Here is a 107,793-nt window from a genome sequence, read left to right on the forward strand (position 1 = left end):
CGCGGAAGGAGAGAGGCAGGCGACGCAGGGGAAGGCGGCTCTCGCTGGCGGGCTTCATGGTCAGAAACTCTAACTATTGCCTGGGTGCTGAGGGGTGATGTATTTGCACCTAAAAAGTAAATGTGTCCATTCTGGACACTACTTAGCTTAAGTTAATAGAATTGCTTTATTTTCAGTGACCCTTTGCTTATTTGTGTACACTTTACTCAGTTTTGTGATACTGCCCACAACACAGGACGCATTGCTGCCCCAGCCACGTGAGGGTTTGCACGTCCCTTTTTCTAGTCTTTTCTAGTTTGTGGGACAATCACAGCATTTATAGCTACAAGATCGTATTTCCTCCCTGGCTGGTGTGGCTCAGTGGATTGAGTGCCGGCCTGTGAACCAAAGGGTCGCCAGTTCGATTCCCAGTCAGGGCACATGCCTGGGTTGCAGGCTGGGTCCCTGGTCGGGGGCGCATGAGTGTCAACTACGCATTGATGTTTCTCTCCCTCTCTCCCTCCCTTCCCCTCTCTCTGTAAATAAATAAATAAAATCTTCAAAAGAAATAAACACTTTAAAAACAATTTTTTAAAAAAGATAGTATCTCCTTGTCACTCAGGAGCAGTCTGTCTCACTTCGGACTGAGCCCTTCGCTCAGTCGCACAGCTTCTGGCGTTTGTAGCCTCTTTGCTGACTGCAGAACGCCTCCCCGCGAGGGGAGCCCCGACCCTGCCTTCAGAGCCAGGGCCGCGACAGAAGCAGGTGTTGGCAGTTGAAGACAATGGCAGACTTTCCGCACGAGGACATGCAGCTGGGGAGCGGGATCACAACCATTTAAACAATGTCTGGCAAGGTGAAATTTCATGTCGCCGTTCAATGGTTTCCCCCCACACACTGTGAATTCCACACGTGTGTGGGCCTTTGTTAAGTGGAGCGCGGGGTGCCGGACAGTGGTCCCCACTTAACAAAAGACGACAGCAGACATTGGAACAGGGCTTCTCGCTCACAGTCCTGGAGGAAGCACAGCGCAGGCCTTGAGGGGGCACGCGAGGAAGTCAGAGTCGGGGCCTGGGGGGTGGCGCGTGCTGGCGCTGGGCCCCATGCCCAGTGGGGGAGGGGGGAGTGCTTCGGGGTCCGGGGCTGCGGCTGGGTCCGGCAGCTCACACCAGCGAGAGTGGGGCTTCGGTAGCTCCCCGGGGAAGCCTGGGAAGACGGCTGATCGCACGGGCTGTTGGGGGAGGCGCCTGGGGAACACGGCCTGTAACTCTCTGGGCTGGGACCGCGTGCCTGCAGGAGCGGTCGGGCGTGGGTTTAAGGCCCCCACAAGCTGCTGGGCCAGACACAGTGGAAACCAAGGCAGCGGGTAGGTAACTCAGGGGAGAAGCTGGCTCTCTGCTTTTGTCTTTCATTTTATACCCGAACTAATACCTCCCTGGCAGCCCACACTTGCTGACTCCCCGGGGTGCTGAGAGTAAGGGTGTCTGCAGGGTGACGTGCCGGCGCGGGCAGCAGTGGCCCGAGGATCCGTGAGCGCAGCTTTGTGATTCCATGTAGGTTGCAGGCACTTGTTTTCTTCTCAGTGGGACCTGCTTTGTGAATCCACACCCACAAGGCTGTTCACCCAGGCTAGGTGTTTGGGGGGTGTGTGTGTGTGTGTGTGTGTGTGTGTTTGGGGCGAAGTACCCATCAGGCTAGGTGTTTGGGGTGTGTGTTTGGGGCGAAGTACCCATCCCGTGACTAACACCCGGATCAGGTTGTTGCAGACACCACAACACCTGCAAAATCACGCCTCTGGTGGCGGAGAGCAGCCTGGATCTCAGGCCACTGGGAGGAAGCCCGGGGCTCCCCCTCATGTGGCCCCGGTCTCACCTCGCTGCCTCCCCCACAGCTCCTCCCGCTCTGCCCCCAGGGCTCTCATCTTCCCCTTCGACCCCTGCTGGCCCAGGAGCTTGCTGCGGCCCTGGCACTGCCCCGAGGAGTCCAGTGTTGCCCATGGGAGAGGACCCCCCCCTCCGGGGAAACCGGACTCCCTCAGAGCCACTTAGTGCTCAGGGCCCCGAGGACACAAACGTGCCCTCAGATGTCAGCACAGCCCAGGCCGGCCCCAGGGGAGGGGAGGCGGCCTCTCCCGAGCCCCTGAGAGCAGGGCCACGGGGGGGGGGAGATCCAGGCGGAACCCACCACCGGGAAGAAGTTTGGCCTCCTGGCGACATCGCCGTTCCCTTTTCGCCCAGGCTGCTCTGAAGCTTCGGCCTAAACAGGGTTTTCAACTATTTTTTCATCCCAAGCATCTAGCAGCCATGATTTCCCTTCCTGTTCAATTGTCCACCTGCCGCCTTCTGCTTTTCTACTCTCCCTCTCCTTCTATTGTGATGGAATGTCACACGCTAGTTGCTCCAAGTCCCAGAGTGGGAACTATACAGAATTAAGTACATTCACAACTAACGACAACAAAAATACCAGAGGCAGAGAGGATCATCTTCAATACTGCGTTTATTCCAAAGTACAGGAATGTTACACAGTACATAATAGAAGGTATAAAACTTGACTTGAAGAATAAAAGTCTATGAGGGAGGAAATAATCGCTCTTTGGATATGCGTGCGCACCAAGTCAGAGACCCTCGTTGGCGTCACAGAAGCACGGGGGCAGGGCCTCAAAGTCAGCAGGCAAGTTACATTCGTCACAGCACTGGGCGTTGCGGTAGGACCCACCCGTTACGGAGGAGGCTGCCGTGATCTTGTCCCGGGTGACCATGAAGGGATTAGTTTTGAAGGCAAAACAAACAGGTAGCTTTGGAGCTCTTAAGAAAAGACAGACACATACATGGGGTTAGAAATTTCTTCTTAGTCCATTTCTTACAGAGTCAAGGGTGCCTGAGAACTTCAGGGCTGGAGCCAGCCACGCGTGTGACACCGGCCTGAGATGAAAGCTCTCTGCCCCTGTCCCAAGGTCTTACCTCTCCTTTATTTATTCCTCTCCTTAGATTGCTCCAAATGTAAAATCAGATTACAGCAAGTAAGGGAGGGAGAGCGGGTTCCAGCTGTGGGCCACCCAGCTGGTGACTGCGGGCCCGCTCAATGCAGAGCATGATGGGGAAGGGGCCACAGTCAGCTGCTCCCCAGGTTCTGGAAGGTACCTCCTAGCTCACAGGTAACAGGCTGGCCTCCCCTAGAATGGGAACAGCACTTCTTCTGACAACAAATCTCTCCCATATTTGAGGCGTCCTCTCCCCAAAATTCGATTACTTGTCCGGTCTACACCCACTGTCAGGCATCCCCCGGGATCTTCACACAGTCTCACAGGCCCACGTCTCTGTCCCCAAGGCCGTGGGCAGTGACTGAGGGAACAGGGTGAGAGCCCCCGGCTCAGGCCCGGGGAGGCCGGCTCAGCCTGCCCTCTGCGTGAATGGGAGGCAGACACTCTCCGGCCCACAGTCTGCAGAGCCCGGGGCGCAGGGAGGGCCACCTTAGCTGAGTCCCACAGCTGAGGGTGCGCTCCAAGGGGTCAGGTGACAGCAGGGAGCACTGGCACGCAGAGCCACCTGCCGGCCGGGCTGACAACTCTCACCTGGGAGCTCACAAACCCAAGCCAGGAGGGGAAGAAGCCAAGGTCCTGTGCTCACCGGCCTCTGCCTTTCCAGACCTGCCCGCTGCTCCCGACCTCAGCCAGGGTGCGGCCCCAGGGCAAGGAGGGGCCCTGCTCCAGCAGAGAGCCTCAGGGGTCCCATGGGAGGGGTCTCATTCACGCTCACCCACGTCACTCACTTCAATATGTCGATCAGTTTGCATAGAAGACTGGTGACACAGGACATCAGCACAAATATGGCGACCAATAAGGCAACACCAGCGGCAGTCATAATCCTGATGTCGAACATCTTCCCGTGGAGCACCTGGGCAGGGCAGGGAAGTGCAGGCGGGCAGTGACTAGGGCTCCCCTGCCCGCACCACCACGCGGCAACTCCGTGTGCTTCCTCCAGGGGGGAGAGAATGGAACCGCAGACCGCACAGCCCCCTGCGTGTGAACCCCGGAGGGGTCTGCCAGGAAGGGCTCCGAGCCCGAGCTGACCCAGCGGGGGTCAAGGGTTGATCTGTGGATGACAAGCGCCTGAAACGCAAAGTCAGAAGTAACTCCGCAAAGAAACTGGGAGGAGTCTTTTGTCTCTCACAGGCAGTGAAAAACAGGCCGGCACTTGAGCAAACGGCTGTTTCCCCAACTCCCGGGTCTCGTGAAACGTGTTCACTGACAGAGTTGGGATCGGCCCCTGGCTTTTCATTTGAGTTCAAAATACTTTAGGAGCATAACTAAGAAAATAACTTTTTTCCAAAACGGCGTGCTGTACAACACTGAGAATAAGTCAACCCATTTTGTAAGTGACACGTTTTAAGGAAAAAAGGTTTTCATTGTCTCCTGACAGCTGCCATCCACCTCGGGGTTCAAGGACAGCGTCGGAGCCCCTGTCCCTTATTCCGTCTCCAGGCGACCGCGGGCCTTCCTGCCGTTTTTCCTCCTACATCTTCCCAGGCAACCCGGCTTGTTTGGAATACGCCCTTTACTTAATTAACTCTCGATGAGGAGGGCCACGAGCCCCAGAAGAAGAACGAACAATAGGACTACCAAGCATCCTTACTACCGTCAAACCACCCAGACCTGGATGAAGGCCAACTATAAAAATATTTTTTTTAAAACTCTTTAGGGAACAGGATAGTTGATCGAACCTGTCATTTGAGAAAGAGGGATCTCGTCATCCCCGTCGGGAGGAGTCAAGGCCCAAGGCTGAAGAGCTCCCCTCGGAAGGGAGCGCAGCCACCGCCCGGCCCCACCCTGCCCACCCCGGGCTGTGTGACATCAACCCCTCGCCCGGCTCTCTCCCGCAGAGTTCCGAATTCTGTTCCGTCCCGCTCGCTCGGGCGTCAGCCGCCCTGACGCGGGTCCTCTTTGAATCACTTCACTCTAAGTCTTTACCTTTTCCCTGTACGTTTCAAAATTAGACTACTAATCAAAAGCAAGTTTAAGATTACAATTTTAAAATTTTTAAAAAGCCAGAAATGTGGGGAGGCTAAATAGGCTCTTACACTTAAAAAAGCTGCTCACACGCCCCCAACCTGGGACCGGCCTGCAACCCAGGCATGTGCCCTGACTGGGAATCGAACCAGCGACCTTTCATTTTACAGGCTGGCATTTATTCCATCGAGCCACACCAGGCAGGGCCTAAGATGGTTTTTGATAAAAAATAATAAAATTCTTCCATTTGCTACAGTGTAGTTGGACCCAGGGGGTTTATGCTAAGGGAAATAAGTCACAGAAAAACAAATACCATACGATTTTACTTCTATGTGGAATCCAAAAAAACAAAACGAACTCATATATACAGAGAACAAACTGATGGTTGCCAGATGGGACAGGGGTGGATGAAAAAGATGAAAGGGATTAAGAAGGGCAAATTGCCAGTTGTGAAAACAGTCACAGGGATATAAAGTACAGCATAGAGAGTACAGTCAATACATAACTATGTATGATCCAGACGGGTACTGGCCTTACCGGGGCGATCACTTCGTAAGCTTTACAAATTCTAATCACTGCTGTACACCTGAAACTAACATAATATTGCATATCAATCACAACTGAAAAATAAATTTAGAAGAAAAAAAGATGGAAGGCTTTTACAGAAAGGAGGGTGGGACGAGGAAGTCATCAGCAAGAAAAAACCGAAAGTTCATTGGGAGAAAGGGAGAGTTCGGGTGAGCACACCTTCTCATTGGCTGGGCTGCAGTGTTTCCACTGGTTGGGCTTGGTGCTGGGCAAGAGCGAAGTCTCTACTCCTTTCCCCTCCCGGAGTAGTAAAGTGGCTGCACTTCCTGTCTGGAAGTTAAAGGGATGTCTCTTCCCGTCAGGGTGTGTGACTGATGTCTGCCGGTAATAGGAGAGGAGTCGTGGAGCATGACGGCTCCTTCCACAGGCCTTCCCAACTTCAGCTGCTGTGGAAGTTTCCTTTATTAATTTTCACAATCATTAAGACAAAAGGGTTACAAAAATGAAAGTTGCACAGCAGAGGTCCTCAACTCCAGACCACGGACCAGTGCCGGTCTGGGCCCGTTAGGAACCAGGCTGCCCAGCAGGAGGTGAGCTGGACGTAATGCACTTGCATCATCCCAACACCATCCCCAACCCCACCCGTCCATGGAAGAATTGCCTTCCATGACACCAGTCCCTGGTGCCAAAAAGGTTGGTGGCCGCTGTTGTATAGGATACTCATTCTGGTCACGAGTGTTTGATGTAAGATACTCATACCCAGCCAACCTAGTAATCAGATGAAGAGACTCCAGGCACACAAAAGGTGGCTTAGATGCATTTCTCTCTGCTCCTCCCTGAGAAATGTATCTGTGATCCCTGGAAAGAAACAGCAAAGGTCTGCCAAAAGAGAACTCTGAAAGCCAGTAAGAGGGAAGCCAGCTGCTTAGGGCCTTCAGGCCTGGAGGAGCAGCACAGCAGCAGCACGGAAGGAGGTGGCCCAGCTGGGGTGTGTCCCAACTCCGAATCTAGCAACAGAAGGTGGTGGCTCGGGCGGGTGTGTCCCCCTTGGATTTAACGTGGGTCCTGCTGCTGAGCCTGGGCAGGCGCCAGCCACAGTGGCAAGGTGGACAGTGTGGGCGCCCTGCTGACAATGAGTGGCCAGGGGGGAGTGCTGGGCTTGCTCTCTGGTTCCCAGCGTCCTCTCCTCCACGGAGACAGTGCAACAGGCAGCAGGCAGCTCAGAGGGGATCCCACTGTAACAAGCATCTTGGTCCCCACAGGCCAGGCATTCCCTTCTCCCGCCCACATGGTACCAGGTGGCTCCGAACTGGAGAATGCCCCTCTGTCCTTCAGGCAGCTCTGTCGGGGACCTGGGACCCCCGTGGCACCAGAGAAGCTAAGCAGATCTAAGTAACACCGTGAAGCCTCTGAACATGAAATGGTTCTTAGAACCTCATTCCACAAAAGCAGGCCAACACCTGCATGCTAAACCTAAGTAGGTGACTTTGTGATAGAATAAGAGATTTTTTTTTCTTTTTAAATTTTATTTATTTACTTTTAGAGAGGGAAGGGGGGAGAGAGAGAGAGAGAGAAACATCAATGTGCGGTTGCTGGGGGTCATGGCCTGTAACCCAGGCATGTGCCCTGACTGGGAATTGAACCTGAGACACTTTGGTTCACAGCCCGCGCTCAATCCACTGAGCTATGCCAGCCAGGGCCAGAATAAGAGATTTAAATAGGACCTAGAGTCTCCTAGTACAATAGCCAAATTATCCAGGACCCAATGAAAGTCGCCCATCAGACCAAACACCAGGGAAGAGCTGAATGAGAAAAGATGCCAGCGGCAAGATACATTACATGTTGGAAACACCCAGAAAGGATTTAAAGCAGCCATCAAACAATGTCTTCGACAATCAGTATCAAATTTTCTTAAAAACAAAAATACAGAAGCACCAGCAAAAATGGAAGTTATAACAAAAGAATCAAATGGGAATTACAGAAGTAACAAGTACGTTAAGAGAAATTAAACAAAAACAAAAACCCTTCACCAGATGGGCTCAAGAGCAGATGGAGATGACAGGACTGAACCGATGAACTTGAGGGCAGAATAAAAGAATTGCCCTGGCTGGCGTAGCTCAGTGGATTGAGCGCAGGCTGCGAACCAAAGTGTCACAGGTTCGATTCCCAGTCAGGGCACATGCCTGGGTTGCAGGCCATGACCCCCAGCAACCGCACATTGATGTTTCTCTCTCTCTCTCTTTCTCCCTCCCTTCCCTCTCTAAAAATAAATAAATAAAATCTTAAAAAAAAAGAACACTACAAACTGATCAAAGGACTTGAAAGACAATATAACTAAATAAAAAGATGAAAGACTCCCACAAAGTAAAAAAAAAAAAGAATAAAAGAATTTACCCAACTGGACCAAAACCGAAAGCTTCAGGGAGCTGTGGAACTACAATAAAAGCTCAGTCTTAGAAGAAGAGGAGAAAGAAAATGGGGCTGAGAGAGTTTTTGAAGAAATAGTAGATAAAAACAAAAAATAAAAATAAAAATATCTAAAACTTACCGGACATGATAAAGACACAAACTGACATTCAAAAAACTGAGAAAGCCCCAAGCAGTGCCAAACCAAGAAAGTCCAAGGCAAGACACATCCTAATCATCAAACTTCTGAGAACTAAAGACACAGAAACTTGAAAGAGGCCACAAAGAAACAGCGCGTTACCTGTAAGGGAAAACCAATTCAAATGACAGTGGATTTCTCATCTACAATCAGGGTGGCAACAAGGAGGTAGCACACGCCATTTTTCAAGTGTCAAATGAAAAGATGTGTCAACTTCTAATTATACATGCGGCCGTAACCCCCAGAGTTTCCTGTTCATGCATCGGAGGTAGGGCCTGAGAACTGGCATTCCACGCAAGTTCCCAGGCGACGCCGGTGCTGCTGGTCCCTGAAGCAGGCCCCAGAGCCACAGCCCCCTGCAGTCACGCACCACATAACGACATCATTTGGTCAGTGACAGCCCGCGTGTGTGACAGAGGTCTGTAAGATGATAATGGAGCAAAAAAGTCCTCTCACCTAGTGACTTCACGTCACAATGTTTGATTTATTTACGTTTGTGGTGACGTTGGTGTAAGCAAACTGCTTTGCCAGTTGTATACAAGTGTAGCACATATAATTCTGTACAATACACACTTGATTATGATCATCAGTGACTGTTACCGGTTCCTGTATTGACTATACTATGCTTTTGATCATTATTTTAGGGCACGGATGGCAAACACAAGACCCGCGGGCTGAGTCCAGCCTGGCACCTTGTTTCTACCCAGGGGCAGCTCCAAGCTCCTCGCCCCTGGTTAAGGAGTAGTTGCATTTACACAGTCCTAAAGTTACATTCGGCCCTTTGAAGGCAACCGTGAGGCTGATGTGGCCCCTGGTGACAATGAGTGTGACACCCCTGTTCTCGAGTGCACCCTGCCCACTTACAAAGGAGGCGGGCTGCAGAACAGTCCGCCGTGTTACGCTGGCAGCAGCCTCATGTGTCTCGTGTTCACTGCACCGGCTGATTGTATGTTACTGTGTGCTTGATTTGAGCTCGTGCTGTCTGCACAGGAACACGCTGTACAGGCTTGTGGCCCAGCAGCGGCGAGGCGGACCACGCAGTCCATGCGTGTTTGGGGCGGACCTGACGGATTTACCCTCCTGTGTGTCGAATGGCTTTTCTGGGTCACCTGCCCAGGAGCCCCTGCGCCCGACACTGACGCCGTGCAGTCGCCCCGGCCCTCCAGCCACCCAGGCCCTGCCCCTCACCCACGCCGGCCCTGGCTCCCCGCACTGACCGCTCACCACCTCCGCTCCGGGATCCCGGGCCCAGTCCCTCTCCCCTCACTGCCCTGGCCTCCCCTCACAACGCCCCCAGGAGCGTGGCTGTCACCGAGCAGCCAGCCCGTCCCCGCCGGCCAGGCGCACCCTGGGGCAGGCGGCGCCAGCAGCTCCTCCCACTCGAAGTCCCGGGCGCGGACACCAGCTCCGGTGACAAGGAGGCTCTGGTCCAGGGCCCCGCCTGTGGCATCCCAGGAAGAGGCCAGCGAAGGGCGACGGGTCCACAGCCCGCCCTCGGTCTCGGTCGCCATTCGGCCACCTCCAGGCCAGGACAGCCCCGGAACCTGTCTCCCGGAGCTTGAGCCTCCGCCGGGGCGGAGGGGAGGTGAGAAAGCCGAGCAGCTCGTCAGGCTTTAAACCGAGCAGGCGCAGCCTCCCGCTTCTGCGGTAAGTGAGGCGAATGCGGCAAACACGCATGCGCGTGAGCCTTCCAGACTTGCCGGGAGACCCCACGGGGTGGGGGGGGGGGAGCCTGCGCACTGACGGCGCCAGGGTCCCTCCGCGAGAGCTGCGCTCGGACGCGGTGCGGTGGGCGCGGTGCGCTGGGCGCGGGACCCGGTCGGCCTTTCTGCGTTGCCCCCGGGAGAAAAGACGGGTGATGGACCACGGTTGCCGGGCGGCCCGGGAGGGCTGATCGAAGGAGGAGAGTGTGTGGTCAGGCGGCTCCACACCACCTGAAGGACTTGGCACACCTCCCCCCGAGTGGGCGGCCGGGCATCCCGGCTATTGCAGCGGAGCGCGCGGCGGCCCGGGGCGCGGGCGTGGAGCTGGCGTTTTCTCTTTTTTTTTTCTCGTTTACTCTCCCTCCTCTGCCCACACGCGCTCTCCCCCCAGACGGTGGTGAGGTGGAAGGCGGCGGTGCGGGGTGAGCGGGCGGAGGCTTGACCGGATCCCGGGGCGGCACTGGGGTGGTGGTGTCCGAGGAAGCTTTGGGGTGCGCCGGGGGGGGGGGGCGGGGGGGCGGGAGACGTCTCCGTGATAGCGACGGGCTGGGGCAGTGGCGCCGGGGCCTGGAGACCCGAGCGCTCAGGCTGCAGGAACGCGGAGGGGAGGCCTGGGGCCAAAGTGGGGGCCCAGGGCGGGACCTGCACCGCTGGCCTCAGCAGAGACTGCCCGGGTTTCTGGTGGGTAAAATCTGAGCTGGTGAGGCAGGAGACAGTGTAGGAAGAAGTGTGAGACTGTGCTGCTGTTACTGGCAGGCGGCTAGCATCCCAGGTGTGGTCCTGGTTGGCAGGAAACACCTTTTATCACTTAGGCTGAATGAATAGTAAATCTAGGCAGGGAGGACGAGGGAGACACCATCTCACCCATGACTCATCAGTCCTGAGCCTGGTCTCTTAGTAATGCCGGGTGTTCCAACATCATGAGAAACTGCCTTGGCAAGGAAGGAAGGACGTCCTTGAAATTCTGAGTAGCGTGTCCACCGTCTGAGAAAGAAGGCCTTGAAACTGCTTTCATCCCAGGGCCTGGCATGCCAGAGAGGGTCCACAGGGCCCAAAACAGCCCGTAAGTAACTTTGGGTGACCGCCCCACCTTTCATTAACCGCCCCCTGTCACCTATCTGGTTTACAACAGGATGAACAAATGGCGTCTGGAGCAAGATAAGGATTCGAACTAGCAGACGCCCACACTTACCTCAGTTTAGGTAGGCATGTTGCCCCCCTCCCCCCGCCCCAGGAAAGCTGGCACCACCTTTACCTGTCAGTCAGGGTGTAACTTGTTCACCCCATCCCGCCACCTAGGGGAGTCCTCAGAGCAAAGGACTCGCTGTCTGGGCGCTCTTGGCTCCCTGACCACCCTGGGGCCCGCCCCCTGGGCCTTCAGCTGCCTGTGCTTTTGCCGCCCTGCTTTGCCCTGAACCTCTGCCTTTCACCCCCTCTACACCCCGCCCTAGCTAGGCCCAGTCTCTTCCATGGGAAAGGGTCACTAATAAACCCTGAATGCACGCTAATAGAGTTGCTGATCTGTAATCCTTTAGATGCATCAGTAAGAAGAACCAGGTTGTCTCCTGCCAACAGAATTGGTGCCGAAACCCTGGACCCAGGCTTGGATCCCACCCTTTGTCTCCAGCCTTCTGGAACGCAGTGAGTATGGTCTCCCCAGCAAGGCTGTCCTGCCTTTCTCCCCTTCGGGATAAAGGAGAAGTTGTGCTGTGCAGTGGGGCACATACACGTGCTCGGCCTCCGTTTGGAGGCAGAGACAGGGAAACCCGAAGTGAGTGTGGGGTTCTGCCTGGGCTCCAAAGACTAAAGAGGCACGTCCTCCTTCTGGCCTGATGGGCCAGAGTTTGCAGGCATCCCTACGTTGAGTGGGGATGCAGAGGTGTCTGGAGTCAATCCCTAAGATGTGTGAGATCCTCATAAGGAACTCCCATCACTGTAATGTAACTTTGCCTTTTCCAGGGACGTGCAAAAGAAGGGCTGGTCCGCCAGCACTCAGAGCCCCGCTGGCTGTTTTAGACGGCGGAGAAACCGAGACACCTAAGAGAGTTAGGGATGACTAAAGGGGTAAGGGCCTCTGGGAGCCCTGCTCATAAACAGCACACTTTGACCCACTGCTTGGATTCCTTAGCCTTTTCTGCCTCCATACCTGGCCAGGAGAAAAGTCAGTCTAAATCATGGCCTGTTATAAGCTTGCAGCATCTCCCTCTCTCTCTCTCTCTCCCTCCCTCCCTCCCTCCCTCTCCCTCTCCTTCTCCCTCCCCCCCCCCCCCCCCCCCCCGACCCAGGTGGCTTCTAGCACATCAATTTACATCCAAATACTCCTTGCAGGAACTGTAGGAAAGGGCAATGTTATGGAAATGTCTTGCTTTCTTCCTCTCAAGAAATTGCCCTACCCCACTGGCACAGGTCGAGCATTTAAGAGCATTTAAAAGTGGAGAGGGAGTTCGCTGCAACAAAGCTACCTAAAAGTGAGAGGATAAGCTGGGACATGGACCAGGACAGAACACTAGGTTTCCTACCAGCCGCAAGCAGAAGTCCATGCAACAGCAGGCACACTGTAAAAGCATTCCCAGTCCCATCCCTGTGGCACATGCGCCACTTAGGTTTAGTCCTCCAGAGGAGAAAGCAAGATTAAGTCCTGGCTTTTCCAGGTGCTGTTCTCCTAATTAGGCCTTTTGGATCAAATTTGCCTCATTCATAAGTCTTTTTCCCCCTGTCTCTGACTGCTCTATTTACATCTCTACCAGTCCCATGTCTATCTGCTTTACAAAGTAACTGCTGCATTTGTTTTCCGGTGGAGCAGCCAGCAAATCCCCTAAAACCATGCCTTTGATTGCTGTTGTCCAGCAGGAGGTGACCTATACTTGACCTGCCTAACCCAAGCCTTGCATTCAACTTCACTTTCACATTGGGCTTGGCCCCATCATGCCCACGTTAAAGAGGGACAGGGTACAAAGACAGAAAATCTCATCCCCTTCTAGCCTGTAGTACTCAGAGAAAATACAGAGACAAGTCTTGGAAGCACCGTAACTTCTAGACCCAGGAGCTATTAGGTCCTGGAAACAATAGGGTAATTAGCTCTCGACTCAAAAGAACATCAGGGTGCCTGCCTCTCCAAGGCTGTGGGGAGAATGACCTTTTAAACTCCGGCATTTTTGAGCTGCACCCCAGGCCTGAGCCTGACATCTCTGCCCTTTTTGCCAGCCTCTGCCCTGAGCAGAGCAGGGAGCGGGCACTCGAAGGGCAGTCCTGCCAGTTGCACCCTGGGGTTTCAGGATGCTGCGAAACCGCAGCTTATAAACCGCAGCTTACAAACCACAGCTTACGCTGTTTTCCCCTCTTCTAGATGGGGCTGTTTTTCAGCCAAGCTGCTGCCTGAGGGCTGAGCCTGTGATCTCATTCTATTTCCCAGCTAACTTACCCCCAATCTGCCTGGTATTTTTACAGAGATAGACTTGCCCTTCCTCCTGAGGCACCTTCTGTGTTTTAATTCAATAGGGCCCCTGAGACCAAAGGGACCCAGGGCCACATAGGTGGCAAATATTTTGCCACAGTAGGGGCCTCTCTCACTGGGTTGCACAGGATTGTGTTGGCATCCAGTGCTTGCAGTCAATATACCAAATGACTAGTGCCACTCTCTTTCTCTGACTCCTCACTGGTGAGGAGCCAAACTTATAAAAGCCTTGAGATCTGCAGAAAGGGTCCAGTTCAATCAAAGCTGCTGACTCCATCAGTAGCGAAGGGGATACGAGTCGTCCGTGACAAGCTTAGTTCTTGGTCTTTTGCTGGCCAGGGCATTCATCGTGCTTTGTGTCGCCGGAAACATCTGGGAGCTTGCGGTGGGAAAACGGGACACCCTACAGCCACTAATTGGCCCCTGGAGCAAAGAGGGAGGCCGTCTTTCCAAGCCCAGGAGTTCTCTAGTCTTAGTCTTTTGCTGGCCAGCATATCATGCTTCACCTGGGTGCGCCACGGGCCGAATGGGAAATACACCCTCTATTCCTCCAGGATCCCCACTGGGGTGCACCCTGAGAAATGGGGATAAGTTTGGCCCTGAGTGTCTCAAGAAGAAGGAGATTGATTTTCTTGTGTAACACAGCTTGGCCTCAGTACAAGTTGGGAGAAAGGAAGACACGGCCTGAAAATGAGAGTAGCACTTACAGGAGGCTCAAATCAAGCCCCAGGCTGCAGGGGAGCTCAGACTCAGGCTCTCAGAGGTGCCCAGACCCCCCCAAAGGCTGCACAGTAGATACGTCTGTTTGCCAGCATGAGGACAGGACTGGTGTGCCCCTTGGGCTGCTGTCTGCACGGGGCTAGGTCCTCTTGCGGTGTTTGTGCAAATAAACCTGAGGCAGGGTCTGTCCAAAAAAACCCCAAAAAACTGAAACACTAATATGGACCCATCTCTGGAGGAGCACGTGTTGAGAGGGCAACGCTTTATCACCCAGGCAGCCCCTGGTACCTGTAAGAAGCTTCAGAAATTACAAATGGGGCCCCAGACCCCTTTGGCACAACTGCTGGATGCTGCCTTCTCAGTCTTTATCAGTTGAGACTTAGAGGAGAGACAGGCCAAGCTGCTTGCACCAACTATTAGTGGCAACATTGGCCGTGGCCAGCCACCTCAAGGTGACCTGGGGAAGTCACGAAGGCATGGAGGGCACAAGGGTCAAATGTGCTTTAGGTGCAAACTCCCTGGACACTGAGCAAGAGAATGTACTAGGCCACCCCCGGGGCCATGTCCCAAGTGCTGAGGAACAAACCCTGATCCCTGGCACTGGAAGGTAGACTGCCCCCGTCCCCAGAGTGGAACGGGGTCATCTTCTGTGGCCATGGCAGCACTTGAGGACTGAGGGTGTCCAGGGAGCAGGCTGACCCTAGCCTACACCAGCACCCTAATCTTTACCAAAGACCCCCAGGTGACTCTTGATGTGGCAGGTGAGAAAATTAATGTTCTTGTCGATACTGAGGCCACTTACTCTGTCCTCAGTTCATACGCTGGTCCTCTCTCCTCTAGCTCAAGCAGTAGTGTGGGGGTTGGAGGGAAATCCAGGACTCATTTTTACATAGCCCCTGCCACTTGCCAGTTTGAAAGCCACATTTTTAACCATTCTTTCTTAATGATTCCAAAAAGCACCATACCATTGCTAGGATGGGACCTCTTGGCCAGATTTGGAGCTGTTCTGAAGTTTCAGGAGGTCCCAGATAATTACGTTAGCCTGTGAAGACAAGGTGGAAAATGACATCCCAGAGCAGATTTTGTAAGGGGTAGATCCCCTAGTTTGGGACTTCAGTTCCTAGAAGGGGCAGCATGGCCCAGCCAGTCCAAACCTGCCTAAAGCCTAGGGTAGTTTATCGCCACAAGAAACAGTATTCCATCAAGCAGGAGGCCCTGGAGGGTCTGCAGCCCATCATAGAGCAGTTTACTACACACGGGTATCTGGTGCCCTGCTAGTCCCCCTGCAACACCCCAGTACCCCCCATTCATAAGCCCACAGGGGAGTACCGGTTAGTCCAGGACCTAAGATTAATGAGGCTGTCGTCTCCTTACATCCCCTTGTGGCCAACACTTACACTCTCCTCACCCAGGTACCAGACTATACTCAGTGGTATACTGTCTTAGACTTAAAAGATGCCTTCTTTTGCATCCCGTCCACCCAGATTCCCAGTACCTGTTTGCATGTGAGTGGGCAGACCCCAAAACAGTGGCCCATCAACAGTATGCCTGGATGGTGCTACCGCAAGGGTTTAGAGACGGCCCCCATCTATTCGCCAGAGTGTTAGAGAAGGATCTAAGAGATTTGCAGCTGCAAGAAGGAGCAGTCTTACCTGTAGATGGCATCTTAGTCTGTGGCCCCTCGAAGGAAGCCTCAGGTCACAACACTATCCCAACTCTGAACTTCCTTGGGGGCCGGGGATATCGAGTCTCTCAGAAAAAGGCCCAAATCTCCAAGCAGAGTAAACTACTTAGGATACATCCTAACTCTAGGATCTAGGCAGCTGTCACCAGAGAGAATAGAGGCAACCGCCGAGCTAACACCAGCTGCTACCAAAGAGCAGCTCCGCTCTTTCCTGGGAATGGCTGGGCTCTGCAGCATTTGGGTCCCAAGCTTTGGACTAATTACAAAGCCTTTATATGAGGCTACTAAGGGGCCAGACATTGAACCCATTATATGGGGAAAGGAACATGATCAGGCTTTTAATAAACTCAAGCGGGCTCTAGTCGAGGCCCCAGCCCCAGGCATCCCTGACGTAAACAAACCTCTCTCTATATGTAGCAGAGATGCGGGGAATAGCATTGGGAGTCTTAGTCCAGCAACTAGGAAATGAACCCTGACCTGTCGCATATTTCTCTAGAAAGCTGGACAGTGTAGAAACACGGTGGTCCTCCATGACTCACAGCAGGAGCAGCCGCAGCCACATTAACTGAGGAGGCTGCAAAACTGACACTTGGACAAAAGTTAAGAGGTTCTAACTCCACGTCAAGTCCAAGGTATATTAGAAATGAAACAGCATCTCTGGTTAAGTGGAAATACATTAGCCAGATACCAGTCCCTTCTAGGCAGTCCTGAAGTAACCATAAAAACTTGCAATAGCTTAAATCCAGCCTCCTTAATGCCTATAGGATCATCTCCTGATTTAGCTCATTCCTGCTCAGAGATTGTTAATCTAACCTATTCCGGCAGGGCTGATTAGTTGGACCGGCCCTTAGATGACCCTGATGGAGAGTGGTTCGCTGATGGGAGCAGTTTTGTACCGAGTGGGCGGTGAAAGGCAGGGTACGCGATGGCTAGTTTATATGACACTTTATATGACACTAGAGGTTGTGCAAGAGGCACAACCTCTTCTACCCTCAACCTTGGCCCAAAAGGCAGAGATTATAGCTCTTGCCTGAGCTCTCATTCTAGGACAAGGAACAAGGATTAATATTTATGCAGATTCCAAATACGCCTGTCTCGTTCTGCACTCTCATGCTGCCATCTGGAAAGAAAAGCGACTCCTCACTGCAAGGAATTTCCCCATTAAACAGAGACAGGAAATTTTAAATCTGCCGGAAGCAGTTAGCCTCCCTAAACAGGTAGCAGTAATGCATTGCAGGGGTCAGCAGAAGGATATGTCCCCTGTTACCAAGGAGAACACGAAGGCAGACCAAGCAGCTAGAAAGGCAGCTCAGAGACCAGTTGCAGAATTGGCACTATTCCCATCCGTAGACTATGCCAGCCTGAAGCCTGATTACATGTCTGAGGAGAACTCTTGCGCTGTAGAGCAGGGGGGCTTCCCCAAAGGGCCTGGATTTACACTGGCCACAAACTTCTTCCCCGGGCCTCCCAGTGGAAGGTTGTAAAGGCCTCGCGTGACTCCTTCCACAGAGGAAGAGATGCTGCTACGGCATTAGTTAATAAATCATTTACAGGCAAAGGACTAATGACTACTATAAAGAATACTTAGCCCTGGCTGGCGTAGCTCAGTGGATTGAGCGCGGGCTGGGAACCAAAGTGTCCCAGGTTCGATTCCCAGCCAGGGTACATGCCTGGGTTGCAGGCCATGACCCCCAGCAACCGCACATTGATGTTTCTCTCTCTCTCTCTCTATCTCCCTCTCCTCCCTCTCTAAAAAGAAAATAAGTAAAATTAAAAAAAAAAAAAAGAATACTTGCCAGGCCCGCCCTCTGCACACACAGCAACCCTGGGCAAAAGCCACCCCTCCCCCCACTGCTGGAGCCTGTTCCGTGGGAGGGGACCTGTCCAGGAGAAGACTGGCAGATGGGTCTTACCAAGATGCTCCCCTATAAAGGATGCAAGTGTCTGCTGGTTTTAATAGGCACTTTCACTGGGTGCACTGAAGCCTTTCCGACCCAGACAGAGAAGGCCACAGAGGTAGCAAAGGCACCCCTTAAAGAAATAATACCCCGGTTTGGTCTCCCATGCTCCCTGCAGAGTGATAATGGGCCTTCCTTCACCTCTAAGATGACGCAGTCAGTCCCTGAGGCCATAGGCATAAAGTATCACCTCCAGTCTGCTCGGAGACCCCCAGTCCTCTGGGAAGGTGGAGCGGGTGAAGCAAACTTCAAAAAGAACAATAGCAAAGCTCTCTCAAGACACTTCTGAGAACTGCTTAAGTTACTGCTGATAGTCCTCATGAAAATCAGGGGCTCCCCTGAGGCTGGTACTAGGCTCGGCCACTTTGAAATGCTATGCGGCAGGCCATTCGTGACCCTGGATTTAATATTGGAGGCCGAGCCCCGTCGAGCCGTGAAGCATGCAATAAACATGGGGCAGGTACGGAAAGCGCTGCAGGGACGTGGGAATGAAGTCTGGCCTTCTCCCAGACGAGAACTCCTGGCCACCATCTCTCCGGGAGATTGGGTACTTGTCAAAACTCGGAGAGAAGAATCCTCTGCAGATGGACTTGACCCCAAATGGGAGGGACCCTACCAGGTAGTTCTGAGTACCCCCGTGGCTGCGAAGCTGCTGGGGGTCTACAGTTGGGTTCATATTTCCAGGGTAAAGCCGGCTCCTGTTGATCCACATCTCTCCCCAGACAGCGGCGGGATCCAGACCCCGCACACACCTGTGAGCCGGTGCGGGACCTGCAGCTCCTGTTCAGAAAGAAGACGGCGGGGACAGCAGGATGGTGCCACACGTCCCTGTGCGCTGGTGGAGGACCTCAGGTTCCTTTGCTACACGGCTGCTCCTGAGTCTGATAAGTAGCTTTCTGTTTTACCCCTTAACCCCTTTCGCTTATGCTAAACCTCCACCTAAAACTGCCTATGAATTAGACAATCATACTCCCCAATCTTTCAAGTCTCCCTATCCACCTTCTCTTTCCAACCGTACTTCGGGCTATGTTCAGCCACTGGCACTAGAACAGTGGGGAAACATCTCTGCAACCCTGGACGAAAACATTGTACATTTCGGCCCATGGGGCAGCGTAGCCGCTCACAACCTTGATAACCAATTGCCCAGGACTTTCTCCACTAGCAGTCAACGCTCCCCTAGAGGGCCTGTGTTTTCTCACTTAATACACCCTCTGCAGGTCAGGTACCCCCTCTGCATTGTCAGTAATGCTCCAGGAGGCACGCCCGTGGGAAGGCTTGCTGACAGCCAGTGCCGCCAACATCTTCTGATCCCAGATCCCCCGCTCACAAACACTAGTCATGGAATTTTCCTCACCATCATACCCCATATGTCTGGGGGGATTCCTAACCCAGGGGACGAGACAAATTTCATCCACACCCGCTTTCCAGAGCCAGCTGTTCCTAGCCCACCTTTGTACAAAAACTCACCAAAAACAGCGTACTGCCAAGGCAGGCCATCCTATTCAGTGAATCGTTTCCTCCCACACGAAGGAGAGCACTGTGTCACCCTGTACCGCAGCTCTCGGGTCGCTGTACATTTTGGACCGAAGAGGGGCTCTATCTTTACTGAAGTCATAAATAGCCCACGTTTCCACAATCCTGTCATAGACCCCCTGGTTGCAGCCTCGCTGGCGGCGCAAGGACTGCAGTGGTGGGGCACCAAGTACCCAAGGACCAGGCAACTCGTCAAAGGCAGATACGTCTCTGTAGAAACCCCGCCGGTTAAGCTGGCAGAAATGGAACTGGCAGCAGAAATACCCCCTTTAACAGGAGTCTTTTGGGTCTGCGGGTCCCAGGCGTACTTGACCCTCCCTCCACGGTGGAGAGGAGTCTGCTCCCTGGCGTATGTTTCCACAAAGTGAGAAAAGACCTCCGTCCCATTCCCATGGTGAGGACAAGGACACCTTTCCAAGAGGTCTGGTCTCCTTATTCCTCTAATACCATTTACAGGGGTTCTCCCTGCCACAGGAGCTGTGGTAGGTGGAGCCTCCTTAGGAACCCACCACCGCCTATCACAGGAGACAGCTGAGTCATTGGCTGAAACAGGGGAAACGCTGGCAGCACTCCAAGGGACACTGGACTCATTCGCTGGAATTGTCCCCCGCAATCGAAGGGCATTAGACCTCCTCACAGCCTCAATGGGAGGGACATGTCTACCTCAAGGAGCAGTGTTGCTTCTGCGTCAACAAGTCAGGGCAGGTCCAACAAAACACCCGAGGCATCCCCGAGTCTGCGTCGGGATCAAAAGTTCAACCTCTCTGTGGGATTCCAATTCACGGCTCGTGTCTCTACTTCTTCCCTTGGCAGCACCATTATTAATTATACCAGTGATACTATTATTTGGGCCCATGATAATCAACTTACTAACTAAATTTATCTCTTCTTGAACAGAGGCTATAAAGCTGCAAATGATTGTCACGAACAACTATTGACCTGAGGAACCAGAGGTTCCGGGCATCCATCGTGGGCCGATGGAGAGACACTGTCCTCCCCCTCCTCTGGCCAGTGCCCAGCATCCCTGACAGTCCCAGAGATTCGTCACCAGCTCCCAGATAGATAGGGTGAGAGTCTCATGGTTCTCGATAGGCAGGGTCTGCTGTCCCATCCAAGCCTGAAGTAGCTACAGAAGACTGACCTTCACCCCTCAACAGCCCAAAAAAGAATTTTTGAGAACCATGTCTCTCAGGAAAAAGGAGGCAGGAGACAGCATAGGAAAAACTGTGGGACTGCACTGCTGTTACTGGCCGGGGGCCAGCGTCCTGGTTGCCAGGAAACACCTTTTATCACTTAGGCTGAATGAATACTAAATCTAGGCAGGGAGGAGGAGCGAGACACTGTCTCACCCATGACTCATCAGTCCTGAGCCTGGTCCCTTAGTAACGCCGGGTGTTCCAACATCATGAGAAACTGCCTTGGCAAGGAAGGAGGGACGTCCTTGAAATTCTGAGTAGCGTGTCCACCGTCTGAGAAAGAAGGCCTTGAAACTGCTTTCATCCCAGGGCCTGGCATGCCAGAGAGGGTCCACAGGGCCCGTAAATAACTTTGGGTGACCGCCCCACCTTTCATTAAACGCCCCCTGTCACCTATCTGGTTTACAACAGGATGAACAAATGGCGTCTGGAGCAAGATAAGGATTCGAACTAGCAGACGCCCACACTTACCTCAGTTTAGGTAGGCATGTTGCCCCCCTCCCCCCGCCCCAGGAAAGCTGGCACCACCTTTACCTGTCAGTCAGGGTGTAACTTGTTCACCCCATCCCACCACCTGGGGGAGTCCTCAGAGCAAAGGACTCGCTGTCTGGGCGCGCTTGGCTCCCTGACCACCCTGGGGCCCGCCCCCTGGGCCTTCAGCTGCCCGTGCTTTTGCCGCCCTGCTTTGCCCTGGACCTCTGCCGTTCACCCCCTCTACACCCCGCCCTAGCTAGGCCCAGCCATTTCCATGGGAAGGGATCACTAGTAAGCTAATAGAGTTGCTGATCTGTAATTCTTTTTTTTTTTAGACTTTATTTATTTATTTTTAGAGAGGGAAGGGAGGAAGAGAAAGAAACATCGATGTGCGGTTGCTGGGGGCCGTGGCCTGCAACCCAGGCATGTGCCCTGGCTGGGAATCAAACCTGCAACACTTTGGTTCACAGCCCATCCTTAATCCACTGAGCTGCGCCCGCCAGGGCAGATCTGTAATTCTTTACATGCGTCACTAAGAAGAACCAGGTGTCTCCCATCGACTCTGGGACGGGTAATGGTTGGAAAAGTGAAAGCAGGTGGGACTTCCCAGCTGCCCTGCAGTCACGTACAAAAGTGAATGCCTCACCACCTCCAGCCCTCCTCTTCCTGGAGAGGTTTGTGCAGATGAGTTTTTCATCTTTTAAAAGAAAGAACAAAGAGTATAGAAAAGTGGAATGTCAGAGTTCAACAGTCCTTAAATGTGAAGGTCCTTTTAGCTAAGTTTTTAAAACAAAGTACTCCACTCCTTGGAGGTTGTCTACCTCAGTAGTTCTGCCCAATATGTCCTGCTTCCTGGGGTTATAAATTACCTTGTATTTGTATTCACATATTTGGGCCATGCAAAGGAAAATGGGCTCTTCAGAAATACCAATGCGCAGTTTGCGGAGCGAGATCGGTACTATCAGTTGGATTTTGACTATTTAAATATGAGGCTGAATAACCAGGAGTCAGAAATCTAAAGATCTCTGTGCTTTCCTCTTCCCTTTCATTTCCCCTGCAGCCAATAAGCCAAGTCTTCAGGTCGGTAGGAACCCCACAGCCACGCCTTGTTGCTAACAGTGTGTGTTCCATAATAGATTCAAACAGTTTCGTTTCAGAACCCCTTTACACTCCCTGCCTTTTTTTAGACAGAGTTTTTTCTAATTGACTTTAGAGGGAGAGAGAAGCCCTGACTTGTTCCACTGATTTACGCATTTATTGGTCAATTCTTGTACGTGCCCCGACCCGGGATTGACCCTGCAACTTTGGTGCATTGGTACAATGCTGTAACCAACTGAGCTACCTGGTCAGGGCCTTGCCACCCCTATAGCATTAAAAACTGCAAACCGCTTTTGTGTATCTATACGTTTTATCTTCCTAATTTAAAAAGCCACCTTCTGCTGCTCGGATCTACAGTAATGCACACTACCTTGAATCAATAAAGAGTAGATTGAAGAGGTCACCAGCATGAATGACACAGTATCTCTGGAAAAACCCCCTCCAGCTTCAGAACACCAGGCTTAAAATGAACTTGCATAATGGACCCATTGCATGGAATCGTTTTATTCTGCATCCCTGGGGTCTTTGCAGTAACTTAAAATTGCTTGCCCCTAGGGTCTGCACGAGCCAGCTCTTACTTTGGTAAGTCAGTAATGAAGGCAAGTGGCATTCAAGCCACATCAGCTATAGGATGTGTTCTTTTTTGTTCTATTTTTTTGTGACTCTTTGCACATTCTGGAGAACTAACCCATCAAGTTCACCATAATATGCCCATAGTGTATTTTGAGTGGTGCGTGTTTCCTGCAAAAAGCACCTATATTTATGCAAAATGATAGAACTTTGAGGTGTGTTTATTAATGTCCCTCCAGGGATAGGTTGTACTATGGGATTGCAGGTTAAGGGAAAGCTTTAAAATCCCTTTCTACCAATTTTACTTTTAATAGCTCTTTACATAGAACATAATATGAACAACTAATGTAAGTCTTAATATTAAGTTTTAATTTTTAATATATTTTATTGATTACACTATTATAGTTGTCCCATTTTTCCCCCTTTATCCCCCTCCATCCTGCACCCCTCCCTCTACCCCCCTCAGTTCATGTCCATGGATCGTACATGTAAGTTCTTTGGTTTCTACATTTCTAACACTACTCTTAACCTCCCGCTGTCAATTTTGTACTGCATTTATGCTTCCTATTCCCTGTACCTTTTCCCCTAATCCCCCCCACCCACTCCCCGCTGATAACCCTCCAGGTGATCTCCGTTTCTGTGATTCTGTTCCAGTTGTTTGGTTAGTTTGTTTTTGTTTTTATGTTAAGTTATTGATAATTGTGAGTTGTCATTTTACTGTTCATAGTTTTTCATCTTTTTTTCCTTATAGATAAGTCCTTTTAATATTTCATATAAAAAGGGCTTGGTGATGATGAAGTTCTTTAATTTTACCTTAGTTAAGAAGCACTTTATCTGCCCTTCCATTCTAAATGATAGCTTTTCTGGATAGAGTAAGCTTGGATGTCAGTCCTTGCTTTTCATGACCTCAAATACTTCTTTCCAGCCCCTTCTTGCCTGTAAGGTTTCTTTGGAGAAATCAGCTGACAATCTTATGGAAACTCCTTTATAGGTAACTGTCTCCTTTTCTCTTGCTGCGTTTAAGATTCTCTCCTTATCTTTAATCTTGGGTAATGTGATTATGATGTGCCTTGGTGTGTGCTTCCTTGGGTCCAACTTCTTTGGGGTTCTCTGAGCTTCCTGGACTTCCTGGAAGTCTATTTCCTTTGCCAGATTGGGGATGTTCTCCTCCATTATGTTTTCAAATAAGTTTTCAATTTCTTGCTCTTCCTCTTCTCCTTCTGGCACCCCTACGATTCAGATGTTGGAGCATTTAAAGTTGTCCCAGAGGTTCCTAAGCCTCTCCTCATTTTTAAAAATTCTTGTTTCTTCCTTCTGTTCTGGTTGAATGTTTAATAGTTCCTTCTGTTCCATATTGTTGATTTGAATCCCAGTTTCCCTCCCTTCACTGTTGGTTCCCTGTACATTTCTCTCCATTTCACTTTGCATAGCCTTTACTTTTTCCTCTATTTTGCAACCATACTCAACCATTTCTGTCAGCAATCTGGTTACCAGTGTTTTAAACTCTGTGTCTGATAGATTGGCTATCTCTTCATTGCTTAGATCTATTTTTGGAGCTTTGATCTATTCTTTTATTAAGGCCATATTTTTTTTTATCTCAGCACAGGTGCTACAAGGGGTGGAGCCTTAAGTATTCACAAGGGAGGGGCAACCCACATGGCTGCATTGTGGTGCTGTATGCGGGGGAGAGGTCCAGGAGGAAACAATGCTACTTGCTTGGCTCTCTGCGTGCTTCTAGTCACTTGCTCCGCTCCCCACAAGCAAATTGGGCCCTTCTGGTGCTGATTCCTGGGTGGGTGGATTTGTGTACATTCTAGGACCCTGTGGGTCTCTCCAACAAACTCTCCTATGAGACTGGTGCTTTCTCCTGGTGCTGCAACGCCCACAGGTTTTTATAGTTAGAGGTTTTGAGGCTTTATTTCCCAGTGCTGGAACCCTGGGTTGTGTGGTCTATCTTGCTCCCCAGTAGTTCCTCCTGGTTTATCTGCACACAAATGTGGGACCACCTGCTCCTCCAGTTGCTGCCTCATCTTCCAGAGTCCACCAGTGGCCGCCTTGCCTGGAATCCTGTGTGCTCCGGCTGCTTGTCTGCACCCAGCCTACCAGTCTGGATGAATATTTCTTCTTTAACTCCTTGGTCGTCGGACTTCCATACAGTTTGATTTCCCGGTAGCTCTGGTGGTTTTTTGTTTTTAAATTTGCTGTTGACCTTATTTTGGTTGTGTGAAGTGGCAAAGTGTATCTACCTACGCCTCCATCTTGGCCAGGAGTCAAAATTTTAATTTATTTATATGTGCTGTGGATGTTTTGTGTTTTTTTTTCACTGTCTCTCAAATAAATTGAGCTTTTTTTTTAACACCAAGAGATGTCTTTATGGGTGAACCCTCAGCATTTACTACTGTACCTGGTAAACAAATGTCAAGTGATATTGAATAAACAACTTTCACAGTGTTAAAACACAAGGCTTGTTTATTGGACTGTTGAAGAGGCTGATTGTTTTAAACATCTTTATAATTATTTTAAACATGTAACACAATGTTAAGAAGTAAGGAGACAGTGAGAAGTCTCATTGGAAATCTCTAGGAATTACTTTCTTCAAACAAAAGTTGTTTTGGAAGCTTAAGGAACCAAGGAATTGGAATCTGTCTCACCATTGTTGCTATAAGGCAGAGGCTGGTGACGTTAGGATCCCCTTTATCTTGGTAAAGCTGCTTTGATCTTCCCTCAGACACTTTGGTGGCTCTGAGGGTTAGTGAGGTTGATGATTATCTTAGTACCCACTTTCAGCACGTTTATGGAGTTTATGCGTTCAGCCTCACAATACCAGGAGCAGAGCGGTCTTTGGGGATGCAGAGAAACACTAAAGAGAAACACACAAACTAGGTAGCATAAAAGTAGCTGGAGATCTGGTATCACCTGAGTGTCTGCCTCACAGTTTAGGATAATGTTCTTTGAAAACTTAGTAGGAAGACTGGTGACTTGCAGATGACTCAAAGGGAAATTCTATTTCTAAGAATTTACTGAAGATAATGTCAACTACAGAAATATATATATATATATATATATATATATATATATATATATATATAATCTCCAAGGCTATTCATCAGAATTGTTTGTAATTTTAAAATATTGGAAACCTAAGTGTCCATACATAGGTGAGTATTGAATAAAATACGTACATCAGTACAGTAGAGTCCCATGCTGCCACAGAAAAAGAACGAAGTGATGTAGTAGTTTCCAAGATATATTGTTAATTAAGCAGAAAAAAAGCAAAGTGCAAAAGAATTTATACTGTGCCACCCTTTGTATAAGAGGGAAGGGGAAATAAAATATACATGTGCCCACTTTCACAAAAAGGAACACAAGAAAAACAAATGGGATTGGTTACCTGTAGGAACTGGGTGGGAATGGAGTAGACAGGATCTGGGAGAACCCTGTCAATGTCTGGTATACTCAAAAACAGCAAAAGTCAAGGATGGGATGGGGGTACTGATCCAAGCAACTTCTGAGTGCAACATTTTGGCTATATATCCTCATACTAAAGATTAAAAAGAGCTATACTTACCTTTGGTAGGTTTTGCCCAGTGACATTGAAAAGTGATTTAAAAGTGGGTCTGTATTCCAGAATTGAGCAAATACGTACATATTTTGAGGATACTAAGAACCAGGTTTCTCACTGATAGACAAAGGAATTACAAAGATGGAAAAGAGAACCTCTCAAATGAATCCCGTGGTGTTGCACAGGTATTGAAGGTACTCTTGTGAATTCACGATGCATGGCTGGATGGACATTAAAGACTTCCCAGCTCTCTGCTGAAATAGCAAGAAGCAACAATACATCCGTAACACTGAGCCCACTTAGTGTGCAGATCTTGGTTTCTGCGTACCAATTTCCACTGAAAAACAGAAAAAACCCAGAGCTTCTTGAAGAAATGGCTGCTTCAGGAGCTAGGGCAGGGAAAGGACAGGATGGACCTGCAACATACTGGAGTGCCTTGAAATAGTGAAATGCTCAAAAGAACGATGGGGCCCTGACTAGTGTTGCTCAGCTGGTTGTGTGTTGTTCCACAGAGTGAAATGTCACCGGTTCAATTCCCAGCCAGGGCACATGCCTGAGTTGCAGGTTTGGTCCCTGGTTGGGACATGTATGAGAGGCAACCAGTTGATGTTTCTCTTCCTCTCTTTCTCTCTCTAAAAATAAATTAAAATCTAGAAAAATGATGGGAACATGACAAAAGTCAGCTTGAAGGGCCTCTACTTTGCAACTCAGTTTGAGCACCAACCACTTGTAGATTCGAATCCATTCAATAAAATCAAAATCCATTCAAGAAGAACATCTATAAATCCATTCTGATACAAATGATAAAACTGCCTACTTTCAGTAGAACCCCAATAAATGTAGAAGAAGGACAGAGTTAGGAAATCATCTGAAGACCATCATAGCAATAATTGACCAGATGAGAAAGTGGTGAAAGTTCCGGAAGAAGCAGGATATTCCTATAGTCTCCAAGTAGCTCTCCATGAGATATTGATGACAAAGTTTGTCGTATTATTACAGTGGAGAAACCTAGAAGATACCACCTTAATTGAATGGCTAACATTAGCATCACCAATAGCGGGGAAAACCAACACCCTGCATTCCATTTGAGAATATGGCACTGCTGTGGTACTCTTTCTAAAAAAGTAACCTAAATCTGATCATGAAGCGAGATCAGATACACTTGAAATGAGAAACCCTCTACAAAATAACTGGCCTGGACAAACAATAAGAAAAGCTAGCAAGGCAGCAGGATATAAGATTAATATGCAAAAGTCAATTGCATTTCTTCACAAGAACAGGAAACAAATAGAAAACAATTAGGATACAATTTACAATATTATCAGAATACTAAGGAGTTAACAATTTAAAAGATATTTAGGGCATCTATAGAAAAAATATAAAACTTTATTAGGAGACAAGTAATTGGACCTAAATGTTATAAACAGAGTTGCAGGTTCAATAAAATTCCAATCAGAATCCCAAAGAGATTTTAGTGAAACTTGATCCTAAAAGACAAGATTCATGAAAGAAATAATAGTGAGCTGGACTGCATTTAGATAAAATCTCTGCTCTGTGATAGACTGTCAAAAGAATGAGAAGACAAGCTATACACTGGGAGAAAATATTTGCAAAAGATGTATCTTATAAAGGACTTATAAAAATACACAAAGAATTCTTAAAACAGCAATAAGAAAATGAACAACCCAATTTAAAAATGGCCAAAAGATCTGAACAGATACCTCACCAAAAAAGATGTACAGAGAACAAATAAACACAAAAAGATGCTCACCATTACATGTTATTAGGAAATTTCAAGTTAAAATAACAAGATACTGCTCTGCAACTATTAGAATGGTTAAAATTTAAAACTGACAACACCAAGTGCAGACAAGAATGTAAAGCAACAGGAACTCTAATTCATTGTTTGTGGGAACGCAAAATGGTACAGCCACTTTGGAAGACAGTTCAGCAGTTTCTTACAAGACTAAACATACTCTTTCCATAACATCCAGTAAGCATGCTCCTTTACCCAAATAAGTTGAAAACTTACATACACACTAAAACCTGCTCACAGATGTTTATAGGAGTCTTACCCATAATTGCCAAAACTTGGAAACAACCAAGATGTCCTGTCCTTCAGTAGGTGAACGAATAAACTGGTTTATGCAGACAATGGAATATTATTCAGCGCTAAAAAGATGTGAGCTTCTAAGCCATGGGAAGAAACAGAAATCTTCAGTGCATATATTAATGTGCACTAGTAGTGAAAGAAACAAATCTAAAAAGGCTGCATGATTCCGACGGCATGGTTTAGCATTGAGTTATTGGTTGCATTTCTCCCCCAGTATACATTGTTTTAACCTCACTTGCTCACATTTTGAACATACCTTAAAATAAGGTGAAAGCTAGAATCTTAATTCAATTTTTTAAAAATTATTTCCCCACATAAGGAATTTGTTTTATGTGTCTCCACAGCTTAGTATTTAACCTAAAATAACCTACTGTCCTCTGCATGAATGCACTGGAATTGAGGTCTAGGTATGTATGTTCCTTTGCTACCCTAGTTGCCTCACCTTGCTGCCCACTCGTGGTGTTAGGACGCAACTAACAGCTAATTTGACCTTCCACCTGTCAATTACATTAAAGAGCGGCAGCGGGGCCCGGCCGTCGGACCGCTAGTTTCCCTTCCTCTTTGATTTCCAGTCCTTGGCTTTTCATACACTGCTGGGGGAAGAGGTTCCGTCTTGTGATTTCCCTGCATAGGGGAATTCATCGTAATTAATTGCAGGCACAAATCCTAATGTCTTGCAAGTTTCCGGTAGGGAGAATGATTCTAACTGAAGATTAAATTCAACTCTGACCCTTTAGAAAAACGTCCTGGGGTTGGAAAACGCATCTCGGTGGTCTTCCCCGACAAAGGATTCGCCTCACAGAGGGGTCGGCCCCAGTGCTTCAGGTGACCACGTGTATCATTTGGGATTCAAAGACTCGCCCATTCCTCCGACGCGACACCAGGCGGCGCAGGAGGGAGGTGGGAGACTGCGCGCGCGCGTGCGCGGTCGGAGAACAGTTCCGGGGACCACGTTCGCGGCGGCCTTCGGTCTCCCGGGCAACATGAAGCCCGGAGGGGAGGCCCGAGGTGCGCGCGGCGAGGGGCAGAAGAAGCTAGGACTCTGCGTCCTCTGCGGCCTGCCCGCGGCAGGAAAATCGACCCTCGCGCTGGCCCTCCGCCACCGGCTCAAACAGGAGCGGGGCTGGGCCGTGGGCGTCGTCGCCTACGATGACGTCATGCCGGACGCGTTCCTCGAGGAGGCCGGCGCGGGGCCCCTGGTACGTACAGAGGGGGCGGGGCCTAGGCTGCGGCCGCGCTACGCAGTGCACACACCTCGCAGGGTCCTGGGCGACACCTGGTGGGGGACGTTAGCCCAGATACCGAGGAGAGTCTGGAGTTCGAGGAAAGTGGAGCTTGTTTAACGGAATGAGTTGACTCCATCGTAGAGTAATGTATTGCAGAGGTGTGTGTGTATACATAGGGCATATTTGTATTGTATATTCTAGACAGTGGAGGCTTAGTAAGACAGGTTCTGAAGTCAGCATGCAAGGTGAAAATCCCCATAGTTAAATATACTCTTGAAAATCCTTTGGGAAAGGTATTCTCTCAAAGGTCCCAACATTAACAGCCAGCCAGGGGCGAATCCAGGTATTGCGAGGCTTAAAGCTTACACAATTTGGAGAACTCTTTTTAATAAAAATAATACAAAATAGTAAATAACAAAATCGCTAGGGCCTCTCCCAAGACGATAAAGATGCTGTACAAATGAAGAACCTGAAGCTCAATGTCATTCACCTCAGGGTAAACCTGCCAGCGCCAGCATTGGAAAAGATAGCTGTTCTTCCTCGACCACCCCATGAAGGAATGAACTTGTATTAGGCACCAACTTGTCAAGTACCTACTTCTCCTTAGCCCTCAAATCGCAATCAGCGCGGTGAGAGGCATCCCCTTGGAGATGCAGGTGAAAACCGAGACCGCTGGGGGAAGAGTACATTCACGTCTGGTTGAAATGTTCTGAAGAATTTAAATACTTATTTTTGTTGTTAGTGCCGGAGTGTAGATAAACTCACCATAAATAAAATACAAACATGACATGATTCCACTCCATAAGTTTATATGCAAAAGTACAGCACGTTCGGTGTACAGAAACATTGGGGACCACTCCAGCAAAGTTATGTATTTTCCCATATTTGGCTCATTATGAGGTAAATACGGTGTCGAGTCCCTAGCAGAAGCGGGTGTACTTAGAAGATAGTATTTTCAGCACTCTGGAGAAAGCTGAAAGTTGTTGATAGTGATTGTTGTTATTTGCTGGGCCGCTCTCCTACAGGTGAAGGCCATGAAACTCACCTGATCACAGGAGGAGGCTGTCTCACCTTTTTTAGTGGGTTTCCTTTTTAGTGAGTTTTGCTGATGGATTTGTTGCATGTGCTGTAATTTCAGCGGTGTGGTAAGGCAGGGGCAGGCAGGAGAGGGACCCTGATCTCCCGTCCTTGGGTTTGACCTTGGAACTGTGTGAGTTCTCTCCACACCCCTGGAGCAGCACAAGATCACATGTATTTTCAAGCTGTGTATTCTCTTCCCTTCAGTCTGCTTCCTCTACATTTCCCCACCCCATTTCCACCCTGTTGTTAGCCTGAGGTCTTCCCCTGTTGACCCAGGGACCTTTCCAGGGGATCCTCTTTCTGTCCATAACCCTTCTCATTTCAAAGACAAACCAGCCTTGCTCTATCACAGCCACACTAATTTATTTTGGCGGGATACTGATTTTGGCTCCTCCTTTCTCCTGGATGGTAACAACAGCTTTTCATTCATTTATTCACTCATTCAGTCATTCAATTATTTAATACGGCTTTCTGAAGCACCTGTTAGTGCCAGACCCTCTGCGGGAGGCTGGATGTACAACGGAGTAGCAGGGACGTAGAGCTGTGCAAACAAATGTCCAAACAGTGTAAACGCTGCCGGAGTGCAGACCCAGTGTGTGCAGAACAGGGTGTCCTCATAGCCAAGGGAGGGTCTGAGCTGCTTTCTGCAAGGTTGAGTCTGAGACGAGTTCACAAAGGACTAATATATCATTGATGAGGAGTTTTAGAGGAGGACATGGAGACACGAGAAAGTAAGCTACATTTAGGGAACACCAAATGGCTCAGTATGGCAGGCAGAAATTTTCATACAGGGCCGGGTGGCAATGAGGCATGCCTACCTTAATCCACTATAAATCGCAGTCCTTCCGTCTTTTGCAGCCATCCCAGTGGAAATTGCTTCGGCAGGAACTGTTGAAGTACATAGAAGGCTTCTTGCTGGCTGTCATTAACGGGTGTCAGATGTCTGCCCCAGCCGACAGGACGGAAGCCATGTGGGAAGATTTTATAACCTGCTTAAAGGACCAAGAGCTGCTGTCTTCCGCAGCCCCTGAGGCCCCGCCTGGCTACCTCTTAACGAAGACTGCTATTTCTGGACCTTTGTTTTTGATTTTAGATGACAACTTTTATTATCAAAGTATGAGATACGAAGTCTACCAACTGGCTCGGAAATGTAATTAGAACCTTTTTCTCCTTACACGCCCACACACGTATTGGCACATCAAAATCATTACTGTCTTCGGTGAGAATTTAATTGGATTAAGGAGGTCTATATGAATTTACTTAGTTTTCAAAGCTAGATGCTCAGTATTGCCAATGGTTTTCCCTGCGGTGGCTGGGATCATTTGTCTAATATATTTATTTCACATTTTGGAAAATAGCACCCCAGTAATTTTTGTGGTTTCACATTGTTTTCAGATTCATTAGGCTTTTGCCAGGTCTTTTTAGATTGTTCTCTCGAGACCTGTTTACAGAGGAATGGCCAGAGACCTCGGGCACTGCCTGCTGACACCATCCAGCTGATGGCGAGAAAGATCGAAGAGCCAAACCCCAAGAAGAATGCCTGGGAACACAACAGCCTCACAGTTCGGAGTCCAGCGTGTTCTTCTGCAGCCAGGTACCCTACTCAAAGCCGTCCTTCCCTGGGTGTCGCCCAAAGGCAGGCGCTGTGCTGAATGCCTCCCTGACAGTACATCCACTTGGTTGATCCTCACACAGGCCTTGGAGAAATACTGTCATTCCTCTTTTGTGTTAAAGAGGAAACTGGGCGAGAAAGTTGAGTTTGCCCAGAGTCACCAAGCTTGTGACAGCTGAGATTTGAACCCACATGTGTTTGAAAACATGTGCCCTGGTTGGAATCCTGGTCTCTCAGAGGTCAGAGCAGGGATTCAGAGTAGGACACATCTTTGATACTCTGGCTCAAGTGGCAGACTAAGCTCAATAGTTGCCCAGTAGTGCTGTTACAGAAAGAAAAAGAGTGGAATGGACACTGAATCCTAATTTTGCCTTAAACCTCGCTGTAATTTTACTGCTTCTGTATAGGTAAGGTCTGTGGCTGCAGTGTCTGATGCACTGCATTCATAACATATGCCTTGAGAGTTCTAGAACAGTGCATTTCTAATAGAAATTTCACTGTTTCACTGATGAAATATTCTACATTTGCATTGTCCAGTGTGGTCACTGCCAGCCACATGCGACCATTAAGTAGATGAAATATAGCTAGTGCACCTGGAGGCCTGCATTTTAAATCTTAATTACTTTAAAGTTAGGCAGGCTCTTGTGGCTGGCGGTTCTTCTATGAGACGGTACAGTTCTTTCTAGAGGCATACCGCCCACGTTTCCTGTGCTCCCGCCTCTTGTCCGTAGGGGACCTGCAGTTTTTAAAGGCTAATTTTTTACAACTCATTCTTCAAAATGTTTAGTTCCCAGGATATAGTTTCCATGCATTTTATAATAAATACTTTAACATAATTAAAAAATTGGATTTAAGTGACTATTGTTTATAGGGTTTATACAATAAGCTTGTTGCTGAGGTTTCTAATTTTTTTTTAAGATTTTATTTATTTATTTTTAGAGAGGGAAGGGAGGGAGAAAGAGAGAGAGAAACATCAATGTGCGATGGCTGGGGGTCATGGCCTGCAACCCAGGCATGTGCCCTGACTGGGAATCGAACCTACAACACTTTGGTTCGCAGCCTGCACTCAATCCACTGAGCTACGCCAGCCAGGGCTGAGGTTGCTAATTTTAACTGCTCATAATACCCTGGAACTTCAATCAGGCACGTACATAACCAATTGCTTGTAACTCATTTTGGAATACTTAAAATGTTTCCTTTGGCAGCGACTGGCTGCTTGAGACGCCGCGGTACCCCCACGGGAGCAGCAGAAGGTTACCGTCAGTGCTTCTGGTCGGCATGCGTTCCTGCCGGAAGCAGGGGGAGGGGGCTGGGCTTCTCTGGTGCCGGTCCAGCCCTCGGCACAATCCGCAGTTCGGCCTCGGGCCTTCGGAACCTGGTCGCGTGTTCTTACACGTCCAGAATAGTCACAGCGGGACCGAACAGGTGGGTGGGCTGCAGTCTGGTGGCCCTCTCTTAGGAAGACGACCTGACAGGTGGTTCCTTCCCAGGCTCCTGGGGAACCCTGCTGCTGCTCTGGCAGCAACAGCAACCGCGCAGATGCTGCGTACGGGCCGTGTTCTGGACACGTTCTGTGTACGACCTCATTGGATCCTCACAAGGACCCTTTGGGGGTACATACAGTTCTCTCCCTTTTAGAGACGGGGTAGCCGAGGCCCAGGCGAGGACACTACTAACGCATCCAGGTAGTAAGTGGCAGAGCCAAGATTTGGACCCAGCGCCCACTCACTCTGCAACGTGGGTTCTTTTCAGTGAGAAGAGGTCTCCTGAGATTGAGATTTAACTCGGGGAGTTCGCTGCCTTAAATTTTTTCAGTGCTACCCTTTGCACTCTGAGTAAAATCCAAACTCCTTATCAGAGCCGACATGGTCTAACCTGGATCCTGCATCTAATTAGATGCATCTAATCCTGCATCTCTCCCTTGGCTGCTTTTCAACCAAACCAGCCACCTCTGTTGCACGAACACAGTTCTTGCAACCCTGTTCTTGCCTTGGGGACTTGGTGCTTGCGGCTCCCTCTACCCTGCCACGTGTTCATGCTTACCTGGCTTCCCTGACCACCCTCACTAGCCGTGAAGGATGTTAGAGGACCCAGTCACTCTCGCTATCTGTCACTGTGTGTTTTCTTAACTCGCCACTTGTCGCTGTCTGAAACTATTTTTTGCTTAACTTATTATGTCTTTCTCCATTATGTTATTTCCTGGAGAAGGTGGAGACCTTGCTTTACCCTCAGCTTAGCAGCCTCACATACCTGGTTGTACTACAATATTTTTCATATAACACGCTCAATAAATATTTGTTGAATGAATTAATGAATTCTACCGCAACCCTGCACGGGCCCTGGACAAGTGAGGGCCCTGGTTAATCCACATACAGTGAATGAGCGAACGTCAGAAAGTAAAGACTGTGTGTCCATTCTTAGGGAATAAAAGAAGAGTTCTGGTAGCCTCAAGTTCAACACTGAAGGAGGGAAAAGACAGTATCTTTCCAAAGCTTCTTGACTGATATGTCTTAAGATACTAATATTGTTTTAAAATGAGGGGTTTGGGGGGACTTACAGTTTATTGAGCCTCTACATTTGGATTTTGCCAAGTAGAAGGCAGTTTTTAAATAATTTTGCTTTTTTTCCCCTTTTGCCTAGGATCTTGGATGATAGCACTTTTATTCTTCTAGAATGCATGTTGGTATTCATAAACACAAGTTCTTTAAAAACACAAGCTTACTGGAATGACTTGTTTTGCCCCACCTTCTCCTACAGCCCGGCGTTGACTGATTTATTGCTCACTGCCCTGGAAAATCCAATCAAATATGTTGAGGAGAACGTGGAACAAAAGGTAAGTCTTCCGGTTTCCGTTTAGTATAAATGGGAAGGAACAACTTTTTGCAGGAAGGTCTTTGTGAGCGGAGTGTAACCTTGTGAAGGGTATCCCGGCCCCTGGACACAGCGGCGCCCCCAGTGCGGCAGCCACACTCGCTGCTCAGCTGGTAACATTTTCAGAAACGCCAGACCTTGGTGTTCAATAGCTTAAGATGGGCAAGGATGAGGCGAGTTACACCACAGAGACTGACAAACACCCCAGATGATCTTGGGTGTTTGTTTTTTTAATTTTTTCTGGAGAGCCCATTATTGGATATTCACCATCATCCCACCGCCCACGTGGAACCCAGTTTACAACTGGATGTATTTCACTGAACCCCCTGCGAGGGAAGAGTAACTGGAACAGGGAAGCCTCTTCAACTTTTTCGTCTTTTCAAATAAATAACGCACCTCCACTTAAACCATGTCTTTTGTAAAACCATGGAACTGTTCTAAAAACAACGTCTGTGTTACACAGGAAACAGACAGAATTGTTTGCTCTACCAACATTCTTCATCAAGCTGATCAGACGCTGCGAAGAATTGTCTCTCAGACCATGAAGGAAGCAAAAGGTACGCTGGGTATATTCTGTGAAAACAAGCTTAGTCATCAGGGAAATGCAAATCCAAACCACAATGAGATACCGCTGCACACGCACAAGACACCGAGAATCAAGAAGTGTAAGTGCTGCTGAGGATGTGGTGAAATCAGAACCCTCCTACACGGCTGCGGGGGGTGCAGAACGGTGCAGCTGCTTTGGCCAACAGCCTGGCAGTGCAGGGGTATGTGGGACCCAGCAGTTCCACTCCTAAGGACGAAAGAGAAATGAAACGTGCTCATAGGACAATTTGTACACAAAGGTTTATAGCAGCATCATCCAGAGTAGCCAAAAGATGGAAGCACCCCACATGTCCACCAGCTGATGTGTGTACATAACATAGATTATACAGCCACAGGGAGGGATGAAGCATCAGTATGTTACAATGTGAATGAACCTTGAAAATTGAGCAAAATGAAAAAAAGCGCATCAGAAAGGCCACATGCGTCGGCAGGGAGATGTCAGAACAGGGAAGTCTAGAGGCACAAGGGAGACCGGTGGTTGCTAGGGGCTGGGAGGGGTGACAGGGACGGAGAAGGGGGTGGCAGCCGAAGACGATGGAACGTTCTAAAATTGTGGCGATAGGTGCAGATATGTAAGTTGTAGTTTAAATGGCTAAATGGTATGGTGTGTGAATTCTCTCAAGAAAGCTGTTTAACAAGAAAATTCGTTTCCAGTCACCGTGCCTACACAGTTGCCTAGTGGGTGCTGGGTTGAACAGGGTCGATATAGGACACTCCCATTATTGTAGAAAGTTCTGTCGGACCGCTGTAGTAGGTAACATCCCAATTTCAAAACCAAAATGTCATGTGCTGTCTTTTTTTGCCTCACTACCTGTTAGTTCAGGAAGAATGTTGATCAACAACAAAAAAACTCCTTTACAGGCTTGTATTCTTTGCCTGGGAATTTCATAGCAAGGGATTTCCATGATTTGCTGTATCACATTAACGTGACCTTTTGTCCATATATTATACCAACTCAATGATGACCGTGTAAGAGTCTGATTGGTCTGTCCGAAGTAATCAAATCAATTTTCTGATGTCACTAGATAGCCCAACTTGATTGAATTTACACAAATAATTTTAGAATATCTTGATTTTAGATGAACAAGTGCCTCCTTACAAATTGAAACTTCTAGCAGAAGAACTTAACAAGCTCAAAGCAGAGTTTCTGGAAGACCTAAGGCAAGGGAACAGAAAGTACCTGTGCTTTCAACACACCGCTGAATTATCGGGTGTCGTTTCTTTCTTTCATTATGAGAAAGACAGCATTGTGCAGAAGTATTTTTCAAAGCAGCATTTGAAGTTCTGAATTTCTAACCAAATGTCTGATTTTGGTTAAGATTTTGCAAACTGATTACGATAATTTTGTATTACTGAATGTTTTCTAGGCCAGTGAACTGCCAAAGGCTTATTCTTTATAAAAATCAGTCATTCTAAAAGGTCCATTTGTTCTAACAGAAATGACTTTGTCAGTCACTTGTCGGATGCCGCATGGGTCATTAAGCATCAGCCTTCCGTGCCGGAGCCCTTAGGGCTGGGGAGGGGCAGGAGTCTCGATGCGTGGATCTTAAATACAGTGAAGAAACTAGAAAGGAGACAAAATGTGGATGCTTGGAGCTGATTTTAACTCACGTGACAGATGTTCTCATGGGTGAGGCATTCTACAGATTGAAACAAAGGTTGCCAATAAAACCTTTTTCTCTTAACATTTTACATACTGGAAAGTTACTAAAAAAAAAAAAATACTTGGGTCCTAGTTCTCAAAAAAGAAAAATCGAAATCATTAGAAAGTGTTATTTTTTTTATTCATATATTACAAAAGCAAAGCTTTCACAAAATGAACTACATACTAGGTATGGTTATTTCAGCATTAAGTCTTTTTCTGAAATCCCTAAACAATATAGTTTTTGCAACCATACTCGATTTGTTTTGCATACAAAATATGTTCTTTACATCAAAGTACATATTAACAAAAACAAATTCTAGAAATCAAATACCCTCTAAGACTATTTAATGAAAAAAATGCTTAGCAGGGAATTTTTTTTAAAAATAGTATGTCCATTTGATAAATATTTTTGAACTTAAAATGAGGTTTATCTTTTAACATTTTTAAAGTAATATCCCCCTTGTCAAATGATTCTGCAGATGGATGGCAAACACTTATTTCTAAAATGAATAGTACTGGAAAATATCCAATGGAGTTTTTTCAAAGTAAAAGTCTAGGCCTTTACTTGAATTTCAAGAAGTTGTAGCTACATATATTAGTAGAATCTGAAATAAAGTAATTCCCTATTAATGACCTCATAGTTACTTAAAAATATATTAGTGGAGATAAATTATCTTACCAACTTTAAAATCTAAACTTATGTTCACTGAACAAAAATAAATTTAATTTCAGAACACTGCCTGTTAACAGCAAAATACTATAAATATTGCATGTTAAACTTTCCCCAACAGCTCATTTCTATAAAATACTTGATTAAAAATAAAATGGGACAAATATATTCAATATTTAAGGGAAGATACATTTAACTCACGTAAGATTTAAAATCCTCAATCTTTTAAAAAATACAATACTAAGAAAGTTTCTAAGGTAGATTTGCTTCAAAAACGTTAGTGCACTTAGAATTGTACCTTTCAAGCATCAACACCTTTGGAATGCCAACTGTGCTCTTTAAGTTAAAGGAAAATTAGAATTATACATTCTAGTTTGTAATTATGAAAAAAATGTTCTATGTCTAAATTAAAATACACCTACAAAATATCTATAGTTGTCAGAAAAAAATGTTATTTGTCACCATTTGGCCCAGAATACAGAGTTAATAAACTGGTTTTAATGAGAGTTCTTCCTTTTGTTTAATGAAAACTTTCAGTTTCTATTTTGGGTATTGCTTTTATTTTAAGGATAAAATACAAGTGAAAGGGCAAAAATAAAAGCTTCCAAAAGACAGCAACCTCCTCCTTTCTGGCAGTAAGTACATACTGGGGCCAAGTTCTACACTTGAAACCGGCTGCACTGGGACTGATCTGAGTGGGGGGCAACCTAAGCCACAGGGCGAAACGGGACTGTAGGGTTTTAGATGCAAGCCTTGTCTTTGAGAGGAAAGAGCAGCCCAGTTCGGAGACACTCGGAGATCCCACCTCTTTGGACAATGCCCGTGAGTTGAGGCTGGATGTTAAACCACAAGAACTCGTTTTGCTGGCTTTCCAGCATCTGGGAGGGCAGAAGACCCATGAACTTGGTACGTGGGTTTTTTGTGGATATACACCATCGATATTTTTCTATTTACTCTTAGAGTAGTGGTCTTTTCTGTTTAATAAATGCTAGATCATTAGGGCATCCTCTCTACAAAGCCAGTTAGTAACACCTTCAAACTTTGAACCAAATTAAAAATAAAATTTTTGCAAAGTACACAGAAACCAACAATTAGTAACAATATATTTTATTGTTTGACCAAGCTGTCTTCAGAGTAAGCTAGTTATTACACAATATATAAACAATAGTCTCCTATTCAAAATTACTCTAGATTTATTTAGCAAGTCTTATTTTTGTAAACAAATTAAATACCATGTTTAAATGCATTTTATATCTATTTTCACATTTTAAAATCCTTTCCTACTACGGTGACAACTCAATCAGTTTCCCTATAGTTTTGTCATGTACAGAAAAGACTGTTAAAGCTGCAAATAAGCATTATACCTTGAATTCACACAAAATATCTTAAATGGCCGATTCTGAAACAGAAACCAGTATTTGTTTTGGATACATGCCCTCATTTTTAAAAACATTACGTCAGCATCACCTTTTTCCATGTGTTTCTATACCTAACTTTTTTTTTTTTTTAATTATGGCCGACAAATGGATACAGAGCAGGAAAAAGAAACTTCAGAATTTTTTTTCTTAAAGACTGCATTTCCTAGGAACCCAGGGATGATTTGCACCGCACCTCTTTGGTCATCAAAGGAACAGGAGCAGACACGGAGGAGTGGATTCTCGGTGTCATTTTCAGCCTCACCTGACGTCAGTAACATCGTCAGAATGAAGGGTTTAAGTATAAGCTTCAAATTAAAAGAACAAAAAAGGCATTTTCATAGATAATCTTCTGATATTTCTAGCATTCTCATGTATTTACCTGTAGTTTTTAAAATAAGCTAGAAGTATAATAAAAAGAATCCAGTGGAAAATTGACGTATCTTTAAACTAGAAATTGAATAAACAGGTTTTTAAATAGTAAACTCCATTTTCAGTGTAAAGTCTTAAGTTTCATTTCTTTTCAGAACTTTTCTCTCATATTTTATAATTTCAATTTTAAAAGAATTAAATTTTACATTTCCCATTATGGGAAAAAAAGGTTTACTATACACTGAAATAGCTTTACTATTATCAGTTGAAATGAAACTGCTAATTCAACTTAAACTATATGAACTAAATAGTATTTCAACTAAGAGCAATTTTAAAGGCGATTCCTCTACTCAACACTGAAATAAGTTGTAATAAATTTTGTGAGAAAGTAATTTACTATTTTGAAATATGATAGAAATAATATCCAGCTGCAACATATATATTGAAACATCAAGAGTATCAATAAGCTTCGAAGTTCATATGGACCATAAATGTGGGAGATTTAAATGAACACCTTTAAGATTAAGATTGCACTTCAATTCTCAAGTGTCTAAATGAAAGCAAAACACAGACACCAGTGTGTCTAATTGTTCTAATACATAAATGACCCTGACAGACTTTTATGAAGGAAAAAAAAAAAAGGCAAACATTTGTTTCCATTGTCAAATTTGTTTTCCATAAATATAATGTATAAACCTTAAATTAGCATACACCTTATTAGGGGTGGATCCCCCCCAAAAAAACAACAATAAACAAAACTACACGATGCAAAAAGGCAAAACCAAGTTCAGCATAATGTGATTGTTTCCAATCAGTGTTGGTTATGTTGCCCTCTTGCAAAATGACAGGCAAAATCATACTTGTTCTTACACTTGCATCCACATATGTTACACTGGAAAGGATTTTCATACCCATGACACCCCATGTGGATGGTGTACAGGATGTTGTCAGCGAAGTACATGTCGCAGTGCTGGCAGTGGTGCAGCAGCTGCGGGTCCTGGGCCGGCAGGGTGGGGGCGGGGGTGCTCGGCTGGCTGTTTCCGATGCTAGGAGTGCTCGTGTGCGCACTCGGCTCACTGCTGGGACCCGCCACCGGGCTGTAGTTCCTCTGACTGTGTGGCGGCCGAGGCTCGGGGCTGGTTGGGGAGGAGCTCTGAGGCATGCCTGCCGACACGGCAGCGACCACTGCTGCGCCAGGGGGCTGCTGCATCATGAAAGGCTTCTCGTCCGGGCAGGGAACTACATCGGGGGATGCGGGGTTTGGGTTTTCAGGTGGCAAACTGGACAACTGTCCCGCTAGAGTGGAGAGCTGATTTAAAGGGTTGTCAACCAGGAGTTCTTGGGGGTCCCTTGCCAGGCCACCAGTGGAAGTGGTTTTCGCCATATTTTCATAGGAATCAGTCTGGATGTTTGAGATTTCATGGGTGAAATCGTTAAGGTAGTCTGGCTTCTGGACCACCATGGAAGGTGGACTTAAGTTGATTAGTGCTCTTCTGCTGTAGCCCAGATTGCTTGTTTTCTTCTGTAAAACCCCCCACATTTTCTTGCTGCTTAAGGAAGACCTAGTACCTTTAATTGGTACCATTTTATGTTTGCGCCTCCGGTGATGGGACAGGTTACTCCGATCACTGCAGCGGAAGGAACACAGCTCACATTTGTATGGTTTTTCTCCTGTGTGGGAGCGCATGTGGGCCTCCAGGTGACGTTCATAAGCAGATGCAAATGGACATAAGTGACATCTATGAGGTTTTTCACCTGTTTAGAAAGAAAAAACGGGAGAAGCTGCGAGAGGAGCTCATTTATGTGAAGTTTCATGTTTTGTCCATTCATTAGATTTGAAATTGATCATCTAAAATGCTTTTCAGAACTTCACATTTGCACAAAAGATTGTTAAAATCTGTAAAGAAATCTGCAAACAGAGCTTCAGGCCTCATCAGCAACAATTTGAGATCCACAGGTATAATCTATCCGTCGATACAGTGTAAAACTTGTTATGGCTTCAACTGACATTCGAGGAGGGCAGACACACAGCACAACTGATGATAATATTCCCTATATAGGAATGATTTTACCAAAAGTATACCCCAGAGTTGCATGTTCATGTATGTATCTATACATGACCCTTATTCATACATATTTACACACATGTAAATACCCCTTCCTCAGGAAAAAATACAAAATTCCTTTTTCAATAAGTCCTTACATCCAACAGGAAGCCGAAAACCGAAGTGGGCTGCTAGTCCCGGTGCGAGGTGCACGAAGGATCCCTTCCAGGCGCCAGCCTCCCCCCGCCCTTCCCCTCCCCTCGGCTGCCAGGAGGGAGCGCTCAGCCAGTGCTGCCAGGCGCCGATGGCCAGACGTGGGAAACAACCATCTGCATTACGACGAGGGCTGGGGGCATCCGTTCGACAGTTAAGCGTGGGGTGCCTGCCGCCCACCCGATGCCCAGCCGGGCTCTGGGGCCCAAACACGGCGCCACACAAGCCCCGTGCTCAGCAGGCTTCCAGACCACAGCACAGCGCGGGAAGCCAGTGGGGCGCAGGGGAGGGACACCCGGTGTGCTCCGGGCCAGGACCAGGTGTGGTCAGGAGGGTGTCACCGCAGGAGGGACAGCTGCAGTGGGGCGTGTGTTGTGATGCTGCTGCTTTGTAAAGATGGAGCAACTCCCCATTTAGTCCGACCTTCTACCAGCCCTCCTGTTTAACCCATCGGAACTACTTATACGACAGATCAACCCGCCCTCCTTGGCCCTCTCCTGCCGCCAGAGGGCCTCCTCCGGTGCCTTCTCCCTTACCTGTGTGGATTCTGATGTGTTCAATAAGCCGGGCCGTTCCTTTGCTGGCATAGTTGCAATACCGGCACTTGAGCTTCCCATCGAAGGTCCTTTCGAACCCGTCCACTAACATTCCTGAGTTTTCATCCAGGGAAACTTCAACAGATGGGTGATCGAGTCCATTTTGATCACCATCTGTTCCAGCTATAAAAAAAAGTACAGCAAAGAAATTATGCATCTCAGAATCAACTCAGTATAGCATTTTAGTCCTGAGTGATAGAAAATCTTCCATGAAATGAGAGTTTACTAGCTTACTTGCAAACTCGATCAGTCCTCAACATGGCTTTGCAGAAGAGAACAGCACGTTACCTCACTGGACAGGTACGGAGACAGGGGAGTCAATGGTGACGGCGTAGTTACACACATTTTTGAGTCTAGCCACTCCTACACATATAACTGGAAGTCATAAAAATCCCCCCAAATCCGAACTCTATTTACTTTAGCCTAATCCAGTTAATGCTGAGTTTTGTACTGTTCCAGTCAATATGCATGTCCTAGATTATGGGCTGCATTTTCGATCATGAAATCATGATAAAGCACCTAAAGGAAAACACTGTATTTGACTCCTCTGAGTATTACCACTGTAAAGCTCTGAGTGCTAGAAGATGTTTGTTTGGCTCCTTGCTCTCAACGCAATCTGCCTACTTCTCTGGACCAAGGCACTGAAGGGGCAAGCGCTCACGACGGGAACCCAGCAACCAGCGGCACCAGCGCCCCGGGCTCCACACACGAGAGCGCCTGGAAGGAAGTGCTTATTCCTGCAGCTTCCCGGGAAAAGCAGCTCTGCCCCACCCCCAGGGGGCAGCAGTGTGACCTGAGGAATGGAAGCAGCGCCCCCACCCAGAAGTGACTGCTGCTTGGCGCAAGTCCAGCATGCAGTAATGCCACTGCCCTGCAGAGGTACAGGCTCGGTGTCCCCCCTTCTCCCACTGCTTTCCCAAGCCAGCGACTCTCCAACCACCGATTCTGATTCAGCAGATAAGAGGTGGGGACTGACACTCTGCGCTTCTAACAGTCTTCCAGGTCTCCGCTGCTGGTCCCTTGACAAGGCCACGGCCCACCTAGGTCAGGGGCCAGGGAGCTTTTCCTCTAAGGGTCAGACAGTAAATACTTTGGGCTTTGGGAACCATATGGTCTCTATCGCAATCACTCAACTCTGCACTGTAGCCCAAAAATAGCTACCGAAAACATGTAAACAAGCAAGTGTAGCTGTATTTCAGTGAAACCTCATGGATGCTAGAGTCTGGATTTCATGTAATTTTCACATGTTATGACATTATTCTTCTTTTGATGTTTTCCCAACCATCTTTAAATGCAGGAGGCACTCGGAGCTTCCAGGTCACGCAGAGACACTTAGCAGTCCCGATGGGCTCAAGGCCGCAGTGCGCTAACCGCTAGTTAGGGTCAGCCCCAAAATCCAGCGTGTGTGGCACACGAACTGGACACACGCTCTGTAGCGGATCGCTGCTCTCTATTCTAGTTTTTCCTCCTAGACAGGTAAACACGGTCGGCCCTTTCTTCGCTTTAAACGAGAAGAAACGGGAACCCCCATTTTGTTTCAGGTCCCACCCAGATTTCCTACTGGCCAGATCCTGCCCACAGTGAGGCTGGCGCTTGGCCTGCTGGGTTGCTTGGGTCTGTCGTTAGTGGACAGAACGCGGAGGCCAGGGATGGTACTTAGAACCCTCATCTTCCAGCAGGGCCACAAAGCATCCTGGGCCGTGTTAAGTCCTTGGGGAGCTTCACTCTCCATCAGCAAAAACCTGACATGTTTGAAGAAAGAAAAACAAACTGCCCTGTATCTTTTTAGGAAAAAATGGAATGATGCGCACTAGTGAATAGTGGTCTTCACAGGATGTAACTACACACAAGCGTGATCTGTCTAGGAAAGGTGAGTGACTACTAGTATGAAGATGAGTCTACCTCCCTGAAGAGCCTCTGCTTCTTTGTCCCCGCTGACGGACCCAGAAATCATGTTCACGTGGTGGGTCTGCTGGGTCAGGTACTCCTGGAAGTCCTTCACGAAGTCCAGGGGCTCCGGCTTCTTTTCACCCATCTTTGATTTTTTTTTAAGTTTACAGTTTGTTATACCTAGGGGGGAAAAACTGAAGTAATTTTACACGAGTTAGAGAGATCCAGTACATATGAAAACAACAACAGTGACGGAGATTACTGTGTGCAAGCACTATACAAAGCAACAGAGAACACAGCCCCTGTCTTTAAATATTGTATCATCTTCCCGGTGAACGAGAGAAGGCATACCAAAGATGGTGAAAATTAATATATTTAATACCATATATAATATGAAACAATACTGCATAATTAAATAGTATTAAAGTAAACATTAAATAATATAAATATAAGTGACATAATAGACAATGAATATAATAAACATAATGTTAAAATGTATTATTTAATATGTTTAAACTGGGAGTCATACTTAAACCTTAGCGGATGGAAGGAAGTGACACAGACAGAGAAGAAGAGGAAACGAGTCCCCAGATGAAACAGGCGCACCAGCAGGGCTCCCAGTGGGGACAGTGAAGAGGCCGAGTGGCTCTCGGGGCCGCCAGAGTTTTCTGGAGGAGGGACAGGCTGCACACCTGCGTGGCCCAGTACGGCTGCTACCGGCTGCACACAGCTACTGAGCACTTGCAACGTGGCTACTGCTAAGTGACCTGAATTTTACACTGTATTCCATTAACTTAAATTGAAATAGCTAATTATGGCTAGGGACTACCAGTACGGACAGCGAAGGCTCCTAAGTCACGGGGTGCACACGAGTAAGTACTCCGGCAACAGACGATCTTGAGCAGGGGCGGCAAACCTTTCTGTAACAGGCAAAACAGTGAACAGCTGAGGCCTTGCAAGTCATGCAGTCTCTGTCCAAACTACTCAACTCTGTCACTGTCGCTAAAAGCAGCCAGACACAGTATGTAAATGAACGAGAGTATGCCTGTGTTTCAATAAAACTACAAAAACAGGCATTGAGCCCAATTTGGCCTACCAGCCAAATCAGATCTCTCTAAAATCAAAAAACATATTAAACATATCCTCAGGTGAGAATATAAACAAAACTCGAAGTTTGTGCTTTGCCTTTCCCCATCTCCCTGGTATTTTCTTAAACTGGTTCTCTGTTTCCTAACCATTATAACACTGTATTACTGTTTGTTTTTGTGGCTATAGTTGACTCTACTGATTATTTGTCCTTTAAAATTTGCCCTTTGATTAGGAAAAAAAAGTGAGACAGTCAGCTCCAATGAAAAAGATTATTAAGAATAAGATCAAGAACAATACAAGGTTATTTGTCGATAAAACTGAAAGTAGGAAAATAAGACAAAACACAGAGGAATGAGAGAACTGTAAAAAACATGCATAAAAAGGTAAGAAATATAGTGGACAGAGGTGTAGAATGAGTTCCAGAAACAGAAAAAAAGGGAGAAATGGTTAAAAAAAAAAAAAAGATCAAGAAATTTCCAGAACCAGAGATCTCGTTCAGATTCAATGAGATCACAGAGTGTACAACACAATTTATGATAATAACACTTAGGCATATTACTGTGAAATTTAAAAACCTCGAAGACAAAGAAAATCATACAACAATGTCTACAAAGAAATGGCAGCCTACCCATATAAGAAAAACAATGAGACAGATACAGGGTATCAATGGCAACCCGAGGTACAAGGAAATAACAGGGCAATTGTTTATGCAAATTCAGAATGTTTTAACTTCGAGTTGATAAAGGATATCTTCCAAAACTCTAAATTACAATTAATGGAGAAAATTAGATGCATGGCCTTTGGAATCACGAACAATACAAGAATGCTTGCTATGCCTACTATTTTTTTTACTGAACTTCTTGGGGTCACTCTGGTTAATTATACAGGATTGCAGAGGTGATGTTTTATAGTGCATCCTCTGTATATTGTATTATGCTACTGCTACTCAACACAGTACTGGAGACAGGGCCCCCCCACAATGACAGGGAAAGGGAAGGGGAAGGGAAGAGAGAAGGTATGAGGAACGGGAGAAAAAAGATTAAAGAAAAGATGATGATGATGGTGATGATGACGCCGCCGACCTAGAAAACTGTTGTATAAACTGTAAAAGCACTAAGGCTCTATAGCTTGTCTGTGGTGTTTACCTTGCAACTTAGCACCATTTCTAGCCAGTCAGTTCATATGAAAACCGATGTTTCCACTGGGAAAGATCTGAAAGTGCTGTGACAGGCTTCAATAAGCAAGATAAATCTTACCAAATCCTGATTAGAAAGCGTAACACTGCTAGGGTGCAACAGGAAACATGGAAGAAAAAATGTGGAAGATTGCCAGGACAAAAGCAGAAGAAAACAACTTTTATCCAAGCATCTCAAGTTTTAAGAACACGAATGCGCCTAATTACAGAGAGCGGCCGGCCTGTTTGGGCGGGCCTGGCTGTTACCACACTGTCACACTGTGCGTTTCACTGTGTTCCCTGTCATAAACCGTGCGCTGATTTTCGATCGTAATGCATGATGGGCTTAAAAAAATCAAAAAACAGAGGATGCCAATGGTAAAAAGGAAAACAGTACTGTAAACATGCAAGAAAACTATTTTTTAAATTACAGTTTTAGATGTACTGATACGGCTTGTAACCTTAGACCTACACCATACCTCCCTCTCCCCCAACACGCACGCACGCACACACGGGTGTGCGCACACACCCGTGACTGGCCCTTGCACAGCTCCAGTCCCTGCAACGGCCAACGCTGAACGGAAGACGCCGGGTCTGCCCGGAGCCTGTGGTTCCAGACCCAGGTTTCTCCAGCTCAAGTGTGTGCCTCTGAGCCCCATACACAGAAAATGGACAATGCTTCTGAAAAAAACAGACGTTTTCTGATATGGAAAGGAAATACAGATTTTATATCCAAACTACCAGTCTTCAATAAAATAACCAAAAGCCTCAGGACTAAAAATTTAACCTAAGAACTCCACAAGTTAACTGCTACCTGGAAAAGCTTCTAATATACTAATAAACTGTAAAACATTTGCAGAGGTAACATAAAAACCTACTTTGGAAATCAGAAAACTGTCATGTTTTCACTAAAAGTATCTTTTCTGCTAGCCATGAATTCAACACCTTGGAGCTTGTTAGCCAAAAAAGTACAAAATTTCAAAAAGTGTTAAGATTACATCACCAGAAAAAGAAACATATTTAAGAATTCTCCGCTTTCATTGTAGATTCGGGTGGTGCAGCCCAAGACTGAGCTATTCTCTCTGTAACTGGCATCTAACTATACGAACTACAGAAGGGTGTCCCCGTACTTGGTGAGCAGCACTCCCTCCAACACAGCCAGCTTCCCGAGTCCACCCTGTGCGCGCTCTGATGCAAGTTAAACTGGGTATTCCACGGCACCACGTGTCTATGTAGAAACTGACTAGAATATACCTGTTACTTTTATGTCAACAGCTTCTCCCAAATTATCCATTCAAGACTCAAAACTAAGGTTCTTAACAAAACAATCAGAGGGCACTCACCCTAGTGAAGGACAGATGTGTTTGAGAAATAAGCTTTGATATCCCCAAAGAACATGAAGACCTTTTTACCTTTAAGCAGGCAACTGTAACGATTCTCTGACCTTTTTCTTTTAATTTTGATAAAGGATTTATTTGTATGATGCCCTCCCATCTTTCTTCGTCAGTCTCATATAAATGGGAAGTTCTTGATCAATACAGGGTCCGGCACAAATAACGCCCCCTTTTTTTTAACTACAAAATCTTTTATTACAAAACCATTAGCATGAAATTCTGTAACATAACAATACCACACTCAAGCACACCATACGGCATTTTAGGTGAAACGTTCAAAATAAAACTGTAAATTATGGTACCTACATCATTACCCTACCAACCACACTCAAGCAGGTGATACTTCTGCCGGACCCTGTACACACACATACATGTATGTACACACACACACACACACACACCCTTCTCACCAGTAGGTAACAATATGGAGGCAGCGCCATGCAAAATAGAAGACAACCACAACCGTGAAACAGAGGTGACGTAAGAACCAGGAGAGGCTCTTTAACCCTCCTTCCTTCCAAAGTCTATCCTTTCCCTAAGCTACAGGAGAATTCTGAGAAAACATGATTAGGGAAGAGTAGACCCTGTTATCTACCCAACGTTTCTGCAAGGGCCGCTCACCCCGAAGCAGCGCACTCAGCAGCTACCGTACTCGTACAAGGACTTAACTGGGGGTGAGCGGGGTCCACACGTACACAGTGACTGCAGTCCAGCCGAGGTGTCCGCTTGCTTAGACAAAGGGCGACGGCGACTGAGAGGCGCTCCGCCGCAGAGCGCCCTCCACGGAGAAGGCCCACGAACGAGTGTGGGGCGCAGAGAACAACAGGACCTTCAGGGAGAATAGGGCGCTTCTCCTCTGATTACAGAACCGTCCAAAAAACAAATTCTTGAAGGCGAGAAGGGACATTAGGAGGCTCAGGGAAATCAGAAAACATAAAACATAAATAAACACAAGTTAGAAGAAATCCAAAAGTGGAGTTACACGATCTAACCTTTTCACCCCAAATCAGTTCCTCCTTTTTCTTGCCACTCCAACATCGATGAAACGTCGAGTAATGGAAATTTACTCTGGAGACACACCAGGGGACTCCAAAAGGCCATGGAGGGGATTTCAACTAAAATTGAAAAGCCACACAAAGGTCTGCAAAGAAAAACACACAAATCAAAATCTTTATGATAAAAATTTAATTAGCACCTACCGGTTTAATAAGCTCCAAAAATAACTTGTGCCGATTTTCCCATTTCCAGAAAAGCAAACTCACAGGTAACCAAAGAACAAAATAACAGATTCACTTCGACAAAAGCTTGAAAGAATCACCAAAGAATAACATGCACTAGTGTGACTACGTTTTTTTCCTTCAACCAGTGGATTTCATAAGACTTCATTTTTGGCAAAACGTTTACATCTTTCTAAATTCAAGTCACTAATTTCATTTGTTTATAGCACACTTCTAAAAGGGTCAGGCTTACTACTAGCTGAACGCCTGTGGTTGCATAAAAGCAATGCGTTAGGGGAAACGTTGGGGGGAAGGGGTTTTTACAGAAACCCCACCAGACTCACCCCGAAGGGGCACACCTGGACTCCCACCGCGACCCTCCTTTCTATGGCAACCAAAACACTTAGGGTTTTGTGGGAAACACTCTGGACCCCCAAGGGCAAAAAAAGAAAAAAAAAAAAAACTACTAGCGTCTCAAATCGCTGTAACCAATTCCCAAGAACATATTAATCTGGAGCTGCGGTGAAGGCACAATATAAACAAAATTAAATGGAACTTAAAACTGTTGGTCCAGACGTTTTAAAAGGTGGCTTGAAGTTTTGTTTCCTATAATTTCTCTAGATCTCATAATTTAAAGCGCCTTTACTTCATCTCCCGCTTGTCACTACTCGTGGATTTTGAACAGCCCATTAAGGGGACACTGAATGGGCCAGTGTTTAGTGGCAGCTGGAACTGGTTTAACTTCAATTCAGAATATTGTTACCGAGCACTTACAAGATGCATGACTTGGCTACTCGCACCCCAGTTTATTAAGTGACTTAAACCCCGCGTGAACCTGAAGAGTTCTTTGCTGCAAAGTCCTCCCCAAACCTCACACCTCCCCAGAATTAGAGGGAAAAAAGCAGTAAAAACGCCCCCGAGCAGGAACATCAATAAAAGACGGAGGTCTGAAAAGTCCTTCTCCCAGGACTTGCGCCGGGGCGGCATCCTCACCAGGATTCGCAAAACCTAGGAGACCAGCGCCTCGCCTGACCCCCAGGCCCCGGAGCCCGCAAAGAGGCAAAGCGCAGGGCACCCCCGGCACGACCACCTGTCAGAGCCCGAGGCAGCCCCCGACCGCGGAGCCTGCGAGCCCAAGCCCGACGGTGCCTCCACCGCGGGCGCCGCTGATTCGGGACCGCCGCGGCCACAGGCACCGCACCCTCCGCACTTGGACCAAGAAGGTCCCGGGTCGTGACCCTACCGACCCATCCACCACGCCCTTCCCTCCGCTGGAGCTGAGTCGCGGGCGGGGTCAGCGAGTCAGCCGCGACCCCGGCTCTCGCATCCCGCGGTTCCTCCGTAACCGTCGTGCTTAGCCGCGTGGCTGCCGGCTCGGACGGCAGCCTGCTACTTACCACCGGACAACCGCACCGAGTAACGCCCACCGCCTTGTACAACGCCGCTGCCGCCACGGTCGCCGCCGCTGCCGCCGCCGTCTCCGTCACCGGCGCCGCCGCCGCCATGTTCGGTACGTCTTCGGCTGCCTTCCCGCCCCACTGCCTCCCCCAAGTCTCGCGTGAGCAAAGAGTAGCGCGAAAGCGGAAAAGAGGCTTGTGTCTTTCTCGGAGTTCCGTAGGCACGGGGGGCGTGGTCAAAGAGTGCGGGTAGGCGGGTACGAAGTGGGCGGGCGCGGGCACGGAGTGGGCGTGCCCTGGATCCACATCTTCTAGGTGCCGCCCTGCGGCCCGGAGATTTACTGGAGCGATTTCGCGGGTTCCGGAACGTCGTTCGGCCTGCCGCACAGATGGAGGGAGCAGTGGTTCGGCTGCTGCGCGGCAGCGCGCTGGTGAGTGCGCTGGCGGTGGGCGTCCTAGGAGCCCGGGACAACCTTGGCCCCGGCCGCAGTCTTCTAACGGGACTGGGGCGCCTGTCCCTTCTCGCGCGGCCAGTCTCACTGCGAGCAGACCGTGACCGTGACCTCCCTCCAGACCTCCGGCCGAGCGGGCCTACGCTTCTTTAAGGCGGGTTGGAAGTGGCAGCTGGTGAGAAGGGGGCTAGGGGCTGGCCTAGAAGCTTCCTTTGCGGAGCAAGCACCTTGCGTGGTGTCGGAGAGCCGCCCCTGCAAGATGTCCTTTGCAGACAATTATTGGGCCCGGGGAGCCACCGAGGCTCGGGTCTTCGGGGATATTTTGCAGAGATGCCACCTCTCCGATGCCACCTTTACCCAAAGGTTATAAATTTCATGCCCCCTCTCCTCCAAAAACAAGATTGTTAAAAGTAGGCACAGTTCCAGGCAGAGTGTTTCCCTGTCCTCCCTTCTGCAGTCCTGAGGCATAATTAGGAAGGGACTGCGAGGTAGGTCGGTCGCACTTGGCGACCATGAAGAGAACTCCCTCTGGTCCTTATCTCGTGGCTGGTGCCTGGGCATCTTCATGGATGGGCTCTCCGTGGGACAAGGGAGCCCGTCCCGCTTGCTCGAAGTGGAGCTGAAACCCTGCGCCCGGGAATAGCCACCTGTTGTTCCTAATTCAGCTCTCTGGACCTACGTTGATTCTTCAACAGTTCTTGTGTCTGCGTTCTTTTTACATTAAACAGCCCTACTTTCTTCAGCCCTGCCCTCTTTGGCATGCTTTCCAGAAGCCCCAGGCATTTGGATACATTACCGTTTGTCAGCACACGTCCTTGGGATCTTTCGCAATGCTGACTGTTTACTTTTTGTATTTCTTTTTATTTGCTTAATGAGTTAAAGGCTCTTCAACTGCTGCCCATAGGCAGGACTCTATTTTTGTTTCATTAGCGATAATTAAAGTTATTTGATATTTACATTCCTGAGGTATTTTAAAACATTAGTCCAATAATGTTAGCATGTTGTTGCAAAGAAAAAAAAATATGTTGTAATGGTTACTACATAATACTCTTTTATAATTTGTTTTATTATTTATTTTTAGACAGAGAGGAAGGGAAGGAGAAAGAGAGGAAGAGAAATATCCATGTGTGAGAGATACATCAATAGTTGCCTCTTATGAGCCCTCAACTGGGTTGCAGGCATGTGCCCTGACTGGGAATGGAACCAGTGATGTTTACGTTCGCAGGCCAGCACTCAATCCGCTGAGTCACACCAGCCAGGGCTTATTTTATAATTGTTGTTTAATAGTTTGGCAAAGAAAATTGCCTGGGTTTCACAGGTTTGACTCTTTGTGTCATTTATTTAATTCTCACAACCATCCTAAAAGGTAGTTTAATTTTTCAGGCGCAGAGCCTGCAATTGAATAAGATTAAGTGACTTGCTCGAAGTCACTCAGCTGGAAAGTAACAGCAGGTGTTCCAACTCTGGTCTGATTCTAAACTTAACCTTCATGCACTAATGCCTCCTCCCCTTCCTTAGAGATACCAGAGACCTGTTTTGTTTGCATTTGTTGGTTTTGTGGTGGCTTATCATTCTTTATAGTTTTTAAAGCACTTTTACATGTTTTAGGTTATGTAACTGATGGGATGGTGACTGTAGCGTAGTGGTTAAGAATGTGGGTTCTGTAGTCCGATTGCTTGGGTTCGAACCCAGGCTCTGTCACTCCCTAGTAGTATAATCTTGGGCAGGTTACTTAACCTCCTTGGGTCTTAGTTTTCTGATCTGTAAAATGATGAAAATAATAGTGCCTATAGCCACAGGGTTGTCGTGAAGATTAAATGAATTTATATGTGCATGTGAGGCACTTGAAGCGGTGCCCAGTGTCCTTCAATATTAGCTCTTATCGTTGTCATGCGTGTGGCACTGGGTGCTACAACAGGTGTAACAAAGACCCCAAACACTTACCCACAAGGAGTTTATCTTTCAGAGGAAAGATTAAAGCTGTATTCTAGCACCCTCACAGCATTTAGATGTCATACAAATTCTAAGGGGTCCACAGTCTGCCTGTGGGTTCGTAGGAGGGACAGGTGACCAGGATGACTGGGGCGGGGGGGGGGGGGGGGAGGGACAGGCTCTCTAGAAGCGGGGTTTGGATGTTGGGGGGGGAGGGAGTGGGGAGAACACTGATGTGAAAAGGGATAGCGTCATTTTAAGGAATTTTGGATTCCTTAAATTCCTTTGGGTGGTGGAGAGGCATGGAAGGTTTTGAGCCTTGGAGTTACGTGATTATAGCTATGATTTAGTTAGGTTGCTATCATAGGAAGTGGTCTGGAGGGCAGAGAAATGGCAAGGCCAGGCCAATTTTTGTCCCTGTGCAAAGAAGAATGGAAGTCAGCATTTAGTGAGCATCTCCCGTGGCCCAGGGGCAGCGGCGTCCGCCCACTGCCCTATTTACTCTCTCTGCGAACGCTGTGAAGCAGACGGTAGTGACTTCTTTCCCACTTTCCCAGAGGAGGAACAGAGAGGCGGTGCGCACCGTCCTCTTGTCACCCAAACATCAGGTGGTGGCACTGGCGCTTAGCCATGCCGCCTTCTCAGATCTTCCTATTCCTGAAGATTAGAACTCACCTGTACATTTTGCCAAATTGCGCTTTTCGAACAACGCAATGCCAAATTGCGTTGGCATTGTCCGTCAAGCCAGCCAGTGGAGCCAACGCATTTTAGGCAGCTTGATACTTTTCAAGAGGTCCTTCTCGAAAAACACCCTTAAGGAAATTCCTTGTTCAGTTCGTCCTGTCCAGCAGGAATGGGTTCCAAGAGCTTCTCTCCACCTCCCTTCTCGCGCCACCATCCCCACCCCCACTCCAGAGCCGAGGACAGGGCTGCCTCTGGTCTGACCCTCCCCGCCACCTGCCTGGCTTCCAGGAAACCGACCCCTGGTGCCAAAAAAGCTGGGACCACTGCTGTACAGGACTGTCTGATCGTCTAACTGCTGGGCTAGATGTAAATCTTGTTCAGCTTTGTGCTATTGGAAGCCATCAGTACTCTTTTTGCTCATGTATTTGGCGTCCGGGTGGGGAGAGCTTGGTAGCTAAACAGAAACTTCACGGGTGATTACACAGAGATTCTGAAGGCAGGCCACTCGAGTTTGAACCCGCTGCTGCCTCTTGGCAGGATGACCTTAGACAAGCTACTGCTCGCCTCTGTGCCTCTGTTTCTTTTTCTGCAAAGTGGGGATACGGCTGTGTTAAATGAGATATGGGATGCCAAGTGCTTAGGGCAGCTCCTGGCGCATTGTCAGTACTCAGTAAACACTAGCTGTTACTAATACAGGCAGAATCCATCACCAGTATCTCTGGGGCTGTGAAGGTCTTTGCTCACTGCAAAATATGCTGGTATTCTGATCCGTCTTAGGGACCTATACGTTCACAACAGGGTCCTTAAGGAAATGGCATTTCTAATTGGGGAGACAGGTTCTGTATGTTAAGAAATGCGTATTGGGACAGAAGACAGTGCCTTGCCAGTGCCGAGTACATGTTGGTGGTGGGGACAGGTGTGCCTAGATGAGGCAAGGCTTGAACTGACCAGCAAAAGCAGGGGTGGCTTAGATTTAGGTTAAAGAACAGAGGGGTGGAGGTGCCAGGTCAAGGGCGTGTGTCAGCAGCAGTGGAAAGGTAGGAATACACCCTGAGAAATCATCAGGCCGGGACTGGGGTGTGATAAGTTTGCAGGGCGATGGGATGGCTTCAAGTGGCGGTTCCTTTCACACTAAGGGGTTAGGTCTGTACTTGTCCCCGCAGCAGTGAGTGCTGCCCACAGTCCTGGGTCACAGCCCTTTCATTCACCAAGACGCGAACATTCCATCATGTCAGTACTCATTGTACATCATGTCAGTACTCATGTCAGTACTCATTCACCAAGACGCGAACATTCCATCATGTCAGTACTCATTGTACAGAGAAGTCCATGTTTCTTTGCTGTTGCCAATACAGCTTTGTTTTCCACCCTTCCTTCTCTCTGGTTTCAGGCAGTCAAAGTCAGCATCAAGATCTTCTCTGGCAGCCGTAAGTGTCTCTCTCTTTTCTCTAAGGGTCTTTGCACTGCAAAACAAAACTTGCAACTTCCACAGCCAAAAGCCTTAAAAAAAAAGGGGGGGGGGGTTATGGGCCATTGCCAGCAAGTTCAAGGACCAGGCCCCGGGGAAGTCATAAACCACCAACGGCAGGCCAGGTGGAAACAAGATAATAAGTCACCCTGGAGTTGATGAGAATCTCTACACATTTTGTTTTGGGGAAGAACAATGGAAGTTTTGAAAGAATGTACATGGGCCACCGATGAGGGGGCAGGGGTGGGAAAAGGTCAAGTGAGCTAGTTCTGGAGCAGGAGCAGAGAGTCCCGCTTGCTCCTAGGGATGGATGACGGGCTGGAGACTTGGGAGGCTCCGCGACGCCTGGCTGTTCTCTTTCAGACACTGATCCTGGGGCTAGCCGCCTGCAGTTAAGTCCGAGATCCGGCATCCGCTCGGAATGCCAGCAGTCTTGTGAGCTGCCCCTTGGCTTTTCTCAGCTGACCATTCTTTGCCTCTCTCTCCGGCCTGCTGCAGTGTACTGTAGGGACAGGTCGGAATTTTTCTCTTCGGCGCGCTGGCCCTGTCGTGGGTTCCTGTTGCCTCGATTCCTCGTTTCCTACGTGCTAGACCAGGGTTTCTTGACCGCGGCCCCGTGGACCTTGGAGGCCAGAGAATTGTCCGTTGCGAGACCCCGCCCTGCCCTTTGTAGGGCCCGTACTCGGCGCTTGTGAGCAATGAACGACCAGGGGTGTCTGTGGGCATCGCAGAGCGCACCTGGAGGCCGCGTCCTGTCCCCACTGGGGAGCCAGGTGTCGCCCTGTGCTCCACCCTCCAGGTGTGCTTTGCGAGGGTGAGAAAGGCGGCCTTTCTCCCTGTGCTCCTGTAGAAAACTCAGTGTCGACATACCTGACGCCACACCCAGTTTGTCGACTATAGAAATGGATCTGCAAGGTTCTCAGGCTCTCTGAGAGCCTTTGAGATACTGAGATGCTTTTGCCAGGGGATTTTCACACGATCAGATGGTCCGTAGCTTGCAGAAGGAACTGATACCAACAGATACCACTTGGGCCATTTCATAAGTGCACCTATGGAGTAACAAGGCATTTGACTAGGGTAACACCACTGTCACTTAGAAAGGAGGACCCACGAGTAAAGGAGGACTTGAAATGATCTTGAAATGGAGGAATCTAAATGGAATGGCTTAGCGATGGGCAAAGATTGGGATTTGTTGGGGGACAGCCCCAAAAGCCTAAATTCAGGATTAGTTCCAAAGAACTGGACGTGTAGCCTTATGCAAATTCATTAGAGCTTTAAAAGGAGAAACCTGGATATGCAAGCAAGGGCCCTGCTCCCAGTGGTGGCCAGCAGGAAAGAACCAAGAACCCACCCTCCTCCCAGGACAGGGGCTCTTTTTTACAGGTGGGAGGTCAGCAGAGAACACCAGAAAGAGAACGCATTCCTCAGTTAACAGATAACTTCGGGCCGATAACACTCTCTATAGAGTAAGCCGCCTTCCCCGGGGGGTGGGGCAGAGTACATTCCAGTTTCTTGGGCAGTCAGCCAAGCCCGAAGCTACAGAGTTAAGAGTCTGGCATCTCCCAGATGCCTTTGCTGCTGGAGCCATGCTGCATCTCAGTGAGTTCCCCTACGGGATCCCTGGAGGGTAGGTAAGTAGTTAGGGGGAACAGAGGAACAGCATTCATTCTATTTTGGACTTTAAAGAGTGTGAGTAACACTTACAACTGGAAGTTTTAGTATGTATATTATGTACACACATTAGAGAGAGAGAGAGGAGGCGATAGCCAGCGCCGGCACAGACGGGTGTGGGGCACCCAAGGGAGTGAAAGGAGAGGACAAGCCTGAGCCTTTGGGGAGTAGGGAGCGTGGGTGCTGGAGGAAGGCAGAGCGGGAGGGGCATTAGCGCAGGATCTGAGCTCTGGCTGACCGTGGTTTTCTTTCGGGCGCCAGTGGCCTGTCCATAAAACTCCCCCGAGAGGGGGCCTGTGGTGGCCCCCTTTCCCGGAAGCTGCTGCTTTTAGTGGATAAGGGAGACTGCCAGAAGACGTTTCTGCGTCTGCGGAATCTCGTAGGTCTCCAGCTTAAAGCAGTCTTTATGCCAAGTCTGAGGCTCCTGGTGGTCCACACCCCACGACGGGGATGTGCCCGCGGGTGCGTGACCCTTCAGACATTGAAAGGCATCCAGTTTCCAGCTTTTGACTGTTACGAATAAAGCTACTGTGAACATTCTGTGAATGTTTTTGTTTGGACTTAAGTTTTCATATCTTGCATAATCTTCCCCAGGGGTAAGATTACTGAGACTGCTAAACTGTTTTCCAGGGTGCCTCGCCATTTCACAAGCCCACCAGCCGCGTGCAATCCAGTTCCTCCCCATCCACGCCAGCAGCTTGCATTGCCATTTTTTTTTATTTTAGCCATTCTACTGATGGTGTGTAATTATATCGCACTGTTAATTTACTTTTAAAATAGTCTATATAATCTCCAGCAAGATTGGAGAAGAAGATATCCTGATGATTTGAGATAAAAGACCCTTCTTTTAAGTGGCGTACACGTTTAACTACATCATTAAATATTATTGTTTTACCTTGCCTTAGTCCCTGAAGTTAAATCAGTGAAAGAGGACCTAAAAATACCATCGAAATGCTTACCAAGGGTGAGCACTGGAATCATCTAGCCTAGAATCATTCTCTGATCTTTGTGGACTAATAAGTCAACAAGGACTTAGAAAAAAAGGTAAAATTTGTTCACGCATCTATTATCTTTAGTGTGACAGTCTTAAACAGTCACATTAAATGTAAACCATGAATGCAGAATATACCACCTGGGCAAATCCCTTTATTAGAGTAAGGAAGGTCATTTTAATTCAAAGCTGGATATCATCACTAAGGATTGATTTTGACAACATAAAAGTCAAAAACGTTTGCATTATAAAACAAACTAAACTGTAAGCCAAGACGAATAACAAACTCCCAGCACCAAAGAGCTAATTTCCTTAATTTATACAGAGCCCCTGGAAATCCCTAAGAGAAAGAAATTGAATAGGAAAATAGGCAAAGGACATGAACTAACAATAAACAGGAAAGAGTCGAGATAGTTCTTAAACACACAAAAAGGTGCCCAAACTCTTAAGAGAAATACAAATATGAGTACACTGATACAACGTTTCACCTATCACGTGGGTGCAGAAACACAAATATTACCTGGCAAGCTGCTTTGACAAGGTCGTAGGGAATATTTTTTAAAAATTACCTTCCACATCTGGTCTTTTTGGAAAGTGAGGTTTTACCAAGCCAGAATGCTAGCCAAAAAGACCGGTCTTGCAGCATGAAATCTGTGCCACCAGCAGCATGGCCAGGTAGGAGGGACCGTCCATCCCCCTAAAGTTTCCAAGCATTTTGATGCTTCAGGTAGGGGGTAGTGGGAAGGAAAAGGTAGTCTGAAAGGATTTCCGTGAGCTCTAGGCAAAGGGGTGGGAGAAATGTCCACTCTTGATGGTTGGCTGGGGCAGCAGCCCCCAAGCCCACCTGCGAAGCAGCCAGGGGGCTCCTGGACTGAGCCGTACCTGGTTGAAATAGCCCCTGGGAATACCCACCTGGAAGTTCATCTGAGTCCCAATGGGAAGTGGAAAGAACAGAAACAGGCTTTTGTTAGCTGGCCTGAAGCCATTAACAGACTAACAATTCTTTCTCTCACTAATTTAATGTAGAGCATTTCAGAATTTTGCCCTTGTCAGAAAACAGGCAGGTTAATCATTTACCAGGGGGAGTTAGGATGGTTTAACTGCTGCATACCCTGGCTGGTGTGGCTCAGTTGGTTGGAGAGCTGTCCGTAGCCTGGAAGCCTGTGGGTTCTGTCCCCAGCCGGGGCTCACAGGAGGCAGCCAGTTGATGTCTCTCTCTCTCTCTCTCTCTAAGCAATGAAAAAATGTCCTCGGGTGAGGAATAAAAAAAAAAAAAAGTTTTTACTGCTGCAAAAGACAATTTGGGGAATTTTATCAGAATTTTGAATTCATTTTGCCCTTTGACACAGCATTCCTACTTCCAGATGGTTTTACAGACGGAGTGCACAGGTGCGAAATAACGTATGTCAAAAGTTACTCACCGAAGTGTTTTTTTACTTCATTTTGTTAACCTAACAGTAGAAGGTCAGAGCGAGAAGCAGCCAGCGTCGGAAACCCAGAAGAATAGCTGTTGGAGAGGCCCTGATTCAGACGGAGGCCCTAGGGGGGCCCAGGAGGAGGTGAAGAGAGGGGAAGGAAGGAGAGCAATTTCGTGACTGTGAGGAAGGGAGGAATTTCTGTAGGTGCGAATAAGCTGGCAACGATGCTGAATCTAAAGAATGTCTTTCATTCTCAGCCAGGTGGGCACGCCGCTTCCCTGTCAGCCTTGCAACCAGTTGTTCTGCGACACAGCGCTGCTTCTGCCCAGTGCAGGGGGCATTTTGCCCCGTTGGGGCACAAAGAATTGAGGAGCAAGCTCTGCAAAGCAGTTCCTCTGGGCTGTGGTTCCAGCTCCCCAGTTTTAAAGAGGCTCCGTTCATATAAGTTTTCACAAGTTTTAGAAACTTTCTAATTTGAAATAGGCAATTAGGTTCGTAGGAAATTGCATACATACTGGAGAGAGACCCCCCCTATGTATCATGCAGGTTGCCCCACAGTTCCATCCTAATAGTACAATCTGTCAATGTAACCAAGTCTCCATAGAAAGCCAAAAGGGCCGCTTGGAGAGCTCCCGGCCTGGTGGACACCTCGAGGTGCTGGGGGAAGGAGGTGGCGCCCTCGGAGAGGTCACGGACGCCCTGGGCCCTTTTTCCAGGACGTGGCCCTGCGCATCATAATCCAGTTGGTAAAGTGCTTTTGTGAGCTCTCTGAACTGCGGCGGCAAATTAAACGAACGCAGGCAGCGGTAGTGAGAACCTCTGATCTATAGCGGGTTGGTCAGAAGTGTGGGCCACAACCTGGACTTGGGATTGGCGTGGCGGGGGGAGCGGTTGGTTCTTGTGGGACTGAGCCTTTGATCCGTGGGATCTGATGCTGCCTCCAGGTGGACAGTGTCGGAGTTGGGCTGAATTGTAGGACGCTGAGCCAGTGTCCGAGAATTCCATCTCAGTGTGGAAACCCCAAATGTTGGCATTAGTCTCTTAATCATTACAGGTCAATCAACCACACTGACGGGGGCGGGGGAAGGAAAGTTTCAGACGCAAGCTGTTGCCAGGGAAATTCCGACTCTTCCTCGGGGTCGTGAGAAAAGCATTTCAGAGCCACCCGTGGGAGACTGTGGTGCGGATGGGTTTATTCTGGTGGAAGGCTGCCCCTGGGTGTTCAGCGCCCCCTCATCACCTACCCCGCCATGGAAAAAGGCCAACAATGTCCTCACCAAGGCCAAAACAAGGGCCGGCGTCCCCAGTGTCTGCGCCATGGTAAAGCTGAGTCCTTCGGCGCCCGATGCGCGCCCACGAGGTTGCGAGACCCACGTGGTTGCGCGTGGTCCCTGGCACAAATGAGCCGGTGAGTGCAGGTGAGGGGGAGGCGGGGAGAGAAATTGATTCTTTGTTCCCTGAGGTTATAACCAGGAGCTTTTGCAAAATAACCAATCCGCTTTCCAAGCTTTGGTGAGTTTTTGATGGGTCCACCCCCCAGCCAATGATCCCTTTCCCAGGTGAGGCCGACAGGCCTCTGTAGCCCAGCACCGACCCCTGCGCCACCCCTCCCCCAATAGCCTGATGTCAGAGCGCAGATCCCCCGGGTGTGTGAGGCTGTAACTTCCTGGCGGAGCGAACGGGCCTCTGCTCCCCAGGTTATAAAACTCAGTGTCCAGTTCCCGCTGTCTCCTCACTTACTAGTAACAACTAGTTAACTATGATGGAGGGGAGCAGGGCTTGCCACCGCAATATGTAGTTCTGTGACATAAGGGTTATTTTAGTCTGGTTCATTTTAAGAGACAGCAGACACGGGAGACACTCTGACAACCAAGTCGAAGGGGCATTTCTGGTGGTAAGGGAAATCCGGGAAGGTCCCCCCTACAGCGTGTCCCGCCGGCCCTCACTCTTAGCGGAGAGAGCCTGGACTTCGTGGGCGGAGAAGGGGCCACGCACCCAGCCCCACGTGCCCGGGGAGCCTGCGTGGCGGTCCTACTAGCTCAGACCTCAGGGAACCACGTGGAGTGGTCTGCCGTGAAAACTTCCTAGCTCAGAGCGAGTCGTGGCGTAGGCTGGTGTCCTGACAAAGGTCCGTCTCGAACTAAACTGAGCCTATTGTCTTTTTTAAAAAACCCTCACTGGACGATGCATTTACCGATTTGAGAGAGAGAGAGGAGCATTGATGATGTAAGAGAGACGCTGGGGTGGCCTTCCGCCCGTGCACCTACGGGAGCCCCCTCCACGGACCACGGACCCCCTCCAGGAAGGTGCTCCAGCCACCTGAGCAGCCCAGCCAGGACCTGCTGTCTCTCTGCATCTAGGACAGATAAGAGGCTTTGGAATGGCCAGTAATTTCCTTTTCCCAGACCCCTGAGGGCACAATTTCCCACCAGAGCAGGAGACCACGGAGCCTCTCATGGTCATTGTTATCGAGTTCATTGTTAATCTTATACCCACCTCTGTGAAAAGAAGTCTGTCCATGGGCTTTACTTTTTACCCAATCCCAGAGACCGCCCCACTTTGCTTTCTCCCACCTCCCTAATCTGTCACCAGTGGATTTCACGTAACCTCCTCACATCTCCTTCCCCTTTGATTCTGATGTGTGTAAAGTAAGTGTAAAACTGCCATTTTCTTCCGGAACATTTCTCAGTCTGTTAGGATTTTGCTTCCAGGCAATGGTCATCAGTTTGGCTCAAATAAACTCATAATAAAAATTGTTACAGGTTCAGGTGTTTCTTACATGGACAACGTAAATCCACATAACAATGTCACCCTTGTGTGCGGTGCTTTTCCTGGTCACCTCCCATAACTGGATTGCCAACCCACCCGCCATGTCTTTTGGCATTTAAGACCATGGCTTCTGCCATCTCTGCAAGTTGCTCTGGGTTCCTGAGTCTCTACCAAGTATACAGGATGTATACGTGTTATTAAGCTTTCATTTGTTTTTCTCCTGATAATCCGTCTCGTAGCAACTTGATGATTAGACCAACCAGAAGAACTTCAGGGACAGAAGGGAAATCATTTTTCTGCCCCAGCACTGGGTGCTGTACACTAAAGGCAGAAGGAACTGACCGAGGCACAGTGCTGGCATCCACCAGTGCTCCTCACAAGGGGCGGGGGTGTCAGCAGACCTGTGTGCCCACGGTGAGTGAGGGAGCGCATCCTACGCAGGAGTGGGAGTGGGGTTTCTCACGGTCACAAGCCCCCAGGAAGAGCGCTGTGACCCTGGAAGGGAATCCAAGTCCCACACACACCCCTGCAGGAAAAAGCGCCAGGAGGGCACCTGCGGTGGGACCCAGTGACAGTAGGGATTTCAGGTGCGGCATTCTTGCGCCAAGCAAAGCACTTCCTCTGGAAAGCGCAAGGTGGCGCTCTCTCTGTAGGTTAGCACAGCGTCTCCCTCGTCTCCTGCGCCTTTGGTTCGTTGTCAGAGCTCCTAGACCTGACGCACTGGAAGGGTGCTTGGAACGCACCTCGCCGTGCGGGTCGCCGAGGAGAGAGGTGCTGAGTGACATAATGGCAAAACTTAACGAGTCTAGTGACAGATTCACCAGAACATTCGGTGGTCAGGGGTTTTCCAACCTTTGTCATCCCAGGGTGCACATAAACTGATTACTAAATCCTGCGGCACACCCAAAAATAGGCTTTTTGCCGATCTGACAAGAAAAAATAGTTACAATTTTGACACCTTCACACCAGATGACTACTGTTGTGCTGGCTGTTGTCGTTTTTTTAAATGGGACAATCCTAGGGGAAAGAGATCCATGCCCCCGACTAAATAATCAGGTGCTGCACGTGTTAGGAATTCTTGTGGCTCACCCGTTGAAAATTTCTGGTATACAGCAATGTAGTAAGGTTTATAGACCTTTTCTCAAAATATTTTTAAATGCATAAGTTAATATATGAATTACAAAGGAAATAAACTGTAATAAAAGTTATTAAAATATTTTTAAATTGTAACAATATTTGCTTCTTAAATAAAATCTGACAACAGTTTGAATAACTGTTTAATTTTGAAGTAGTAATGAGCACCCACAATATTTCAGGATAATTGGACCAAGTGTTATGTGATATTGAAATGTCTGTCATTTCTTTTGGCGGCAGTCACAGATAGCACCTAACGCTATTGTACCTCGTTGCCTAGAAAGTGCAGTATTTCGGTCAGAGGGCAGTGAGATAAAGACATCACTGTAACCCCATCCAAGTTCGTGGACTCTTGTTCCGTCCACGGGAGTCCACAGGCCCCAGGTTCGGGCCCCAGCACTTGTGAGTGCGGCCCAGCTCTGCTGGGCTGAGGAGGAGACGGGCTCACGCCCCTTGGCAAGGCATAAATAACCATCCCTCCACTCGAGGAGCAGTTGCTGCTCTCCACAGAAAAATGTGATGATGTGGCGCAGCGGGTTATAACCGTGGAAAATCATTTTGACGGAGTGGACCCCAAAGCCGCAGAGGCTGAGGTCCACCCTGGAGGGCAGGGGACAGTGGGAAATCACCGTGGCAACCCCGGGCTGTGTGGGTGCCGGCGAGGAGAGGAGACGTTTCCTTGACGGAAGAGTGTCCCGTGGAAGGGGAATTTTTCCTGCCAGTCGGTGCAGGGGACGCTTGCAGTTCCGTGATTACGGTTAAATGGGTTCCGTTCACTCAGCACAGGGCCGCTGCGCGTTCTGGCGGGCGCTGTTAGCAGCCCCGCCCTGCGTGTGCGTGCCGCCTGGTCCTTTTCGAGGCGCGCTTGCCTCTGTTAGCGCATCTCGGGACTCCGAAATAGCTGCTGTGTGTTCAGCAGTCAGGTACTTTCTCAGCAGCAACACAGAGGGCGAGGGCGTCACAACAGTGTCAGCGGCAACGAAGGGACCTCATCTTAGGCCCCACCGGCTACTGAAGTTTTCTCGGTGGTGGACTTCCTGCTCAAGATGAACTTAGCGAGGATGATCGTGTATTGACTGAGAGACGCGAGGAATTCCTAAGTGGGCTTAGTAGGTAATCTCCCCTAGCAGCCAGAAACGTGGGCAATGGATCGCAGTTTTTGAAATGTTACAGGTGAGTTTCAGGAGCCTCTCGTGGGGAAGACGGCTGGCCCTTTCCTTCGAGTGTGCGTGGAGGGGCCCTTCCGCGACTGCACCACCGGCCGTGCAGCCGAAGCGCACTGCCCTTCTCTTCCCTCCCGTAGTTCCGTTTCTGCTCCGGTCCCCCTTCCTTCTTGGTGCCTGCCGCTCCAGAGCTGTCCCTCCCTGGCAATACCCCCTCCTTCCCGGCCGGTTGCGCTCCCATTTCCTACCTCTCTTCTCCCTACCCTCCTCTCCGTTCCTCCCACCCGTGTCGTCGGGAAGAAGACAGTGCCTGGTGTACCCCGTCCTCCTTTCTGGTCCTCCTTTCTGGTCCAGAGTGTCCATGTCCCAGTTTTAACGAGAAAAAAAAAATGTTCTGTGCAACTTTGCCCTAACTTTTGTCTCCTGATTCTCGAAACAAAGCACAGTTAAGTAGAAAAACTCAGACATACGCATTTTTCTTCTGTCTGGCCACTGTTTCTTTTTCCCAGTTAAATCCGGGGTAGGATGCACGCGCTCCCGGCACCGAACCCCAGGGACGGGCGGATGCGCAGGAAGGATCCCCAGCGGCTTCCGACACGGCGACTCTCGTGTCCGCTCTGTTTGGAGCAGTTCGCTTTTCAGCGTGTTCAGTGTAATCCAGCCTCTTGAGGAAATATAATGCAGTGATAAATGCATTTGCTTTTTTTAAAAAAAAGATTTTATTTATTTATTTTTAGAGAGGGAAGGGAGGGAGATAGAGAGAGAGAGAGAACATCAATGTGCGGTTGCTGGGGGCCGTGGCCTGCAACCCAGGCATGTGCCCTGGCTGAGAATCAAACCTGCGACACTTTGGTTCGCAGCCCGTGCTCAATCCACTGAGCTACGCCAGCCAGGGCGCATTTGCTTTTTAATCTTGCATTTGCTTTGTTTCTTTTATTTTCCCCTTAAGATTGTATTATTTTTAGAGAGGAAGGGAGAGAGGGAGAAAAACATCCGTCAGCTGCCTCTCACACGGGCTCCATCCGGGACCGGGCCACAAGCCAGGCACATGTCCTCACTGGGCATCACACCAGCGATCTTTCGTTTTCTGGGAAGACGCCCAACCGACCGAGCCGTGCCCGTTCTTGACAGCCCGTTCCAGAACGTGTATCTCATGGTCCTGTCTAAACCACACGCCTCTCAGAAGCTGGGGAAAGTACCCTTTCCCTCTGTGCCACTTATCCTCTGGGCGTGCCAGGCGCTCCCAGGCATTGGCCGGGGCTGAGGATGTCCTCTCGTCATCTTTGCTGAATAAAAGGAAAGTGCTAATTTTTTTCTATGCAGCTTTATTGAGCAATAATTTGCATGCCATAAAATTTAGTCTTTTAAAATGTACAATACAGTGATTTTCCATGAATGTACAGGGTTGTGCAACCACCACCGTAATTCAACTTTGGAACACTTCGTCCTCCAGAGCAGCAGTTTCCGAGCCGTGTGCCGCAGGGGTTTTTAAAACACGCAGCACTCGGCTGTTTCGTCAGGGGCTCTCGCCTCTTGGCCCTTCTTTTGTCCAGCACAACAACATCCATCCAGCGCGAACGCGTCAGAATTGCAACTCTGTCGTATCAGCAAAAAGGAAATTATTTTTAGTAGTAGCACAATTTTAGTAGTAATTACAGTAGCTTATGTGTGCCGTGAGATGGAAAAGGTTGACAGTCGCTGCCTCAGAGAGACCCCTGTGGCCTCCTGCACGGCCCCCTCACCCGCGCCCACCCCTCCCCTCCGCCCCAGCCCCAGGCGACCCCGGCACTCGCCTTCCTGTCTCTGGATTTCTCTCTTCCAGATTTTCCTATGAACAACAGAATCATATGACATGTGCTCTTTTGTGGCTGGCTTCTTCTCCTTAGCATGTTTTTAGCTTCGGGAAATGGCCAATGCCTTATTTGTTCCCCCGGTACTAAAATTCTACAAAAGAAAATTGGAAAGGTACAACAAACATGTAAAATTGGATGGTCTCTTTCTTCAATAAAACAGTAGCAAACCCACTGCTCGGTGGGGCTGGCAAGTTGACGGGTTTGGGGCGCTGGGACAGGGAAAGCTTTGCTGTTGGACGGGGGGAGCTGCTGCGGTCACTGCAGCCGCTCCTGCGTGACCACCCGCCGAATCTTAGCACAAGTCACGGTGAAATCTGTCCTTGAGGTGAGCGCCTGCGGTGGGCGGGTCCTGCTCGGCCCTTCCTGTGGATTGTCTCACTGACCCTCAGCAACTCTCCGTGTTTGACAGCGCGGGGAACGAGCACTGGGAGATTTTAACTGAGGTGAAAAACCACGCGTCCAGGACCGCGTAGTTATATCAACCCACCAGGCGCTGGGTTCGAAACTAGTCCTCTCAGACCCCAGAGCTGGTTCTCCTAAGGCTTCTCGTGCTGCGCTGTCTCTTGCTGCTGAGAAGCCAGAGAAACAAAACTAGGCTGGACGTGAGCCTGGGTTCCATCAGGAGTTCTGTTTCTCTGAAGGCACAAGTTCACTGTCTGGGAAATGCGTTTATATGGAACAGCTCATTGCTGGACGCAGGAGTTCTGTGTTGGCAAGCCCGTTTGTTTCTGTGCACAAGACAGTGAGCTCTACAACAGGCAGCGCTAAGCTCCCCTTTTTGGTGGCACATGGTGTAAGTGTGAGCTACAGAGTTATTCCCAAAGGGACCAGTGTTCTGACACTTACTTCTCTTACCGTGTGTGTTTGTGTGTGTGTTTTCTCTCTCTCCACTGGGGACGGTTGTTACAGCTAAGAAGAAACTTCCCAACTTGCCTGTGCTCTTGGAAGACTCCCCCACGGGCCCTAAAGTCTTCCCAGCCAGAAGCTCTGCCCAGTATAACCAGTGGGGGGCTCCCCTGCACCCCCCTGCAAACGTTCACCGACGAGGAGATGATGATCAAGAATGCAGGTGAGCAGGCTTCTCCGTGGCACCTGGCCAGGCCTCTGGCCCGGGGCAGGGGCCCGCGTGTGAAATCACATGACCTGTGGCTTGACGGGCGGGTCTGTTCACCTCTGTACGTGGATCGGCTTCTTTGACATGAACTTCTAAAAATTTTTTTTGAAGTCATGCGTGTCACACTAACAGAATAAAGACTTACCAGTGTTTTTTATTTCCTGCAGTGAAAAAATTTGCCCGGGAACAGATTGCTCCTTTGGTTTCAACCATGGACGAAAATTCAAAAATGGAGAAATCAGTAATACAAGGATTGTTCCAACAAGGGGTACATAATTCATAATTTTTCTAATTTCAAACTCTTGTAAATACTTTCGAGGGTTAAAAATGTGTCTCTACTTTTCAATGTAGGAACTCTAATGATAGCATAATGAGCTCTTCATTTCCTAGTGAAAATTATCTGTGTTCTCTTTTCAATTGAGATCCTGAAGGTTTTTTTTTTTTAAATCGAATTAAAAATTTAGATTAGAAGTACTGTGCTTTCAAAGGAAAAGGTTAGAAGCAAGAGAGAGAGTGAATTCTTTAGACTATTGGTACCCACCTGTCCAGGAGCTGTCTTGTCCCCGAGAGACATCAGGCAGTGTCCGGGGGCATTTTTGGTTGTCCCAGCCGGGCGTTCCCCTGGCGTCTGGTGGGGCAGAGGTGAGGGACGCAGCTGAGCAAGACAGCGCCGCCACGGGATGCTTCAGCTCAGTGGCGCCGAGGTTGCGGACCCCACCCGCGGTGAGCTTCAGAGTAGAGCAAACGTTCTACCCGAATCCCTAGGTATGTGGCTCATTTGAGGCAAAGGCCACATCTGAATTCCCCATTCCCCGGGGTGGCCGCCTTCCAGCTGTTGAAGCCACACAGCCCGGGAATAGAAGCGCCGTGTCTGAAACAGATCCAGTGCGACTGCTGCGGCTGCGGGCGGAGGGAGGGGCCGTCCGTCCATCCGTCCGTCCGTCCGCACAGGGGGGCTCCAGGGAGAACACTGAAAATCTCGCCACTCATCAGCTCGCCTTCTCCACGGGTATGAAGTGACACCTCTTTTTTGTTTTAAGCACGAAGGATATCTCGGAACTGATAGCTCCTATTCAGAGCCATTGGCTTAAATCTTGTCTGTTGTACTGTTTGAAAAAGAGCCTTCACTATTTTTCCACGTCACCAAATCGTTTTATCCTCGTTTTAAGGAGGCCAGCTTTTTTAAATACCATGAATAGTAGTGATTTTCCCAACTTTCTCTTAGCGATGAAACTCTTGGGAAAAGGGAGTCGGATGAGGCGCCACGGTGGGTCTCGCCGCACCTGCGAGGCCGTTTCTCGGGCAGGCGTGGCCCTCGCTGTGCGCAGGTGCTGGGGGCGCCCGGGGAGGTCTCAGGCGTCCGGTCTCGACCTCGCTCTCTGGGGGGCTGGTTCTTGGTCGTCCGCAGCAGTGAGGTGCCTGCCGGCCCCACGGGCCGCTCTCGCTCAGACTTGGCGTCCTCACAAGGGTCCGTTGGGCTGCGCATCCCCCCCCCCCAGATTCTCACCTGACTCCTAACGCCTGTTGTCGCAGCGTGGCTGCCTGCCGCAGTGGCTGACAAAAACAGTGTTCCCGCTGTAGGAGAAATGGTGACTTTTCCAGGAGAAGCGGTGGCCCCGACGGCCGTCGGGGATACGGTCAGACAGCTGCCCTGCCCGCCCCAGGCTGCGGGGGCACCGAGTGCCCCACCCCTTCCTCCCTCCTCGCACAGGGGTCTCCCCTCACTGCAGCCCAGTTTCCCGGCCGCCGCGGGTGGGATTCCGAAGTGTCTGGGGAGAATGGGGGGAAGGGTTTGCCTGTTACCTGTCGCAGCTCTGGGGCTTGAATTACGCGGGCGCAGGATGTCTGCCCGGAGTGAGGATGCGGAGCTCTGGAGTGCTGTGGACTCCGGCGCTGTGGGCGCTCCGTGGTCCAGGCTTGGGTGCCGCTGCGGAACGGCCCAACCGCGGCCGGGGGGGGCCGGGGCCGGGGCCGGCCGGCGCTGGGCGAGTTAGCGGGCACCCGGGCCTGCTGTAGTGCGGCCCTGGGCAGCGCCGCCAGATGTTGTCTGCTGGCCACCTGGACTTGCTACAGCGGCCTACAAAGGAATGGCCGTAGGATTGTCGAGGAGTGAAGGTGGGAGGGCCCGGCTGGAAGAGACTATGCCCAGGGAAAGCAGACACTCCCACTGAGGGGCAGGCTCCTTTCTTCCGTTTCCTCCCGGCGCTGAGGTCAGCAGCAGGGGCCCCGCTGAAAAGCCAGACCAAAGCCGCACCCGCAGTTTTCAAACGGGCAGCAACAGTTCTTAGCAATGAGGGTCATCAGGATACATTTGTATCAGACGCTTTCTCATCATTCCATCCCAGTGTCTTTCAAAGCATCTCACCCTTGTTTTCATGTTTTAGATCACAAACGGAAACATAGTTGTAGCATGTCATTATTCCATCCTTTTCAAATGCATATAGTTTTGTGTTTTATCTATACATAAAATATGCATGCAAATTTAAAAACTAAGAATGTGTATGGCTGCAATGTATGTGTTAACCGGGTACGGCGGGACATTCTGCCCTGCAAAAACTGCTTTCTGGATCTGCGCGTCCTCGTGTCCCCGCAGCTCATGGCCATCACCGTGGACACCAAGTACGGGGGCACGGGAGCTTCGTTCTCCTCCTTCGTCCTGGCGGTGGAGGAACTAGCCAAAGTCGACGCCGCGGTGGCCGTGCTGTGCGACGTCCAGAACACCGTCGTCAACAAGCTGATCGAAAACCACGGGACGGAAGAACAGAAGGCCACCTACTTGACCATGCTCGCCACAGACAAAGTGAGCTGACGTGCGATGTTGAAACGGATTTGATCTTTCTAACATTTCATTTAGTTTTCAGGAGAAGAGTCGCTGCGATGTCGACTTGACTCTTCCACCCCACAGCGCAGCAGCATCGACTACTCAAGCAATAAACGCTCAATAAACGAGCACCGCCTGAAAAACGCACTCTGCCTCTCTCTGGCCCCTTGGACGTTTCAAGAGTAATCATGAGACAGTGAAAGTATTACTTTTTGTCTCGATTCTATTTCCCAGTACCTCACTGGTGGTTTCATTTACATGGAGATGTCTTTCTACTGGGACTAGTAGAACCAGTGTGATTAAACTTCACATTGAATACATGGACGTAGGTCTTTAAGCCTGCCTTAGACCAGTAGGGTGTTTCGGGAAACAATGCTGTCGGAGCACCATTGCTGCTTTGATAAAAACACAGGTGTTAAAAGTAGCTGCACGTCTGATTTACACACGTTTACTTTGCCGCGAGTGAGTAGCTGTCAGACGGAGCATAAACACAGTGGTTCACCGGGGGTGCTTTTCCTCCCGTGTGTAGGTGGGGAGTTTCTGCCTCTCAGAGGCTGGCGCGGGCAGCGACTCGTTTGCCCTGAAGACCAGGGCCGACAAGAAGGGGGATTATTACGTCATCAACGGCTCCAAGATGTGGATCACCAACGCAGAGTACGCGCACCTGTTCCTGGTGATGGCGAACGCAGACCTTTCCCAGGCGAGTTTGCCCTCGAGGTCTCTTCTCTTGCCCTCACCCCGTCTCTCCTCTTTGCCCTTGTTTTTCCTATTTCCATTTCCTTTTTAGGACTTCGTCTCTACTTCCTCCTCCTCCTCAGCACCGAAAATGTTAGACAGTTCTCATCTTTTCATCCTCTTACTTCCTGACCGCCTAAATGCTGTGGAAGTAACCACTGTGCCTGGAGAACCCTTTACTATTCCTAATGTGTCATGGGATGGTAGTTTTTTTAAAGATTTTACTTATGTATTATTTTTAGAGAGGGAAGGGAGAGAGAAAGGGAGAGAGGGAGAGAGAGAGAGAGAAATGTCAATGTGTGTTTGCTGGGGGCCATGGCCTGCAACCCAGGCATGTGCCCTGACTGGGAATCGAACCTGTGATGCTTTGGTTCGCAGCCCGTGCTCAATCCACTGAGCTATGCCAGCCAGGGGATGGTAATTTTTAATATTGTAGAATTTGAATTTTTCTATTTAATCATGAAAAATTGAAGTCCCTAGCTAGTACATTTAGTTTTAAGACTATTTTATTCAGTTGGAAAATAGACATATAGCAAAATAAATGCATTTTAACTTTGGTCTTTTTCTCTGATGTAACATTTAATTGAATTAAAGTTTGAAACTCCAAAGTGCTTAATAAAATTAAATATAGAACATGGAGTTCTCGGGATCATAGAATACTGTAGCATAACTTAATAAGTTTAATATCCCTAATGGTTTCTGCGAAAGTAAAGGCAGTAGTAAAGTTCTTGCTTTTGAATCTCCTGCCCTCTAATCATTCTTGTTCCGTGCGCACATGTGGCAGTTCTGAGTCCGTGAGGACGTACTGCTGAAGTTGGTGTTTAGTTTTCTGTTTACTTTGAGCTCTTTGGAAACAAGGGATCCTACAACCCAAGTGACAATAACATTTCAAACCTTCTTCTCAGGGATATAAAGGCATCACCTGCTTCATAGTCGACCGGGATACTGAAGGCTTTCACGTAGGGAGAGCAGAAAACAAGCTGGGAATCAGAGCTTCTTCCACCTGCCCGCTCACGCTTGAAAACGTCAAGGTGGGTATCTGCGAATTTCCAGGGAAACGTCGACTGAGGTGAAAGAAGGTTTGCGTGGAACCTCATGTCCCGCAGACATGCAGGGAAGGCGCCCAAACAGTAAGCGTGCAACGGAGAGGATTTTGTAAAAGGGCGTGACCGAACCTACTGTTCACGAGAGTTCGGGCCGGGAGTGGAAGCCCTGTGGTCCCACAGCGTGGCCTCGGGAGCCAGTCCCAAGAATCAGCCCTGGTGACAGTAAATTTGATCCTTGTAAACCCAACCCAACCCGGCTTCAGGGAAGGAAGCCTGGCGTCCACTACCGCCAAGGCCACCAGATGGGGCTGTTGCTCGGTGAGCGTGGAGGCTGTTGTTGCAGGTGAGGAGGAGGAGACATGGCCGGAAGGCTGAGGCTTCAGGACTCCCGGGCGGGCAGTGGACCCAGCAGCACCGCGTTCTCTACCGCTCCTATCAAGCGGATCTTTCCTGCCCGCGGCTGAGTGCCCGTGCTTGCGGACTGTCTTCGCGGATGTCATCTGAGGCCCCCCACCTCTCCAGCCGTCTTCCTTCTGGCTACTTTCTCTTGTCTGCCCGTTCTCTCCCCTAACTGTCCATATCACAAAGCTAGCTGTATTTTTTTTTATTTCTAGTGTAGATTTTTTAAAATTATGAATAAACACTGCAATCTTTTCCCCATTCCCTTCCTCTGTATGGACACATGCGTAAACAAACCCATCAGTTAATTTTTGAGGATAATCTCATCTCAGCAGAAGAAAGGATTACTGTCCATACTTGCCAACTACTTACATATTTTCTGTAATTCTTTATATATCTCATACCACACCATGCAGATAAGAACTGGGAACAATGTTACTCTTTCGTGTCACCGATGAGTTGGAGGGGATTCCCTTTTTCTAGGTTCATTCATTCCTTCGGCAGCTGCCCACCAGGCTCTGGGGGGTGCTGTAGTGTCCTGGGTCTCTCCAAGAGCTGGGTGGGAAATGGTTCATTGAGAGACACAGAGACGCAGCCGCCGATTTCCTTGGCGCTGATGTAGATGCTGGAGTAATATCACATGGGTTGGCAGCGTGTGTGCATTTAAAAATATACAATCAAAATGAATTTCATGAAACTAAATTGAGAAACAACTGCATTTTTTTTTCAGGTTCCAGAAGCCAACATCCTGGGCCAAGTCGGGCATGGCTATAAGTACGCCATCGGGAGCCTTAACGAGGGCAGGATAGGAATCGCCGCTCAGGTCAGTCCCGCTTTGCCACGGACTCTCCCACGGAGCGGGTCGGTGCACGCGTGGGGAGGGGGAAATGCAGTAAAACCCAGGAGTCTGGGGAGGCTTGCGAACACAAGAGGGCGCCCGTTCCTTTCACGAAGCGAAAGAAGGGCTTCTGTGATTCCTTTAAAATTCCGTTTGGGTTGATTATGTAATGTCCTGAAAACCAAACAGTGGCTTAGTGGCAGCAGTTTTTCTGTTGTAAGAACATTAAAGTATTATCCAATGCCTGGATTGAGAACTTCTAAAATATATCATAAACACGGTAATTTTTTTTATCCTCACCTGAGGATATGTTTTGTTGATTTTTAGGGGGCGGGGGGGAGAGAAGGAGAGAGAGAGAGAGAAACATTGATGTGGGAGAAACATCGATCAGTTGCCTTCCAGACACGCCCGAACCCGCAGCCTAGGCACCTGCCCTGACCGGGAGTCGAAACCGCAAAGTTGTGGTGTGTGGGACGGTGCTCCAGCTGGCTGAGCCGCCCGGCCAGGGCGCACACATGGTGTGTTTTTCAAACATCTGCTTTTCCGCAGACTCATAGTTATCAGAGGGGCTGTGGCGGGCAGCTGGGTGGAAAAGGTGAAGAGATTAAGAAAAAAAAGCTCATAGTCAACAGTGTGGTCATAACCAGAGGGAAGAGGAGGTGGGGAGGCCGGACAGGGGAAGGGAGGGGGGCGGGTAAGAACGGTGAGGGAAGGAGACCTGACCCGAGGTGGCGAACACCCAGCGCAGAACACACATGGCGTGCTGCTGCAGGGTTGTCTGCTTTGACCGTATACAATTTTATTAACCAGTGTCCCCCTGGCTAATTCCGCTTTTTAAAAGAATCAACTTTTCAAAGCATGAAACTCATTCTGGAAGAAAGTTGTTTTCATTAATGATAATACTGTACTATGTGGTAAAAGTCGCTAATCTACGGATAATGAAGTATTTGTTGATTAGGGTTTTGCATGTGAAAATCAGGCAGTTCTTATATGGATGTGACGCTTGAAATAAAATAGCCACAATTAAATAGATAAGTGAGATGAGAACTACACAGGATTTTACCGTGTTTGTTCTTCGTAATGCGTATTACCTATTTCCGTTGGGACATCAGTTATTTTCTAAATTGAGAAAGTGAATCGTCTTTGGCTTTAGTATAAATTGTCATTTTTGTAGAATATATTTATTTACTTTTAATCAGGGAGTATCCAGAATTCAAAAACTGGAGAGCTTTTAGATTTTGAAGACACTGCATATATATTAACTGCTGGATTAGTTAAGTGTGATGGTATTGCTCTAGATTTTTTCACTGCTGTTAATTTGCCAACGAGATAGATTACAATGTGCACTTCCCCGCAAAACTGGACGTCGCCGGAGAGAATCGGCACATCTCTTCTCTTTCCAGTTTTCCTGTGGTTTGGCTTCATCAAATATGGCAGCATGGGACTGGCTCTCGTTGTGCTAAGACACACAAATGATACAGATGTTCTGCTGGTGAAATACAAGCCCAGGCTGTGTATTTTACTAATTGCTCCAAGTCATCTTGTGACCTAATTAGGAGTTACGGCCAGGCGGTGATCATTTCTTGGTTGGTACCTAGGGTGCCTTAGTGACAGAGGCCCGTGTCACAGCGAACTGAAGGCACCGGTCCTCGAATCTCTGGGATCGAAGAGAACTTAGTTCCTCAGTATTTGCAGCGAGAACATTTCACGGAGGGGGCAAGGCCTACTTGGCTTGACAGCTGATCGTTTTAATTTCCATGTCCGCGAGGGACATGATGGACAGACCATAAACTTTCGTTGTGAGGGTATAAAGACGTCACCTCATCTCACGGCCAAAAGTGCAGTGAGGGGGCCGCACTTGAACCGGTTCCTCTGGAGTTCCGCTTGTTTGTTTTTGTTCGCTGGTTTTCAGCGTGACGTCCTGTTCTCCAGAAAGTTTCCATTAAAAGGCTGAAGGAAAATGTGAACGGATACTAATGAAATATTGATGTGTGCGGGCGTTTCCCCCCAAAGCTTTAACTATTGATTCCTTTTCCCTTTTTTTGAAGCCTATGTAGTTTGACATAATTAGATAGTGATTTAATAGCTAGCTGGTGTGGAAATTTAGAAACCATTTCTGAGCTCGCATCGTTCAGTAGATGTGGAAATTGGTTAGCAGCGAGGAAGTTCAGCTCCGCCTGCCAGCACGCACGTCCTGACCTGTTCTTCACGTGCACAGACTACTGTCTCTGACCTGTTCTTCACGTGCACAGACTACTGTCTCTGACCTGTTCTTCACGTGCACAGACTACTGTCTCTGACCTGTTCTTCACGTGCACAGACTACTGTCTCTGACCTGTTCTTCACGTGCAAAGGTTACTGTCTCTCCCACGGGCTCTCTCCGGGTTGTTCTCAGCCCCTGCTCCGCGTGAGATCAGGCCATACCCGCTCCCCTCCCTGGGTCTGGGCTCCGTCGTTAGACCGCCCCCCCCCCCCCCCGCGCGGGCATTCTGTCCTGAAGTGCTCCCCCAAACGGTTCCGACTGCAGCCAGGCTTGAGAAACACCGCTCCTTTATGTCGTGACGCTCTCGCAGCCGAAGGCCTGACCAACCCCGCTCAGGTGGACGGGCGGATGGGAGGGTGAGAAGTGGCCTTCCACACTGGACCCGTAGAAGGGCTCCAGGGCGCCCCTGTGCCGTCTGTGAAGCCAGCTCCGAGCGGTGTCTGTGGCTGGCTTTGTTGCCTGGAGAATCCGGGTGGGAGGGGGGAGTTTTCTGAAAAGTAACCTGGTTCTGTGAGCGCGGCCCCCCTGGGGAGTTCCCTCGGTGCTGAAGTGAGACAGACTCCTTTTCACGGGAAGTCACCCTTTTTCTCCCAGTTCTGGGACGTGGGGTTCTGCAAAAGGGTGGATGAAGGTTATTAACACACACCCCACCTCCTTGGGATCTCGGGTTCTTCCCTCCCCAAACTCTTCGATTTGCCCGCATAAAGGAATTTATAACTCGAATAATTAAAAGCATGAACTTATAACAAAATAAGAAATTCTGATTTTTTTTTTAAACAGATGCTGGGATTGGCTCAAGGATGTTTTGACTACACCGTTCCATACACTAAAGAGAGGATACAGTTTGGCAAAAGATTATTTGACTTTCAGGTATCTGATCATTAACATCTTTCTACTGGACTGGACTCCCCTGTCTCCCTGTTGATGAACGGCAGTGTTACAAAGCTGTGGGAGGGAGGAAGGACTAGATCTCAGGGCACGTGCTTGTGGATACCTTGACCTCCTCAAGGGCAGAGCAGCAGCCCCTGGAGCCCAGCTGTGTCATCATCCGGGATACCTGGTGAGGGCTTTGGAGCTGTCTCCTCGCAGCTCCGTGAGATCCAGGCCCTGGGGTCTACAGTCGGGCTTCCTGGGTTCAAGTCCTGGTGCTCTGTTTTACTAGTTTTAGGCCTTGGACAAGCTCCCTTGGCCTCTCTAGGTCCTGACTGCCTCATCGGCAAGATAAAGATCATACTGCCTACTCTCTCCAGTGATCTGGAATAAGATAGATGGGTAAAGCGTTACCGCATTGCCTGGGTTTAACACGAGCCCCAGAGATGAACAGTTGTTGGGAGTCAGGCCAGAGTTGCGCATCAGTCCTCAGGGGACCCTACTCCGTCTGGCGCGCCCATTGGTTAGAAGGTACACTTGGCTGCCGTGCGCGCAGAAGCAAGGCTCTTAAGTCAAGCACATTGGGTAATACTGGCCTGGCCCAATGGCCTGGCTTCTCCGAGCTCCCCAGGCCATCGGGGGATCAGTTGGTGGCAATAGGCAGTCTTCCTGTCCTCCCACGGTGTCACCAGGTTAGAGGACTGGAGTGTCAGCTCACCGGGCTTACTCGAGCACGCCACCTCACAATCCGGAAGAATGACTATACATGTTTGCAAAATCCCCCTCTAAGCAGCTCTGGGCTCCGAGGCCAGCTTATTGCGTCACCAGCGCTGCCCTGCTGCTTCACCTTTGGGTTGACAATAACGACAGGCATCGCACAGGCGCACACAGGCTGCCCGCCTGTAGGGGTTCTGAGCTCAGGCCGTGCACAGTCCGTTCAAGGCCTGGAGACAGCGAGCGGACCAGGCCTGGCCAGGGTCTACCGCAGCTCACGGACACTGTACGGGGCCAGACAGCGGTGACGTGTCAGAACTACAGGCTCTTGGGCACGGCTTCTGGTCTGATCTTCACTTTATTATGCTCGAGGGCTTTCTCCGAGCCAGCCACCGCACGGATTGCAACGAAAGGGGGCAGAACATGAGGACCGTTGTGAGGGGGGGCTGCGGGCCTCCTTTGCACACAGGAAGCCGTGTTTTCATTGACGTGGCGGGAGGGAGGGAGGAGGGCCCGGCGTGCTAGTGCCTGTGACCACGGCGCTTTTGAAGATGCCTGTATGGGTCATTAGAAGAAAACTCTTCGAAATATGATCATGCAGAGCAGCATTGCTAGTTTTATATACCCGTGTGAAGCTTTGGTCGGAGTTAGTAGAGCTTTTCCCTAACTCCTTTACTCTCATTCGAGTGATTGGGTTTCTGCTTTGCCCGTGGTCGTGTCTTCGCTCCAGACGAGGGGCTCCCTGAGGGGAGGGGCCACGTGCAGGAGCGGGATTTTGTCAATTCCAGCAAATGAAAAATGTGTTCAAATTTTTGCTCTGCTGGAATTTCATTTAACCCCGGTCTGGATCATAGAAAGGGTTGAAAATAATTATTACATACACACCAAATTTTTACCCCTAATCGTGAGCTCATTTATATTTTCAAATCTTCACAGTTACGAAGAATTACACGAGCTATGAGAAATTCTTCAACAGTAGCTGTAGCACCGTGCAGTTCAGATGGGGGGTTTTAAAGAGTGCTGACAAAATGCATATGCGTGTCCTCCGGGTGTATTTTGAGTCGGTCAGAGTGGTCCGCACCCGGGCAGGCTCCTGGGGCCAAGCTGTGATGTCAGGAGCCGTGGCTCCCTAACCTGGGCCTCCCTCTGCGTCCCAGGGGCTCCAGCACCAAGTGGCCCACGCGGCCACCCAGCTGGAGGCCGCCAGGCTGCTGACCTATAACGCCGCTCGCCTCGTCGAAGCCGGAAAGCCCTTCATCAAGGAGGCAGCTATGGCCAAGTACTACGCGTCAGAGGTAAGGAGGAAACGGAAGTTCAGACACGTATTTACTCAGCTCTTCACTCAGAAACGTGGGTTGAGCATTCGCTTGCTCTTCAAGTAAGATAACGAGGACCTCACCGTTCCTACAGGAGCGGCAAAGGAAAAGCAAAGCTGCCGCAGGAAGGTGCTTTGATTCTGGGAGGCCTCGAAGCTCTTACAGGGTCTTAGGTGGAAGCCATGTCACCTGCCTCAGGTGGAAGGCCCATCGTCATCACCAGTCCCCTGCTGGCCCTCGTCTGAGTCCCGTCACCCGCGTGGTTCCCCGGTGGGGCACGGGAGCGCCCTGGGAGCACCCCAGGGAGGGGCAGTGGGAACGCCACGCTCCCGGTGCCCGAGTCACACATGTGCCTCCTGTACTGAGCACCGGCGTGGGCCGGGGGGCTTCACCAGTCCCTGGGCTGCTGTTTCCAGCCCTCAGCAGTTTGTGCCAAGTTCAGTCGTTCCGTGGCTTCACGTGCGCATTTAACCTGACCCCTTGCCTCCACCTCCCTTTCCAACGCCGGACTGCTGGATCTTCCCCACTTTACCTGCCCACCGCGTGGCACCCCAAGAGTGTCCGTAACGCCTAAGTCGTGGGGCTTCGGCAGGTGATCGGCTGCTTGCTTTCTTGGCAGGTTGCGGGACTGATCACGAGTAAATGTGTCGAGTGGATGGGCGGCGTAGGCTACACCAAAGATTACCCAGTGGAAAAATACTTCCGAGACGCGAAGATCGGTAAATGGATTTTCTCCGTCCTGTTTCGTTTCGTTTGCTTTCCCCGGTGTCTGGGCTGCTGTGTTTGGGTGGTGGCGCTGGTTCTGGCACCCGAGCAGAGGCTGGTGTCCTGCCCACAGTGTCATACACATCTTTTCTGTGTCTGGGTTCCCCCCCCCCACCATCTTCCTTCAAAACAATGGACTTATATTTTTTAAAAACATCAAATTGTTGTTTCAAATGTCTCAACAGGCCTTTTAGTCAAACCACCCCGAAATCTGTATTCATTTTTCTTTTGCTAAAAAATGTTAATATTTTGGATTTGCTTAATGCTGTTCTTTGAAACCCAAGTTTTAATTTCCGAAGGTAAGTGCCCCAGCCTGAGCACTGGGTGCTCTGCCCCCGGGGAGGAAGGCGCCACGCCGCGGGGTCGGGAGCCGCCTGTCCCCGAACGGCGAGCCCGGCTTTGGCACAGATAGTTCCGGAGCGAAAGCCTTCGCCTGTTTAATGCTGAGTCTGGAATCGGAATTTAATTTCCAAATGGAAAATTGTCATCTCTCGGGCACAATTACTCTGTCGGATCGCGCAGTCAGGGCACGTGGGGTGACGCCCCCAGGAACGGTTTGTAGCAAATGCAGAGGCAGCGCCTGCAGGGCTCTTTCCCATGTCCACGCCTAACCGGGAGCCCGCTCCTCGTTGTCCCCTGTGTTTAAGGTACAATATACGAAGGAGCTTCAAACATCCAGCTGAACACCATCGCGAAGCTCATCGATGCGCAGTACTGACCGCCCGGGGGGCGGGCCCTCCCTGGGGCCGCCGGTGGACAGGTTCAAACTCTCGTGCCTTTTGGGGGAGTCGACCACCAGAGCGCTGGAGCAATTTGCTTAAGCCCTTAGTCATGGGCCGTCGGGGAGACCTTTTCCATGTTCTCTCTCGGGTCTGCTTAACCTTGGCGCAGGAAAGCATTGTTAAAATGTGGGAAGAAGTGCATCCGTATCGTCTGCAGAGCGCCTTTTGAAAGTTAGGTGTTTTTCCAGCTCCGGGGAACACGCAAGTCTCACTCCGTCAGCATTTGGAGACCTGGCTGCCTATTTTATAGTCCTATTAAAACTTTATTTTGTGGCATTAGTCAGAAATATTTGTTACGCTTGGCAATTCTACAGGACAGATAGATTCAATTCCAAGCCGCTGTACGAGGTAGAAACCGATAAAAATTTTATTTAGAAAAGCCTAAAAATTCTAGTCCTAAATGCCTGAGAATGGATGAAAAAAAATAAGGGTATAACTCTGTCAGTCCAATAAGTGAAGAAAACGTTTACAAAATAAGGCAACGTCATGTGTGACGGTGGTGAGGGACCTGTGTAAAAGAGGCGTTTTACACGTGACGGTCTCCGCAGAGCATTTTAAAAACAAGGCTCCGCATTAGCTTTCAAGTGTAAAGCTTAAATAATTTGGTTTGTAATCAGAATGTGTTTAATATTGTAATGTTCATCCTCACGCGCCGTTTTTCGGCAGCGCGGTTTCTCCATGTATTAAATTCAACGCCATCAGCTCAAGCGCAGCTCCTGGGCTCTCTCTGCCGGGACCCGTGCTGCAGGAGCTGTGTTTGGTTCGGCTCAGGGAGTCTCCGGGGGGAGACGTCGTGTCCCCACGAAGAACTGTATCAGCACTTCGTGAGGAATGAGGAGCAGCACGGGTGGGGCTGCAGAGTTTGGAAAGCATATTCAGTAATATGAAAACACACATACAAATAATTTTATACCTTGAGAAACCAACATCAATGGATTGCTCTATAGTGCAAATTATAGGAAAGCCAAGGTCAGCAAAATATATCGCGGGTGCCGTTTCTTCAAACTGGGGACCCCCAGTCAAGAGAGACCCCTGCAGGGCGCGTGTCCTGGGACCCTCTCAGAAGGGAGGCGGGAGTTTTATACTTTCTCAAAGCAGACCCGGGTAGGAGATGCTGGAAATGTTTCAAGGCTCATAACCACTGCTGCTGAACGGGAAGCATTTTCGCGCTTAAATGAAAGGGTAGCATGTATTAGGAAAACGAGATTTCCAGAGTAATTTTGCTTTGCACATTCATGTTTATTGAATCGGATTAATTTCTGTAATGCAAATCATCGTTAAATGTTCAGAATTGTGTAAATACAGTTGAGAGAGGAATCACATTAAAATATTAGGAACAATCAAGGGCAGGTTTAGACTTCGGATCAAAAGAGAGAACGTCCACTCAGCTTCAAACAGGAACACAATAGAGACCCACCCGTTCGGTCTGTCTCCGAACGAAGGGCAGAGGGGCCCCACGAGGACAGTAGGGGGCGGATGACATGTTCCGGAGCAGGGGCACCTGGGACGACGGGAAAGGTGGACCTGACAGGCAATGGCGTAGCGGCCAGCATCGGTGAAAACAAATCCCACCTGGCTCCCGTGGGGCCGTAAACACAGGGGCAAACGTGGGAAGCCACAGTCGGCCCCGTGAATGCTCGGTGAGCAGCGCCAGGGGGCCTCCGTGGCCAGGGCTGTCCCGCCTTTCTGAGTCTGGGCCACACGTTACATACACAGACACTAACGCACACTGATGAGCAAAAAGCCAAAAATTTTGAGTAAATTCACGGTTTTGTGTAGGACCGAGTTCATAGCCACCCTGGGCCGCGTGCGGTGCAGGCTGGACCCCCCTGATGGACCTTGACTTTGCATTCAGTGCTGATAGAGTTCTGGCTGTGTGTGTATTTCTTGTGCATGTTCGCAAAGAACGGTTGAAAAGTGTGTATTCTGGCCAATCTGTGTACCTAGCTTCCTCTGTTAGTGAAGCACTGTGTTCATTTACCGTTTCCCAAAGATGTTACGGATTTTCCCTGTAGAACTTGCATTATGGCTTTGCTTCATAGCCATGATTTTGGTGTTTTTAAACCCGCCCGTCCTGACCTTGTGTCCGGCGGCAGACAAGTTCGTTCCCCGCCCGAAGCCCGTCAGCATCGCCGGCCAACCCGGGGCGCGGGCGGCCGTGGACAGAAGCCCCTCAGTGCCTCCTGCCCGCACGTGACGGCACTGGACGCAGCCCAGCTGCCCAGTGGGGTCCGTCGGAGATCTCACTGTACAACCGGAGCACGAACCCGTGTCAGAGAAAGTCATACCCAGAGAGACTTGCGGGAACCGTCCAGCCCGCTCCCCCACTTTAAAATGAAGGGCCCCCGGCCCAGGGCCCTTGCCCGGGGTCATCCGTCGGGGGACAAGGACAAGACGACAATCCAGAGGCACCGGCCCCCGGTTCAGTGTTCTTCCCACCCTTCAACATCCTCTCTGCCCAGCAGGTCCAGGGTCTCAGCCTTGTGGATCTCAGTCCTCTTCCTGATTTATTTTAGGCTTAGCTGATAAAGAATGAGCGTTTCAGAAGTGTTACATTCATCAGTGTTATGGCTTACCTGTATGGATCACCTGGCAGAGACCGCAGCTCTCCTCGGGTGTCGCTGGTGTGTTGAACGCAAAGGCTACTGTGTGAGATCCGTTGGCTTTAGGATTATGATGTATTTCCTAAATGCACTACTTATATCCTTGCTGATGTATCTTTGCCGCTCCTTCGTAAAGTGAAAGGTTTGTTTCGACGCCATATGTCAGACTGGATCCGTTATTACAAAATCAGAATTCTGTGGCGAATGGAAAATAAAGTGCCGAGTTCACTGGAGACTTGCTACTCTGTTAAGCAGAATTGTTTGTTATGCATACAGATGAGGTAAGAAAATAATCTTCCTGCAAGACGGATAGAACACCTTCGTATACAGTGCTGATAGTTTCTCTCGTGGTGGAAGCCGATCTTGTTTGTTTTCAGAGCGGAGGTTTTATAGTGAAGATCAAGTCTAAATTGTTGGTGCTACAGAAAATTTTATCAGAGGATCCTTTTTATTTTGCCCTAAGGCAAAATAAGCAGCTCTTTAGCGGAGAGGTCACCTTTTCTGAGCACGTCTTCACGGCACAGATTGTGTCCGGCTGGTAACCATGCTGGTGCTTTATACCGGGGGCCCCCAACCTCCAGGCTGCAGACCAGGACCAGCCCGGGCCCGTCAGGAACCGGGCCGCACGGCAGGAGGTGAGCTTGAATGCAATGCACTCGAATCATCCCGAAACTGCCCCCTCCCCTCCATCCCCGTCTGTGGAAAAATGGTCCCCGATGAAAGCGGTCCCGGTGCCGAAAAGGCTGGGGACCGCTGCGTCATAGTATTGCTTTGGGAAATCCCTGTTCTTGCGCTGTCTACTCGGCGATGCGCTGCAGTCCAGCGCCACAGGAGACTCCAGCCTACCTGTTCCCCATTGTTTCCTACATTATTTTAGAGATCTAGATATCAGTCCCTTTTTCCTTTTGTCGTTCAGTGACATGTGACAGCAGGTCGCTGTGGCCAAGGGTCCGAGGTGCTGCAGGCACCAGGCTGCCGTGCAGAGATGAGTAAGGCCAGATCCTTAGGGAAATGTGTGTTCACCTCAGGGGTCCCTTTTCTGGCGCTAGTGCCTCCTGACACAGAGATTGAGTGGGAAACGACCGAGGCCAGCCCTGGTGAAAGTGTTTCTTTGGAGCCATTAGACCGATGCCAGTAAGTGCTGACATCTCTCGAACTCTCATGTGCCAGCCATCGTTCCGTATTCCGGACACGCGTTAACGCTCAGCACCCCTGTGCGGTAGGTGCTCTTACTAGCCTGTTTTACAGGCAGGAAGACTGAGGCAGGAGGTGTTAAACAAGATACAGAAATGGGATTCAAACTCGGGCAGCCTGGCCGATGGGCCTTTGAGGTCTGGTAATCTTCGGGCGCCTTTCGGTGAAATGCTGCTGCCAACGAGCCCTTGATTGGTGAAGGATTCTTCAGGGCGGAGTCTCAGATCTTTCTGAGCAGAGAAGCCAGCTGAGAACAGGGCCTGCGGGACAAACAGGTGCGGGAGTGCGTGTGTTTTGGGAGAAAGGTCGGGGGCGGAGGTGCATGGGGGGCAATGGGAGGATGAGAAAAGCGCTACTGAAGGAGGAACTAGGGAAATACAAAACGAAAATCCATTTCCTTGGAGTTTCCCAGAAGCTACGCTGAGGGGGGAAGAATGACAAAGCGTGATCAATCTGTGTGGGTGGCTGCAGGGTGCCTGATTTGCAATTATTTGTATGGATAGCTACAGTAATAAAGGAAAAAAACTAACCTTACAAAAGTTCATTGTTGTTGTTTTTAAAGAAATAAGTTGAAAACAAAATAAGGTGGGAATATAGCCAAACACAGTAGTACTTATAGGTATAAATGGGTTAAAATCACCTATTAAAAATAAAAGATCACCCTGACTGTTGTAGCTCAGTTGGTTGAGCATCAGCTTGCAAAGCAAAAGGTCACCAGTTTGATTCCAGGTCAGGGCACATGCCTGAGTTGTGGGTTTGGTCCCTGGTCTGGGCGTATATGAGAGGCAACCAACTGATGTTTCTCTCTCTTTCTCCCTTGCTCTCTAAAGAATAAAATCAATAAAATTGTTTTTAAAAAAACAACAGATGTTAAGACAGGACAAAGGCAAATTTAAATCCTAGCTACCAAAAGTTAAAAACACCTTAAAAAAGCAAAAATCAGCACAAGAAAGTTGAAATGACCATTCAATTACTACAAAAAGGAAAGCACAGGAATAGCCGTGTTGATATCAAACAAAACAGAATTAAGAGGAAACATAACTTTAAAAGACAAGAAGATGTAACAAAACAGGCAGAGTTTACTAAGAAGGTCCAGTAGCAAAGAAGTTTTTGTCCCTGACAATATAATGGAGTGGAAACATACTGGAAAACATCAACAAAGCCATTGCCTTGGGCATCGACTTAGGGGTCAGCAGGTCCATGAAGCAGGAAAAGCAAGAACAGGTTGAGAGGACTTGGAGAGCGTAATTCGTAATTCGGTTTGATGGTATGGAGGCCGAACTTGTTTCTTTTCAAATGCAAATGGACAGTCATTCGAATTTTGCCACAAAGGAAATTTCTGCAAGCTCCAAAAAGGAAAAAAAAATGTTATCCTCACCAGAGGATATTTTTTCATTGCTTTTTCAGAGAGGAGGGGAGAGAGAAGGAGAAACATCAATGTTAGAGAGAGAGAGAGAGGGAGAGAGGGAAGCATAGATCATTTGCCCCCCACAGGTACCCCCAGAACCTTCTGGTGCATCTAGGGCACTCCCAATCACAGTGCCACCCAGCCAGGACCAAAAACAAAATTCTACATGTTCACTATACATAGTGATACATATATAACGGGATGTAAAAAAGCTAACCATGACTTGAAAGAACTTTGGCTACATGGAAAACAAAGGTATAAAGTGCAAGTTGTCAGCAAGAATCGTGGGACTGCGGGCCGTCTCGCCCAGTGCTCCTGGGAGGATGGACAGGAGGGCGTGTCAGACCTCAGGGCGGCGCCGTCCGCAGTGGTGAAAAATTTGACGTGGCTAAGTAGGAGGGTAAATAAATCATGGAAATGCACAATACGATCCTATGCAGCAGTTTAAGAGAACAAGATCCATGTCCTGACATTAAATCACCAAGTTGTCTTGTTTCGCAAATTATAAATCACGCGTTTCTGCAGAACGGTAAGAAGCCATCAGTTTTGTAAGTCCACGCACGCATATACATTCTGAGAATGAGCCCAGAAAGTCTAGTCCCCACACCAAACTGCGCTGCTGGTGGTGCTGGCACTCAGGGTCCAGGAGGTAGCCATGGGGTCGCTGGCATTGTCCCCACTTGTGTTTTTTTTTAATAAATATTTTTATTTACTTTTAGAGACGGTAAGGGAGGGAGAAAGAGAGAGAAAGAAACATCCATGTGTGGTTGTCCCTCATGTGGCCCCCACTGTGGACCTGGCCTGCAACGCAGGAACGTGCCCCGACTGGGAATTGAACCTGCGATGTTTTGGTTCGCAGCCCACGCTCAATCCACTGAGCTACGCCAGCCAGGGCTTCCACTTGCGTTTTTATAATGGGATACAGCGGTGCTTGTGTAATTGCAGTTCAAGGTAATACTACTTCTGTGATTGAAAATAAAGCTACCTGGAAGGTTATCGAAATTTTTCACTTTTGTGTGTCATTTTCCTTTAACTGATTTTCCTGATTTTCTCGAATAACCACAGCCAAGGAGGCAGCCCTTCTCAGCCCCAGGAGAGACTAGACCCTGACACGGGCCCGGAGGGGGGTCTGACTTCCGAGGGCGACGAGTGCGGGGCAGGTGTAAATGCCCGCCCTGCCCGGAGCAGGGAGGGGGGTGTCTGGCTTTGCCAAGCCGGGCTTCCCCGGAAGGGCTCCTGAGCTGCTCTTGGGATTAGCATCTCATCTCGTCTTGTAATTTGATTTTACGTGACTTGACCTGAAGTATCCAAAGGTAATACTGTCTTACAGATGAAAACACTCATTCCCAGGAGGAAAACAATTCCAAAGTTCTGAAGTTGAAGGCCCCAGGTCCGTAGTTTAAATTGGGTGGGTGCACTACGACCACTGCCTGTGTTTGTTATGACCTGGGAACTATAATTTTTGACGTGTAAAATGGTATATAAGTGTGTGTATAATATCTTCAATTTTGCCTCTTGCCCACAAAGCCTAAAATATTTACTATCTGGTCCTTCAGGGAAACATTTGCCAACCCCAACTGAATTGTTGCCTCCTAACTCTTACTGAGAAGGTGGGTCAGTCACACCAAAAAGAAAAAAAAAGGGAGAGAAGACCTCCCCTGAGAACGTGGGTCATGCTTCTGTCTTACCTTCCCTGTAGCCTATTCAGTCCGACTGGCGCTCTCTCCTTCAATCCACAAAAGTGCCCAAGTCTCCCCCACCCTTGAAAAGTAAACCTCTCTCCCGAGCCACTGGCTGAAAAGGCCCGACAGTGGTCGCCGGCTGCACGGGAGCCCCGCGTCCTCACCGCTGGCTCCTTCTGCCTGTTTTTACCTGGCCTTCCCTTCGTCAGCGGATTTCAACAGTGCTCCCAGAGGTTGTCTTTCCACCCTCCACTGGTGGCCTACTCCGCTCCCTCCAGAGGCCTCTTCTTCCCAGAGCTCTCTGCCTCCTTAAGTCAAAGCTCCTCCTCCTTGTGGCTGGCTCTTCCCTTCCGGTTTCCTTTCCCTTAAGTGGAAATTCTGCCGTTCATCCAGTTCCTGCCATTGCACTTTTCCCGTTCCCTGCCCCGGTGTCTCTGCCTGAGAACGAGCACCTGCAGCCCAGAAGTGCAGGTTCAGTTCCTTCACGTGCGGATACTCCGTCTCCCCAGCTCCGCGGGTTTTCGATCGCTGCCAAGCTCGTTTTAAATGTATGTTGTAAGAAAGGGTATTTTAAGATGGAAACAACCTTGTTTCAGCTCTTGTCCAAAGGGCAAGGAGTCTTGGGACTTAGGTTGAAATGGACCCATAGTCAAACCGTTGCCACACACGGGTGGGATTATTTTTTTAATCCTCACCCGAGAATATGTTTGTTGATTTGAGTGAGAGAAACCTCAGTGTGAGAGAAAAACATTGATTGGTTTCCTCCCATATGTGCCCCAACGGGGGGTTGAACCCACAACCTTTTGGTGTATGGGATGACACTTCAACCAACTGAGCCGCCTGGGGTTTTGTTTTGTTTTTTCAACAATATGTAAAAAACACAGGCTCTGTTCATCTATTGTCATGTTCTCAGAAGTCATCATGTGGTGTGGGCATTCACACTACCTTTGGGTTAACACATTGCTCACCTCGTTGGCCCTAAATATACACATGTTTGCCTCATTCTGGCTAAATTTTTGGTCTGAAGTCTCTACTGGGTCTCAGCAATCCAAGGCAATCTCTGAAAGACTACAAATGTCAAAGCAAGTTTACTTTATCCCCTCTGACTAGTAATGCAGCCTAAGAAGACCCCGAACTCCAATCAAACTCCAGGACATTCCCCACCGGCCCTCAGGGGACAGAATCGCACATGATCGTGGCAAAGCCAGGCTGTTCCAGAGGCATCTGGAAGGAAGGCCTCTTGGAAGAAACCCTCATCCTTCCCTCTGTCCGGCAGAAGAAAGGGCTCTCGGGGTTGTCTGGGTGGTTTCTAAGCCTTCCTGTTACTTCTCCCAACACTCATTTCTCTTGTATCCTGCTGAAATTGCCCTGTGTCCGTCCATAACTTCTAACGTTCTTTGGACCCTAGTTCCTCTACAATGTTACCGTCTCTGTTCGAGGCCCTGCTCTCTAAGACCCCATGGTAACCTCGGCGTGCCACGTGTCATGGAGAGCCCCAGACACCCCCCCCACTGAGGCGTCTCTGCGCTTGCCCTCAGGAGGCCCCTGATGTTGGTGGGGCCGGGGCTAGACCCCCCGCAGGCTCGGCCGTGGTCCCATTGTTTTGCTCAGTAATTACATTTTGAACAAAGAGGGTGACATCGCGGGGGTTTCAGCCTTCTCGTGTGGTGGATTTGATGAGAATGGTTTTCATATAGATTTTCATTGTTCCGCCGGTCATTAAATTTTCATTAAATAAAGAATGTGCAATGTCCTGTTTGTGCTCGCTTGATTATGATGGAGTTTTAAAATTTTAAACGGGCCGCCTCTCTGAAGACTTCCTATTTCTTGCTCTTTCTAGCTTTTTTTGTCGTCCAGCCTCTCCTTTTGTAGTCGGTATTTCTATTACGATCTTGTGTGTGCTCCGTGGTGACCCACGGGATTTTTAAAAATAACTTTATTCAAAGCGTACTGAAGTAGAATGTTTTTTTTCATTAAAGAATGCAAATTGCGGTCCGTGCAAAACGTGAAGCAGGCACGCGTGTCTGCACCCACCAGAGACGCGTGTTTCTGCCCCCCCCCCCCGCCTGGAGAAGGCCGGGGGTGGGGCCGGCGCGAGGCTAGCGAGGAGGCAGAGGCCGTGCCCCCCTTTCCCTTGCAGCTTCACCCCAAAGCAGTTGATATCCTTCGGTCGGGGTGGAGGTCAGCCTAGGAGAGGAGTCCGGCATTTTTCTCAATGAGACAAGAATTACTAGACACTGGCATTCGTGTCGGGGGGGGGGGGTACAAGAGAACCAGAAGAACACGCATAGAGACAACCTCGGGAAACAAGCCAGTCTGGAATGCCCGGTGAGGCCGCCCCGGCTGGTGTGGCTCAGTGGGCTGGGCGTCGTCCTGCAAAGCAAAAGGTCACCGGTTCAATTCCCGGTTGGGGCACCTACCTGGGTTGCAGGTTCGGTCGCATATGAGAGGTCACCGATTGATGTTTCTGTTTCATGTCGATGTTTCCTTCCCTCTCTTTCTCCTGCCCTTCCCCAGTGACACTGGCCGTGGGGTCCATGGGGTGAGAGGCAAGGCCTGCAGCAGCCCTGGCCCTGGGGCGGTGACACGCACCAGAGAGCAGGCCCTGGGGACACTCCAGGTAGCGATCGAGGGTCTGCCTGCACCTGAGCCCCGAGTTCAGAGGGTGCTGAGTACGATTAGACAGAGGGAGAACTAGGTTATTCTTGATAGGGAGGGAAAGAGGACAACTATATCTATTCTATGTATATGTCAAATGTATCCAAGTAAGTCCAGGGGATTAAAAATTGTGAGGACTTCTGACATTAGGAGATGCTTTATTTGTTTTTCTCTGAATGGAGCCGGGGGCGGGGGGGGGGGGCGGTCTTTTGAGATAGCCAGGGTCAGAGGGAGAAGCCAAAATCCTGCAAAGCTTGGATGAGGTTACCCGATTTGGGGCCAGAAAGAATCTTTTTCGCCAGCTATGGACTGAATCTCTGTGCCCCGCCCCCCAAATTCATGGGTTGGCATCTTCAAGGACAAGGCGATGGTGTTGGGAGGTGGGGATGAGTGGGTTAGTGTCCTTGTCAAACGAGCCATCCCAGGGAGACCCCCAGTGAGAAGATGGCTGTCAACACGGAAGCAGGTCCCCCCAACACCGAATCTGGTGGCGCCGTGATCTCGGACTTCCCAGCCCGCAGAGCGCTGAGTCCGTGTTGTGCCGTGTGTAATGTGCATCCATGTTTTTGGCCCAAACTTTCAGGAGAAAAAGGTCTTTCATTTTAATTTTAAAATTCAAGTATTTATTTATTTATATTTCGATACTTGTTTTTTTTGTATTATAAAGGAACATTTATTTTTTTAACATATTATGGCACAAGAAATTTTATGAAACAAATAATTATAAAACACAAGAGCAGATACAAGGTATTTCAGGTAATACCTGGATACAGTGCACACCTGTACTGTTCCCTCAGAAATGTGGGTAACAAAGCGTGCATTACACATGACAAAATATGGTGATAAGCGTTTCTTGTTTAGCCCCAACTGCCTGAGACGCCGCCCCCGCTCCAGCCTCCAAAAACGCGGAGCCCAGGGGCTGCGGAGACGCACCTGTGGGCCGGCCGGCCCGAGAGGAGGCCCCGGTGGGCGGCCGGGCCAGCAGCGGGCCTCCTTTGCCGCTCCTAGCACTATGTCTCAGTACGTCTCCGTTTTTCTAGACAGTCCCAGTTTACACCTTTTGGCTCAGAACAATTTTTAATAGTGCCACCTGTCACTTTCAAAAGGGCTTTCCAATTTAGGCAATAAATTATAAGGCCACCAAGTCCTGGCCAGGTAACTCGGTTGGTCTGAGTGTCATCCTGACAGGCCAGGGTTGTGGGTTCGACCCCTGAAGGCACGGATGCATACATACAAGCAGCTAGCAATGAACGCATACATAAGTGGAACGACAAATCGATGTTTCTCCCCCACTCCTCACTAAAATCAATTTTAAAAATATTATAAGGTCACCATACACGAGTACCTCATACTTTATAAGTTCAGAAGACCACCAGGAGTCAGACCAGCTGCGTCCCCACAGGCCTCAGAGGGGTACCAGTTCGGTCAGCCACCCTCAGCGTGAGAGAGGAGTTCATCAGCACCCACCAGGGTGGGCGCGAGGGGCCTTTACCTGCCCAATGCCAAGGCTGAGGGTCCTGCAAGGAAGGCAGCCTGGCTTTTTGCCCCCAGCCGGCCACCTTACTTAGCTTGTAGATTGCTGATTTTTCCCATGACAGCAAGAGAAAAAGAGACTGGGGAAATGATGGGGGAACCGCAGGGAGGGGGCCAGGACCACCCCGTCTCGAGTTCCTGGTTCCAGGTGGTTAAGTAAGACGGGTAAGACGGGTTCCGTGGGTACCCACAGGCCCAAGAATGGCCCAGGAGGCAGAAGAGATTGTGTTACGTGACCTCGCTGGAATCTTTTATCTTGAGGACAAAGAGGCATGCACCGCAGGGGAAAGAGCCGGGCAGGAACTGCAGCCACTCCTGCAAGAGACCGTGGCCAGCAGGACTTGCTGTAGCCAACCCGCTTGTGGAGTGTGCACACGGAGAAGTCGCCAGAGCAACGAAGTCAAGGAGGAGCGGCACCTTGCCCAGGCAGGGAAGGGGGCAGAGGTCTCTTTTTGGATCCCCCTCCTCCCTCCTGGACCCCACAGCCAACCACAGCACCACAGGTGGAAAGGAAAACAGTCAAGAGAGACCCTGCACTCTCCTGCCTCCACCACACACACGTGCAAATGCACACAGTTGCACGCACAGCAGGCTGCTAGAGTCACAAACGGGCAGGGCCAGAGCTGGGGTCCGGGGCACAGCAGTTACAAAGTGGGCGTGAGACCAGGGTTTGTAAATGAACAGGGCCGTGTTCAGAACTGGACCCAGCCAGTCCGATGAACCAACAGCGACCGAGGAGTCATCACGCTGAGCTGAGACCTGTTATTGCCGAGAGCCACCACCCAGCAGGAGACATGGTTTGGGTCGATGATTATTGGAAAACATCCCCAAGCATTGGGACTCGCGAGGTTTGTCCCAATCAAAGCTAAAGAAAGGCACCGTTTCCTCCTTGCTCGCCTGTGCTGGTGGGTGGAGATGCGCACCTGCCCCCTGTCACCGCCTCCTGGGGTCTTTCGCTGCCTGGAGGTACCCAATCGATCCTCTGCCCTCTCTCTGCTCTGGGGGGCTACCTGTGGCTCTTCAAAGGAGGTCCCCAAAACAGCTAAGCCCAAGGTAACCTAAAAGGTCTTCTGAAAAATCTTGTACTTGTCGAGCTCCCAGGGCCACTGGGGATTTGTCAGCCTCCCGGGTATTTACTTCGAGGGGCCCTGAGCCCAGGGAGCCGAAGCCCTTGCCCCCGCGGTCACGCAGCCAGGGGCCTGGGCCGTGTTGTTTTAAGACTGCCGGGGCTTTGGGTGTCCGCTTCCCTCTTTTTAAGTGCACAGCCCGAGGCGGGCGACTTAGCCTCGCTAAGATTCGTTCTTCTGTGTGACGTGGACACGATGATAACACCAGTGCCCACCTGCTAGGTGCTAGCCCTCGGCAGAGTACCGGGAGCACCGTCGGCCGCTCCGTAAAGGTGAGCTCTTGTCCCCAGCGGGAACCACAGCAGGAACCCCAGCTGGGTCTCCCGGGTCCTCCTTCCAGGTTCTCGTCTCAGAAAGTCAAACCCGCCGGCCGCTACTGAGCAGGTCAGGACGTAAAGTTAAAGAACTTCCCCAGTCTCACTTTTTCTCGCGGTGTAGCATCTCTCTTCGCCAAGGGCAATACCCTGACCTGCTTGGTTAGAGGGTGGCCTTCAAGGCCACGGCCGCGTCTGGCTGTGCAGCCAGCAGAAAATGCGGAGCCCGTCAAGCACGCTGGCTTCCCACTCCGAGATGATCTGCATGACATTTGGGTCAATCAATTTAGAGATAATGATTCTCGCCGCAGCACTGTGCGTGTCCAATCACGAGGAATAGGGGTCCCCAATTGATTTTTGTGGGCTGGTTTCATTTTCTCAGAAAGCTTTTCAGGTTCAAACATTGGCCGGAGCCGGGGTGCTGATAGGAGGTGGCATATTTCCATCTACTCTTTGCCCAGGAATGTCTGGCTATCACTGTGCTCTGTTGAATAAAATTGAAATCATCAAGCCCTTTGAGGCATTGCAAGGACATTTTTCAAGCAGGACTTTTAATCTGGGGGGTGGGGGCTGGGGTGGGGTTGGGGAGGAGACACGCAGCATCTGCCTGGAAGAAACACACGCGCACACACTTTGTCTTTTCCAGAATAAATTTCTGCCGGCAACACAGCGAGATTCGAGAAGCTGGAGGCTCTTTTCCCCGTGCGGTGCTTGCACCTCAGTGCGAGGGCGTCATTTACAACAGCCTCGAAATTCGAGTGTAAGGAAACCTCAACGAGTAGTTACCGGGGTAATTAAACCTAGGCAAATGGCCTGGTTTCGCTCCTAAACTGGTTGATTGATGCCTTGTTGTGGGGGTTTTTTTTGAGCACACAAAACTATTAATTTATGTGCGCCAAGAACGGTGAATTAATCCCAAAGAGCCCTGCAGCCTCTAAAGACCCGAATCATATGTTGAGCTCGTTTAAAACTTGCATAGGAAATTAAGGTAAGAAGAAAGCCCTTGAATTTGAAAAGTGCATCCATGTTGCTGTCCCTAGGATATCTGCAGGGTCATTATTCAGAAAGGTTAAGGAGGACTTTATTTTTTTATGTTCACTATGTATTTCCCAGAGCCAGCTCACCATGGTGCATTTCAACTTCTAAAGGGAAGCAGATAACAAAGAGGGGGAGGGGAGCTTTTTATTCACTTTCCACTTAATTTCCTTGCTGCCACGCCAGTCCCAGCTTAATGAATGTAATTGCTACCTTTGATGAAAATACTATTATCAAGATCACACATTACATTGGAAAACAGTTTTTCTTTAAACACAGCGACTGCAGTCTCTAATTACGCATGTAACAAGTGTCTCCCGAACAAAGGAGCATGTAGTCTACAATTGCTAGGAATTGGAGCAAGGCGAATTCGAACAAAGGACAGATTAGATTCGCTCCCGGCTCCACAAAGCCCAGCCCTCTGATTAATTTCCTGCAAAAACTAAAACAATTCTCTTAAAAGGCGCTCACCCCCCTTCTCCAGAATGATCCATATGCCATTTGGGTCTTTCTATAGGATGATAATGGCCCCTGATTTGAACTCGTGTTAAAAAATAAGAAAGGGCTTTTATGAACTTCCTTTTTCATATGCAAATGAGCAGCACGAGATCTTGAGGGATAATGAACCCCCCAAAAAGTGACTTTGCAGGGGCTATCAAAGAGCTCACTGGCAGGGGAAAGTCTGCACTGAGGGTGTTCAGCCCAATTATTTTCTTGGTTTCAAGACATGAGGCGTCTTTGAGAAAACACTTCCCGGGTCTGTTGAGATGAACTGACACCAGCGTTTCTGGAGGTGCGTTTCCGAAAAGACAGACAGAGTCAACTCATGCACAGACTTTTTGAAATGGATTCATAATTCAATGGAAAGTACACTTGCTATTTTAGAGGCTTTTATTGCAGATCGCTATTAAATTTGGAAGCTGCATCTGGCAAGTCCTTTCTTCACTAATCACACGCAGGAGACGGGCTGGCCCACCTGCAGCCCCTCCCTCCCTTCGGCTCCGCCAGCATTATTCGAACCCAGAAGGAAAAAATAAAGTCAAGTTCGTTTCCAAAACCGATACTCGTTACACGTGTGAGGTCTGGAGTCCTACCGCCTGCATTCAAATCTCAACTCACACGTTATCACTTGTATGACCTGGAAGAAAAGTCATTTTTTTTAAATCCTCACCCAAGGACATTTTTTCATTGTGTGAGAGAAACATCCACTGGTCACTTCTCGTAGGCTCCCTACTGGGGACCAAAACCGCAACCTAGGCATGTGCCCTGACCGGGAATCGAACACACACACTTTTGGTTTATAGGACAACGCTCCAACCGACTGAGCCACATCAGCTATGGCAAAAGTCATCTTTCCATGTCTTTATTGCCCCAACTCTCATGTGCAGGTAACACTAAAAGGGTAGTGGAAATGAAATAATACTTGTGGCACGTTTGCAACAATACCTGGCCCATGGTAAGCACCCAACAAACTTTACTTATCGCTATTAGTGTTTAAGACCTGGAAGACACGGGTGACTAATGAACCAGGGTTCCCAGAGCGCTGCTCACCCCCTCCTCGAGTCCCCCAGCCTGTTGTCCCCAGGGAAGATGGCCCCAGAAGTGTCATCTCAGATGGAATCTGGCATCCCCCAGGACGAGAGGGCTGCCTGAGCCCAGTATGAGGAGGTTCTGTTTCAATCTGGAGGTCTGTGACGGAGTTCTGCTGTGTTAGACGTGGCCTGACTCTTTTCAGACGCACCCCACCTGGACGGGTCTCAGACGCGGTCCAGGAGCCTGCGGAGACAGCTCAGGGTGAAGCCCATGGCCTCCACCGCTCCTTGCAGGAGAGGGGTCTGGCTGCGTAACAGGAGCACCACCACACCGAGGTCCTCAGCGTTCCCGGGGTCAGCAGCGGCGGGCGTCCCCTGGTCACGTGGCTCCCTCAGGGCAACGAGGGCCACCGTTCACTCAGCTCACTATAGAAGTAGTACCCACCAAGATGTCCCTTTCTGCCAAACTTGAGTGCCCACCGCCGCCACCTAGGCAAAACCCGTGTAAATGGATTGCCAAGTGAAACTACAAATTGTGCCAAAATTGCGGGATTTCGTGGAGTCGTGAAAATGATGCCGGAGAAGTGTCCGAATTCCATGTGAAGCCATGGACGGATGAGGGTCTGACCGTTCTGGATTTGAAGAAAAAAGAAATTAGCGGGGGAGATGACACAGCAGACACGCGAAGGAGAGTGATTCCAGGGCCGTGCACTGGATGTGCCCTTGTGAAAATGCATGAAGCCTTTGGGGAATTTTGCAAAAAGGACACTTTGTGAGACCATGCTGTGAAAATCAACCACGGAGAAGGGCCCGCAGAGTGAGCCATCATACAATTTTTTGCTGAAAAAAAATTTGATTAGATACTTCCAAATCAAAAGTTGATTCATTCTTGGCTCAGTCTAAGATTATAGATGCAGTTATAGCCTTGGGTTGAAAAAAAAACCAAGATAATTTATTTTAATAAATCCTAATACAATATGTTTAAAATACTTAATTTATTTATTTTTAGAGTAAGGGGAAAGGAGGGAGAAAGAGAGGAAGAGAAGCATCAATGTGTGGTTGCCTCTCGCACGCCCCCTACCAGGGACCTGGCCTGCAACCCAGGCATGTGCCCTGAATGGGAATTGAACCTGTGACCCTCTGGTTTGCAGGACAGCACTCAATCCACTGAGCCACACCAGCCAGGGCCTAATACAATTTTTTAAACTTTTAAGACAAATTCCACATCAAGCTTCTTTGGTTTATACCCTCTCTTAGGAAAGAAGATTCCTGTTTTAAACAGATCCATTTCAAGGGGGCTTTTTCCGGTTGCAGGTTTCCTAAAATGACAGTGACATGGGCCTCTGTGTGCCAGGTCTCGAGGTGGCATCTCGGCATCCCTAGGACAAAAGGCACATGCCGTTGTATTAGGGGCTCAGAGCTGCAAAGCTCCGCCAGCTGTGTTATCGGGTAGGGAGAGCTTGCCCAGCGTGGGCCTCCCCTCCGCAAAGGACGGTGCAGATCTCCACAGGTGGTGGTCAGAAGGAAGGGGCCCAGGACGATTGGATGCGAGTGCAGAGTTCTGGGAGTTGAGTGGCAGCCAAGGAGGCAGCCCCTGGCGTGGCCCCGGGCATGTCACAAAATCTGAAAACAGTTCCAGGCCCCAAATACAACAGGCAGCGTTCCTGCCCCTCCCACCCCCCTCCCCAGGAGCCGTGGAGAGGGGCCACCACGGGCTGACAGTCGGCAGAGTCTTAAAGGCCATTAGGCACACAGCATCTTTGTCCTCTTCCAGGAGCCCCGTGCGTGGCCCTTGAATCCCTTGCCGACCCCCTGAGTCCTGGCCGCAGCCCTGGGAGGGAGGCCCAGCGCGCCCAGAGGTGGAGGTGGAGGAACGGGCCGGGGCCAAGGGCACCCAGTGGGTGCTGGGACACAGGGCAATTCGAAAGCCAGAGGGGTGGGGTGGGGGGGGGTGCTCCCTTGCAGACCCGCACATCCATCACTTGTCCCGTTCCCGCTGCTGCCTGCGACTCTGCAAATTGGCTGGAGCGATCGCTCTGAGGAGCCCCAACAGGGGACGGCGTTAAAGACGAGTGAGAGCTTTGAGGCGGCATCTCGGAGTCTTGATGGCGGCGCAAATGACCGGCCATTTCCTGGTCCAGTGGTTAGCGGGATTAGCATACTGCGCGGCGGCCGCCTCCATCTGTCTTCTGCGCTCTCCGCCGCCGGCGGCAAGGTGGGATCGGCACCTGACCTTTGAGTCCGTGAAGGGTAAGGCCCCCCACTCCGGAGCAGACACGCTCACCTAGGACAGCCACGTGGTGGGGCCCTGGGACATCCTCCGTGGGTCAGCCAGCCCACAGCCACCTTGAGGGGCGGCTGGAGTTAATGGGGGGCTCAGGGTCAAGGTGGACCCCGGAAAGAGAAAGAGGTGAGGAAGGGCTCTGGGTTGGGGGTCGGAAGGCCTGACCTCTCCCCTGACGCAGAGCGCTGTCTGCTGGTGCCTGTCCTCTAAATGGGAGGTTGTCCCAGCAGGTGACAGGTCCTCGGGGCCCCCCTGCTCCAGGCCTGCCCTCCAGGGAAGCGTTGTCCAACACTGTCCTTGCCTGTCCCCACAGCTGGAGGGACCCAGCCACAGACCCACCCTGGCACCCACGGCTCCCGCCACACACACCTGGACACCCCAGCGGCAGCACCAAACCTGCTCGGCCTCGGCAGCCGCCCCCTTCCCTCCGCAGCAGCAGCGACTGGCCCTGGCTTTCCTCCGAGTTTGCCTCTGGCCGCAGCTGCGGGCTGGGTGGGCGGGCAGCGTCCCCTGGGGACAGAAAGGCAGACGAGGCTGGGAGACAAACCCTCCCTGTGCCCCAGCCGTCCACCAGGGGCTCCTCCGCAGCTCAGCCGGCTCCTGGGGCCTCGGCCTGTGGCTGCTGCCGGCTCCCAGTCACCGAGCAAAGTTGCTGGGATGGTGGGCCGGCTGGGGTCTGCCCGCCAGGGGTTTGACCGCTGCCCCCCAGAGGGAGGACAGCCCTGAGCTGCCCAGGCAGCTCCACGGGCACCAGGAACCCAGACCCAGACCGCACATTTGCCACACAAAAGGCAGGATGCCCAGCTACATTTGAATTTTAGATAAATGAAGAATAATTTTTAAATATAAGTCAGCGCCAAATATTGCATGAGGTGCACTTATATTGACCCAGTTATCTGACATTCAAATGAAGCTGGTGTTTGTGGAGAAGGGGGTTTAATTGCTTGGTTTTGTCTTTCGTGTCTTATTTTATGACTTGGTGGGGATAGGGGGCTGTTTGTTTGTTTTTGCTAACCTAGCAACCTACCCTTCCCTTTCCACTTTCCATCTCCGGCTCCTGTCCCCGGGGTGACTTCGGGGTCGCCGGAGGGCTGCCGCAGCCCCAGGCTTCACCTTGGCGGTGGGGAACTCGGCAAGATGAAAGTCGGGTGGTCAGAGGGACGCGCCTCCCTTCTGAGTCTGAGTCAGCCTCTTGTAGGGGGTTTCCTAGCTTCAGTATGGGCTGGCTCTCTGAACTGTTATTTATGCTGTTCGGTGTGATGGGTGTTGTGGATATGCAAGAAAATGTCCTTCTCTTTGGGAGATGCATCCCCAAATATTTAGATGTAAAACGTCGTCCTACCCGTAATTATTTTTAATTACTTTGGGGGGAAAAACCAAACATGACAAAATGTTAATAACTATTAAACCTGGTGCTGGGTGTATATGGGTGTCCGTTCTCCTAGTCTCTCTCTCTCTCTCTCTCTCTCTCTCCTTTTCTTTATGCTTGAAAATTTTCCTAATAGAAAGTTTGGTACCCACCCCCCCACAAGGAGAGATTTCCCATAATCCTTATCCTACAACTTGTGCTTTCCCCTCCGCCAGTCCTCGCAGGAAGGGAGGCTGGGACATGTAGTCTTCCGCTGGGCATGCGGGGGTGCCTGGGGGTGATGCAGGTTCTGTGCACGAGGAAGAAGGGGAGAGAGGCGGCCAGAGGCAGGAACCCACAGCCCAGGTCCGGGGCACGATTTCTCAGCTCCCTCTGCCCAGCGCACAGAGAGGCAGGGGCCACAGCGCCTGGAGCCCTGTTTCGGCTTTCTTGTTGGAATCAGCCCCTTCTGGTTCTCACTCAGCCTCCTGTTGGGAATTCTACCCTTAGAACAGCGGCTTCGTCACAGCCAACCTCTCGCCCAAAGGCGGGTGTTAAGATGAGTCCTGCTGAACCCCAAGTCTGCGCATCCCACAGTGTGTTCACTCCGCGTGATCCAGGCCAGGGTCTTAATCCTCCCGGGCCCCCGCCGAGGCTGCCTCTGCAAAGAACACACAGTCTAGCTCCTTCCCTTTCTCACCCGGAGGGACTAACATTTTCCGGGTCAGCTCGCTGGCCCCCACACAGGCGAATCCATCTCACCTGGAAGAAGGATCCTTGAGCAGAAAGCCACGCCCTGAGCTGTTGTCCCAGGTAAGACGATTGGGCAGTTTGCCCGGTGTCCCCGGCTGTCAACTAAGCAGAACCAACAGCCCCTGCTTGGCGCTCCCTGTGTAACGCAGGGCCCCGAGGCTGGGCAGAAATGTGTGCTTTGGTGCCCTCGGCATGGCTGGCACAGAGCAGGCCTGCGAGGAAAATCTGGGGTGGGGGCTCGGGAGGCACTCGGGTCCATCGGTTAATGAATGGATAACTAAAACGTGGTCTCTCCACGCAATGGAATATCGCACAGCCATGAAAAAGAACGGCGCACTGTCACAGGCCATCATGAAGGAACTGTGGAGACACTATACGCGGGGACAGAAGCCAGTCTCAGAGGACCGCACACTGTTTGATTCCCTCTTCACGAAATGCCCCAGCCTGGGCAAATGCCCACGGGCAGGACGTAGATTCGTGGTTGTCTAGGGCTGGCGGCGGGGCAGTGAGCAGAAACGGGGGGTGACTGCTCAGGGGAGTGGGGATTTGGGGGGGATGATGAGAATGTTCTAAGTTAACTGTGGGGGCAGCAGCACATGTCAGCTGATGGATTAAAGCCCACTGAATCGCGCACTTTAAATGGGTGCATTGCATGATGTGTGACTTATATCTCAATAAAGCTCCTGAAAATGTAAAAAAAAAAAAAAAGGCACTCTGAAAAACGGGAGATACTTTTATCAACAGCAACAATATCGACCACACGCGGACGCCCAGGAAGCCCGCGGCCCCTACCACACTGGCAGGTTCCCAGCGTCCACTGGGTTGCAGAAGCCAGTCTGGACGGCATGGGCTGGGCAGGAGCCCTGCCCAGCTCCTGCCCAGCAGTGAAGGGGCTCCAGTTAATGGGCCTCCACTTACATATATCGATCGTTTACCTCCCTCTGTTCCCAGCGCGAGATCTATGAGCGAGAGGGAAGGAAAAAGGAGTTCAGGTTTAAACTCTTATCACTAAAGTGAGTCTCCCTCTACATTAAAAAACTGCCCAGACCCTGTGGCAGGAATGGGCTCTGTTCTTGGGGCATAAATTTGTGTGTGTGGAAAAAAGACTTATTGGTGAATTTAGCAGTATTTTTCGTTGAACTGGCAGTTGCTAACCATTACACCAGTATTTATTTGATTCTTAAAGAGTACAAAACCATGGACCACAAATAAAGAAGATGGAGTAATAGTTTGTGGCTGGGCCACTAGCTTTAAACTTGAAATGAAGTGTCCAGTTTTGAGTTACTGTGTCCAACCACCATTTGTACAGTTTGAAAAGTGGGGGCATTTTTCCAGGCTGTCAGTGTGACTGTAGTTCATTGCCATGAATGATATCGCTGAAGGAGCAGTTGTTCTGCTATGAGCACTTCACTCATGACCAGAATATATTAAATGTATTAATCTGTGCCTCCCGGCGTAATTTAGGAAGGCCCTCTATTTGACACATTCCTGTACATCCTTGTTTTATTGCTTGCTCCCGCAGGTAACAATGTCTCAAAAGTCTTGCTCCCGAATGAAGTTAAAATTACATGTCACCCAATAGCATATGCAGTTTTGTGGCTTATTTTGCTGTCAAAATTACCACCCTGCAACAACATGAGACGTTAATGGGGACGTGGCGTGATTTACCTCCACGGCTCCGGGCTCGGTGGCCGGAGGGGCCTCCCTGCATCCAAGTGGCCGCCGCGTGCTCAGGGAAGCCGTGGCGGCCTCAGCCCTTCAGTGCCGCCTTTCACACCCAAACCACGTCACCAAGCGTGGCAGGCCTCCCCTGAGAGGAGAGGAGACGGCATCTGAAGTGCTCTGCCAAACGACCGCTAAGCTGTTTCAAGTCAGGAGGGGCAGAAAGCGTGTATTTCAAGCAGGTCAGTCCTCCCCCAACAGGAAGGACTCAGCCTGCTTCCCAGGCAGGCGGGCGACTAAGGTCTAGCGCGGACGTGGCCAGGACGCCACAGACAAAGGCCAGGTTCTAAGGCCAATAGGAGCAGCCCTGGTGTGCAATTGGATGCAATATTTTCCCACACCGACAAACCAACATCTTGGGAATGTTCATTACATTGGGTAACAAGAGAAGGCCATGAAGCCAAAGTACGCCTTTTATATATATATATATTTTTTAAGATTTTATTTATTTATTTTAGAGAGGGAAGGGAGGGAGATAGAGAGAGAGAGAGAAACATCAATGTGCGGTTGCTGGGGGTCATGGCCTGCAACCCAGGCATGTGCCCTGACTGGGAATCGAACCTGTGACACTTTGGTTCGCTGTATGAGGACTTTCACGGGCCTTCAGTGCCTTCGCCTCTGTGGGCCTCTCCCTCCGCGACTTTTATATGTACATCTATGTATAACGTTTTAGATACATAGGTATGCACTCTATGTTATATACTTTTTACATTTTTTTATTTCAGGGCTACATTGATATCAAGATGACACCCAGGCTGGATTTGTCATCATATAGCTTTTACTGTGACATTAACTTTTTTGCTTCTGATTCTAAAAGAGAAAAAAAAATGAAAACATTTCCGTGGGCCCCCGCGGCTGCACCTGATCGGCCTGGTTCCCCTGACCCAAGCCGCAGGACCCGAACTTGGGGTCTGTCTCCCGGGGTCTCTTGCTGTTAAGGCCAGGACAGCCTGGACGCGACAGCTCATTGGATGGGCTTGGGTGACAGTCACCCCACGTCCCCCAGCCTGACCCCGTTTGCTCCCCCTGCCTCTCCCACAGCTCCCCCTCCTCGGGGAGCATCAGACACACTCTCCCTCACGGGCCGCCTCCCCTCCCATTTATCCGTCTTTTTTTTTTAAACAAATAATAGGCCAGGCTGGTGCTGTGGATTTTCCGGTGCATTTGAGAGCCAGGGACAGCTCCCGAGGGCAGGGGCGAGGCATTCCCCCCGCGGGCGTGGTTGGCTGTGACGGTAGGAACCGGCGTTAACGACGGGCCACCGCAGCTGACCCCTGACCCCATCGACCGAGTTCCCTCGCCACAGCCGATTTTCTGCAGGAGAGTCAAGGGCGGCAGCCACTGTCCCCGGTCAGCCAGCCGGCCATTAATAACGTTCTCATCGGTGACAGTGACAAACCCGCGGTACTTGAGGGGAGTTTATTAAGGTCAGTCTATAAATAAGAATCAAATTTTTTTTTAAAGAATGGGCTGAGACGGAGAAACAGACGGACGAAGAAGCCGGCGGAGAGAACGGACAAGGGGCTTGAAGAGCCCGGCCGGACAGCGAGGCCCGGCCGCGCCCGGCCTCAGTCCGCGTGCAGATTTCTCGGAGCCGCTCCGGGCCCGTGGGCCTCGGGAACGCAGGCCCGGCTCACGTTCCGTCGCGTGATGCCGGTTCTCCCGGCCGACAAAGAGAGTTGCAGCTGTTCCTCTGCGCCAGGCCCGTAACGGAGAGCTGGTAGAATTTAAACGTCTCACCTGTCCTCGGGCTTGCACGCAGGTGGCCTTACCTGAGAGCGGGACGCTGGCTCCAGGCCCGCGGGCGAGGGACAGGGGGTCCCCGCTCAGCCGCCCGGCCCTGGTCTGGGGAGGGACTGAGCGAAGCAGCCAGAGCGTGTCTGCCCACAGCCTGGTCCCCCGACTCAGAGGGCCGGGTCCCCCCCTGCGGACTGCGAGCACTCGGGGGTGGGCGCGGGCCTTCTCACTCCACTTTTCCACCGCGTGGTCGTTCTGGGTGGGCCCTTTCAACACGCACAGTGATTCTAAATCACATGACTAACTGTTGGCAAAGCTCTTTTTTTAAAAAAATATATTTTATTTACTTATTTTCAGAGAGAGGAGAAGGGAGAAAGAGAGGGAGAGAAACACCAATGTGTGGTTGTCCCTTGTGTGCCTCCTGCTGGGGGACCTGGCTCACACCCCAGGCATGGGCCCTGACTGGGAATGGAACCAGCGACCCTTTGGTTCACAGGCCGTGGTCCAATCCGCTGAACCACGGCAGCCAGGGTGTTGGCAAAGCTCTTCTGCACGTATCTATTCCCGGAGCCCTCACGGACAGCCCAGGAGAGACGCGGGGCAGGCGTGATCACCTCTGTTGGGGAGATGTCCCCGGCACAGAGGGGTGAGGCTGAGCCAAGGCCACTCAGGATGTCGGAGAAAAGCCGGGTCTGGCCCACTAAATGGGGGCAGAGGAGGCGGAAGAAGGCAGCGGGTAAGCTGTCCGAGCCCCGCGGGGAAGCGGGACTTCGCCGGCATTCTCCCTGCCAGGACGCCCCTCGGCACAGAAGTGCACGCCGCTCGCCTTCAGCGGTGACCAGGGGAAGCGTCGTGGTGACCCTGCCGGGCCGTCAGCCCCTGAAGAACCTTCCGAGTCACCAGTTCCTTAGGATTGGGGTCTGGTCAGCCGTGGATTCCACGTACGGGAATGTCACCCTGTCCCCTCCTTCAGAACAGACGATGAGACCACAGCACCCGTGGTAATTAGTTCTCACTGAAGCAGAAGCACCGATAAATCAGAATGCCCCCACGGGGACGGGGAAGCAGGCGACGGGCAAGGGGACGAGCTCCCCTACGTGTCCTGCCACCCGCTGGCTCCCACGTCCCCCCCGAGACAGACATTCTGGGAAGACTTCGCAAAGGAGGTGCCCCGGGGGAACCGAGCCTCGGAACACAGGTGGGGAAAGGCCACGCGGGGCGCGTCCTGGGCTGAGTGGTGCGCCCTCCAATTCACGTGCTCACGTCCTAACCATCCGTACTTTAGAAGGCGACTTACCTGGAGACAGGGTCTTTGAAGGGGCAATGAACTTTAAGTGAGACCCCTGGGATGGGCCCTAAGCCGGTACTAGAGGGGCTGCTGGAGGCACTGGTCGCGCCTCCAAGCCCAGGCCCAGGTGCAAGATGCTCTGGGAGCTCTTGGTGGGAACTCGGAGCCTCCGTGGTGTGCCAGAGGGTGGCAGGTGCATCACAGCCCCCGAAGATATCAAGTTCGACTCCTTGGAGCCTGAAAAACTTCCTGATTAGGAGAAAGGGTCAAGCCCCCTGTCGTGGGGAGCCCCCTCAATGAGCACTGAATGAACGAGTGAGCGAAGGAGAAGAGGAAATGAGAGGGGCGTTCAATACCCAGCACAATCTTGTGCAGATGCCGAGTCAAGACGAGACCTCAGCCAGAAAGGGAGCAAGCAGACACGCCCCCCCGCTCCCGCCCCCCATTCTCCCTCATTCAGCAGCATTCACTGGGCTGATTCCCAGGGCTCTCTAGGGAACTTTCTGGAAGCTTCCAGAGCAGGAGTGAAGAAAACTCCTGACCTCTCTCTGATCCTGGGCTTAAAGTCCAGGAACAGAGAGACCAAGCAGATGCCACTCTGTTGCCAGGTGGGTGGGGACGATGGCCGTGCCCGGGGCCAAGAGGGCCACAGGGATGGTGGTGGAGAGAGGGATTCGTGCTGGGCACCCTGGGTGTCCTTCGCCGGTTTCCTCCCAGGGTTTCAACCCAAGTCCAAAAGGCAAGTAGGGGGGCTTCCTTCCCAAAACAGCAGCTGCATTTCAGCCCATAACTCCACCCTAACTGGTGGGGCCTTGCAGCCCCTAAGCTCCCGGGACCCCCGCTGCACAGCTCCCCGCGGCCTCGCTGGCCCTGGAAGCCAGGACTCACCCAGGCACCATCTGTGCACGGGGAACGGGGGTGAACGTGCCCCTTTCATCCCTTCCCAGCACCCGATTCCCTGAGTGACGACACTTGAAGGAGTTTGAGCTGGAAGGAAACCTCCCCTGAAAATCTTAACCACCCTCTGAAAATCTTTAATTGTTAAAATTCTTCTTTTTCTGCTTCAAGTTTCATTATTTTTAAACAATCCAATTTTACGGGCATTGCACCCTTAATGTGGCCTAATGACGGGGGGCACCGGGGAGGAGAGGCCGGGGGCTGCCCCGCCCGGAAGGGGCTGCGCAAGGATTTCCGGGGGGGTCTTGCATCATTACACCCCGTAATTGCGCACATCTTTCCCAGGGGCTGCGAGGGTGCTCCGTTACCAGTAATTAAAGGGAGCACAGCCAGAACCCCATGGAGAAGACACACACGGTACTACGTAGGAGCAGCCAAAGCGGCGGTTCGGAGCACACCCCAGAGCTGCCTTGACCGACCCGTCAGCCTCCTCTCTGCTGTCCTCCCGCCCGGCCCAGAGACATGCTTGGCCCAGGGACATTCTTGCACCTGCTCGACTCCACGGCGGGTGGGTTGGGGGCAGGAAACCTGTGTCTGAGTTCTGGCTCTGCCTCTGAGCCCTCGGGGGAGTGACTTCTCTCTCGGGCTTCGGTTTCCTATCTGTAAGTCAGAGACAACGACGGCGCAGCTGTGAGGATCTGATGAGAAAATGGAAGCCAACCTTCTTTGCAAACGAGAGGGACCAGATGCAGGACTCAGAGCCCCGGGCTCTCGTGGAGGATGAATCGGAGGAACCAGAGGCCTGGTTGACCAAGACAGCTGCGCATGGGCCCAGCGGCACCCCGTCCCGCTCTCCGCCTGAGCACCCAACGCCCTCCCACCGTCTCCGGGGCCCCTCCGGCCTGTGGGGTCCCCAAGTCCAACGTCCCAGCATCTCCATTTTCACATCCCTGTTCCGATTCTCCATGCTGGTGCCTGCAGCCCGGTGAAGTGGATACTTCGGGAACCCAGTGCGTGGGGCGAGGACACAACAATGCCCGCACTGTCCAGACACTTTGTTTTTACTTCAAGGCGGAGTTCAGTCACGGGGTAGACGGATTTATCAGTAGCTTCACATGTCACATGTTCAATTCAGGTTTCAGTGTGCTCATGCATATTCACAGGGCCGTTGTCCTTAAGGAAAGGGGACCCTGTGGATGGGCCACGGCCACCTTTGCCATCAGAGGGTGCCCCATTCCTGCCACCTGGAGTCCCTTTGGAGCTGTGGTTGCCTGGCCATCCCTGCGGATTCTGCCTGTATTCCAGCACCTTCCGTGCTCTGCTTGCTGCTTATTTATTCCTTGGCAGGTAGTAACTCCTGTTCAGGGAATGACACGACTTACCAGACATCCCTTCAGGCGCCCCTCAGTGGGCCCGGAGGTCACCAGAGACAATGAAGGAACACAGACCATAGTCCTGTTGGGCGCCCTGGGGAGCCAGTCGGTTTACAGAAATGCGATGACCCTCGCCCAACGCAAGGGACGTGCAAGCTGGAGCAGGAAGAGACTCCTCCTGGCAACAGGGGAGAAGGAAGAGACAGGCAGGGCTGAGGGGTGCAGGGGGGCACTGCCAAAGCGCTGTCCTGCCCTGGCTGCCTCCCTGGGCCAGTGGGCGTCATCATCCGACCTCCATGCTCCACAAACCTCAGGGCCCCCCCCCCCCCGAGACAAAAGGTGCGATGGCAACTGGAAATGATTGTTGCACTTAATCATTCCTGACATCTAAAGGGTTCGTGGCTGAGGTCATTCGGCATGGTGGGGAAGCACACGGGACCTGGGGGACAGAACCGCCACCTCCCAGCTGGGGGTGCGTGGGAACATCGCTGGCTCCTAGGGCCTCAGTGTCCCGGTCTCTAAAATGGGTCCAGCAGTCGTGATAATTATAGCAGGAATGTTGTCATAGGTCATCAGGATTAAATGGGGTCATCCATGTAACTCACCCAGCAAACACTATGTGTTCAGTGTATTTTGTTATTTCTGTTCCAAAGTGTTCTCACTTGTGTTGATCACATTGTATCCTCACGGGAACTTTGTGAGTTTGTTATTATTGGCACTCTTTAAAAAAATATTTATTTGTTTTTAGAGAGAAGGGAAGGGAGGGAGAAAGAGAGGGAGAGAAATATCAATATGTGGTTGCCTCTTGCACACCCCCTAGTGGGGACCTGGCCCACAACCCAGGCATGTGCCCTGACTGGGAATTGAACTGGTGACCCTTTGGTTCTAAGGCCAGCACTCAATCCACTGAGCCACACCTGCCAGAGTGATTGTGACTCTTTTATGGATGAGAAAACTGGGGCTCCACCAGGTCCCCTGACTTACCGTGGCCACTGAGCTAGCAGGGTGTAGGGCTGGTGACGGCCCCTGTCCCTCCTGCACTAACAGTCACCTTGAATCTTCAGTGCACATCACAAGTTCATTTTCCTGGCAAAACCACTTCCAGAACCAAACAAGCCAACCAGCAGGACCACGGGCTGCTGTCAACATCACGGACACTGGTCCCCTGAGGCCACAGGTAATTAAAATGAAATCAAGGTAAAACTGCAGGGCCTCAGTACGACCAGCGACCTGTGGCTGGTGGCCACCGAACTGGGTGGCGCTGCCTACCCACAGCCGCAGGGCGTTCTAATGAATGATGCAGAGCCCTCCTCTCAGCCCGACCTTCCTCCCCGCGTGCACAGAGTTTCTCTGGCTCAAAAATCGGAGCCTACTTCGTCCGCACTGGCCGGCTGGAAGCCGCCCGGGTCTCTC

General features: G+C 49.8%; 5 protein-coding genes across 13 annotated transcripts; 3 read left to right on the forward strand and 2 right to left on the reverse strand.

The window, feature by feature from the left end:
- Positions 1–2,544: 2,544 nt before the first annotated feature.
- LOC123829112 (protein FAM24A-like) lies at positions 2,545–9,591 on the reverse strand. 3 transcript variants are annotated; one of them, XM_045854650.1, is made up of 4 exons: positions 9,465–9,591; positions 5,732–5,958; positions 3,748–3,872; positions 2,545–2,783 (listed from the first exon to the last, which is right to left on the reverse strand). In XM_045854650.1, exons 1-4 carry the CDS (start codon positions 9,565–9,567, stop codon positions 2,594–2,596), a joined length of 645 nt encoding a protein of 214 aa, XP_045710606.1. In that variant the 5' UTR covers positions 9,568–9,591; the 3' UTR covers positions 2,545–2,593. The 3 variants fall into 3 exon arrangements, with proteins under 3 accessions (XP_045710606.1, XP_045710608.1, XP_045710607.1); XM_045854652.1 differs by lacking the exon at positions 9,465–9,591 and adding an exon at positions 5,522–5,576 and having other exon boundaries at positions 5,732–6,205; XM_045854651.1 differs by lacking the exon at positions 9,465–9,591 and having other exon boundaries at positions 5,522–6,205.
- Positions 9,592–9,670: 79 nt separating this feature from the next.
- Positions 9,671–22,912, forward strand: LOC123829111 (syncytin-2-like). 3 transcript variants are annotated; one of them, XM_045854648.1, is made up of 4 exons: positions 9,671–9,764; positions 10,953–11,022; positions 11,356–11,461; positions 18,359–22,912. In XM_045854648.1, the coding sequence occupies exon 4, from the start codon at positions 18,449–18,451 to the stop codon at positions 19,535–19,537; it is 1,089 nt and encodes a 362-aa protein (XP_045710604.1). In that variant the 5' UTR covers positions 9,671–9,764; positions 10,953–11,022; positions 11,356–11,461; positions 18,359–18,448; the 3' UTR covers positions 19,538–22,912. The 3 variants fall into 3 exon arrangements, with proteins under 3 accessions (XP_045710604.1, XP_045710603.1, XP_045710605.1); XM_045854647.1 differs by lacking the exon at positions 9,671–9,764 and adding an exon at positions 9,897–10,242; XM_045854649.1 differs by lacking the exon at positions 9,671–9,764 and adding an exon at positions 9,897–10,242 and having other exon boundaries at positions 18,363–22,912.
- Positions 22,913–29,119: 6,207 nt separating this feature from the next.
- Positions 29,120–42,463, forward strand: PSTK (phosphoseryl-tRNA kinase). Of its 3 annotated transcripts, none has more exons than XM_045854046.1 (6): positions 29,120–29,381; positions 31,347–31,638; positions 31,884–32,082; positions 34,858–34,933; positions 35,435–35,528; positions 41,892–42,463. In XM_045854046.1, exons 1-6 carry the CDS (start codon positions 29,166–29,168, stop codon positions 42,329–42,331), a joined length of 1,317 nt encoding a protein of 438 aa, XP_045710002.1. In that variant the 5' UTR covers positions 29,120–29,165; the 3' UTR covers positions 42,332–42,463. The 3 variants fall into 3 exon arrangements, with proteins under 3 accessions (XP_045710002.1, XP_045710004.1, XP_045710003.1); XM_045854048.1 differs by lacking the exon at positions 41,892–42,463 and adding an exon at positions 39,478–39,566; XM_045854047.1 differs by lacking the exon at positions 41,892–42,463 and adding an exon at positions 36,657–38,398.
- Positions 38,984–50,833, reverse strand: IKZF5 (IKAROS family zinc finger 5). Of its 3 annotated transcripts, none has more exons than XM_045854051.1 (5): positions 50,695–50,833; positions 49,073–49,221; positions 44,436–44,603; positions 42,474–42,656; positions 38,984–41,434 (listed from the first exon to the last, which is right to left on the reverse strand). In XM_045854051.1, exons 3-5 carry the CDS (start codon positions 44,566–44,568, stop codon positions 40,491–40,493), a joined length of 1,260 nt encoding a protein of 419 aa, XP_045710007.1. In that variant the 5' UTR covers positions 44,569–44,603; positions 49,073–49,221; positions 50,695–50,833; the 3' UTR covers positions 38,984–40,490. The 3 variants fall into 3 exon arrangements, with proteins under 3 accessions (XP_045710007.1, XP_045710006.1, XP_045710008.1); XM_045854050.1 differs by having other exon boundaries at positions 44,436–44,617; XM_045854052.1 differs by lacking the exons at positions 49,073–49,221; positions 50,695–50,833 and having other exon boundaries at positions 44,440–44,560.
- A 136-nt stretch (positions 50,834–50,969) lies between these two features.
- On the forward strand, positions 50,970–84,223 carry ACADSB (acyl-CoA dehydrogenase short/branched chain). Its single transcript, XM_045853786.1, has 11 exons — positions 50,970–51,125; positions 67,139–67,298; positions 67,511–67,611; positions 69,937–70,143; positions 70,694–70,864; positions 71,805–71,930; positions 73,075–73,167; positions 76,226–76,315; positions 78,187–78,324; positions 78,965–79,064; positions 79,758–84,223. Exons 1-11 carry the CDS (start codon positions 51,084–51,086, stop codon positions 79,826–79,828), a joined length of 1,299 nt encoding a protein of 432 aa, XP_045709742.1. The 5' UTR covers positions 50,970–51,083; the 3' UTR covers positions 79,829–84,223.
- Positions 84,224–107,793: the final 23,570 nt, after the last annotated feature.

The sequence above is a fragment of the Phyllostomus hastatus genome, unplaced genomic scaffold (assembly GCF_019186645.2).
Source record: "Phyllostomus hastatus isolate PE091 unplaced genomic scaffold, TTU_PhHast_1.1 phas_scaffold_1066, whole genome shotgun sequence".
Taxonomy (NCBI): Eukaryota; Metazoa; Chordata; class Mammalia; order Chiroptera; family Phyllostomidae; genus Phyllostomus; species Phyllostomus hastatus.

Excerpts from the sequence above, each read along its gene's own strand:
- LOC123829112 (XM_045854650.1), bottom strand. The coding sequence starts at position 9,567 with ATGCCACAGGCGGGGCCCTGGACCAGAGCCTCCTTGTCACCGGAGCTG. Across the intron at positions 5,959-9,464 it reads CTGGCGCCGCCTGCCCCAGG|CAGCTGAAGTTGGGAAGGCC; the intron begins GTGCGCCTGGCC and ends AAACTTCCACAG. Across the intron at positions 3,873-5,731 it reads GCAGCCCAGCCAATGAGAAG|GTGCTCCACGGGAAGATGTT; the intron begins GTGTGCTCACCC and ends TGCCCTGCCCAG.
- LOC123829111 (XM_045854648.1), top strand. The coding sequence starts at position 18,449 with ATGGTGCCACACGTCCCTGTGCGCTGGTGGAGGACCTCAGGTTCCTTT.
- PSTK (XM_045854046.1), top strand. The coding sequence starts at position 29,166 with ATGAAGCCCGGAGGGGAGGCCCGAGGTGCGCGCGGCGAGGGGCAGAAG. Across the intron at positions 31,639-31,883 it reads CTACCAACTGGCTCGGAAAT|ATTCATTAGGCTTTTGCCAG; the intron begins GTAATTAGAACC and ends CATTGTTTTCAG. Across the intron at positions 32,083-34,857 it reads GCGTGTTCTTCTGCAGCCAG|CCCGGCGTTGACTGATTTAT; the intron begins GTACCCTACTCA and ends CTTCTCCTACAG.
- IKZF5 (XM_045854051.1), bottom strand. The coding sequence starts at position 44,568 with ATGGGTGAAAAGAAGCCGGAGCCCCTGGACTTCGTGAAGGACTTCCAG. Across the intron at positions 42,657-44,435 it reads AGCAGAGGCTCTTCAGGGAG|CTGGAACAGATGGTGATCAA; the intron begins GTAGACTCATCT and ends TTTTTTTTATAG. Across the intron at positions 41,435-42,473 it reads ACACATCAGAATCCACACAG|GTGAAAAACCTCATAGATGT; the intron begins GTAAGGGAGAAG and ends CTTTCTAAACAG.
- ACADSB (XM_045853786.1), top strand. The coding sequence starts at position 51,084 with ATGGAGGGAGCAGTGGTTCGGCTGCTGCGCGGCAGCGCGCTG. Across the intron at positions 67,299-67,510 it reads GATGATGATCAAGAATGCAG|TGAAAAAATTTGCCCGGGAA; the intron begins GTGAGCAGGCTT and ends TATTTCCTGCAG. Across the intron at positions 79,065-79,757 it reads CTTCCGAGACGCGAAGATCG|GTACAATATACGAAGGAGCT; the intron begins GTAAATGGATTT and ends CCTGTGTTTAAG.